The 142,186-nt window shown below is 30.7% G+C and overlaps 12 protein-coding genes and 2 pseudogenes across 16 annotated transcripts; 6 read left to right on the top strand and 8 right to left on the bottom strand.

Annotated features, from left to right (window-relative positions):
* Positions 1-2,080: 2,080 nt before the first annotated feature.
* On the bottom strand, positions 2,081-3,558 carry LOC137822621 (group 2 truncated hemoglobin 3-1-like). Its single transcript, XM_068627534.1, has 4 exons — positions 3,305-3,558; positions 3,095-3,225; positions 2,504-2,648; positions 2,081-2,431 (listed from the first exon to the last, which is right to left on the bottom strand). Exons 1-4 carry the CDS (start codon positions 3,439-3,441, stop codon positions 2,332-2,334), a joined length of 513 nt encoding a protein of 170 aa, XP_068483635.1. The 5' UTR covers positions 3,442-3,558; the 3' UTR covers positions 2,081-2,331.
* Positions 3,559-23,343: 19,785 nt separating this feature from the next.
* LOC137822649 (glycine-rich cell wall structural protein-like) lies at positions 23,344-25,001 on the bottom strand. Of its 2 annotated transcripts, XM_068627589.1 has the most exons (3): positions 24,535-25,001; positions 24,106-24,468; positions 23,344-24,033 (listed from the first exon to the last, which is right to left on the bottom strand). In XM_068627589.1, the coding sequence occupies exons 1-3, from the start codon at positions 24,950-24,952 to the stop codon at positions 23,570-23,572; spliced, it is 1,245 nt and encodes a 414-aa protein (XP_068483690.1). In that variant the 5' UTR covers positions 24,953-25,001; the 3' UTR covers positions 23,344-23,569. The 2 variants fall into 2 exon arrangements, with proteins under 2 accessions (XP_068483690.1, XP_068483689.1); XM_068627588.1 differs by having other exon boundaries at positions 23,344-24,468.
* A 10,544-nt stretch (positions 25,002-35,545) lies between these two features.
* On the top strand, positions 35,546-39,172 carry LOC137821176 (serine/threonine-protein kinase AFC3). Of its 2 annotated transcripts, XM_068625644.1 has the most exons (12): positions 35,546-35,783; positions 35,872-35,998; positions 36,174-36,200; positions 36,289-36,442; positions 36,533-36,581; positions 36,987-37,101; positions 37,274-37,365; positions 37,451-37,598; positions 38,223-38,287; positions 38,377-38,474; positions 38,660-38,765; positions 38,879-39,172. In XM_068625644.1, exons 1-12 carry the CDS (start codon positions 35,715-35,717, stop codon positions 39,014-39,016), a joined length of 1,188 nt encoding a protein of 395 aa, XP_068481745.1. In that variant the 5' UTR covers positions 35,546-35,714; the 3' UTR covers positions 39,017-39,172. The 2 variants fall into 2 exon arrangements, with proteins under 2 accessions (XP_068481745.1, XP_068481746.1); XM_068625645.1 differs by lacking the exon at positions 36,987-37,101.
* A 3,175-nt stretch (positions 39,173-42,347) lies between these two features.
* Positions 42,348-44,499, bottom strand: LOC137821533 (putative pentatricopeptide repeat-containing protein At3g15130). Its single transcript, XM_068626172.1, has one exon. It carries the CDS (start codon positions 44,497-44,499, stop codon positions 42,442-42,444), a length of 2,058 nt encoding a protein of 685 aa, XP_068482273.1. The 3' UTR covers positions 42,348-42,441.
* Positions 44,500-44,501: 2 nt separating this feature from the next.
* On the top strand, positions 44,502-46,166 carry LOC137821534 (pentatricopeptide repeat-containing protein At2g20540). Its single transcript, XM_068626173.1, has one exon. It carries the CDS (start codon positions 44,502-44,504, stop codon positions 46,083-46,085), a length of 1,584 nt encoding a protein of 527 aa, XP_068482274.1. The 3' UTR covers positions 46,086-46,166.
* A 191-nt stretch (positions 46,167-46,357) lies between these two features.
* On the bottom strand, positions 46,358-48,566 carry LOC137821535 (tRNA (guanine-N(7)-)-methyltransferase). Its single transcript, XM_068626174.1, has 2 exons — positions 48,422-48,566; positions 46,358-47,409 (listed from the first exon to the last, which is right to left on the bottom strand). Exon 2 carries the CDS (start codon positions 47,392-47,394, stop codon positions 46,627-46,629), a length of 768 nt encoding a protein of 255 aa, XP_068482275.1. The 5' UTR covers positions 47,395-47,409; positions 48,422-48,566; the 3' UTR covers positions 46,358-46,626.
* Positions 48,567-60,657: 12,091 nt separating this feature from the next.
* LOC137823005 (protein CUP-SHAPED COTYLEDON 1-like) lies at positions 60,658-63,137 on the top strand. Of its 2 annotated transcripts, none has more exons than XM_068628074.1 (4): positions 60,658-60,915; positions 61,144-61,357; positions 61,777-62,048; positions 62,278-63,137. In XM_068628074.1, the coding sequence occupies exons 1-4, from the start codon at positions 60,910-60,912 to the stop codon at positions 62,860-62,862; spliced, it is 1,077 nt and encodes a 358-aa protein (XP_068484175.1). In that variant the 5' UTR covers positions 60,658-60,909; the 3' UTR covers positions 62,863-63,137. The 2 variants fall into 2 exon arrangements, with proteins under 2 accessions (XP_068484175.1, XP_068484176.1); XM_068628075.1 differs by having other exon boundaries at positions 60,671-60,915; positions 62,281-63,137.
* A 4,479-nt stretch (positions 63,138-67,616) lies between these two features.
* On the bottom strand, positions 67,617-76,745 carry LOC137822682 (uncharacterized). The gene is made up of 15 exons (XM_068627629.1): positions 76,400-76,745; positions 75,819-75,946; positions 75,534-75,605; positions 75,342-75,455; positions 74,274-74,342; positions 74,127-74,183; positions 72,528-72,581; positions 72,389-72,451; positions 72,174-72,236; positions 71,722-71,886; positions 71,484-71,639; positions 69,906-69,986; positions 69,755-69,816; positions 69,508-69,639; positions 67,617-67,961 (listed from the first exon to the last, which is right to left on the bottom strand). Exons 1-14 carry the CDS (start codon positions 76,560-76,562, stop codon positions 69,549-69,551), a joined length of 1,338 nt encoding a protein of 445 aa, XP_068483730.1. The 5' UTR covers positions 76,563-76,745; the 3' UTR covers positions 67,617-67,961; positions 69,508-69,548.
* A 13,201-nt stretch (positions 76,746-89,946) lies between these two features.
* Positions 89,947-90,715, top strand: LOC137822863 (calmodulin-like protein 2). The gene has a single exon (XM_068627877.1). It carries the CDS (start codon positions 90,059-90,061, stop codon positions 90,608-90,610), a length of 552 nt encoding a protein of 183 aa, XP_068483978.1. The 5' UTR covers positions 89,947-90,058; the 3' UTR covers positions 90,611-90,715.
* A 3,630-nt stretch (positions 90,716-94,345) lies between these two features.
* LOC137822264 (uncharacterized) lies at positions 94,346-99,811 on the bottom strand (annotated as a pseudogene).
* An 8-nt stretch (positions 99,812-99,819) lies between these two features.
* On the top strand, positions 99,820-100,739 carry LOC137822263 (uncharacterized; annotated as a pseudogene).
* Positions 100,740-107,756: 7,017 nt separating this feature from the next.
* Positions 107,757-112,661, top strand: LOC137821175 (basic leucine zipper 9-like). Its single transcript, XM_068625643.1, has 6 exons — positions 107,757-108,057; positions 110,893-111,019; positions 111,301-111,442; positions 111,637-111,712; positions 111,887-112,012; positions 112,109-112,661. The coding sequence occupies exons 1-6, from the start codon at positions 107,947-107,949 to the stop codon at positions 112,406-112,408; spliced, it is 882 nt and encodes a 293-aa protein (XP_068481744.1). The 5' UTR covers positions 107,757-107,946; the 3' UTR covers positions 112,409-112,661.
* A 6,450-nt stretch (positions 112,662-119,111) lies between these two features.
* On the bottom strand, positions 119,112-122,004 carry LOC137821173 (26S proteasome non-ATPase regulatory subunit 11 homolog). Of its 2 annotated transcripts, none has more exons than XM_068625642.1 (2): positions 121,825-122,004; positions 119,112-120,604 (listed from the first exon to the last, which is right to left on the bottom strand). In XM_068625642.1, exon 2 carries the CDS (start codon positions 120,581-120,583, stop codon positions 119,315-119,317), a length of 1,269 nt encoding a protein of 422 aa, XP_068481743.1. In that variant the 5' UTR covers positions 120,584-120,604; positions 121,825-122,004; the 3' UTR covers positions 119,112-119,314. The 2 variants fall into 2 exon arrangements, with proteins under 2 accessions (XP_068481743.1, XP_068481742.1); XM_068625641.1 differs by having other exon boundaries at positions 119,112-120,588.
* Positions 122,005-125,065: 3,061 nt separating this feature from the next.
* Positions 125,066-127,051, bottom strand: LOC137822911 (uncharacterized). The gene is made up of 2 exons (XM_068627936.1): positions 126,800-127,051; positions 125,066-125,683 (listed from the first exon to the last, which is right to left on the bottom strand). The coding sequence occupies exons 1-2, from the start codon at positions 126,965-126,967 to the stop codon at positions 125,156-125,158; spliced, it is 696 nt and encodes a 231-aa protein (XP_068484037.1). The 5' UTR covers positions 126,968-127,051; the 3' UTR covers positions 125,066-125,155.
* Between the last annotated feature and the right edge of the window lie 15,135 nt (positions 127,052-142,186).

Here is a 142,186-nt window from a genome sequence, read left to right as displayed (position 1 = left end):
AAAGTTCTATCTATATTCACCAAACCTGCACTCAATTCTCTATTAATCAAAATGTTAATAATAAAGAACAGGTATTATATATGTTTTAAACTCGTTAAAATTTAAATTTAACTAAAAAATAAAATATTTTTATAGTATTATTTTTCTTTACCTAAAATTTCCCTTTTTATATATTTTTTAAACAAACAGTAAAGAAATATTAATTCCATTTTTTCTTCCCGTCTCTGATTTCACCAATCCTGTTAAGGTTACTTTTAACAAATGTAAGAATATAATAGAAAAATACACCGTATTAAAAGTATAAAAGTGATTAAATACATATTTTCTTTTCAATTAAAGCTTATCTTTTTGTAATGCCAGAAACTAATCCTGAAAGTTTATGATAACATTTTCCATTATTCTGTTATGATGATTTTGTATATAAATTTGTTTGTAAATTACAAATATTCTCTTAAAATTTTGTTTCATAAAGTGAATTATTTATGCTTACGTTTTCTTGATTTTCTTTCATTTATAGCAATTATTAATGGGGTTAATTTGTTAGCTTTTTTCTTACACATTTTTTTACCTTTTTTTATCATTTCTATTCTTATATTCGTTTACAGTTTTTTAAAGTACATTATTTTTATAACTATTAACTTTTATATATTTTATTTATAACATTTTTCATTGTGCTTCTTGCATTATCGTTTTTCTTTTTACTTGGTTTATAGGGAGTTATTACTTGTTCGTTTAGACATTAACCATGAGCAAAAATAATCATACAGGGCTGGCCCCCATTCTCTGGGTTTAGATATGGATAGACTAAGGTAAGGGCAAATTCTTTCTTCACTTTCATACATTTCTTTATCACCTTTATAAATATAAAAAAAAAAAACTATTTTGCTTTTGACCTATACAATTTAAAAACTATAAGTATCTTCTAAAATGGGTTATAATTTGAAAATATCTTAATCTGAAAGTATTTTTTACTTTTGAATTCTATAACTCAAAAGTTATTTTTTATTTTCAAATTATAAAATTCAAAAGTCATTTTAATTTATTGATTTTATAATTTAAAAAGATTTCCATCTCTTAGTTCTCCTTTTTAATAATACTCATCATAAAAAAATAATCCACCAACAACATTGAAATCCCATAAAAAAATATTTAACTCTTCATCAACCACGTCGTCATCTCCTTGCTCTCGCAACTTCCAAAGGACCACAAACACTACCTCAACTATTTTCGATTGCAGTTTTACTTGATGTGTTTGGTGTCTTTGTTATAAGTGCTTGAAGTGTCGTTTGTGTCTCACATTAATCCTAAGTCAAACTTTGCTCATTTCTGGATGAGTCAGTCTTTAGGCTCTATTAACATTGTGTGGAGTACAATTTGAGTGGGGTGGTGAGTGAAATCTGGAATCACAGGAACCTTATCATTTTGCAAGTAAAGGTTTGGTCTTGGATTTCCGCAAAATCTCGTTCTGCTTCGTTTTTCTATTCTAATTGGTATTTGGAACCATCGGCGTGAATGAAGATGGTTCCTTGAAGTTTTTACTTGTTAGTTTGGTTAGTGCTTTCATCAGTTATGTAGGAGGTAGACGGTTCTAGTTAGAAGTTGGTTATTGTAAGATATTGTGAAACTTTGTATAAGGATTGAACCACCCCTAAAATAGTTCTAATTTATTTATTGTTTATTGTGATAAAAAAAACATGATTTCTAAATGAAATTATTTTTTATTTTTAGATTGTATCAGTCAAAGACAAAAAAGTATTTTTAGATTATACATTCCAAAAAACACTTTTTAACTTCTGGATTATATAATTTTAAAAGAATAAAATGGAAATTTTACGTTTGTAGGAGTGAAGGAAGAATTTGCCCGAGGTAAGTTGTTGAAGAGGCCCATATCAACTCATCATTCCTCTTCTTGCATTCTTGAGCATTCCATTTTAAAATGTATTTTTTGGTTATAAATTTCCAATTCTGGAATTCCGTTTCCCATTCCAAAATATTAATTTCGAAACTCATCTCCAAAACCTAATTTCTGGAAACACTCTCCTCACTACTATGGAAGCTGCATTATCATTTTCCTAAAATATAAAGGACAATTTTGGGATTTTGGAATATAATGGGTCCAGGAAGAAACATCCAAAAGTTTTACATTGGTGTTGCTTTTGGGCACCATAATTATATGGCGTGTGATGGTTTTTTATCCTTTAGCTCAAGTCCATCCACAAGGAAATATGCAGTGTGCATATAAATACATATAATTCAACCCATAATATGATCTGAACAGTGAAATTGACATTTGAGATACCTTATTCTTCTCTAGATGGAAGGAAGAAAATTCTAAAAGTTTTTACATGGGTGTTGGGCAGCATCCTTGCATGGTGTGTGATGGTTTTGATCCTTAACCTCAACTCCAGCCACAAGGAAATATGCAGTGTGCCTGAGAAAACAATGTTGATATGGACATCAAATATTTTTATGTGAAAAGGTACTAGTGTGAAAGAAAATAAACCTGAAAAAGTTCGTGAGTTTGATCTTTGAATCATCATCTATAGCTGAGGTACTCTCCAATGCTTGTGCCATATGATGTAACCACCTCTCTGCAGCTTCATGCGTCAAAGGAAAAGGTCGATGTCTAGCAATTAGAGCAGGGTGCCCTACAATTTATAGACTAAGAGGTTTAAACTGCACCTGCTTGGGGTATTCTATAAAAATCCACTTCTCTTCTCATCAAACAAAATAGATAGTCCTGAATTTCATTATTTTTTTTGTCCAAGATGTTTTTATCTTTTACACAAACTATATCATAATCATATTAACATTTAATCACTACATCAGTTTTCAAGTCAAGTCGCTTCTAGTAGTTTCTTTCCTAATATATCAAGTCGCTTCTAGGAAGTTGTTTGGTTAACAATGTTTTTCAACAAGTAAAGTGGATTATATATGAATTTTCACTTTCAGTAGAAAAAAATGCTTACGATTTCTTTAATGTGAAAAAAAAAACACCAAAACTCTACGAAACTAGGTGAAGTAGAGAAATTATATACAGTCTGGAAATACATATCAATCATATTTGACGAAGAGACAGGGGAACAAAATTGACCTCTTCTTTGAGAATAGAGAGGAGGACCTCCCATCCTCTGGACGAGGAACTCGTACTGGTTCTGAATTGCCTTTTCCTTCTCTGAATTTCCAAATATTGAACGAAACCACTCTTCATCATCATCATATACCCTAAGCATCCAACACTTCCCAAATCAAAAACACTCAACTCAATCATCAACAATTTAAACAAAAACAAAAACAAAAGTACCTGTTGTAGAAATTGGTAGAGAGCGTAACGAAGGTTTGGAAGCCGAGAGTGTGAAACAAATCGGCGTCGTCAATAGCAAAAGCATCATCTATGGAAATTCCACTCCATTCAGAGGCCTTCTGTTGCAGACTCTGCATAGCAAAAACAGTTATCTCCTTTTCTCTTTCTCTCTTAACTAACTCTTCAGTCTCTGTTCCTCCCGCACACAGAATTAGAACCTGTGACCCTGTGGCTTCAGAGTGCGCGGTAAGTATATATATATATATATATATATATATATATATATATATATATATATATATATATATATATATATTTAGTTAGTTACAATAACAAAAACGGTGTGCGCAACAAAGATTAAAAATATAATTAATATATATACATAACACACAGATACCGACAGAGATACGTATAATCTCTAAAATGTAGGACACGAAAACAGAAATTTATATATTATATAATTTTAAATTATATAAATTGAAAATAAATATTTATGTGCACAAGTATGTTTTAGATTTTTTTGGGAGCATGAAGATATTTTTCATGACTAGTTCAAAAGAATTTGTTCTTTATTTTTATAATCATAATAAAAATTTATACAATAAATTTGAGTTTTTAAAAAATTATTGTATTTATACCTTTTAAAATTGTGTTATAGAATCGTGCTAGAATTTTAAAAAATTTAACAAATATTTTTTGAATTGAACACTTTCACCGATAAGTTGTGTCCATACATCATCTAAAAGAAGTGTTTGAGACTCATAGATCCTATGAGTATTTATTCTCAATATAATTTTTTTGACTGTTGATCAAATATTAATGTTAATGAAATATTTTAAAATAATTATTAACTAAGACAATAAACTTAATCATTTATAATTGGAAAGATTTTAGAAATATTCTTTTACCTGTTAAATGTTTAGTTCGAAAGCCAAATTACACAATCTTAAACTTGAGGGAATACATTGTAATTTACTGAGTAAATTTTAATAAACCTTAGATCAATTTTCTTATCATTGAGTAATCATCGTTGAAAATTAAACTATTACATATATTTTGTGATATGTAACTGTCAAGTTTAAATCAAGTTACATTTTTTATTTATTTGATTATATAATAAAAAATAATTTATTTTTTTCATTATTTTAATTTATTCAGAAACTTCTTTAGTCAGTGTTAAGTGTATGAATATACTAATAACTATTGCTGAAAAATATTTTGAAAAGTTTGAATCAATTTTAAAAATTATAATTATAATTTTATTTGTTATATTTAAATTTCTACTATTACTACAATTTTTGAAAATTACTTTTACATTTTCATATTTTTTATATTCATAAACTCGTGTAGATAAAAAGAGATCGCTGTTATCACCTCACTGTGTTGTAATTTATTTTTATTGAAGAATAAAGATTAGTCATGTGAAACTATAATTTTAATTAAAAGAGTAATATCAAAAGTATTTAATATATCCAATTTTATAAATAAAAGATCATTTTAAAATCATTCTATCAGATTCAATTCTCTAATTTATTTTATAATTAAATGTTTACTCTTTTTAAGCAATTATATCTCAGATGAAGGTATAATAAATTATAATACGCTATATTGGTTGAAAAATGAAATTGTGGGAGCATATAATATGTTAAAGCAGTTAGGTAAAGCACTAGGAATAATCTTTACGGAAGATGAAGAGACAATCTTTAGTAAATTTGAGGAGATGGAATAAACGAATTAATTATAAAAATAAGGTAATGACAGGAGAAGGGGATAAAAAAGTTAACCAATGAAAATAAATACTTATATAAATATAGGAGGGTTTAGTAAAAGGGAGAAATAAATGAAATCATAAAAAAAAAAATATATATTAACATGGTGTGTTTAAGAAACTACGCCAAAAACATAACCAAACATACCTCACATCTTATATCATCTTCCAATCGATAAGAAAGGCCTTAAATGTTTGTAAGTGGTACAAGTATGGGTTCCACCAAAAGCACAACCTGCACATATGAAGGCCCAGAAGCTTCTAAGATATTTCAGCAATATCATTCATTTTTCTCTCACCAACTTTCATTAAAAAAATAAAATAATAAAAGTAATTAATCATTATCTAAGGTTACTTGTTCCCGTTAGTCTATATTAGTATAAGTTAGACAAAGTAACTTAATTAATTTAATAATATTTATTAAATATAATTTTAATTATTAATTCATAAAAATGAATATTAAATAGAGGTATATGTGTCTGCTTAAAAACTGAAAAAATGAGTGTATATTAAAGGGCATGAAACAAAGAGCTCAAAATTCAGTAAAATATATAAGTTTGTCCCAGCAAACTTTGTAAGCAAAGTAATAAGACAAAGGATTTATAGTAAACATTATTGGAGCCCCTTGAAATAATAATCAATACATGATGATTGAGATAATGTTTGTCTTCCCGCCATTTCACACAAATTCATTTTATTCCTGTAAGGAAAACAGAGAAGAAGAAACAAAGTTTTAAGAAGCAAAAAACAGTAATTCTGTATTATTTGAAAATATACCACTAAGGGTATATTTATAGAATACAACAATACAGTATATTCAGAAAACTAACTATAGCTGATGAATACCCTAAATACCCCTGTATAAGGCTAACATTAGATGGGTTCACATACATACTTAACATCCCTCCTTAAACTTATGGTGGGATTAATGACTACCATAAGTTTATCTCTGAAATGAGTAAAAGCTGACTTAGAGAGGGGTTTGGTAAGCACATCAGCTACTTGATATCGTGCAGGAAGGTGAACCAAAGACACTTTCTTCTTTTGAACATAGTCTCGAACAAAATGCATATCTAGTTGAAAGTGTTTGGTCCTGGAGTGCATAATTGGGTTAGCACTTAAGAGAACAGCTCCCAAATTATCAAAAAAAATCTTAGGCAATGAAGGGGGAATGTGTAGCTCATTGAGTAAGGCCAAAAGCCATATAATATCTGCTAAGACTGCCGCAATGCTTCTATACTCAGCTTCTGTACTACTCCGTGACACAACTTTTTGTTTATGAGAACTCCATGAGATAATGTTTGAACCAAGGAAAACCGCATATCCTGTTGTTGATTTTCTATCATCCAGATCTGTGCCCCAATCTGCATCAGCAAAACCAAGGATGGAGAAATGAGAATTGCGTTTGATAAGGAGGCCGTGATTGGTGGTACCAGCAAGGTAGCGTAGAATTCTTTTGACTGCTTTCCAATGATGATCTTGTGGGTTATGCATGAACTGACATGCTTTGTTCACTGCATAAGATAAATCGGGTCGAGTGATGAGAATATATTGTAAAGCTCCTACCACAGATCGATATAGAGTAGCATCGGAAACAGCAGTGGAGCCATCCTGTTGAAGGCGAAGAGTAGACAACATAGGGGTTGGTTGAGCTTTTGCAGTGGTCATATCAATACGTCGCAAAAGATCATTAATATATTTAGTTTGAGAAAGGTGAAGACTTCCATCAGCAACCTTTGAAACTTCAATGCCAAGAAAATAATGCAGCGGACCGAGATCCTTAAGAGCAAATCTGGAACCTAAATGAGAAATAATAGATTTAATGGCATGCATAGATGATCCAGTGATGATTATATCATCCACATAAATGAGCACAAATATCGTAGAAGTATTAGTAAACTGAATAAACAGAGAAGTATCACTTTTTGTAGAATGGAAACCAAGATCTTCAAGAGTACAACTTAGCTTAGTAAACCAGGATCGTGGTGCCTGTTTTAAACCATATATAGCTTTATGTAACTTACAAACAAGAGTAGGATCAGAGGATTCAAAACCTGGTGGTTGATTCATGTAGACATCTTCTGTGAGATCTCCATTCAAAAAGGCATTATTTACATCAATTTGATGTACAGGCCAATTGTTCGAAACAGCATGAGATAACACAACTCTAATGGTAATAGGTTTGACAACAGGACTAAAAGTTTCATTATAGTCCAAACCTGGAGATTGAGTGAAGCCTTTTGCCACTAACCGTGCTTTATGTCGTTGAAAAATGCCATCCGCATTGAACTTGTTTTTGAAAATCCATTTGCAACCCACAACTTTAGCACCAGAGGGAAGAGAAGTGAGACTCCATGTTCTATTTTGAAGAAGAGCTCGATATTCATCTTGCATAGCTGGTAACCAAGATGAGGATGATAAGGCAGCTTTAAGAGAGACTGGTTCATGAGCATAAGAGACAGTAGTTGTATAAGTCTTAGGTTTAAACACTCCAGCTTTGGACCGAGTTATCATAGGATGAGCATTTTCCATTATAGGAGAATTAGGGGAAACCTCATTAATAATAGAAGAAGGAAAAACAGGTTCTGGAGATATAGGTGGTGTAGTGTGTGAAACTGGTGCTGGAACAGGTAAAGTGTTATGAGAAGGAGCAGGTAAAAGCATAAGCATAGAAGGAGTATGAGAAGAAAAATCCACAGAATCATAAGAGATGTTAAAATTGTACTCAGGGAGAGAGTAAGGAAATAATATTTCATTAAAAACAACATGGCGAGATACATATAATTTTCCAGTATTAGATAAACACATATAGCCTTTGTTTTGTAAACTATACCCAAGAAAAACACAACATGTAGAGCGAAAATTGAATTTATTCTTATGATATGGACGTAGAAGAGGATAACATGCACAACCAAAAGGTTTTAAGTGAGCATAATCAGGTTTAATACCAAATAAAGTTTCATATGGATTTTTATTGTTAAGCACAGAGGTAGGTAAAATATTAATAATATGAACAGCAGCATGAAACGCTTCAGCCCAGAATTTTAAAGGTAAAACAGCAGCAACAAGAATGGTTAAATCAGTATCAACCACATGCCTATGTTTACGTTCTATGGCACCATTTTGTTCATGAGTGTAAGCACATGTTAATCTATGGTGAATACCATGCTCATGCAGGAAAGATTTAAAACATAAAAATTCTTTAGCATTATCAGTTTGTATAGCCTGAAGACGCTTACCAGTTTGATTTTCAACTAAAGACTTAAACTGTTTAAAAATAGAGAAAGCCTGAGATTTACTATGTAAGACATACAACCATGTATACTTAGAAAAAACATCAAGAAAAGAGATATAATAGCATGCTCCAGTGGAAGAAAGAATGGGTGCAGGACCCCAAATATCAATATAGATCAATTGCAAAGGAGAATTATAAACAGTGGTTGAGGCTTTAAAAGGCATTTGAGTAGCTTTGCCAAATACACATGCATCACAAAACTGTTTGCAACCATCAAATTGAATATTACAGTTTTGTAAAACTGTTTTAACAGTATTGTAGTTACAATGGCCTAGTCTAGCATGCCAAAGCTGTATATCAGAATTTACAGATTTAAGAACAGTGTTGTTTGCATTAGCAGAAACAGAAAGAAGAGGCTCAGGAAACACATAGATGCCATCTTTAACAGTTTCGTGAAGCAAAGTCTGTTTGGTTACCTGATGTTTCACATAACAATCGTTAGGAAAAAATTCAAAGTAGACATTATTATCTTTGGCAAACTGAGAAACACTAAGTAAGTTCTTTGTGATGTGAGGAACATGAAGAAGATTTCGTAAGATAAAAGTCGTATTAGTGTGTGATGAAGTATATTTCGCAGTACCAATATGTGCAATACGCATACCTGTACCATTACCAATTCGAACTTGATCAGCACCTTGATAAGAGGATTTATTTAGAAAGACTTCTGAATCATTTGTGATATGATGAGATGCCCCACCATCAGGGTACCATAGAGGATCAGATACAGTGGATGGTGCTCCAAGAATGGAGGATTGTTCATCTGGGTGAGAAGGAAATTGAGACATGTTAGCAGTGAAGGAATGTTGTTCAGACGGATCATACCTGTGCCAACAACGAAGCGCTGTATGACCAATTTTGCCACAAATCTGGCACGGATGTTTAACGGTGTGCCAAGACATATTGAAATTTGAAGCATTGTTGTTGGGAATACGAGTATTGGTAAAGCGATTGGAGCGAGAAGAACCATGGTTTCTTGAAGGCATACGGCCACCACGAGAAGAATTAGGGTTAAACCGAGAACGAGAATTTGTAGGGTTTGTAACATTGATATTTCCCGAAACAGTATTGGCCTGGAGAAGAGACGATTGCGTTTTGTGCTTTTCAAAACGCTCTTCTTGAGCAAGTAGCAAGGCTTCAAGATCATCAACACTATATGGATCTGTGCGTGATAAAATTGATGTAATGAAACCATCATACTCATCGGAGAGCCCATCAAGAATCGCTTCGATGTGTTCCTCAGTGGAGATATCAGCACCCACCGCTGCCAAATTATCTACCGTTTTCTTTATATCCAGAAGATAAGTGGATACAGACTTATCATTTTTGGGGGTTTTGAGAAGAAGCTTCAGTTTCTTGATTGTGGCCCTGGTACGAGATGCGTATGAAGTGCAGAGGCGTTTCCAAATGTCAGTGGATTTCTCGAGACCAACCATCTTCGTAAGAACAGTGGACGTCATCGACGCAAGGAGCCAGGCAACAATCAAGTGATCTTGTTGGGTATAATGAAGATAGGCATCGTTAGGTTTGTGAGGTTGACCAGCGGTGGACGGTAGGTACCGATCAGGGACACCACTACCGTCAAGAAAATGTTCAAGATTAAGACCCCTAATTGTAGCCAGAACTTACTGCTTCCAAAGAAGAAAATTGTCATTATCCAGTTTTAGGGTGATGGGAATAGTGAACTGATGTGGTAGAAGAGACCCCATGGGAAAAGAGGAAGATGAAGAATTGATGGTGGAAGATGTAGAAGAAGAAGACGTAGTAGCGGAAGACATGGCTGAAGGAAAAAAAATCAGCTCTGGATACTGATGAGCATATATTTATTCACACTCACTAGCCTTATTCATAGATTATTGGACTATAATAATAAATAAATCCATTGTTTTAATTAATATTCTTATAATTGGGTTTATTTGGGCCTTAACTATTATTATTGTTAATTTTGTCTTTTTAGAGTAAATTATCCAGAGGAAGCATCTACCTTTGTGAATGGGCCAAATATGCAAAAGTCCAAGTGCTTCTTGAACCAAAACAGAAAAAATATTCTGAGGAGAAGAAAGAGAAAATAAAAGCTACAAGATTCCAGAAACAGAATTGGAAGCAAATCTTCTGCAAAATAAAAAGAATTATGGAAAGTAAAATTGTTTACAAAATCTAAACTGCAATATTTTCCCAAGATCCTTGGAGCAGAAAAGCCTATAAAAGGACACAAGCATCAAGGATAAAAGGGGGAGAGCTTCATAGGATTTTCTTAGTTTATTTTCTTCTTAGTAATTCTTTTGTTTTGCCTCCGCATGGAAGGCTAAACCTTTTTGGTTGATTCTTTTGTAATTCCCCATTGAGTTCTGAGGTTTTGTTCAATAAAAGTTTCGATTTTTAATTCTCTATAGCAGTTGTTTTTATTGTCTAATCTCTTGGAAAACTGGTTTTTGTGAGAGGTTGTACTTGAACGCATGATTGAGAGTCTTCCTTATCTTAAACTTTGGTTTCTTAGTTAGTTCGCATTGTTCTAATTAATTTCTTGGGCGCATGATTCAAGGGAGAGGAGGTAAGCATTCCCATGGAGTATACACATGGAACAAAGTGGGTATTGATTAAACTAGTAGACGCATGCTTTACTGGTGAGTTTCAGTTGAATCAGATCGGCGCATGTTCAATCTGGTTTAGCTCTGTTGGAGGATTGAGAAAAGATTAATCTTTAGAGAACCTGTGAAGAATTCAATGGTGGAAGAACTTGGGGATCAACCGCTTTTTATTTTCTATTTTAATCTCTTTTATATTTTATGCACAACTATCTCAAACCCCCTTTTTCTCTTTATTGTTATTGCTAACTTTTTATTGCTTGCAGATAGATTTTAAACCCTGGTCAATTGATTTTACTATTGGATTCGTTGGGAGACGACTTGGGGACATTTGTCCACAATTATACTATCATCTCTCTAGTGTTAGACAAGTCTACGCTAGAATCATATTAATTTGACAGCAAAACGACAGCTATCAAATTTGGCGCCGTTGCCGGGGAATTCAATTTGATTTTGGTTATCAGGTTTTTCTTTCTTATTTGCATAATTTTTTTTTCCCAATTTTTTTTTTCCTGCATATTTAACCTTTATTTTCTTCCTTTTAGTTTTTATTTATTTATTATAGCAATAAAAAACGAAAAATAAAATAAAAAAATAAAAAATCTAATATTTAGGATATCTGTTATTTTATTTTATTTTGATTTGTTTTTATTTTCTTTATTTATATTTTTATCTTTATTTTGTTTTGATTTGTTTTATTTTCTTTCTTTATATCTTTTATCTTTATTTTGTTTTGATTTTATTTTATGTCATATATCTTTTATCTTTATTTTATTTTTTTTGTTTTTATTTTATTCCTTTATATCTTTTATCTTTATCTTATTTTGCCTTTATTTTATATATTTTCTTTTTTTAGTTATTTCTTTTGTTTTGTTTTGTCATCTTTATTTATTTCTGTTTTTGTTTTTGTTTACTGTTTTTATTTTCTATATTTTATTTATTTTTACATAATATTTCTTTTTTCTTTTTTCTTTTTTTTCTCTCTAACTATTTTTTTTAAAGCATTCAGTGTAGCATTTGCATTAGTTTTTATTTTTATAGGATTTTGCATTTAGGGTAGACACTTCAGTTGCTACTCTTTAAGTTTTTAAATTGAAAGCTATTCAGGGAAGACTCTGGCTAGGAAAGACTTGGTTTTTAAGTTTGTCCGCTTGTGACTCACCTCTCTTTCCTGGGAGTTTACTTGGTTTGCTTTTCAATTAAAAAAAAAAGGTTTGCTCTGAGGCGTCTAATAGGTGTTGGTGTCCATTACATATCTCCCCTGTTTTCAATTCTAAAATGGAACGGAAATTAGCTGAACAAATTTACAATTATGATAATCATTGTGAGCCATATTTGCAGCAATCTTCACAGTTTTATAAGCAGCTTTTACAACAATGTGAACCCTACTTTCAACAACCTCAAAATTATAATTCATATTATCAACAATGTGAGCAGCCTTTGCAGCAATGTGAACCCTACTTTCAACCGCCTCAACATTATAATTCATATTATCAGCAATATGAACAACCTCTGCAGCAATGTGAACCTCACTTTCAGCAGCCTCAACCTTATAATCCATATTGTCAACAGTCTTATGAGCAACCTCAACAAAAACCATATTATCAGCAAAACTATTTTGATGAAAGGCAACGATCTTTTCAACCATTTGTGCAAACTGATAATACTCCTCGTAATCTTGAAGAACCAACTTTAGAGGAGTTGATGAGGAAAATGACGGACATTAACACAAAATTTCAAGAATGGGCGGCTGACAAATACCCAATTCAAAAGGAAGAACCAAGGCAAATGAAGGAGATCAGCATGAAATATGATCAAGAATGGGCAGCTAACAAGATTGCAATTCAAAAGGAAGAACCAACTTTAGAGGAGTTGGTGAGGCGGATGGAGGAGATGAACATGAAATATGATCAAGAATGGGAGGCTAAAAAAATTCTAATGCAAAAGGAGGCTGATGTTATAGCAAGAAGAGAGAAAACTGATCAAATGATTGGAGAGATTGCAGATTATGTTCAAGAGATGAAATCACCTCATGATCCAGATATAACTCTTGATCCAGACACTGATGGAATGTCTAACCTTGAAGCACCTACCTCTGCCATAGACACTCTCGAAAAGAAGTGGGGCATATCAACTGTCTTCAAAGTTAATCCGAATGATTTGCATGAAGTTGAGCTAGCTGAACCTAAGATTGCTACACCATTGAATGCTACTGTCCAACCTCTACTGATGGAGGAGAAATCATTGCTAAATCATGAGGAATTAAAAGTTGTGACATGTGGAGATCATTTAGTGCATCACATAAACACTGAGGATGAAAATGTGTTTGAGTTTCTAGGAGATTTTAACTTCTCCAATCCAATTAAATGTACAGATGTTGAGATAGAATGCATTAACACTTGTGATGCAAGTCTTGATAGAGAAGTTGTTGATGCTGCTATACTTGTCGAATCTATTGAAAAAGATTGCGCACTAGCAGATGGCTCTGACATAATTTTGGAGGTAATACAAGAAGAGGAAGAGCAAATGTTACCCATCCTTCAAGTAGACACTGCTACTGGAGAAGATGATATTATTCTTCCATCCTTAAAGCTTCAAAGAGTACAACCTCCACTATTTAAGGTGAAGCCCATATCACTCATTCCATCATCTCCACTGGCTACACCTTCTATCATAATTGGAACGTTTGAAAGCAGCCTTTACCAGCCACCACCACCTCCTAACTTACATTTCATTCCATCTCCCACCCCAACTAGACCGTCTACCCTAGCTAGACTGTCTAGCCTTAGACCACCACCCTTAGACGATCCTCAAACAGCTAACCATATCAGATCGTCTATGATGAATAAATTTTTCTCTTCCATCTATACTCTAGAAAGTACCATCATCCATTCATGGAAGAAACTGTACCATTTCACACGCCCTCCAGACCTACCCCAGTTCCATCCACTATTTCAAGGCTTCTTCATCATAATATTTTTGTTACATAGTTTACCAAGGTACTGCATGCTTTGGTTAGATGCTCCAGCTAATAGTGTTTCTACACCACTGTGGATGAAGAGTCTTGGCTTATACTGTAGAGGGGATGGTTGAAACAGCTGCGACTGCCACTTCCCTCAAGCTGAATGAGGGAGTACTTCTTCTCTCACTTTTATTATACACATTTATTTGTTGATTTTACATTGAGGACAATGTATGATTTAAGTGTGGGGGAGGAGAATCATAGTTTAGGATTTATCTTTTGTTGTTTTATTATTATTTTTTTTTTGCTTCTGTTAAAATAAATAAGCTTTTTAGGATTGTCTAATGGCTGACATGTTTTATAATTCTTGAAAATCTTGGTTTCTTGATATTTTTTGGATTTTCTTAAAAATTGATAAATGAGTTGGTTATGAGAAATTTTGGGTTGAATCTTTTGATAGAATGTCCCTAGTGAGTTTTGAGCCTTAATTGATATATCATTTAATACTCTTTTTAGTGTGTTTTCACTCATGATTGCTTATACTCTAGAACTTAGCTTGATTCTTTGTTTTACAATTGTGATTTACGTGCATGAATTGATATGATTGAGGCATTCTTTGTTTAAATTAACCCACTAGCCATATTAGCCTACCTTTATGATAATCCATTTGTTAGCCCCTTGAGCCTATGGCCTTTTTCTTATTTTTAACCCTCATTACAAGCCTCAAAACAGAAAAACCATGTTTGTCCCTACCTTAGAAGATAAAGGAGCTTTGAAATCATTTGGGAATAGATTTTTGAATAAGTGTGGGGGTGTATCTCATTTTCATAATTTACCTCTTCAGTTTTAAAGGAAAAAAAAAGAAAGGGGTAGAAAAAAAAGGAATACAACAAGAAAAAGAAAAGTAAAGCAAAATAAAGAAAATAAGACTGGATCCTCTAATACATTGGATTGACTGTCTACTATATGAAAAAAAAATGATATCTTGAAATAAAAAGAGGAGTTGAATTGTCATAATACTTACACTTGTTTTTTAGACCTATGCTCTATTGCTCCTTTGTTTTTCTATGGTTTTTAAGCCTATTTTCCCACTTTTTACCTACCTTTACCTTAGCCTCATTACATCCCTTATGAAGACCTCTTGATCTTTGATTGCATGTTTTTTTTTCGATTGTTATGAATATTAGAGTCTTGTTAAGCATATGGTAGTGTTTGTCTACATGGGTGCTGAGTGTAAATACAAACCCTAAACACTTGAGAGTAGGAGAGTGTCCAGTAAAGTTCTGTCAATTTTGATTCAACCTTCGATTTTAATTACCTGCTTGTATATTAAAATATAGGAATTTTCATTCACATTTTTCTTGATTCCTTGATTTCTTGAAATTATATCATGTCTTTCATTATGAATTCTTAGAATTTTCTATTTGTTATTTGCATTTTTTTTTCTTTTCTTTTTAAACCTTAGAATGTTTTGCCCGGGAGTGCAAAAGGATAAGTGTGGGGGTATTTGATGAGCATATATTTATTCACACTCACTAGCCTTATTCATAGATTATTGGACTATAATAATAAATAAATCCATTGTTTTAATTAATATTCTTATAATTGGGTTTATTTGGGCCTTAACTATTATTATTGTTAATTTTGTCTTTTTAGAGTAAATTATCCAGAGGAAGCATCTACCTTTGTGAATGGGCCAAATATGCAAAAGTCCAAGTGCTTCTTGAACCAAAACAGAAAAAATATTCTGAGGAGAAGAAAGAGAAAATAAAAGCTACAAGATTCCAGAAACAGAATTGGAAGCAAATCTTCTGCAAAATAAAAAGAATTATGGAAAGTAAAATTGTTTACAAAATCTAAACTGCAATATTTTCCCAAGATCCTTGGAGCAGAAAAGCCTATAAAAGGACACAAGCATCAAGGATAAAAGGGGGAGAGCTTCATAGGATTTTCTTAGTTTATTTTCTTCTTAGTAATTCTTTTGTTTTGCCTCCGCATGGAAGGCTAAACCTTTTTGGTTGATTCTTTTGTAATTCCCCATTGAGTTCTGAGGTTTTGTTCAATAAAAGTTTCGATTTTTAATTCTCTATAGCAGTTGTTTTTATTGTCTAATCTCCTGGAAAACTGGTTTTTGTGAGAGGTTGTACTTGAACGCATGATTGATAGAGTCTTCCTTATCTTAAACTTTGGTTTCTTAGTTAGTTCGCATTGTTCTAATTAATTTCTTGGGCGCATGATTCAAGGGAGAGGAGGTAAGCATTCCCATGGAGTATACACATGGAACAAAGTGGGTATTGATTAAACTAGTAGACGCATGCTTTACTGGTGAGTTTCAGTTGAATCAGATCGGCGCATGTTCAATCTGGTTTAGCTCTGTTGGAGGATTGAGAAAAGATTAATCTTTAGAGAACCTGTGAAGAATTCAATGGTGGAAGAACTTGGGGATCAACCGCTTTTTATTTTCTATTTTAATCTCTTTTATATTTTATGCACAACTATCTCAAACCCCCTTTTTCTCTTTATTGTTATTGCTAACTTTTTATTGCTTGCAGATAGATTTTAAACCCTGGTCAATTGATTTTACTATTGGATTCGTTGGGAGACGACTTGGGGACATTTGTCCACAATTATACTATCATCTCTCTAGTGTTAGACAAGTCTACGCTAGAATCATATTAATTTGACAGCAAAACGACAGCTATCAGATACCATGTAAGGAAAACAGAGAAGAAGAAACAGAGTTTTAAGAAGCAAAAAACAGTAATTCTGTATTATTTGAAAATATACCACTAAGGGTATATTTATAGAATACAACAATACAGTATATTCAGAAAACTAACTATAGCTGATGAATACCCTAAATACCCCTGTATAAGGCTAACATTAGATGGGTTCACATACATACTTAACAATTCCTTAAAATCTCATATATATTAAACAGAAAGACAAGCACAGAAATAATAAAATTGAAGAAAAAAAAAAGGAACAATACTAACCACATGTTAAAATGAATGTCATTCCTAAGGGGTTAATTGCATCATTAATCTGGTATAAAACATTGTGGTATTCCAGTTGAGCATGTGTTTGTAGCTCAGAGTAACTTCCAATAAAAGTACAATGTTCCTCATCACAATTACGTTTTTTCTCGTTGACTCTCTATTTATGGAATTTGCATTCGACGTTTTTGTTCATTTAAAACGTTCAAAGCAATTTGAATGTAACTCACTTGTGTTACATAGAAAAGGATGACATTCATCCGATGAACATCGAAAAAGTACACAATTATGTGAAACTTCCATGCAAATAGGGTAGATTATATCTTTCCAATTATTTTCATATCTCCATGCTGATCAAATTAGACATTCCTATATTAATTAGTTCAGGAGCATAAATTTGTATTCAAAATGCATTATAGGTTGCATAAATTTGTATTCAAAATGCATTATAGGTTATTGAAAAATTTAGAACTTAGATACAAAATTATGAATATTGGTTCTTTGTATTTATTTTAAGTAATTAAATTAAGGTATTATCGAGTAATACATAATTAAACAAAATTAGTAGGAAAAACTCCAAGTTACAAGCTAATTAGGTATAATCCGCTAATTAGGTATAATCCGCTAATCATGAATTCTATCATTATTAAATTAATTGCATATAATTGCGTACAATATTGCATACAATAATTATGTATAATTTGATAATTATTATTTCCTTAATACTCCCCTCAAGTTTAAAGTTGGTAGGTGAAGATCATGAACCCAACTTGTGTCGTAGCGTCAAAATTGTTCATTGCCTAATGACTTCGTAAAAATATCTGTGAGCTGATACTGTGTCAGTACATATGAATGATTGATTATCCCGGCTTGTAATTTTTCTCGCACAATGTGGCAGTCTATTTCAATGTGTTTTGTGCGTTCATGAAATATTGGGTTTGCTGCTATATGTAATGTCGCTTGATTGTCACAGAAAAGTTGAGCTGACAAGTTATATGACACATTTAAATCCTGTAACAGATATCGCAACCAAACTATCTCCAAACAAGTATTGGTCATCGCGCGGTATTCTGCTTTCGGTTTTTTTTTTTTTACTTTCATGAGATGATAGAAGAACCAAGAAAAATGCAATACCCAGATACTGATCTCCGAGTTGTCTGACAACCTCCCAGTATGAGTCGCAATAAGCTATCATTGTCAGATTGTTCTCGGATGGCAATAGCAATCCTTGTCCCGATGATCCTTTGATGTACTTTAGGACTAGAATTGCGGCATCCCAATGAGGTTTCCGTGGAACCTGTATATATTGACTTAGGGTCCAAATCGAAAATGCTATGTCAGGCCGAGTAACCGTGAGGTATATCAGTCGTCCCACAAGTTGCATGTATTTGACTGGATCCTTTAATAACTCTCCATCGTCTGGTGTGAGTTTTAGGTATTGCTCCATTGAAAATTTGTCTGGACGAGCACCTGTGAGTCTTGTATTCTGCAAAATATCAAGTGCATATTTTCTTTGTGACATGTAAATACCAGCTTTGGAACGGGAAAATTCAATCACTAGAAAATATTTTAAGTCTCCAAGATCTTTAATGAGAAATTGTTGTAATAGACAGTCTTTAACACACTGGATTTATGTCAAATCATTTCCTGTCAAAAGAATATCGTCCACATAAATCAAAATGGCAGTAAATGATGAGTTATTTTGTCTCGTGAATACAGAGTAGTTTGTCTTAATCACATGAGAAGATGTTGAAAACCATGTTCAGGATGCTTGTTTGAGACCATAAAGGGATTTGTTGAGTCGACATACAATGTTCTCCCTGTCGATGATGCCCGGGTGGCAAATCCATGTAAATAATTTCATGCAATGTGCCATGTTAAAAGACATTTTGCACATCTAGCTGGTGAGTAAACCAAATACTGGTTGCTGCAATGGTGAGGAGACACCTCAAAGTTGTTTAATTTTGTTGTTGGTGAAAAAGTTTCAGAATAGTCGACACCTTCAATTTGAGTGTACTTCTTTGCGACAAAGAGCGTCTTATATCTGTCGGCGCTGATATTTGAGTTGTACTTTATTTTATAGACCCATTTGCATCTGATGGGTTTCTGCCCACCGGGTAACGGTGTCAAGGTCCACGTTTGATTTAGCAATAAGGCAGAAAACTCTTCGTCCATTGCTTTTTGCCAATTTGGATAAAGGATAGCTTGAGCATAGTGTGAGGTTCTTTGGTGGTTGTGATGTTAGCAAGATATGCACTATGTGTAGAAGAAAATCGTGAATTAGAAAGAAAATTATGCATATGATGTCTGGTTCCATTCGGCCGGTCTTGGGCAGTGGTTAAATGATTGGCTTGGGATCCCGTTACGTAGTCTTGAAGCTAGGAAGGTGGGGTTGATGGGCGACTGGATCGTCAAACAGAAATGTCGATTGGAGAAGTTTCGGTAATGGGTGCTAGACTTCTTGGCATGGGAGAATAAGGTAGGTCTGCTGGAGGTTCAGGTGCATTATGACGAGTAGGAGAAGAATGTTGGTTTGATGGAGGTTCAGGTGCATTGTGACGAGTAGGAGAAGAAGGTTGATTGAGTGAATGTTGGACATGAGTGGGTAAGTCAATGTCAATAGTGGGCAAAATACCTTGTAATGGAGGTAAGGATTGCGTCTAAGACTGTTGGCAGAATGGGAAAACACTTTCATGGAAGATGACATCCTTACTTGTAAAAAAGTGCATGCATCTATATCAAATAATTTGTTTGTTTTTTTATTGAGAGTATAACCAATGAAGATGCACTGTGGAACGCGTGGATCAAATTTTTTTGCTTAGGTGAAACAACAATGTCTATGTTTGCGTTCTACTACTCAGTGTAGACACAAGTGTGTTAACATTCAATACCCTTTTGAGAAAAAAGTTACACATAGAAAAAAATTTCAATCCGTTGTCAACGCGGATGGTTTTAATAGATGCCTGAAATTGATTTTGTGCAAAAGTAATGAATGATTCTAAGAGATGTTGGGTTTCAGACTTGTTATTCATAAGAAATAACCAAGTACATCTAGTATAGTCATCGACTATAGTGAGAAAAAAACTTTTTCCAAAATGAGTTGGGGTTTTATGAGGACCCCAAATGTCATGGAGAATGAGATTTTATTGTGCTTAAAGGAAAGGGTAGCCTTGTTTGTTTAGCTTTGGGAAAAATACTACGCCGAAGAAGGATGTCCGAGGCGCTTGTGCCATAAATTAGGGTCATTCGAAATTTGAGATGCGTGGGCTTGGTTTGTAAGAGGGGACATGTAGTATAAGCCTCCGTGTTGTTTACCCGGGCCAATCATCCTTCCCGTAGCCAAGTCTTGCAAAACACAACCATGTGGAGTAAAAACGACATAACAATTTAGTGATCTGGTTATCTTACTAACGAACATGAGATTTAAATTAAAAAATGAACGCAAAGAACATTTTTTAGAGTGATATTGTCATTGAATTTAATTGTGCCCGTAGATGAGATGGGTGCAGTTGAGTTTGTGAGCAGATTAACATTTGGAATAAATGATGATGAAGTGTGTGTGAAAAATTGTGAATCAGATGCAATATGATTGTTTGCTCCGCTATCCAAAATCCATGGTTTTGTAAAAGCATAATTAATAGACGAGTTATGGGCAAGCAAACCTGCAGCGCTACATGACACTTTTACCGTTATTATTGAGCGAGTAAATAGCCTTTGCCAATTGCTGAATTTGCTCGGTAGTGAAGCCTTGTACGAGATTTCTATCGGACTCGTTACTGGTGTCTTCTTTGCCAGACATGATGTCTTATTTAGCGGATAAAAATGGAGAGGCTGTCACACCAAGATCGATGCTCTGATACCATATTAAGAAGTGGACTTTAAGCCTAACTCAACCTCATAAAACAAACTTATAAGGTGAAGTTTGCACCCACTTATATACAATGAAATGTCCTCATCTCTAGTCGATGTACCATCTTCTTATATGGTATCAGAGTCATTTTCGAGCCCATCTTAGCGAGAATTTGTTGGGTTCATCAGGTCACCCGCTATCTCGGACCACCCATAACATATATCTCCACGCACGAGTTGGTAGCCTCGGTGTGAGGGGGGTGTGTTGAAGATCCCACATCGACTAGAGATGAGGACATTTCATTGTATATAAGTGGGTGCAAACCTCACCTTATAAGCTGATTTTATGAGGTTGAGTTAGGTTTAAAGTTCACTTCTTAACACGATCTTCTAACATTTTTAATTTGATAAACCTTATGTCTTGTATCTTATAGGTTGTATTGTTTCCAAGAAGAACCATCCTAAATTTTTTCAGTTCTAAGATCTCAAAGAACTCATTCGTATGATACTTGTGATAAGTACATCTTGAGTCTGTCCTCTGTGTATCAGAATTAGATGCCACCAACATTCCTGCAGACTCATAACTATCAAACGCTATAACAACATCAACATACTCTTTCTTGAACTGAGATTTATTGCCTTTCTCATTCCTCTTATATGGATAACTCGACTTGAAGTGACATTTCTTGTGGTAGCTTGTGTTAGATCATCTAATGAATATTGATTTAACTTCTTTCACTTAAACTCAATTTTTTTGTTTTCCTTTGACTTCAACATATTTAGACTCAACCAATTATTCTCTTTAGATTCTTGAAACTTCTGAGGCTCCTTATAAAGTCCCTATTGAAGTTTGCATTTCCTAAAAAATAATGGTATTCCTTCGCAAACTACAACATGTCTTTAAAATGTATCCATATATAATAATACAACTTCTCAATATCAAACTTGATAGTCATATCTTCAACTTCTTGACTTTCTTTTTCTAATTTCCACCGATAGAGTCAATTGTTGGATTCACAACAATAATGAAATAAGAAAATATAAAAATAATATTGAAAGAAAACATTTTTATTAATATTGAAAGATTTTATAGACAAACAACAATATATAAAATATCATTTACATTAACTATCTCTATATACATAAAATCTAAGGATTGGAATAACAAAATCATTTAAGTAAAATTGTTAAGACTGTTAGAACAAATATACATTATAGATTATCATTTTAATATTACTAAACGATTTCTAATAAACAATATTATACTCAATTCCATTATACAGTGAAATTGTCTAATGGAACTCTCCAGTAAATCAAACATAACTTAGAACTAATCATCACAATTAAAATAAAAAAAAGTTATTGTATATTATCATATCAATGATTATAGAATTTTTCATTTAGAAAATGATTGCCTGTCTGTTGGACATTATAGTCTGCATCACCAACTGCCTGTCCTTAATATATCCCATGGTTGAACTCACATAAGCATTGAAATTATGGAAGAAACTATGAATGAAATCAAAGCTTCAAAGAGTAGTTTCTTTTGTGTCTACACATTAACTAGTTTTGATTGACTTATGAATATTATAATTAAATTTTATGTGTATGACTCTTTTATATGTCTTTTTTTTTTAAAATTATGGCTTAAGTACCCTATTCATTTTTTAAAACATTATTCTCATATGAATATATTTATTTTAAAAATATAATATTTATATACATCAGAGTACTTACAAACATTAAATTTATCTCAACAAACATATTGCATGTAGTTCATTCTCGTAATTAGCTTGCATTTTGAATATATGTAGTCTGCTTAGAAAAAATAATATATAAAATAATGAATCGATTGATTGACATACTTTTGTTTATTTATTTTTTAAATGGTTTTTTTTAGTATATTGGACGTAAAAATAATTCACAAATATTAAAATAAATTATAATATTTTTAGCTAAAAAATCTAGTAATAAAAAAAATTAAAATGCCATTAAGGACGAATGGGTAAAACATTGTTCCAATCAAAATTGCGATTTATCGCATTGGATGATCATTTTTTTTTTAAAATTAATTCAAACTAAATTGAACCACGTTGTATTTAATTTTTGAATAGAAAATAACTTTTTTTTTCTTGAGACTTATCTAAACTATTTAGCAAACACCCCCCACTGACAGTGACATTATTATCTTAGGTGCTTCTTATCAAGCTTGATGTGGGATCCTCAAGCAAATTTAGTTCAACTTTTTGTCTCTATATAGGTTCGAGGGATTTATTCATCATGGTATTTTGCCTGAATTGGTGATTAGTTTTAGGATATGATTATTGAATCAAACTCTTCTGCTTTTTTCTCTCCCATAGTCTGAGATTTTTCTCTTTTTCTCTCCCCTCATCATCATCTCAACATCTATCCTCAGATAGTGTTGTCACGAGCCATGTTGAATGCTTCAAATGGATCACATACCCAACAGGGTCATCATAAATTATGTTATTATGATTCAACAGATGTGTGATCACATCTCAAATTTCGAAATCTAAACTATGAAAAAGAAGAAAAAACAGAAGAGCATGATAAACACTTGTTGAACTTACACCGCACTAAAAATAATATATTATTGGCAAAAATTAATAGTGAGACTGGTTACAAGCTTTGCTTCCATGCAGAGCATTTGAGATATAGAAGAGAAGAAACAACTGCATGTAATATAACTTAATTCAAATGTTATAAGCATCAACTGTTTTCTTTAACACAAAACATAAACAATTTCAGTCACTCTTGCATGTCAAACTTTTATCAACATTCTTACGTTCTACTTAGTGCCCACCGCCAAATCCAGCACCACCGCCACCACCAAAACCACCACTAACTCCAAAGCCACCGCCGCCACCAAATCCTCCACCTCCACCTCCTCCAACTCCACCTCCACCTCCACCTCCAAACCCTCCTCCTCCACCTACACCACCTCCAATTCCACCTCCAATCCCACCTCCAATCCCACCTCCAGCCCCACCACCACCGCCAAACCCACCTCCTCCGCCAGCACCACCGCCTCCTCCTACACCACCACCTGCTCCTCCTCCAATGCCTCCACCAACACCATGACCAAGTCCACCACCACTACCCGCTCCTCCCCCAATGCCACCACCACCTCCTAAACCACCACCGCCACCTGCTCCTCCTCCAATGCCGCCACCAACACCATGACCAAGTCCACCACCACCACCCGCTCCCCCTCCAATGCCACCACCAACACCATGACCAAGTCCACCACCACCACCTGCTCCTCCTCCAATGCCGCCACCAACACCATGACCTATGCCACCACCACCTCCTAAACCACCACCACCACCTGCTCCTCCTCCAATTCCGCCACCAACACCATGACCAAGCCCACCTCCACCTCCTAAACCACCACCGCCACCTGCTCCTCCTCCAATTCCGCCACCAACGCCGTGACCAAGCCCACCTCCACCTCCTAAACCACCACCACCACCTGCTCCTCCTCCAATGCCGCCACCGACACCATGACCAAGTCCGCCACCTCCACCAAGCCCACCTCCACCTCCTAAACCACCACCACCACCTGCTCCTCCTCCAATGCCGCCACCAACACCATGACCAAGTCCACCACCGGCTCCGCCACCGACACCGTGACCAAGCCCACCTCCACCTCCTAGACCACCACCACCACCAATACCGTGTCCTAACCCACCTCCGCCTCCTACACCACCGCCAATGCCGCCACCGGCACCACCACCAATACCGTGTCCTAACCCACCTCCGCCTCCTACACCACCGCCAATGCCGCCACCGGCACCACCACCAAGCCCTCCTCCACCTCCAACGCCTCCACCCGCACCTCCACCAAACCCACCACCACCGCCAAGTCCGCCACCTGCACCTCCTCCAAGACCTCCACCACCACCAAGGCCACCTCCTCCCCCTATCCCTCCCCCCGCACCACCTCCAAAGCCACCACCCACGCCACCCCCTCCTCCTAAACCACCACCACCACCAAAACCAATTCCACCACGCTTAAACCCTCTCTTGATAATCCCAGGCCCCAACAAATGTGGGGGATGAATCAAATGCTTGTCATCCTTAATTTTCTCCACCTTCCCCACTACCAACGAACCACTAGCAAGTACAATGCAGAAGGCAAGCACAAGAACAACGCCATCTGAAACAGCTCTCATTGTAAGATATAGAGGAAGAAGAGAATGTGCATTGGTGCAACGAAGAAGTGAGGTTATATATAGTGAAAGAGTGTGCATAGGAAGAAGGTTCATTCCACTCAAATTACTCCACTGCCACTGGTGAAGAAGTAAATGAGGCTTACCTGTCTTCAACTCAGATATTTAATTCCTCAACTGTCCTCCTCTCCAACGCGCTCTCAAATGAACTCACTCCTTCAATATTACATAGCATATCAGGGTTTTGACCACTTGCCTTAATTCTGCTTTTTATTTTCCCCATTATTCCATTATCACTGTTGTCTCTCTGTCCCCATGCTAATGCTTCTGACCATGTCTTTCTTTTTCTTTTTCTTTTTCTTTTACACTCTTACTCTTAAACTTGTTCTGCATTATTGGGGTTTATCATATTCATTCAACTCTCTGTGGCTTCTATTAATGTTTCCATCTGATCCAATTAATGCAGCAACCAAACAGTGTCCTCTCTACAGTACACTCTTCTTCACTTAACTCTCTCTCTCTCTCTATTTGCATGCATTATGATAATTAACAATCCAAGTTTCACTCATCATATTGGTACATGGACCCGGCGTTTGTTGGGAAGTCATTTTACTAAAAGGGTAGAATATCTGAAGTTAATTTCACAGTCCAGGTACCTACATTTACTACAATATTGCTTATTACTCTATATAATTCTGTATCATTTTATTTTTTTACCAGAAACTAAAAAAAAATTACGATCTTCTCTTTCTCTTTTTATTGCATAAACACAGTTTTCGTATTTGATTATGCAGAGTTTTTCTTGTTCCTGGCTTGGTTATACAATATCAATAGTTAGCAATTAATGCTTCTGTTTGCAATGAGATGGTGACAAATGAGAACGAAATGGGGGAGAGCTCATTGGTTAGCCTATTAGGAACTTGAGAAACCGAATGGGAGAAAGATAGTAAAATCATCAACTTTCCTTTCTTGCATGCTTGGTAAATGATGAGAAAGGATCAAAAGGTCAGCGTGATTCAAAGCTTTAATGCATGTGGCCCTTCCAAAATGGGAAGACAAGAATAGTCACCACTGAACAAAATTTCTCACTACAATTTAATATATTATTATTTTAATCATATTTTTATATATTTTATTATTATATGGATATAAAGTAGGAATATTTTGTCTTATGCGTGCGTGTCAAACTATCATTCAAAATTTATGTTTTAGAATAGGTGTCCTTTTAAAGTATGAATTTCATTTTCTTATTTTACCAGTGAAGTCCAATGTAGTTATAAATAGTTAAGTTTCTAAAACATCTCAAAAAACTTAGTTCTTCCATATTGTATATGAAGAAGATTTTGTTTGCGAGAATCAGCATATTTTATTTTCATTTTTTCTTTAAATCTATATATTTTGTTATGTGAGTACTCTCTACTAACTATCATTTAGCAATCATATTTACTTATATTTTAAAAATAGTTTTTGGAAATTGAAATAAAACACATTGTAATGATCAAAATATTCTTATTTTTATATATTTCCTTTTTATTTAAGATAATTATGTTATGCACATACTTGACTTTTATATATATATATAGTCTTTGAGTTGGTCATATAGGCATTGCTACTAAAAAATCCAATTATAAACTACCATAATAATTTTATTGAATTTTACAATAATTACTTTACACTTTGGATAAACTTTTTTTTTCATTCTATTCCTTATTAATTAACTTATAATATCATTTCACTCTTTAATTTTAGTCCTATTAAACCACTTATAATATCAACTTATAAGTCTATTAAGTGATCAAAGAAACTTTAATCACTACACCAGACAAGTTCTTATGTCATATTATGATTTTTATTATATTTATTATTATTAATATAATTTATATTATAAATATTATTAATATCAATTATATTATAAATATTATTAATATCACTTATATTATAAATATTATTAATATCACTTATATTATTATTATTATAATTATTAAAAATATTTTGTATATAATACTTTATATACGAATACAATTCGTATGTAATTATTCCCGCTTCATGGCGCCAAAATTATATACTGATTAAATTTTAATTACTTTTGGCTTACATACGAAACAAAATTGTATGTAACGTCTATTTACATACTGAATTAAAAACGTATGTAAATATTCGTATGTAATCACTTTTATTCTTATATACAGAAAAATTCGTATGTAATCACTTTTATTCTTATATACGGAAAAATTTGTATGTAATCACTTTTATTCTTACATATGGAAAAATCTATATGTAATGTCTATTTACATACTAAATTAAATTCATATGTAAATATTTGTATGTAATGTTCACTTTACATACAGATTTTGATTCGTATGTAATAATTGGTATGTAAATGGACAATTTCTTGTAGTGCTCACTCTCTCTCAAACTTAATGACACTAATTTTTTGGTATGACAACATCAAGTTTTTGCCCAAGTTGAAGGACTCAATCATCTTCATTTCTTGGAATCTTCTTCCTTTCCTCCCTAGTTTCTTTCCTCTGATCTGTCCACACCCAATCCAGCGTTTCTGCAGCATAAACAACAAGACAACCTTCTTGTTGTCTGGCTTCTTGCATCAATGACTTCCTCCATGCTTACTGGAGTGCATATCAAATTTGGGAAAAACTCATTGTTTACTAAGCTTCTCATACCTAAGCCAAGCTTCGTAAACTCAAACTTCAACTAAAAACCCCTAAACACGATTGCACCATCTCTGCTTATCTTTTTTATATCAATAAGATCACTGACTCTCTTGCTGCTACTGGAGCCACAATCTCGTCGAATGATCACATTGATGCTATCTTTGATGGTTTACCGGAGGAGTATGACGCCTTCATTACTTCCATCACTTCCAGACTAGATTCGTACACTGTTGAAGATGTTGAAGCGCTTATCTTGGCACAAGAGGAACGTTTTGAGAAGCACAAATCTGTTGAGTGCTCCTTTATTCAACCCAATGCTAACTACACTTAGTGGATTCCTTCATCTTCATCGCGATTTTCTTCTCACACAAACCATTCTCACGGTGGTCGTGGTTCTTCAAGATTTCATCAAAACAATAACCGACAATCCTCCTTCAAGAATAACAACACTAGTTCTTGGACCTCTGCTCCCTCATCTTCATCTACGCAACAACGTATTTAGTGTCAACTCTGTTTCAAATTTGATCACTCTGCTTTACATTGCTGGACAAGGTCAGACATGAATTTACCTTCTAGTGTTTCTGCTAATGCCTCTCTTTATCATTCTTCCTCTATCGATGACGATGTGTTTTCCATCATGGGTACTCCTTCCACTATCATTGATCCTCTATGGTATCATGATACGGGAGCAACTCACCACATCACCCCTGATTCCTCGATTTTCTCCAAGAAAAACACGTATAATGGTAATGATAGCCTTCAACTCGGAAATGGTCCAGGTATGAAAATCTCTGATGTTAGTTCTGCTTTGCTTTCTTCTCCTAATTCCAGTAAAACTTTTTCTTTGCATAACTTTTACATGTTCCTTCCATAAACAAAAATCTCATAAGCGTTTCTCAGTTTGCTTGGGATAATGGTATTTTGTTTAAATTTTATCCTAACCACTGTTTTGTAAAACATCAGGTTACAAAGGAAATAATTCTCCAAGGAAAAATATGTGATGGCCTATATATATGTTTTTCCAAACTTGTAGTGTGTTGTTTCTTGTGCTACAAATACATGTTCTTGGAATAATACTATAAATCATTATGACCTATGGCATAAACGCCTTGCATATGCTTCTTCTAGAGTTGTTCAACATGTTATGCATACAAACAATGTTCCTTTTAATAAAAATGTTTTTTTTTCTGTGACTCATGTGTTTAAGAAAAATCTCACCAACTTCCTTTCTTCTCCTCACTCACCACTTACACCACTCTGTTGCAACTTTTTTTTTTTTGACATTTGGGGGCCTTCACACACTACTTCCACCATTGGTTCTCTTTATTATATTGCTTTTCTTGACGCTTTTTCCAAGTACACATGGATATATTTCTTAACATCCAAATCTCAAGTCACTGATATTTTTGTACGTTTTAAAGTTCTTGTGGAAAAACAAACTGGTTAATGTATAAAGAGTGTCCAAAGCGATAATGCAAAGGAATTCTTATCCCTCACTTGTGTTCTACACAACTTTGGCATTGTTCACATAATCACTTGCCCACACACTCACGAGCAAAACGATTCCATTGAACGTAAGCATCATCATATTGTGGATACTGGGTTGGCTCTTCTTTCTTCTTCATCTCTTCCTCTCAAGTACTGGAGTGAAGCCTTTAATTTAGCAGTTCATATAATAAATCCTTTACCCACTCCAACATTAAACAACATCAGTCCTTATGAAAAATAACTTCTTGTTAAACCTGACTATAATTTTATAAAGGTTTTTGGTTGTGCTTGTTATCCTTTATTACGTCCTTATAATCAACAAAAGTTTGATTTTCGTTCATCCTTATTTTTGTTTCTTGGCTATGATGATCAACACAAAAGTTATGTTTGTTTAGCTCCTTTTGATAAAGAATTATCTCTCATCATGTTATCTTTAATGAATATAATTTTCCTTTTTCTATGCCACATAATCCTTTTCTTATCAATACTGACACTACTTTTATTTTCTCTTCACCTTTAACTGTTGTTTTCTTATCTCATGATACGTCTTCTACTTCTATACCTTCTTTGTCGCCGAGCCACTCACCACCATCTTCTCTACCTGTCGTGTCTGATATCAACACTCATCCCATGATCACTCGTGCTAAAGCTGGTATTCATAAACCTAAACTTTTTCAAACTTCTATCTCTAACGAATCTTTTTAACCAGCGTCTTACAAACAAGCTTTGTAAGATCTAAACTGGTTTCAAGCCATGCATGCTGAATATGCGACTTTTCTGCAAAATAATACTTGGACTCAGACCACCTGACCTATTGGTGCTAATCTTGTTGGATGCAAGTGGGTGTTCAAAATAAAATACAATGCAAATGACTCTCTTCAACGCTACAAGGCACGTTTAGTTGCAAAAGGATTTCATCAACGTGAGGGAGAAAATTTTTCTGACACGTTTAGTCCTGTGGTTAAACATACTATCATTTGTATTGTCTTAACAATTGCCTTATCCTTAAAATGGCCTATCCATCAAATCAACATCAACAACGCTTTTTTTCATGGGGAATTTGATTCATCAGTTTACATGCAACAACCACTAGGACTCTCTTCCACAGATCCTTTTAGTTTGTCATTTAAATAAAGCGATTTATGGGCTCAAGCAAGCTTCTCGTTCATGGTTTTAGAAACTTACAAACACTCTTTTTTTTATGGGTTTTGTTCCTTCCAAAAGTGATACGTCTCTTTTTACTCGTTTTTTCTAACAATGACACTGTAAATTTTAATTTATGTTAATGATATTCTGGTTACTGGCAGCTCACAATGTTTATTGCAAGACTTTATCAACAACCTTCGCTCTCACTTTGCATTAAAAGACCTCGGTTCCTTGCATTACTTTCTAAGAGTATAAGTAACTTGGCTCGACAATACTTCCCTTCACCTCTCTCAGTCCAAATATATTCATGATTTGCTACGACACACCAACATGCTTCACTTCAAGCTGCAAGCTACTCCCATGGTTTCCTCTTTACGCCTCACAGCAGATCAGTCTGTCTTTGTTGACGATCCTTCCATGTATTTCTCAATTGTAGGAGCTCTTCAATATGTCACCATTACTCGTCTTGAGCTTTCCCTTTCTGTGAACAAAGTATGTCAAATTTGCACAAACCTCAACTGAGTCATTGGCAGGCTGTCAAACAGATTCTTCGTTATCTCGTTGGCACTTCCACCGATGGGCTTCACTTCTCTTCATCTTCTACTTATTCCATGACCGGATTCAGTGATTCAAACCGAGCTACTGACTTGGATGATCGCAAGTCTACAACTGGATATTGCATTTTTATTGGTAATAACTTGGTTTCATGGTCTTCCAAGAAACAAAAGATTGTTTCTCGGAGCAACACTGAGACTGAGTATAAAAGTGTTGTTGCTGCACTTGTTGACATTATTTGGATACAATCTCTGATGCATGAACTTTGTATAACATCTCCCACACCACAACTTTACTTATACAACCTAGGAGTTGTTAAGCTTGTAGCAAATCCAATCATGCACTCTCGTTCTAAGAATTTTAAGCTTGATTTGCAATTTGTACGTGACCGTGCTCAAGATCGACGTCTTACTCTGGTTCACCTCCCATTCCAGTTTCAAATAGTTGATATTCTCACGAACAAACTTGAATAAGTGCTAATGTTAAATTATATAATATAATTTAAGAGAGAGACATCCAAACTCAATGCATTCAACATATTGCAAAGATAAATACACAAAATTTACAAAAATGTAAAATCAATAATAGCATATACAAATTTATAATTCTTTTTAATTAAAGAATACTAAATTTCTAAAATAAATAAATATAACCAAATAACAAAGCTAAACTATTATTCTAATTAAAAAATCTAATTAAAGATTTGAAAAATGGCATAACTAAATTGTTATTCTAATTAATAAAATTTAACTAAAAATAATATATAGTTAAACATAAATTTAATCTCTAAATTAATTAAAATTAATCTACAACTAAACTAAACTAAATTCAATCTATAATTAAATTAAATTAAATATATCTCATAACTAAATTTAATATAATTTCATATATTACTAAACTTAGACTAAATTATAAATAAAAATTTATTAACATTCATCTAACTTATAATTTTATAAAAGAAGGTATATTAAAATAATAGAACTTAACTATTAACTTTGAGGTAGAACACCACTAGAAAATCATTAAATAGGTGATAGTTGTCGTTTTGCTGTCAAATTAATATGATTCTAGCATAGACTTGTTTAACACTAGAGAGATGATAGTATAATTGTGGACAAATGTCCCTAAGTCGTCTCTCAACGAATCCAATAGTAAAATCAGTTTATTAGGGTTTAAAATCTATCTGCAAACAATAAAAGTTGAATAACAATAAAGATAAAAAGGGGGTTTGAGATAGTTGTGCAGAAAATATAAAAGAGGTTAAAATAGCAAATAAAAAGAAGTTGATCCCAAGTTCTTCCATCATTGAATTCTTCACAGGTTCTCTAAAGATTAATCTTTTCTCAATCCTCCAACAGAGCTAAACCAGATTGAACATGCGCCGATCTGATTCAACTGAAACTCACTAGTAAAGCATGCGTCTACTGGTTTAATCAATACCCACTTTGTTCCATGCGTATACTCCATGGGAATGCTTACCTCCTCTCCCTTGAATCATGCGCCCAAGAAATTAATTAGAACAATGCGAACTAACTAAGAAACCAAAGTTTAAGATAAGGAAGACTCTCAATCATGTGTTCAAGTACAACCTCTCACAAAAACCAGTTTTCCAGGAGATTAGACAATAAAAACAACTGTTATAGAGAATTAAAAATCGAAACTTTTATTGAACAAAACCTCAAAACTCAATGGGAAATTACAAAAGAATCAACCAAAAAGGTTTAGCCTTCCATGCGGAGGCAAAACAAAAGAATTACTAAGAAGAAAATAAACTAAGAAAACCCTATGAAGCTCTCTCTTTTCTCCTTGTTGCTTGTGTCCTTTTATAGACTTTTCTGCTCCAAGGATCTTGGGAAAATATTGCAGTTTAGATTTTGTAAACAGTTTCCACTTTCCATAATTCTTTTTATTTTGCAGGAGATTTGCTTCCAATTCTGTTTCTGGAATCTTGTAGCCTTTATTTTCTCTTTCTTCTCTTCAAAATATTTTTTCTATTTTGGTTCAAGAAACAACTTGAACTTTTACATATTTGGCCCATTCACAAAGGTAGATGCTTCCTCTGGATAATTTACTCCAAAAATACAAAATTAACAATAATAATAGTTAAGGCCCAAATAAACCCAATTATAAGAATATTAATTAAAACAATGGATTTATTTATTATTATAGTCCAATAATCAATGATTAAAGCTATTAAGTGTGAATAAATATATGCCCATCAATAGGAATCAATTTTAGAGACAAAAAATTATTAGTTTCTATAGTGACTAAATTAGATATTATTTTAGAGACTAAAAAAATTATTGGTATAAAAAAATTATTAGTTTGACTAAATTAGATACTATTTTATAGACTAAAACAATTATTGGTATCTAAATTAATTTTTGTTATTATAAATAGTTTTTAAATTGGTATCTAATTAACTATTTAAATTTTAATGACTAATTATTTAAATTTTAAAATTAGTATCTAAAAATATAGTATCTAATTATATACTAATTTAAAAAATATTTATTAATAATAGAAATTAATTTAAATATTAATATTTTTTTTAATCTTTAACCTTATATCTAATTTTGTTAATATAGTAACTAATTATTTTTTTTTAAAATTTAATTTTTATATAATGATTTTTTTTGAAGTGGAATTTATGCATACCTTAGATGCATGGGTGGCGCGAGGTGATGGCACCATTGGAGCAAAGGTGGTGAAACAAGCTGGACAAGTGACGGTAGGAGGTGGCGTGGGAGGAGGAGTCTTTATAGTAACAAGTGGTGGTGCATAAAGTTCGAAGAAAAAAATGTAGCTTGAAGAAGAAAACACAACGCTTGAGAGGGAAGAAAAAAAAGTGTCAACCCTAATATTTAATTATATATTATTTTATATTGACTTTTCAAGTATGTTGAAATTGAGTTTTCACGTTATTTTGTTTTTATAAAATGTTTAAAAAAATTAAAGAGAAAATATATATTTAAAGTCTTATTAATTTTAACTCCTAAATGATACAAGATTATTGAACCTATTGAAACATTTACCTGATGTTAAACTTAAAAATAATAAAAAAAATAATTTAGAATTTTGATGTTAAGTAATTAATCAATATTAGTGGTTACCAACAAAATTAAAAAAAAATCTATACAACCTTGATTTATAGAGGTAAGAAAACCAAATGAGCTATAACCTTTCAACATTCTAGTAGTTTTTTTATACTAAAAAAATATTTTAATATATGAACTTTCCTAAAATAAATTATGAATTTTTTTCTTACAAAAACAGCACAAGTTGAATGAAAGGATATTTGAACTAATGAATTCAAGTCATTACTTTAAATCATAATACTTTTCAATAGGTTAATACACGTGAAATATATAAATGATAATGGAATTTTAATAAATTGCTCCATTAAATTAAACTATACTATTTGATATATATTATCCATCACATATTGCTATTACACATATATTTAAATCAATGATTTAATTGTAAATAATGTTGAAGTTTTAGATTATTAAGTATTTTTCATTCATTTTGTCTTATTAAATCGAAATTCAAACAAATAATCTTTGTTTGCACATTCATTCAAATTAACATTTAAAAGTGAATAAATTTATACATTCGGATTGAAAAGCGAATAAAATGTTCGTTTGTTTGTGTTCATTTAATTGTGAAGAGGAAGGAAAATGAGTTGTGAAAGAGGAGTAAAGACAATTATTGGTATGCAACCAAGAAAAACAAAGAAACTATTTTTTTATATATAATATTACTAAAAATTTAAAATTATCCTTTGATTTTTTATACATATAAAATAACACTTTATATATATTTATATATATATATATTACAATAATAATAATAAATTATAAACAATAATAATAAATATAAATATAAATTATATATTTAATAATAATTAAAATAAATTTATTAAATAATAGTATTAATAAAAAAAATTGATTTTATAAAATATTTTATTATATGTATATATAATAAAAATAAAATTATTCAATAAAAAAAATATTTTTTACATCAAATATTTTAATTAACTTCAATCTATACAAAAATATCTCATATTTTATTATTCAAATATTTTTAAAGATTAGGATAAATTTGTAAACTTATATTTTACATATTTTAAAAAAAATTAAAAATCTTCTTACAATATCACTCACAAACTTTTCTTACAAATCCATTCTAATATACCCTAATCCAAACAACTTTACTTTCTTTACACCTTTCTCTCAAATAACTTCAAATCTATTTCTTCAAATTTTCTATTCAATCAAAACACAATCTTATAGAATATTACATGTTTTAAGATCAATTATCTCTTATAAAATAACTTATTCTCAAAATATTAAAATTATAAGTAATTGTTTTACAAAGTAATATTTTGGACTGGATTACTTCATATTCCACACATAAATTATTCACAATGTGATTTTTTATTTTGTTTACAAAACAACTATTTTTGAAGTTTTTGTCATGAATATGTTAATAACTTTACATTTAATACTATTTTTGACGTAATAACAACCTAAATTTTATTTTTTTTAAAAGTATATAAATTATTATTATAATATGATATTATTTTAAAACTTATCCGCTTTAAAGTTTTAATTATTATAAAATATTATTGTCATAATTATATTATTAATTTAAGCACGTCAGTAAACGCTGTCGTTTAACTGCGGCAGTCACAAGCAACTTTTTTTATAAAGACAAAAGGAAAAAAAAAACTGAACCCTAAGGTCTATTAGTTTTGCCATCGTAGCTCAACGGAAATTTTCTCTGTGCAACTGCATTTTCTTCCCCTTTCCACCGCAGCGATTTCAGAGTTTAAATCATAGAGATTTAGTCTTTTTTGTTCGCAGATATGTTCGATTATTAATTAGTTCTGTAATAATCACATGGAAAGGGAACGTACGCGGAAACGCCCTCGTCTCGCATGGGACGTAGCCCCTCCCACCGTGCACGAGGTAGGGTTCTTTCCATTTTCCAATTCGGATTGGATTAGGGTTTCGTATTCAAGTGTTTATGCTCAGCTTTTTACATTGTTCATTGTAGTCTCAACTGGCTCTGCCGGTACCTGGTGACGAAGGAATTGAAAGAAAACACGCTTCACCTCCGAAAAGGGACGACGATCGCGAAGGACATTATGTCTTCAATCTTGGCGAAAATCTCACTCCTAGATGTAATTTTTTTAGTGTTAGGGATTTCTTGTTTAATTGTCTTATTTAGATGAATTTGAAAATTTAGGTTAATTTTCTTTTATCGCAAATATTAATCTGTTGGATTCTGTTATCACCATGCAAGAGTGGTGTTTTTTTTTTTTTTTGTGCTAATTTTTTTTTATCATTTTTAAACAGATAAAATCCTCGGCAAGATGGGTGAAGGTTAGCGGTCAAGTGTCCTCTCAATACAAAAGATTTTAATTTTTTTGTCACTGTGCTTGTGTCATTCAGCATGTTGCTAGTGCTGTAGGCACATTTGGTCGGGTATTGGAATGTTGGGACCGCCAAACTAGAGAATATGTGGCTGTCAAGGTAGTTAGAAGCATACGGAAATATCGGGATGCAGCAATGCTCGAGGTTGATGTGCTTCAACATCTAGCGAAGAATGATAAAGGAAATTCACGGTAGAATCTTATGGAGGAAACTGGATACTGGATTTTTTTTTATTTGCTCATTGTTTATAGTATTTATTTCATTCTGTATACTATTTGCAGGTGTGTGCAGATCCGAAACTGGTTTGATTACCGAAATCACATATGCATTGTAAGTATGCTTATTATATTTCATTAAAGAATACATTTCCTTGATTTACTATATTCAAAAAGTTTATTTTGAGAAAATTGGTGTGGGAGATGATTTATTACGTTCTAGAGGTGGGGATGAGGAGGGGTTAATTTTGGGTTGTTTTGAGAATGGATGAAATGCTTGAAATTTTGAATAAATCTGAATTTAGTTTTTATTCCTCCAGTGCTATGTGCATGCCTCTTTGTTCTCTGTTCTGCTTCTTGTTCTTTGGGAAGGATAGTGATTAATCCTCATTCATCTTGCAAATGAATGATTTGTTAAGTTCAGCTATAGTGTTTTCATTTATGTCCGTGTGGGCTTTATTCGTGGATTTGATAACTAAGCAGAAACATTCCTTTCAATGCATTTTAATGGTGTTATCAGGTCTTTGAGAAGCTTGGACCAAGCTTATTTGATTTTCTAAAGAGAAATAAATACTGCCCATTCCCTGTGGATCTTGTTCGGGAATTTGGACGACAGCTTTTGGAATCTGTAGCATGTCTGTGGATTATTCTTGGCCTTCAGTTTATTTCTCTTGTTTCATTCCTAAGTCTCTTGCTTACTGATCAAACCATGGATTTTCCCTTGGCCCACTTTCTTTTTCCAGGGATAGAGTGTATCTTAGCTGTGTCTGCGTATTTTAACTTTTTCTTATTCTTTATCATATTCAGATATGCATGAACTACGCCTAATCCACACTGATCTGAAGCCAGAAAATATTCTTCTAGTTTCTTCTGAATATGTAAAGCTCCCTAGCTATAAGGTATTTAACATTTTTGGGTGGAAACATAATAATGTTTGTAGACTCAGTTATAATATACTTAAGGAAAATAATTGGATTGGTACAGAGAGTTTCCTCAGATGAAACGCAGTTCAGGTGCTTGCCCAAGTCTAGTGCTATTAAGCTGATTGATTTTGGTAGTACTGCACATGATAATCAGAATCATAGCTCCATTGTTTCTACAAGGCATTACAGAGCCCCTGAGATTATTCTAGGTAACTAAGTATGTTTTTGGCTGCTGAGAATGTTTCCTTGTTTTTCTATTGCCCTATAAAAGTGTGTAACATAGAAAATATGTGGTGTCCGTGAACGAAAATTATGGATGATGACTAAAGCATTTTAACATGTTGAAATGTTGTCAATTTGTACAGCACTTCTGTTCTCAAACTTTCAGGGACTACATGCTTGTTTGTAACTTTTTATTATCCTGGACTTCTTGTTGTTTACTGTAATCTTCTGGCGAGTCCCCTGCACTGCAGTAAAAGACATTTTTTTTACAGTATTTTTCTCATTATTTTGCATGTTTTATATCTATTTTCTTGCACTACTTTTTGGTGCCCCCCTTGTTTCACTTGTACATTTGATAATTTTCTACCTTGTCTTTAAGTGGACTGCTCATTATGGATATTTTCTAACGTTGATATTGTGAGGAGGTATGATAAAAAATCATAAGAGCCAAATCTAGTCATGATCTGATGCAATGAGGCCATTAGAGACTGTTATATGGCTATTTACTTGATCGAGCATTGTCTGACCAAATAAAATTAGACCACTGGAATCTGTAGCATATTGTGTTCTTGATAATGGATTCTCACCTGCATCTTTAATTATAATTGCAGGTCTAGGGTGGTCATATCCATGTGATCTGTGGAGTGTTGGATGTATTCTTATCGAACTATGCTCGGTTTGTTTCCCATCTATCAATATATATTAGGTGTGACCTGAATCTGGAACAACTAGTCTCAGGGTCTAAATGTGTGGAACTTTTGTCAGGGTGAAGCGTTGTTTCAGACACATGAAAACTTGGAGCACCTGGCAATGATGGAGAGAGTTTTGGGACCTATTCCGGAGAACATGATTCGAAGGTCCAAGTAAGTGGTGAATTTATAGATTTTTCCTTTAATTCCCCTTCCAATTTGGTTTTAGATACATCCAGGGTGAGTCTTCCATATTACGAATCAATGACTGAATGGGAAAACAAAATGCTGAATAATTATTGAGTTTAATAAATTTACACAATAACATCTCTTTTGTTTATGTGCTCTTGAATGCGTAGTAAGGGTGCAGAAAAGTATTTCAAGCGTGGATCAAGACTAAGATGGCCTGAAGGAGCTATTTCAAGGGAGAGCATCAATGCAGTAAAGAAACTTGGTCATCTGAAGGTTTGTTATGTTTCCTAATTCCTGCCTTATCAGTAATCCCTGGGCTTGAATCTTCAATTAATTAGTGCAGTTATATGAAGGTTTGTAATGACCTATAATTATTCTTAATGTAGGATATTGTATCTCGAAGTGTGGACTCTTCAAGGTCCTCCTTAACTGACTTGTTGCATGGCTTATTATCATATGACCCAACCAAACGGCTAACAGCTCTTCAAGCCCTCGATCATCCCTTCTTTAGGAATCCAACCTGAGAAGCATATTAGGAATCCAACTTCCATGTTTTGGAATGACTTCCATGGTAGAGATTGTCAGTTGCACAGGCTATAAATTTGAATGTATTTATTTCTTTATTTCTTTTATTTATAGCAATGGTTCAATCGGGGTTAAAATATATTTTAATTTTATCATTCTTTGTTTTCATTGTCATTTTTTAAAACTAGGATTAAAGCTCTCGTTTTTTTTTTAATTCTTAAACCCACTTTTCTTCAGTTGGATGTGCAATACGAAAACTCTACTAGCACAACAAGGCTTAGGGGAACATACTTAAGTTCAGGGATGGATAACACAAACTTGGTCTGTGCTGAAGTAGGCAAAGACGAAAGGGAAGGGAAGGGAATGAATTCAGTATCGAATTAATGAATAGAGTATTTCTTAATTGGAGAGAGTATTTTATATTTTTTTAAATCGATGACAAATCAAGTGATAATTTGTTTTTAAGGATTTTAAATTTGAATTTCGTGGATTGTATTGTTTTTCTGAATGAAGATAAATTTTTATTCTATCAATAAAAGAGTTACAAAAAGCAAACTTATTTTGTTATTATTTCCTATTAAAAGATGTGCTTGTAGTATGCTTCGTATCAGTTTTCATCTATCCTTCCTACTAGCTAAAATATATTTAAATAAAATTGCATGACGAATAAAATAATATATATTAAAAGAAGATTGCATGAGGGATACAATAAAATTGTAGAGAACAGGTTGATAGTAGTAATGTTTTGGTGGCATGGAGGACTGGAATGTTTTCTTGAACCTCAGAATTCTCAACTTTAGCAATTCATCCAATGGGGTTGTTCCTGCAGAGAGTGGCAGCACCGCCTTCTTGTAAGTCAAACAATTGTAAGATGAAATTTATGGTAAATCTGACCATATTTTAGGAATAAAATTACATAAAAAGGGCAAGAATTCATATTCTTGATTGTAAAAGAACATGAAAATAAGAGAGATAACTCCCTTCCGAAATTTCTTCATAATCTCCCCTTTTCACAGATTTCATGTGGAATTAACAAATGGCACAAAAGTTAATGGGTCAATCGTTTGTACTTATTTGATGCTTAAAAGGTACTTACAGCAGGATTTAATATTTCGAACAATATTTTATTTAATTTTGATGGTGAGCATTATAAAAAAATTACATTATCGACTACTTAGATAAACTCATCAGATACAATTTTTAAATAACTATCTATAATCAAAGTCAATATTTTCGTAACAAATCCAAATTAGTTCGGTGTAAATTATAAGACCATTTCAACTAAATTCCCAATAGGTGTACGAGTAGGTTGAGCAGTCCAGACAGTATTTATAATTTTTTAGGATCGTTGAGGTATTGGTGGTCTCCAGATTCCTTTAATTATCATTTTTTCAATGTTGATGCTCGGTCGGTCGGGGGTTACCTGTGAATGACACTCTGACGCTCAAGTAAGTATTTTATTATAGGTGTGTTTTGGTAGAATATGAAAAACGTACCTTACTTCTCCACAAAGGGCTCTATTTATAGTATTGGTTGATGGACCTTGACCCTGATGGGTTGTTGACACCATTGTTGCTGGTTGACTTATTGTTGAATATTGAATACTACCTTAGCCTCACAGTGGATGTCCATTATACCAGTATAAGTTGAGGAGCCTAGATAGTACCTATGACTGGATGTACAATTGCTAATGTGTTGGTGATCTCCAAATTCTTTTAAGTCTCCTTCCTTCAATGCTGATACTCGGTCGGTCGGGGGGTTTCCTGTGAATGACACTCCGATGCTCAAGTAAGTATAATATTTTAGGTGTGTTATGGTAGAATATGAAAAACATACCTTACTTAGGCCCGCCCCGCATAACCTGCAGCCCGCGTGGGCCAATAGCGGGGCGAGTTAAGCCCACTGACCCGCATAAAAAAAAATATTTTTTGTAAAAAAAAATCGTACCACATTCATCCATTATTGCAGTGTGGCATTATTTTATTTAAAAAAATTGAATTTAATGTACTAAAAAAATAATGTTTTATTTTAATCATTTAAGGAGTTTGTTTTTTTTATCACCAATAAAAAATATATAAGAACCACTTTAAGGGTGATCCAACCCATGTACAAAATCTTACAGAATCGAACAACCCTTTCTCCCAGAAGTTTGTCACTAACTTCCTACTAGAACAAATGCAATATGACCAATCTAAATAAATCACTTATGCTTAACCGAATACATACAAACCAGGAGACTCAAACACCAGTCAGAAAAGGAAAAACAAGTAGAAGGAACTTTAGAGGTTACCCAGAACCAGACCTTTAGTTGAGTCATGGAGTTAGTATGAAGAGTGATAATGAATTTAGTTTTAAATAAAGTCTTATATTTAAAAATTATTAATAAAAAAATAATATAAAGAAGAGATTTCAATAGCATAGTTAAAAAATTAGTCATATTCATTAAAATATTTTGTAGCAAAACTTTGATAAGATATTTTTATACATTGACATACATATATAGAAAAAATATATGCAAAGCAAAACTTAATTATGTTTATCTTAATCGAATGAATTGAGAGATAAAATTTTATTTTTTAAGTAGTAGGAATAATTTGTTTCGTAATTAATGAAATTTTAATTTTTTGAAAAAAAAAATATTTCTTATGCAGGTTGGTCCGCAAGCTCGCAGGTTACTTCTTATGTGAGGTGGGTCAGTGAAATGAGCCCACACTCCTTGCGCGGGGAGGGCCTATACGAGGCGGGGCAGCCAGCATTGCCACCCCTAGCTGAACATTAGTTATTAATGCATAGTGATCCCTTGAAACCAAGGACGTGCATCTTTCTGTTAACCAATTTTATTTGTTATGTTGGAGATATTTTCCGTGTATTTCAGGATACGCATTAACTCATTCAACGTTGTCATAACTGTTTCAAGATGTGCATTGATTTATTTAACATTGTCATAACTATTATTGTTTATTTATTATATATTTTTATGTGCTATTTGACTCGGACGGTCGATCACCGAAATCGAAATTGACTCGTCCAGTACTGAACTATTAAGTAGATTTTGCCTGTAAATTCAGTTCAATTTGTTAACGAAATGGGACGCTAAACCAATTTGACTGGTAAAATAATATTTAAAGACTAAGATAGAAAAGTTAAGCTTTATTTATTTCCCTAATTTTCGTCCCTACTTATTTCGTCGACACATTTTCGATCTGTCAAAAGGACCGTAGTTTTTTTCTGTCCGTTGGTTTTATTATTTTTGAAAGATCAAGAGGTCATTTAATTGTATTTTTATTCTGTTTATTGTCCATTTTACCTATATAAATGGTCGTTAGGGAATATAAGTGCTAGAACTTCAGTTTTTTTTTAAAATATATGCCAATAGGGTGAGTGGTAGGAGTTAATTCAATTTGGTTATAACTTTTCTATCAGTTCACCAGTAATCTCCACATGAACACAAGCCGTTCTCAAATCTGTGAAACCTATTTGCATCTCTCACGACAAAAACAATCTTCAAAACCTTTGACAAACCCTTGATGAATGCATGACAATCCCCACAAACCCTCAAGTTCTTGAAAATTCTAATCACACTTTCTCCTTTTAGTCCACGTCTAACCAAAACCAACCCAATAGCCAATTTCTCGCTATGAACCCTCAAACTTTCCACCTTTGACTCCTCTTCAACATCATGCAAGGCAAAATTTACACCATGAGCATACCCCATTTCATCCTTCACCCTCTTCTCCACTTCTTTCAACACTTCATGAATTTCCCCTATGAGAGGATGCATGCAATCTCCATTGTAAAAAATGTGAATTTCTCTGTCTATCTCTACCCAACTACGTCCTGCTTCTTTCTTCAATCCCTTTCTCTTCGCGGTTTCTCTTAGTTTCTCACTCTCTTTCCAATACCCTCCATCAGCATACATGTTTGACATAATGACATAGTTGGCTGGATTATTACCATCCAATCTCAAAAGTATTTCTCCCACTTGTTTCCCCATTTCCACATCTGCATGCATTCTACAAACACTAAGTAATGTTTGCCATATGCCCACATTTGGCTTTAGGGGCATTTTCTCAATGAGATCCTTTGCATCCTTCAAGAGTCCACGTCGTCCAAGGAGATCAACCATGCAAGCATAATGCTCTACTTGCGGTTGGATTTGCTGATTGTTACATAAACTAGAGAAGTATTTTTTACCTTCTTTGATGAGTCCAGAATGGCTGCAAGCTGAGAGCACAGCCAAATAAGTTACACCATCAGGTTCGATTCCGTTCAATTGCATTTGGTTAAACAGTTCAACTGCCTTATTCCCAATACCGTGTTTCCCATAACCCGTGATCATAACGGTCCATGAAACCACATTTCTTGCTAGCATCTCTCTGAAAAGTGCATCTGCCTCATCTATTAGTCCACATTTCATGTACATATCCAGAACTGAATTAGCCACAGACATTTCCAATAAACCATACGGCACCTTTATTGCATAAGCATGCATTTGCTTCCCTTGCTCTGCAAGAGCAAAATCAGCAAATACCCCTATGAGACTCGAGAGTACAAACCCATCCATTCTAAGTCTGCTCTCTCTCAACTCCCTAAACAAGTCCATGGCTTCTGTCAAACTATCTTCATGTGCATAACCAAGAATTAGTGTGCTCCAAGACCTCACACTCTTCTCTTCAATTCGATCGAACACCCTCCTAGCTTCAGCCATGCGCCTGCATTTGACATACAGATCAACCAAAGCACCTGCAACAGCTGATTCAGCCAAGTAAGGATATCCATGTCTGATTAACGCAGCATGGATTTGCATTCCTTCTCTCACTGCACCAGCACAATTACACGCCTTCAACGAGCTTGAATATGTATATCCATCTGGAACTTCCCCCGTCGCTTGCATTTCCCTAAATAAATTCAAAGCCTCTCCACCATTTCCATTGTTGCAGTACCCAGCAATCATTACATTCCAACTTATAACATTTCTCTCTGGCAAAGTGTTGAACACTTGCGCTGCCTCCCTAACCATACCACACTTGCAGTACATGTCCATCGTAGAATTGCCCACAACAGGTACCCAATCAAAATTAGATTTTGCACAAAAGCCATGTATCTGCATTCCAATCTGAGCGATTCCCAAATTCCCAGATGCTTTTAGACTCGTGGATAGTGTGAACTCATTTGGTCTAATATCTGAACGACCCATTTTAGAAAACAAAACCAAAGAGGCTTTGGCATCACCATTTTGCAGATATCCACATATTAGAGACGTCCAAGACACTACATTTCTCTGAGGCATCCGAACAAACACCAAACAAGCCAAATCCACTGTACCACATTTTGAGTACATATGTATAAGATCATTGTTCAAAACCAAATCACGCCTAAACCCTAGCTTCTCCACAACCCCATGTGCTTGCTTTCCCTGATCAATCAAACGACGCTTCGAACACTTGTTCAGAATCGTACTCAATAGTCGACCCTCGTTCATCGATGGGAGTAAGAGAATTAGAAAACCGTTTCGTCACAACCCTGAGAACCTGCTCGAAAATCTCGGAACTGAAGAAGCTTCACGCTCACATCGTGAAGTTGTCACTTTCACAGAGCAACTTTCTGGCCACCAAAATGTTGGATCTGTGCGACAACTTGGGTCACGTGGATTACGCGACCTTGATATTCCAAAATCTAGAGGACCCAAACGTGTTCTCTTACAACGCAATAATCAGAACCTGCACTCATAATCACAAACATTCTCTAGCAATTACTGTATTCAACGAAATGCTGAGACATGCAATGAAATCAGCACTGCCAGACAAATTCACGTTCCCTTCGGTGATAAAGTCGTGTGCCGGCATTCTGTGTCATCGTCTCGGGCAGCAAGTTCACGCGCAAGTGTGCAAGTTTGGACCCAAGTCGCACGCAATAACGGATAACGCACTGATTGACATGTACACGAAGTGTGGCGATTTGAGTGGTGCATACCAAGTGTTTGAGGAAATGGCTGATCGAGACTCGGTTTCGTGGAATAGTTTAATCTCGGGGCATGCGAGGTTGGGGCAGATGAAGAGTGCGAGGGAAGCGTTTGATGAAATGCCTTGTAGGACAATCGTGTCTTGGACGACTATGATTAATGGGTATGCTAGAGCAGGGTGTTCCGTCGAAGCGTTAGAGATTTTTCGCGAGATGCAAGTTGTGGGTATTGAACCTGATGAGATAAGTGTTATATCTGTTCTGCCGGCGTGTGCACAGCTTGGCGCTCTTGAAGTTGGAAAGTGGATTCACAAGTACTCGGAGAAAAGTGGGTTTTTGAAGAAGACTGCTGTGTGTAATGCACTGATTGAAATGTATTCTAAGTGTGGCTGCATTGATGAATCTTTGGGGTTGTTTGATCAGATGGTTGAGAAGGATGTGATTTGTTGGAGTACCATGATTGGGGGACTGGCTAATCATGGAAAAGGGTATGCTGCAATACGAGTTTTTGAAGATATGCAGAATGCAGGAGTGGCGCCTAATGGGGTAACATTTGTTGGTGTTTTGTCAGCTTGTGTTCATGCAGGGTTGTGGAAAGAGGGGTTGAGATATTTTGATGTTATGAGGGTGGATCATCATTTAGAGCCAGAGATTGAGCACTATGGTTGCCTAGTTGATCTTCTAGGACGCTGCGGACGGCTTCATCAGGCACTTGACACAATAATGACTATGCCAATGCAACCAGATTCCAGGATATGGAACACTTTGTTGAGCTCTTGCAGGATTCATCGTAATCTTGAGATTGCTGCTGTTGCCATGGAACAACTTTTGGAGCTTGAGCCTGAAGAGTCTGGAAACTATGTGTTGCTTGCTAACATATATGCAGAACTTGGGAAGTGGGAAGGTGTTTCAAATGTTAGGAAACTCATTAGAAGCAATAGGATAAAGAAAACACCCGGGAGTAGTTTGATTGAAGTGAACAATATGGTTCAGGAATTTGTATCAGGTGACCATTCAAAGCCCTTTTCACAAGATGTTTTCTTGATCCTAGAAGGGCTGACTTTACACCAAACTACAACCAGTGACTTCATGGAGTTTGGGGAATAAGATATAGGGCAAGGCCAAATATTTTATGATAATTACCTCTTTTTAATTCCTATAAAACTAAATAATTTTAATTTTAGTTTCTATATTTTTTTCATTGTAAAATTTGAAGAAGAAAAATTATAGGACTCAAATTAAAATTTCCCCATTTTACAATAACTAAACATACTTAATCTTATAATTATTTAATTTAAGACTTGTATTTTTGTTCCAATTTAGTGAGTTAGCATAACTTAATCGAATTTAAATAACCCAAGACCCTAATTGCTGGCAAATTTGAACGAACCAAAACTGTCACCAGTGACAAAATAAAAAGGTTCAGTCGAGAACTACAACACTCCATGATAGTTTTGGTATTAATATCGCATAAGTTGGAGTTAAATAAAAATGAAAATACGCACACACATTGTATATAAAAAGATGGTAAAGGCCATGTGATCCCTGTGAAGCCAACTTTATAGCAATAAAGTAGCCTTTTTCAATCATGTAGCAAGCATTTTTTTTCACTTTCAATCGCAGCACAACTGGGTTAGGCAGCAGAAGTCTAGGATGTTTGATTTGATGGCACGATACGTCTGAATACAGCCTGGAAAGTTTGTCCTCCATTCCTAGCAACTTTTTGGCCTTCTTCAGTTGCAGAGCATAAGAGCTTAACAACTGGATCTGCCTCAAGTTCTTTCTCAGTCAGAGCTTCGAACATAGGATGATTCTCCAGACAAGACTTCATCCAGTCTCCAAGCTCTTCTACATCCGTTATTGTATATATAATTCCACCAACCTCAAGAACATAAGCATACTCATCTAGCAAGAATGGACTGATAACCCTGCGACGATGATTCTTCTCTTTAAAATGAGGATCAGGAAACAAGAAAAACATCTTTGAGAGCTGCCCTTTCCCAAAGTAATTGGGTATGTACTTCATGGAGTTAGTTCGCACCACAGAAACGTTTTGATATTGACCTGGATTTGCTACCCTTAAAGATGAAATTCGTTCCTTGACATACTCAGTAACTTTATCCCTAAGTTCCATTCCAATCATCAGTGTTTCAGGGAATAGAGTGGAAAGGCTTATGAGCAGCCCTCCAAAACCACAACCAACATCAGCAAACTGAATCCTTTTGGAACTATCAGCTTGACCAGACGAGAGAAAGAGCTGAGGGTAATGGAGGGAATAGTCAACATGGCTGGGTGATATTGACACAGGGAAGTGAGAGTCACTCAGTGGATTGCTGTGTGCTCGTGCTCGATAGAAGCGCTTTCGAGGCAATCCAGTCGACTTGCTAATAGTTGGATTTACTTCAGTCTCAGACATGTCTATTTATTCAAACTGCAGTATGGTAAAAGTCAGAATCTTCAGAATAAAAAAGATATGCTGATGATTGTATTGTAATCCAATTGTGAAGCTCTTAATATCAAGATTGAAGAGTAAAATTAATAAACCAATTTCATTGTCTTCATATTCAATTTGTCCTTTTAAATATTATCAGATTCAGAGCAAGGTTTGTTGTATAATTTCAATCGCATGAACGAAACTTCATAACACGTTGCCAACTAAACTTGTTATCTCATTAGCAATCAAGAAGGTAACAACAGAAAAAAAAAACATGGATCCCCTCTTGGTGCAACTTCTGAAGTACCCAGATTTCATTAGCAAATATCATATTGGCCAGGGAAGGAATATCCCCATTATAGCAAGTTGAACGGCCATGACCATATATACATATCTAAAATCGTACATCCGTCACAAATTTGTTAATTTCCAATTGAAGTGTGGACTGAATAACATATGTCAGAGTTCCCGCCAATACATGAACACAATATTGTCTTCCAGAAAGAATATAGTAACATGTAAACTTACTTTAAGGAAGCTTGAACAGAATTAAGACAAAAAATTTACTACAGATAGATAGATGTAGATGGTCAAATCCCATGCTGTTATTATTATTTAATTATTACATTAACAAACTTTGAATAATCGAAATGTATTTTGATATTTCCCACCCACAGGGTAGCACAGAGAATCACTCAAACAACATGATTAAAATATTGTTGATTTTTGAAATAATTAAAAACTAGATGACAGTGTTTGGGGAAACCACGGAAGTTTGTGGTTTAGGAATTATGGCGAGCACCTAGCGTGCATACCAATTTGACTGACATTCCAGATAAAATAATGCATACAAGATTCGCAACACAAACACCAACTTCAACCTATGTTAAACTTGAAAGACGAAGAAAAAAAACCCGTAAGTGATTGGCTACAGAGAACAATTCATAATCACATGAACATAAAAATCATGAAAAGAAACAAAAAAGAAGTTCGGGATTAATTAGGTTACCTAATAGAGAGATTTCGGGCGAAAACTTTCAAATTCTTCGAAACTAAATCTGAATGCAGTGATTTTGCTGAGCCTCTCTCTGCAAGTAGCGGTTTTAGCAGCAACGAAACGAAAAATGAAACTGAAACGTAATAGGAATTGAAGCACCTAAAGGAGGGAACTATTTTTAGGCTCGTTACACACTGGACCTGCATTCTCATTGGGCCCAAGCTTGCTAAAAATAAACCCAAAAAAGAAAAAAAAACTAACCAAAAATATGAAACATTTTTATTCTAAGCTAATTACGGCAAATTCTTCCTACACCCAACATTTTTGAACCTGCACCCAATACAATTTTAAAATTTCGAAAATACCCTTTATTCCAGAAATCAAATTCCAGAATAGATAATAATACATTCTGCAAAAATAAATACTAAAGAGTTGTGGCAATTTCTCCCTCCACCATATGAATTTCAGCATGCATCTAATCAGTTCTAGAAGATGACAAAAATACCCCTCCTAAATGATGAAAATAACCTTACACAAAAATGGGAAAAATTATTTTTGAAATTTTTATCTAAAATATTTTGGATTTCAATTTTCAAAACATATTTTTGAATTCTGAATTTTTTTATCCAGTTTAGTTGTGTTCAGAATTTTTTTTCCAGCATGTATTTTTTTATTTCTCAATTATAATTATTATTTTGGATTTTTTAATTTGGAATAAGGGTAGTTTTGGAAATTTAAAAAATTGATTTGGTGGAGGAGGGTAGTTTTGAAAATTTATAAAATTGATATGAAACTGATATGGTGCAGGAAGAATTTGCCAACTTTTTTTAATTGATTAGATATATTTTGTCAGTACACTTATTAATTTATATGCAATTTCTTTCCTGTTTCTTCCTGCATCCGTATATTCTTTTCTCACTTCCATAAATTTTTGTATTTCCAAAAATACCCCTTTGTAATATTCTGGATTACGTAATCTAGAAGTCTTTTTTTCAAATTAGTAATTAGCTTTCGGATTACATAATCTGGAAGCGTTTTTTTAGATGCATGATTAGTTTACAAAAAAAAGGCTTCCAGATTACATATTTTGGAAGTCTTTTTTCAAATGCGTATCTGGATTACATAATTCGGGAGCTACTCTATACGGGTGGCACAAAAAAGATAATAAGTATTTTCAATTTTGTATGGGGGTGGCAAAATAATCTATGGAGGTGCAGGAAGAAAATAATCCGGAAACTACTCTATGGGGATGACACAAGAAAGATAAAAAAAGTATTTTCACATTTTGTATGGGGTGACAGAAGAACCTATGGAGATGCAGGAAGATAATAATCCGAAAGCTACTCTATGGGATGTCACAAGAAAGATAAAAAAGGTATTTTCACATTTTGTTTGGGGTGGCAGAAAAATCTATGGAGGTGCAGGAAGAAACAATCTTTCTTCCTCCATGTTTTCTTTTTCTTCATGCACCTCCACGTGAATGATAATTTTTCATTTTTTTTCATTTTTTTTATTGATACCCTCTTTTCTTTTTCTTTTATTCATACATTCCAAACTCTAAAATTCATAATACAATATTATATTCTGAATTTTAGAATTTAGAAGATATTTTTTGAATTAAAATGTGAAATAGAACTTTCTATTATGAATTATATAATTTGAAAAGTATTTTTTTTATTTCGAATTTTAAAGTTTGAAAGTTCTACAAAGTGTATAATTCGAAAATGAAAAAAAAGAAACACATCTTACATATATAATTTTGGAGTTGAAAAATGTATAGAGGTGTAGGAAGAAACTATAGAGGTGGAGAAAAAAAATGGCTATTTATACTGTAGATAGAGCCTCTTAATTTGACCACTTTCGTCAACGGTAGGTCAGTTATGATGTATGTAAACTCAGAAAACTTACGAGGTTAGCATTGAATTATTAAGAACTAACAAAAAATGTAAACCATACGAACATCTTTTTATTTGCCAAACGCATTATAGTTTTGCATTATAAATTCATTTTCTGCTGTAGTATTTAAAGGTTTAAGACCTTGAATTAAAACAAAAAAACTATTTCTTGGAAAACAAAAACTGAAATGGCTTAATGTCCTGCTTCAAATCATTATGTGTTGTTGCTTTCTTCAACATTAATTGATTTAATAATTTCCTTGAAAAAATTACTTAATCATGATAGAAGCAGATGTCACACTTATGTCACTACTCATTGAAGATTCTAGAATATAGATAAACAAGAAGGAGATAACTGATAGAAAGGGTAGTCTTCTTGTGCTTCACTTCAGCTAACATAGATACATATGGCTATTTTGAAAACTATAGAATATGAATAATGCATGTGCTTTACCTAAATAACACACAACCATGTCTTTAAGCTTCAAATATACTCTATTCTAATAAAAAAAAACAGGCTATTATATGGTTTTATACTTTTTGTTCATTTTATTTACTTATATTTTGAGTTTTAAACATCAAAGACAAATGAAATTTATTATGTATGTTGAAAAATAGAGCATCAACTAAAAATAAAAATATTTCTAATATATAACTAATTATAAACTTTATATAAATCAATTTTATAAAATTCAATTACATTTAAAAATTTATTTTTTAATAATAGATAATGCAAACTAGACTTGCACATAGGAATCCACCGTACTGTTCATCAACTCTTTGAATATTGTTCATTGTCCAACGCTGATATGAACTAAATTTCCCAAAAATGAGTAGTGTTTGGAGTTAAAACTTCGATTTTTATTTTGAATATTTTATTTATTTTACATTTTTTTTATCAACAAATAATAAATAAAATAAAATGAGATATTTTAGAGGTGTTACAACTCTTATAAAAAAACTCAATCCAAACTTCTTAATAACCAACTAAATGGAAAATCCAACATACTCTACAAAACATCAATTAGAGTGATATAGACAAATAAGACGATATAAGCATGATCACATCATAATACAATTACATCATCACAAAATAAGACAAAATAAATATCAGCTTACACCCTTGTTCAACAATTGAATAAGATATTTGTCAGCAAACATAAGTAAACCAAACACCCAAAAGCCATAAATATCAAACTAAACCTGGAAGAAAAATACGAAACCCAAACCTATTTGTTTTATGTAAATTAAAGTATTTGAATTCATCACTAGTTGGGGCTTTTTCATAACGGAGAGCTTAATTAATCTAAATCTTGCAATTGTTAGTCTATCACTGGACTTGTTCAGTAATTGTTCTTGAATCATAATAAAACCCATCTGTTTATTTTTATTGTACTCAATCAAATACCAATTATACCATATTTACTAGGCGTTGGATATATACACTAATAAGTACAATTCCATACCATTTTCCACTCAAAATCATGATAATTTAATGAGCTTATGTATCTTGCAACGACTTTGTCAATGCTAATGGTTAAGTGTGGTTGACGTGCATTTGTCACGAAAGAGGAAGAAGTGAAGAATAACCCTAACTCTAAATGTGTGACAGGTTATGCTAGTTACTTGTCAAGCACTTCAAAATAAACATTAATCAGCAAATGTAAAAACTATGACCATTAAGTTGTTTCATACTTAAAATAATAGTAGTCAAGCTATCTTAAGTTTAATACATCAATCAGATACCTAATTGATGTGGTAGAAATAGTTATAGGATGCAGGAAAAGTAAAATAAGGATAATGACATCCCATATGATTTTGTTTCCAAAGAGGATACAATATATATATATATATATATATATATATATATATATTTCTTTAAAAAAAACTGTATTGTCGGGTATCGGGTATCGAAAATACATCAATATGTGATCCAACAACATCTTCTTTAGTACTTTTCGAATATCCAATCTAAATGGAATACTATTCGATTTCTCGAGAAGATGGATAGATCCGTTGATCGAGGATCAGAATGTTATAATCAATTGACCTCTCGACATAGCAAGTTAATCTCGAGAAGATTAAATATAGATAAAACATGATTAAGGACTAATAGCACAATTAGACACATAATGGGCATAAATGGGCTTGATGTAATCTCTATTAGGAAAAGAGTCATGACAAAGCTATAAGTAGGAGAAACACATAAGGATAAAGATAATTAAAGTTTTAATCCTTAAATGATAACCTGAATATAATCGTGTTTACCTCCACCTCTGTCTATAAGTTATAGAGAGACCTCTGTCTATAAGATATAGAGAGGAACGAGAGACCAAGTAACAAGATGAATTTAATGGTAAGGTTTTGAGAAAGTTATATGATATTTTGAATTTCCATCATGCTGTAAAAAAATTAAACTATGCAGCTATGTGTATCAGCAGCAAGCCTTATCATGTTTTGTGACTAAATATTTTGTCCACATAAAATTGAAATAGTTTCTTTCAAATATTAAACTGTAAAATCCTCAATTTCTCAACTAAATTATTGTGATCTAGTCATCTCTAACTACAACAATATGCAATAAATTTCACAATATTATATTGGTAACTGAAAAGAGGTGCGTTTTTTTTTTTAAAACAAATAGCAATGAAATTAAATAATATCATTTCAGGGGTGGTCCAACCCTTATACAGCAGAATGATTTTCACAAATAACCTTTTCATCTACATATCAACCAAAAGACCCCCTATTATCTATCTCATATCTACCAATAATAAAAGAATCCAAGAATCAACCTTTTATATAAAACTAAACTGAATGCATACATACATACCAAGGGTTCAAGACACCAATCAGAGAATGAGAAATTAGCTAACGGTATCTTTGATGAGATCCAGGACCAAACATTAATATGTGTCAAAGAGAAAACTTCAATATGATCAACCACTCCACCTTTAAATAAACAGTTATTCTTATCTCTCCATATCTCGCTAATCCACGTAAAAGAGGTGCGTCTTCATTATTATCCTCATGTCAATTCCATGCCTTTCAACTTTCCTTTTTATGAATTTCAGTTACCTTCTGATCGTCACACATCATAATTATATCGAATCACACCCATTGATATCCAAGTAAAATTTGTTCCATTTTATACTAATGCCACTCACAAGATAAATATAGGTGGCATTGTGAATTTAAGTATAAGTCATTAGTTAAAACCCACATCAGTCTTCGCACATAGAAACCAACTAATGCCACCCACGAATTCCAATTATTTTCTGAATTTGAAGCTTCAATGAAAAGATTAGTGTTGATCTTTTCAGAACAGGTAAACAAGACGGAGACAGTAAAATTAAATTATTTGAAGTGAATGATAAGTAATCAACTGGCTGGAACATTGTATTGTATGAACTCTGAAACACAGTTATTGATTGATAATTCAATGCTAAAACCGTGAATCTTTCCAATATCATAACTACCTACCTTTGAAAAAACATCAACAATTAAAAGACAACAACAAATAATTCACAACCCTTCCGACAACTCAAACTACGTATGAAACAAGCAAGACAACTTTCTCGTTTGAGACAAGATTAGTTATAATTAGCCTACTGTTTAATGAAAGCTATACGTATAATTAAGTACAAATTAAACCCTAAACTGGGTGTCTGTTTCACATTCCTTATAGTTTTAGGTCTAGCCTTTAACACTACAAGAAAATTATGAAATAAAAATCATTTTTTTAGAGACAAAAAATAATTAGTTATTATAGTGATTAAATTAGAAACTATTTTAGAGACTAAAAATATTTTGGTTTCTAAATTAGTTTCTATTATGGTTAAATGGTTTCTAAATTGATATCTAATAAGCAAGTAAGATTTATGCTACCAAATTTAAAAACTAAATAATTGGTAGTTAAAACATTGGTAGTTGATTAGATACTAATTTAGAAACCATTTAACAATAATAGAAACTAATTTAGAAATCAATTTTTTTTAATTTTTAAAATATCTCTAATTTAATTATTATAGCAAATAATTATTTTTTTATTTTTAAAATTAATTTCTATTTGATGTTTTTATTATGTAAGGATATAATTTATATATCTGCCCAACATGTATGTATATTTGTGCTACACAATGACAAAAATAGTTTCCCCCGATAATCAATACGAAATTATAATTTGGCAATAGGCTTTCCTTGTTTCTAAGAATGGTCATGATTGCAAATAAATATATAGGTCACTTTATACATATAACACATTTTTAATTCAACTTCTGCGTGTAAAACTTATTATATCAGTGTTTATATAGGTGTAAAACATTATTAATTAGATCTTTGTTGTCATACCTCATTATGTAGTCTTAATTTAATTTTTATATTTGAAACACATTCTTCATTTTATCTTTATATAATTCATGTGAAAAAAAAAACAAATTAAGAATATATTATGTATATAAACAAATTAAGATTGCACAATATGGTACTAACAAAGATTAAATCAATAAAGTTTTACATGCATGAGAACTGATTTGATACAATTTTACATATAAAAATAAAATTAAGAACTTTTTTTTTTATCAAGAAACAATAAAATTAAATAGTTTAACCTTTGTACAGAGTAAAAGAGATCAAAGAGTACCTTTTCACATACACATCAAAAACCAAAATGAAACCTTCTACTGCCTACCCCAACACTACCAACTAAAGAAAAAATAAAGATATACCAACTCCGCCACCCTTATAGTGACTTTAAATCGAATGCATAAATACTAAGGGTTCTAGGCACCAGTCAGAGAATGAGAAACTCACTGACGGTACCTTTGAAGAGATCCAAGACCCAACATTAACCTGTGCCAGGGGAAAAACTTTAGTATGATCAACCACTCTACCTTTAAATAAACAATTATTCCCATGTCTCCAAATCTCGATAACCAACGTGATCCAAACATTACCCATAATAAGATTAACTAAAGTAGACGCATCCAGAATTTTGAAATGTGACCCAGGGACAATAAGATCAATTGAACTCATTCCTAACCAGTCGTAACAAAGATTCCAAATTAGCCAAGCAACTTTGCATCCAAAGAACAAATGATTTGTTGATTCCTTGATTCCTCTGACACCCTGCACTGGACAAGCAACAAAGATTGTTCTCGACCTCTATCTCTCGTCTCTCCAGATTTACCTTAGAAGCAACCTTGTTTTCAATCACCCTCCAAGCTGTGATTTGAGCTGAATGAAGCGCCTTAATCCTCCAAAAAAATTGTACATTTTCGAATCTTCCTTGCCTCCTTCTCCCCTTAATAAACCATAAGCAGACTTAAATAAAAACGTTGCTGACTCACTATCCTTCCAAACCCATTTGTCCGTTGTGTCCAACTCAAGCCTCTTATTGGAAATCATCTCTAAGAGTTGGCTTATTTGATACTCCTCCCAAGCAAAAAGACCTCTTCTCCAACATAAGTTCCACTCCTAGACCTCATTAACTCATATTCCACAATTACATAGATTTGCCTCCTTAAGAATAGACAAAGAGAATAATCCCGAAAATCTACTTTTCAAGACTCCTGAGACTACCCAATTGTCTGTCCAAAACAAAATATTTCTCCAATTTCCAACCTCCCAATTGAAACGATCTCCAAACTTCCCTCCCCACTCCTTGGACCTTCAGACCTTAATCAAATCTCTCCACCACAATGAGACTTTGCTATTATTAGTTCGTTGTTCCTTCACACCTCTTCATCTTCCATACTTAGATTCAATGACCTCCCTCCACAACCCCCCCCCCCCCCCGTTCGAATTCAGACGCCAAATCCATTTTCCCAACAAGGTCAGATTAAACCGCCTAACATTAATAGTATCGAGCCCACCCGCTTCCCTGGATTTACAAACCTTATCCCAAGCAACCCATGCAATCTTCCTCCCTTTTGACCTCCAACCCGTCAAGAAATTCCTCTGCAGGCACACTATCTTCTTCAACATAGTAGATGGTAACTTGAATAGAGAAAGATAAACAGAGGTATTAAAGATAAAACGGACTTAATCAAGCATATCCTCCCAACCATTGAGATGTATCTACCATTCCACCTACCTAGCCTGCTCTTTATTCTGTTGACCACTTCGTCCCAAAAATCACCCCTCTTATGACACCCCCTACAGGCATCCCCAAGTACTTAAAAGGAGTCCGCATCACTTTGCAATTTAAAATTGTCGCAAAACGGAGAATCTCCGTCTGATCCACCCCAACCCCACCAAGTCTACTCTTGAGGAAATTCACCTTAAGATCATATGCTAACTCAAAAGAGTTCAAAATAACCTTTATGTTAAACACACTTTTGATATTTGTCTTAAAAAAAACAAAGTGTCATCAGTATACTAGAGCATATTTACCTTAACCAAATTTTTCCCAATCTCCAAACTCTCAATCAAGTCTTTCTCAACCGTAGTCCTAGATGGGCCTCAGATTCTTCTTCCGAAGTCGCACCCCACTTGTGGAACGAATTCCCAAACGTAGGAGCAGGGGGTATCTCTTCCTCAAAAGACATCTGACAGAACCTATCATTTATTCTCACTGATTTCGTCGGCCTTGCCTCCTCGCCCAAAGGGATTCTGATAGGCAACCTTGCATACTCTAATACCTCTTTTGAAACAGTTCCCTCGTCAACCTTTACAAGTGTACCTACAAGAGCTCCTATATGTTTGAAACATTCATTGCTCCAGAGAGTTAGCGCGATACCCCTACACTGAAACCAAACGATCTTCTCATATACCACAAAAGAATCATCCGATGAGACGATAGAACAAAAATATCTTAGTGTATTTTGCCAATTGATAAAGACAGATAAATGAACTTAATATGAAATTTACGGAGTATTCCAATTTGTATAAAGAGATTGCGGCTAATCAGAAAAGAAATTTACACAAAGACTACAGTGCATAATTATATATATTATATATATAACACAAATGGTTTTTAATCAAAGATAATTTCTTGATCGTTTACGAGATGCTTAATGATTTATTTATTTTTAAAAATTCAGAAAGTCATTGGCCATACCAAGCAGTTGAAGGTGAGGGTGGAATATATATATATATATATATATCCTTTAATAATATCACTTTTAAAAACAACATGGAGAATTTTACTTTGATCTCCCCTCAGTATTCCACTGTAAATAACCTACCAAGACCCAGGTGATGATTGACTCATTGTGTGGAACATGTATTTTACGTTCAAGTCTGTCCCAGATATACACTTCCATTTCCAATTGGTTGTAACTTCCTCAAATTTGTCAAACAAATTAATGAAATCTACCTCAAGGAGAGAAACTAGGAAAATAAAATCATTAAGAAACGGTCAAGCCACGGATCTTTATAGCATCTACCACTTTCATTCAAGCTTGGCCTTAATCATAATTAAGAGTCACGGTTGGTGAATAATTTTCTGATAATATATTTGTTCTTCTTCTGAATTTTCTTCCTAAATAAAATTATAGAATTTTATTTTTTTTGGAAGTCCATCTGCCAGACTGCCACTCTTCTTGGTTTTGTCTCAAGTTTCTATAGTGCTTGTGGGCAGGGTTTTTGTTTTTTTTTTCTTAAAACCTGAATCTAATAGGTCTCTCTTTTAGAAAATTCACTCACTCAGAGTAAGTAAACTTTACCTGTATTATTATGCTGGTGTTTTTTTTTTTAAATATTAGATTTATTTATTTTATATATATGTTGTAACATCTATTAAATATCTCTTTTTATTTTTATTTTTATTTTCGATAAAGAAAATGTGAAAAAAATTTAAATTAAATAAAAATACATATGGATAGTTATAGAAACTAAATTTGAATAGTCTTTGGTTGAAATTTCAACGCATAATATTAATTTTAATATATATATATATATATATATATATATATATATATATTGTTTTTATTTTGAACTATGCTGCATTTTGATTATGGGAGGTCTTGTTTTTCTTGCTTTTGCTAGCCCAGCTTCCTTAAATTCTGTTAAAGACAAGTAGCTTTAAGTTCGATCATTACATAGTTTTAAATACGTAAATAGTTCTTCTTTGTTCAATCAAGAAAAGTTCACCTAGGAGATAATTATAATTTTGTTTTAAAAATAAAAAATTGCCCTTTTTGTTTCAGCATTATGCAGGAGGGGAAGACCTTAGTCAACTGCTACATATATGCACCAGAACAAGTTATGATATATGAGAAAAGATCATATCTTGCTTTATGTTGTAGCCTAGTGTTTGCTAATAATAAATACCTAAAAGATAATAAAAAAATTGATATTATTATATAATATAGCAGGAGTGTTTTACAATTTGAGGAGAGTCAGGGAACTACAATATATAAAGCCAAAAGTTTTCCCAGGATCCTAGCGATTATGTAGCCTTCCATGCTTTTAGCACAAGCAAATTTAACACCAATTCATTAATTGAAATTAGAATAATAACTATGATAATAATATCATGTTATTTAATAGTTATACTGTCTAGTAAAATCTATGAAGCTCGGATACGGTAAAAAGGGTACCGTCAGTGTTTTTGCGGATACGGACACGTGACGGAAGTATGCACGACGCGGTGTCAAACGTTTTTTATTGAGTCGGAAACAATCCTCTTTCTGGACATGCCAGAGGAGACACGTACCCTTCCTTGCACATGCCGGAAAAGCCAGAAAAAAAGATGCGGTCCAGTGTTTTAAAGACATCTCCTCTCTCACACTAAATTTCAAACAAAATCTCAGACAAAATATTAAAATCTCCTAAGTAAAAGTTAAACATTATATTTTTCTTTATTTTTTTCATATAAAAATATATATTACTACATTTTAATTTATATATAGCCGTGTTCCGTGTCCTATAATTTTCAATTTAACCGTATTTTCGTGTTCGTGTCCGTGTCGCATCTGTGATCGTATTCGTGTATGGGCTTCTTAAAATTGAGTAGTTATTAAATGTTTAAATCTGTTAAACTTAAATGTGGTGTGTTAATTCATGTTCACAGATACATTGTTTTCTTCATTAGCTGGGTGATCACCTTAATTAAGCTTTATGAAAAGGTAGTTAATGGAAGGAGGAAGGACAGGGAGTTCTGGAAAAATGATGAAGGAGAAAAGAAACGGTGTTCCATGAAATACGTAATACGTAATTAATTTATAATATGCAGAGGTTGGAGACCTAGGAAACCCTTTCATGTTGGTTCATGTTGTCTTTGTCTTCGGTATTCCTCGTGCATTTTGACTTTTTCATTGTCCTCATTTGTATACAACGTGCGATCTTATACAAGGTGGCTCAACGCTGTTGGCTGCTGCAAATCATTCTTAGAAAGCAGGGGCCACTACGTCACGTGTGCATGATTGACTCCATGCACTCCCTTGCCTCTCAAATCAATATGCCTTATCAAAATCTCTACCCAATTCAAAATTCCTTTTTCATTATAGCTATTACTTTTCAAAAATTTCATTTATGATAAGTATGTCAAGTAAATAATTACATAATTGAAAATATATTAATCAACACTACTATTTTAAATTTATAATTAAGTACAAGCATCTTTGCTCTAAAATACATTAATTTTTTTGTCTTTTTTTTCTTCTAAAACCATTCAATTCTTTCAAATTTCAAGTCTCTTCAATTATTATTTTCCTTCCATGTCCCTTATTTTTCAATTGCCAATATTTTAAAGCAACAACTTTAATAGATATTATGATATTTTAAACTAATATAACAAGTAATAGATAATACTAATTATTTCTTAACTTTACACATTATCAAAGATCATTAAATAAAAATTAATTTCAAAGACAAAAAGTAATTTAAATGTTAATTACCAACTACTTTAAAAAAAATTAAATTTAACAACTAAAACTTTGGTAAGTAATTCAATAATAATTTAAATTTATTTATTAATAATAAAAACTATTTTAGATGTTTGTTTATAAATAATATTTAATTTTAAAAAAAAGTTATTTTTTATTTAACGATTTTATTATAGTGTTAGATCAAAGTAATACTAAAGAAATTAATTATTGTGAAGGGTAGAATAAAGTGTGATTATATATAAAAAGAAAACCTTCGTTACTATTTATTTATTTTCATCATATATCTTTTATTTTTACCACATTATATACTATTTTTTTCCAAGAGTACTAAATTATCACCATTCAGTAACTTCACATTTTTTATTTATCTCCATTAGGTTTAGGTATTGCTCCTTATAAAATTATCTTTGTAAATCAGCGAGCAAGAAAGTATTGGTTATAGTGGGAGGTCAAGATTGTCATATTCTAATTCAAGTCGAAATAGGTATCCTTCTTGGTATTTACAGCTACTGGACTATCTGCAACTTGAAGGTGAAGACCCACATTTGGTGAAAGCTTCAGAAACACACTCTCCACGTTTTTCTCCCTTACCTTTCTACTTAAATTCCCTACTCTTCATGCATGGTGATTAGTACTAATTGCAAAGCTCTCTCCCCTTATTCTTCTCCTTTATCCTATTTTGCAGTATCCCTTAAGTCATTGTTTCGTTTCCAACTGAACGATATAACTTGTATAAAGCATCAAAACCTGATTGAAGAAGTTTCTCTGATCCATGCAAGTAAGTAACTGCTTAACTTATTGATCTAACAGTTCCTAATTTTCAATGATTTTTCTTCCTCCACTTGAAGAAGAAAGTCTTTGTGATTTATTCTTCTCCAAAGGGTATACTAACTCTTCTTTGGTATTGGATTCATATAACGGAGAGCTTTTAATTGAACTTTCTTCAACGTTCTTCTGCAAAGCTTTTTCCTGACATGTGTATTATGTCACTCTCTGTGTGGTGCAGAAGGAAAAGGAAGCCATTATCAAGGAGGGAACGGATACAGAAATGGAAGGAAGTCTTCCAAAAGAAGAAACCCTACCACCGGGATTTCGATTTCATCCTACCGATGAAGAACTTGTCACTTGCTATCTCCTAAATAAGATATCGGATTCTAATTTTACAGGCAGAGCAATAACTGATGTAGATCTCAACAAAAGTGAGCCATGGGAGCTTCCAGGTACATATATATATATTTGTTATCTGATTAATTATCTTTTGTTTATATGAGATTAGTTTTTATGCTCATGTACCAAGATATAGATGCATGAAACTACATCTTTTTCTTTTCTTTTTTCATACTGTTTTCAATTTATCTTCAGCCTTTTCATCCATAATTTTCAAAAATAGTCAGCACAATATTAAATCTAGGGTTTCTTTTCAATACACGCATCCGACTGGTGCATCCATTATTAATCAAAATATTCCATATATTAAGGTAGACGTTTGTGTTTCTTGTGATATGGATAAGATTTATGCGCTATATATTTAATGTGTATGTAAATAATTCTCCATTTTGGAAGAAAACACAGCAAAGCAAGTTATTCTCTTGTGCAATATATTATTTCTGATTATTCATGATATCTTTTGATGAAATAGGGAAAGCTAAGATGGGTGAAAAAGAATGGTACTTCTTCAGTCTGAGAGACCGTAAATACCCAACTGGTGTGAGAACCAATCGAGCAACGAACACGGGGTATTGGAAGACAACAGGGAAAGACAAGGAGATCCTCAACAGTGCAACCTCTGAATTGATTGGCATGAAGAAGACTTTGGTTTTCTACAAAGGAAGAGCACCCAGAGGAGAGAAAAGCAACTGGGTCATGCATGAATACCGTATGCACTCAAAACCCACCTTCAGAACTACCAGGGTACACATATCATATATTCAACATACTTTACTTTTTCCACTAATCTTAGTGTACAATAGATTAAAATCAATAAACAACATCAGAATTGGGTACCCTTTTTAAGATGAGAGATTATTATTATATGCTCATAAACAATAACAATGTGGAAAACACTTATATTGATCTGTACAAATAAGGGAGAAAAAGAAGATGAACTAATGTAATGTAACATCCACTTCCATACATGCAGCAGGATGAATGGGTGGTTTGCAGGGTGTTCAAGAAGAGTGGCGGGGCAAAAAAGTTCCCTTCTTCCAACCATGCAAGAGCAGTGAATCCGTACAGCTTGGAAATAGGGCCAAATATTATGCCACCACCATTGATGCAATTGGGAGATCCTTCTGCTCATTTCCTTTATGGACGGAACTACATGAGCAGTGTTGAGTTAGGTGAACTTGCAAGGGTTTTAAGAGGAGGTGGATCAACAAGTAGTGTCAATCAACCAATGCAATCCCAATTGGGCTACCCTACATCAGCAGCAGCAGCAGGAGGAGGAGGAGGATTCACCATTTCAGGACTCAATTTGAATCTGGGAGGAGGAGGAGGAGCAACAAGCACAACACAACCCATTTTTCGACCAATGCAACCTTCTTCTGCTGCTCCTGTTCATACAATGGCTCAAGTAGTTGATGTGAATTCCAGCATGATGACAAGTGGTTCTCTTGGTGCAGATGTAGGTTATGGATCAGAATTGAGTAACATGAATTCTCATGGGAATAGGTTTATGGGAATGGAGCATTGCATGGATCTAGACAACTATTGGCCTTCCTACTAAATTGTGATGATGAGACCTTCTTTTAGTTTATTAGGCACATTCTAATACTATATATGACTTTAGTTGCATCAGCTTCCATAAAATTGAAGTTCTTCTTTTTCTCCTTTTTCTAAGTTTCCTGCGGTTAAAGGACAACCGCTATCATAGTGATCGTGTATCATTTCAATCAAGTAACTTTTTGAATGTTTGTTTATCGATTACTTGTATTTTCTCTAATATCCAAAAACACTATATGCTGTTACGTTGTTGCATAACTTGTCCCTGATTATTTCTTTCATTTCATTGTTTTTTTTTTCTTTATGTTAATTGGAACCTGCTAATAAACATTGACAGAATGTAAAAGGGTTTAATAAAAAAAAATTAACAAATAATTTATGAATTAAAAAAGATATTTCAGGTGTTTCAATCTTTATACCAATACAAAATTCTACCTAACTATCTATTTCATAATACCATATATATCAAAAAAAAAAGTCTAGGCTACACAATCTCACCCACCAATATTTTTTAAATTAAAGACAGGAACTATCACAAACAACTCTTCCTAATTAATAATCTGATCAACCTTAACAAATGATTCTTGTTAAGGTACCATTAATACATATGCGAGAGTTTCTACATCCATTAAATATGATTTATTCTGTAAGTTCTATAATTCATTCAGATCCAAATATGAGTAAGATTTTTTTATGTTGATAGTTAAATACCCAACATAATAGATTTTTTGACAATAAAAAAAGGAACCGTCACAAAAAGTAATTTAGGTGGCAAAAGCAATTTTGTTTTTTTTTTATTCGTCAAAAATAATTTTGTGTTGGAATAAAAGATTCAATTAATTTTTGATAAAAAAAACTCAAATCCAGAAACAAAAATCATTGCACGAATAATTAATAGAATATGAACTCCAAGTCAAACATAAAATGGCAATCCAATTTATGTGTTTAGAGGGAGTTTTATTTTACATCTATAAATATATATATATATATATAATTGAATATTTTATGTATAATCTAAATCCAAATATTTAATTTATATTTTTATTTATATTTTTATAAAAATAATTTGAATTTTTTATGAATTTAAATATAAATTTAAATCCAAATCTATATTTTTATAAAAAAAATTATAGATCTACATAATATTAAAAAATTATTAGTATAATGTAATTAAAATTTATCCTTTTTTTTATAAAATTTCATTATTAACTTTTGAATGTTAAGTATACATTAATTTTAACATTTTATTGTACATGAACATTTTTATGTTTGTACATTATATTTATTTAATATATATCTAAATAAGTTACATTTTATAAGATATTTTTTATCCTAATTTCACTTTCTTTTACATAACATAGTCCTCTAATCTTTTTATTCAAATTTTTTTTTTAAAAAAAATTGTCTATTTTAAAATAAATATTATATTAAAAATATATACACAGACTAAAATTAAAATCCACTCATTTTATAAAATAAAATAAAAACTTCATTTTGAATATATATATAAAAATTAAAAATAATTTTTTTATACACTAATATAAGGTTATTAGTAAAAGATACTTTTTAACCTAAACATAAGGGTGCGTGTTAGTGCAAGTAGTGATTAAGTCACATAAATATATTTTAACGTGTGTGTTTTAGTGCATGTAGTGGTTAAGTTGCATGCATCGTGGCATGAGTAAGGGTGTCCACGTAAACAGAGAATTTTACTATTGTTAGCTTAAGATAGTTTTCCTACCCATGTTGGGTTATGGATCCTTTGGCATGTATACGGCTGATTCGGTAAAACTAGTTAGCGTTTGGTTTGGTTGGTCCTTTGTCCGACGATTTTAGGTGTCAAGTTAGGAGTTAGATTCTATGTGTTCTTGTAAAAGGGTTGGACCACCCCTGAAGTGGTCCCCATTTATTTATTTTTTATTGCTGATAAAAAAAAACGCTTAAAATAGTGTCCTGTTGGCAGGTGGTTTTCTTGTTGTTATTTTATGCTTTCAATTGAGATTAGATTCTCATGAGAGAAAGTTGTTACAAGAGATAAGTTATAAAAGAGACTTGAAACCCCAGGTAAAGGTACGTTGTTTCTTAAACTGAATACTTCTTTAATTTTAGTAAGCTCTTACTGACTTAACGTCGAAGTGTGATCAACAAGTAAATTTCTTCTATTTCAATGAAGTCACGTTCTAGTGCAATAAGAGGTATAACGGATTTCAGAAAAGACAACCGAAGCTAAAGTTTATCACCAGAGAACCGACGAAAACAATAATACTTAATACCTCAAATCAATTTTAATTATTTACATTAAATAAGTTATCTGAATTGCCCTGGAAAAAAATAAAGTTAACAAAATCAACAGTTAAGCCCAAATTTATGCAAACCAGCCTACATTTTTAATAGCCCAAACTTCTTTTCACTCCCAAAACTTGCCCAAATTTCAGCAAACCAGCCTACATTTTTAATGGCCCAAACTTTTTTTTCACACCCATAACTTTCTTCCGCACTCCCAGAAATATGAAAATTTTCAGTTTGTCATTTCAGATTATTCAATTTCAAAGTAATTTTTTTAACAAAAATAATCCAAACACTATTTTAACTTTCAAACTGTGAAAATTATAAATTATCTTTTTACATAAAAAAAAAAACTCTAAATTGTGTAACATAAAAAAATTCTAGATTGTAGAGTCTAAAAGTATTTTTCTTTTACTTCACGATTGGATACTATAATCTGACTATATCTTCTAAATTCCACTGTTCAAAATATATTTTATGTAAAAAAAATATTTTTAAAGTGTATAATCAAATCTTTATATTTACACAGTCCAAAATACTTTCTTTTTTAATCCATTTATAATAATATACATAAATTAGAGTAACCTGACAACAAGGATGCGGTAGCTATGGTGCAGCAAGGGAACTGTTTAGTCTCTTCCCACCTCCATATCTTCTTCTGCCACCTCCATACACAACATGAAAATACATTTTTATCCTTCTTGTGTCACTCCCATAGAATAGTTCCCATAGAATAGTTTCTGGATTATGTAATCCGAAAAGTAATCATGCATCTGAAAAAAGGCTTCCAGATTATGTAATCTGGAAGCCAATTACAAATTTGAAAAATAACTTTTGGATTGTGTAATCCGGAATATTATAAAGGGGCATTTTTCGAAATTCGAAAATTTATGGAGGTGAGAGAAGAAGGTATGGAGGTGCAGGAAGAAACAGTCACCGAAAACTATAGAAGTGCAGAGAGAAAAAAAAAGCCCACATTACTAGTTTTACAAGCCAACCTACTAACTAAAACCTGTTTACCAAAGCTAATGGGCTTTTGCATCCCACACTTCCTTTATTTCTTCCTACACCCTCAATTATTTTTAAAATGATCAATTTATTTTTTTATAACAACCATAGTCATAGACATACCCGCATTAATTTTCGAAATTTTTTCATTAAAAAATTCAAAATAACAATTTAAGTTTTATATGTACGCTTGGAAAGACCAAAAATAACTATGAATAGTTGGATGAAGGAAGCATTTGTTTAGCTAATGATAGAAGGACGGTGTCTTCCTGCACCTCTATAGATTCTTGTTACACCTCATACTTTCTAAAATACCAAAAATATTTTTTACTCTATTAATGTTTTTTAATTTGAAATGGTTAATCTGAAAAAAAGTTCCAAATTACAGAATTAGAAGATTGAAAATAATTCCATCCAGAATGGTTTTTAATTATATTTCTGAATTTCCAGATCCGTAATAGTTTTCAGATTATAATATCTTTTAGATTTTATAATCCAAAATGTATATTTTTTAAAATAAAAATACATTTCTGGATTGTAAAATCAAGAAAGTATTTTTTAAAAACAAAATGATCTTTTCATAAATATAATTTATGCGATGCCAGGAGAAGCTATGGAAATGTCAGGAAAAACCATGGAGAAGATAACGCCTACAAGATATAAAAGCTTACAGATTTTGACCTTTTCCATCTAAACAAATAGAAAGACTTTCACTGCAAGAATGAAAATAAGACTAACGCTAACAAATGTAACAGCGACATACGATCTTCCGAAGCTGATAAAACCAAAGCAGCTCTCTTCAATTTACTTACAGTTTAGTTCATTTGTTTTCCCAGTTCCACCTGCGTCCCTCACGTTGGTTATAGAATTGTGTTTGATGAGATTCATGCACGGCATCATCTGTTACGTGCATGTTGGTGAGTTGTATTTTATTTTTCCGATTTTTTCTTTGGAACGTAACATTTATGTACATGTTTTAACTAGTGATCTGATATCACTCATGTCATCTCCTAGTTCCCTTAATAAAATTTAACTACAAAATAAACTTTGTAATGCAAGAGATTTGAACTAGGGAAATGATCCCGTAGCTACTGAAATAACTATGTAAAAAAGGAAATTCAGGTATATATTACCTGTGTCCATTCGATCCATAATTCGTGAACTGAACCATAATTCATGAATTCAACCATATTGATATTTTTCTCCTAAACCAAATCAAATTAAATCACACGCTTTCAAGAGCACTAGAGAGATTCTCCACAAGAATAAACATTAAAGTTTCAATAGAGAAACTCTCTAAAGCACTTCTAACTTAAACAGAAAATTCCTCACTTAACAAGTCAATTAGTTTTCGATATGGGAGTAAATAATATGATATTACCACAATTGTTTAATAATTTCCAAGATAATTCAAGAAACTTAAACAGAAAAAAATGGGGGGAGTCAGTAAGTTCCAATGAAGAATAGCTCATGAATTAGTTTCTTTTAGAAATAAATTTAAAGTTCCGCAGAAAACCGCGACAGAAAGAAATTTTCTGATTCTAATAAACATACATCAAGTGGAAACACTTTTGACTGTCAAGAATTTTAGAAAATAAAACCGACAGGACATGGGAGTGCCAAGTCTAATAACAAATATAACACAGTGACAGAAAATACATAAACACCTAAACATAGTGTGTGTGCCCAACTCTACAGTGAAACATCCTAAAGTTACCTCACCCAGAAAAAGAGAAGCAAAATATTCAAAACCCCACATGACATGAAAGATATAGCCCTCCATAAACCCATGCGAACAGGAAAAATTATCTGCAATAAACAGAAACAGTATTTTTCAGCATCGTATTTCAATATGAATAATGAAAAACAAAATTATGTAAAAACTCGATTGCACAATAAAAGTAAGAGCATTTTAGGAAAATATAAATTTTTAAAGTTTCAACAGTTGAGCTGAAAAAAAGAAGTTTTAATTTCAGTGTATAAGTAACAACTAAAATTTGCAAAAGGCTTTTTTTTCTGAAAATATTTAACTTCTCATAAATACTATTTTTCATATATAAAATGTTATTTGTTGTCTCATCCAAGAAATTATTTTAAATTCACTTTTCAACAGCTTTACTGAACAAAAACTCATCATATAAACCTATTATTCGAAATAAGAAACGCTGAAATGTATCATAGTTTCATGCTTCCATTTATGAAGCTCAACGTGATAAATATATACTTATCAACGCCACCACCATCCAGATGTCAAATCATCTAACTACTACAGAACCAATTTCTACCAATACGATGCTCACACAATGTCATAAAGTGAATTCCACTTTTCTATCTGTTTTTGTTGGCCTCATTAGCTTTTGATATCAATTGTCAAATTCAAATAGCTTTGAGCTCACAATGAATCTTCTAAGACTCTTGATGCTCATTACTGCTTTACTTAAATTAAGAAGATATTAAAAAAGTAGGTTACTAAAAGAGCCTTAACTCAAGTGGCACCAATTAACTTCAGAGATTTATTTGATCCTCAGATGAAATCCCTACTTTTCCCCCATTTTAACCTACCCTCTACCACGTTGACTAGGTCACAGATCTCCTTTATAACACTCCCTCCAAAGGAGTTTTTTTTCTTTAAGATACTAATTCAAAAATTAGGAACTCATTCTACAGTGATGTATCTCCAAATGAGAAGCAAACTTATGGTGGCCATACAGATAGGTTTGACCCTTCCAAATGAAATCAAATAAATTAACATGACCTAGGCACGTTAACTAAATTACTACACTGAATTACACATTCTATGAAACTAATGTTTTACCCTCATCAACAAAAATATTTTATTATAACCAAGTGAATTGTTGAATACCAGAGCAGAAACTGAGGAGGAAAATAGGACACTCGTTTTTCTAATGTTAAAACCATTTGATAAGGAAGGAATGATAACCTTTCCAATCAATAAGGTTTCATTATCAAATACAATTAAGATAGCAGGGGCATCAGGTTTTCAATTTAGAGAAGCTTCTTTCTAATCTCATAATTTAGTGAATGAGACAATGTTTGTTTTCCTCTGAGAAAAATATCAATTCACAACAAGGTGGTTTTATTTAAAAGACCAAACCAAGCTTTTCATGTATGACTAGCTCAACACCCAAAATTATTTCCCCTTTAGCTCTCAAATCTTTCAAGTAAATAAAAATAGGCAGTCAATTGAAAATAAAATCACAAAAGCAAATTCACACAAGCATGATATGTAACAGTTTATGGTAAAGATACCAAAGCACACTTTTCATCATGCTGCATAAAATAAAGTTAATGAAAATATCCTGAATCAAATCAATAATAGAATAGAATGGCATACCTAAATTCCTTTTCAGGAAAAAAATAAGGCACGATCTAACTTCATGATGTGTGCTTGTCTGGATGGCCTCGCTTAGCTTTGCGTCGTGCATGGTTATTTCCACTTCGAGAAGGTTTATTCACTTTCTTATTGCTGCAGACAACAAAAGGTGTTACTATTAAGTTCCAAATATATGTGTAAAGAGAACATACAGATCAATAAAAAGTAAATCAGTGCACAAATTTTGAAAAAGACATTGAAGACTGACCAGAACACAGCTGAAAACACTCTAGCCACAAAAATAATGGGTAGAGCCAAAAGAGCAGAGGCCTGCAAAATTGACAAAATACTAGTAAATTCACCTAATCACTGTCAATTTCAGTAATTCTTATCAGGACAGAAAATCTTTAATTGCATACCGCAAACCATTCCAACTCTTTGGTAGCAAGAGGTCTAGTGAGCTCATGCTTCTTCAGTGTCTCTTGGACAGTGGCTTGGACCTTCATTGGGAAAAAAAATCAATACCAAAAGAAAAATACAATTAATCATATAATAATACCGGCATAGTTTTCAGCATTTATTGATTAAACAATAATTACAAAAAGTTAACAGAACTCTTTACTAATGTAGTAGAATCAAAGGAAATGTTATTTGAACCAGATCAACCCAATACAAACCAGACAGTTTTCCATGGATGACTTGGTGCGATTAAATGACTTGAACTAATCATGTTGAATTTAAAAAAAAAAACACAAAACACTCTCCATTTTGAATAACTTTTTATTAAAAAATATGAAGCTTCTTTTGCACGCAAAGTGACTTCTCTTGACAACAGTTCACCCTTTGACATTGTACAAACTCCCAAATCTGAAATTTTGAATTTTCACGTTGTGTCTAGCACTTTTCACACAGTTACTAACTCAATCTAAATGTTTACTTGATTGGAAGTGTATTATCCTGCTAAGTGAGGGAATTTTGACAGAAGTTTATACCAAAGTTTCAGTAATAGGACTTCAATCCAAGACAAGAAGCATTTAAAAATAAATATTATTAGTAGAGTAGGATTTTTACTTAAACGCATGAAAAATATTAAAACATATACAAATTTGATATGCACCACTTCATGTGGTTCAACTAGTGATTCACTGGTTTGACACAATGACTCATTAACCTAAAATATTGACCGAGTCAATGATCAGTTTGGTTGATAACATTCGAGCATACCACCATACTGCCCTCTAACATGTATATTTACATAATGTAAAAGAATAATTTCTCCTTTATTTTTCTTTAGTTCTATCATACTGAGTCCTGATAGTATGTATAGAGCTGTAACTCTGACTCAAACACCTTTAGTAAATTTCATCAAGACCAATACAAATTCTTTCTTTTATTTCTCCTCAATTCTGATATACAAGTATATCAATTTGGCTTTCACCATATTTCCTCCTTTAAAAAAATAAAATTAAGACTGATTACTGATTGCAGGAATGGCCGATTATAAATTTCAAAAGACAGACTGCCAACCAAAGTTTATATCGACAATTTTCTCATTAGTAGATAGAGTGTGCAACAGGAATACTGTAAAAAACAATAAGTGTCGATATCAGAAATAAATAATGACAAGCAATGAGTGATTGCATATACTTCCTCTTTTTTAACAACTAAAATTGATTAAAGGAAAGAACAACTATATATATCAAAAGACAAAGATTGCCAACCAAAGTTCACATTTTCAAAAAAAAAATATATAAATGCAGTGCAAAAGAAAACATGTAACAACTAAAATTGATTAAAGGAAGGAACAACTACATATTCCAAAAGACAAAGATTGCCAACCAAAGTTCACATTTTCAAAAAAAATTATAAATACAGTGCAAAAGGAAAACATGTAAAAAAAATAATAAAGGTGTTTATATCAGGCAATAAATTAATGACAAATACAATAAGGATTGCATAAGTTTTTCAATATTCTAAAAAAAGATGAAGGCTGACACCTGGCGATGATATGTAGTAGCTGATTCCAAAAACTTCCCATAAACATGAACAACATTATTCGTGTAGGGCTTCAAAACCACTTGTACTTTATCAACATGAGGTTTAGCTGCAACAGCAATCTGATCAATGTATGGCTTGCTGAACTTTCTAGCTTCCTGTCAACCAATAGTATACCTTAAGAAACAGATCTGCAAGCAAAACAAACAAACCACAAGGATGAATTGAAGAGACTTGCACCTGATAATAAGGATAAACAAATTCTTTTGCGTTGCTTAAATGGGGAGAAATTGTCTTCTTGGTAGCCTCATAACCTTCAACAGTTTTTGTGGTCAATAATTGCACATGCGGTTCAGCACTTGTTTTCACTACAGACCACTGTTCTTTTACAGCAGGGACCCATTTCTTCAATTGAAAGGAGGAAATGAAAAAGAAAACAATTCAATTTGGCTGGGTATTTAAGAAAATCAAAATATATTTACAATCAAGGAAGCTCACAAATGGATACCAATTACCAAAATATTAGGATGAGGGTTAAAAAAGACAATTCTGAAACAATTCCATATGGACCATAATTGCAGTATAGTACTGACAAGAAGTGCATGCTTTTTGGCCATAATTGTAGTTACACTACCACATAGAAACATGCCCAGCAAAGCATAGCAAAAAACTGAAATAAATGGAGGCCTTACAGTTTTAATGGTTTCCACATGAGGTTCAGCCCACTTTCCAGCTTGTGCCTTCTTCTCTAGGGCCTAGAGTAAATACGAAATCATTACAATAAAGAAGCCTATATGCTCGCTTGTAAATAAAGAAATAACATAAATAGTGTATCTGTAATTGATTAACATGTCAAAAGAAATATCAGAAACAACAGATTAATAGCCAAAATAAAAACCAACATTACCTTTAATGTAAGTGTTTCCCAAACAGGTTTCCCATGTTTGTTCCATTGAGTTTCAGCACAAGACTGGCAGAAAAAAAATATCTCAGAACTGGTGATGAAGGCTGTTCTAATAAACATTAGAGATACAACATAGACTCACCTTACTATGAATATAGTGTACAGCAAGCCAAGGTGGAAGCCAAGCACCATGTGTCTGATTATAACACCAGTATGAGATAATTCAATGTACATAATTATAATTGTTAATATAATAAAAAGTTGAAGAGAATGAAATGGTTTTCCAATATAGCATTAATTGTAGCAATAGGCAGCTGCTGCTTACAAAACAAAAATGGAAAAAGCTAAAATCCTACAATTTAACAATTAAATAGAAAATATTATATATGACCCAAAAAAATGGAAAAATCATTACGCAATTCATTTCAAAATATTAAGATTATGGAAATTCAGTTTAGAACTTTAGATTTTAAATTTCTCATATTTGAAGGAATGTGGTGAAATCATTACACAAAGCATTTCAAAATAATAAGATTATAGAAATTCGTTCTGACCTAAAGATTTTATATTTTTCATATTTTGAAGGGTATTTGGACTAGGTGTTCTAGGCTATGCATATTAAACTGGATCTAAGGAAGGCATTAATAGTAGTTTGGCATCTGCTTGGAGCTACATCAAAATTCACAACACAAGTTCAGTCTCACCCTGGTTGTCCATGTGTCCGACTCAAACATAATGAGGCTGAGATTTCTATGATTGAGTCACATGCTAGTTTGAGTTACAGGATTCGACAATGATTAGAGCTTTCTATGGTCCCTTGCTGGTGTATGGCAAGTTTCTAAAAAAATTAGGAATGTCCAGTGTTTCTGGTAAATGTAGCTGTTCATGCTAGCCACACTCAAAGGATTAAATCAAGGATGAATTATGAGATTTTACCTTTTCTAGTTTATGAAAATTAAGTTATCATGAGTTTATGGATTCTGTTCATTAAGCACTGAATTTAATTTGGAAACTATACATCAGAAACCAGCATTTATATGTATAAGTGTAATTTTCAAATAATATTTTATTTAGTATGTAACATATACTTTTACTTCACTTTTATTTGACCTCCAGTATTTTTTTGGTCAAATATTATTTTTGAGAACCCTGGTCCAAGGCCAAGAGCCACCATGTTTATCACAAAGCATCGCACTTAAATAGCTGTTATGGCAGCACAAAAGCACCATTGCAAAGTGGAATTTATAGGATCTACATTTGCAACTCATTCTGCCATTGCCATGGTTGCATCATGCAGTCTGCATCGTCCTGTCATCTCCAACAAGCCTCCACTCAATTGAACTTTAAGTTAATTTTTATTTTTTATGCATATTATTTTTATTAGCATACAGCTTAATTTTTTTTATACATATACAATTGATCTTTTCAACTGATATGCGACATCTGCTATTTTCTCACGATTTTATCCAATATATGATATCCAATCAATAAGCAATGGAATGAGTGGAGGCTTAGTATTAATATGTTGACATTTTCAATAACAACCCTAAAACCTTAGCCATCAAAATCAACTATTCACTATTGTGCAAGGCTATAAAATAAAATGACCCATAATTGAAAGAAACTCCTCAGTTTCAGATAGAAGGCACAACATTGACAATTAAAATGGCTATAAAAATGTACAGCCATGTAAGAATGATATAAAGGTGTAGGGTAGTCAACTGAATTGGTGAATTATTACCTCCCTCAACTCTGTTTTTATGATAGCTGTCTCAAACTTAGCCTTCACCATCTCTTCCTAAACAAGAATATTATGTGAAAAACAAGAGACTTCAGATCATCAAGCATCCTGCACAATGTAGACAAGAAAATATATGCACTAACATACCTCGGCAACTTTAAGAGCACGTTCAGTTTTCTGAATTTGTGTCCTCTGCTCCTCGTTTATCTTTTGAAGCTGTGAAAAATATACTTACTCAGGTAACCGCATCATCCTTAGAGAGAATATGTTTCAATAACTTGAAAATTGATTACAGTACTGCAGGTAACTAGTGAAAAATAATGACATAGTGGTTTTTAATTTATTTTTTGCAAGTAATAGAGTTCACTAGTAATTCTCTTAGATCTACAATCAGAGTAGGATCAACCTAAAGCCAACAGCAATAGATATTATTATTATACCAACTAACAAAAAACTAGCAGCTAACGATAATGTTGTCAGAAGAGGGATGCACGTCAACCCATGCATAATCCAAAAGCATGCACCAATAAAAAATGAATAGTAAATTCAACACATAAATAAACAAACAGCAAGGTGGTGCTGCCTGCTGAGCTCTGACAACTTCAGTTTCTAAGACCTACAGAAGGCTCCAACCATGGGAATATCCTAATTCACACTTGCTTGTCAATAGTAGCATAAAAACTTCTACACCATTAACAGCTCAAAGCAAACTCTCCGAAAATTTCCAAATTTTCGGGAATCAGAACATACAGCACCTATTAAGTCATAGTGGAAAGGGGAAAGTAGAGATAGGCGGGACTATACATGCAAAAAAATAGCAGAGAAGTATCTTTTGAGCCTGTTGTTCACAACTAGAAGAATAAAGTCATAATTACAACACAAATGAAGGAGAAAAAAGGAGAATAACATGTGAAAAGCAAAAGGTATATATGCAGAAAATTGAGATTAACATGCCCTTCCCATTGTGAGAATTGAACATGACAAGGTGCACAAGGTACTCCTAGAACAGATCAATTTTATTACAAGACTCGTTGATAAGAAGAAGGGAGATGAAAAGGGAATATAACTCCAAGTAAGTGTAATTAAAATACTAAAGCATTTACACAAAAATCAACAGTAAATAGAGATTAAGAACTAGTTTCAAGGACAAAAAAAATGAGATGTACTTAAAAGAAGATTTGTAAAAACAGAAATGTAGGTAAACTTAAAACTTACAGCTTCTAATTTTGAGTTCAAGTCATGAACTTTTTTCTCTAACCCAAGTACTCGAGTTTCCCAGTTCCCTTTCTCCTTGTTTTGTGTTTCTAGTTCCCTTTTGAGCTTGTCCACCTGCATAAAGAATTTCAGAGTCTGCACTATAGAATAGTGATCATACGTGATACTTCTACTAGCTGATTTATACGTAACCTGCTTCTGTAGTTCACCAGCACGGGCATGAGCCTTTCCAACTTGCTCTTCAGCATCCAATGACCCTTTTTTCTAAGAGGAAAAATTACTTTTGAAAGTTTTCTAATATACAATTTATTATCAAAATAAATAAATAAATGCTACCAACAATAAAGTATGAGAATGGATGTTTACATTTACCATCGATACTCAAATTATCATAATCACATGGAGAAATACAACAGTCAATATATAAAAAAACACACACTAAAGAATAAAAATTGCAATTCAGGCCTTGTCCCACACCTGGAGAGAAGCAACATCATTCTGCAGGGACTGTATGGTAACCGATTTATCTTCAATGATTTTTTCTTTTCTGGCCACAATTTCGTCCTTCTTCTTCACTTCTTCCGACTTTTCTCTGATTTCAGATTCTTCAAAAAAAAAAAACACGACATGCATTAGCCATAAAAAGATCCCGTCAGAAATAAGTATACATCTAAATGGAAAAGGCGAGGGATTATAACTCCTTGGAATTCAAATGATATGAAACGAAACCATAAAAGAAGTGATTCCAACCATAAATCATTAGCGACGCAAAAAAGTTATTTGTATAAAGATCAATCAATAATACTCTTTCGCGAAGACAAATAAAGACCAGAAATTGCCTTTTAAACACATCGACTGCAACTAATTGAAAATCGTGAGCGCGACAACAGCACGATTCGCAATCATAGCACAGTCCTGATTTCAAACTAAAAATTGCACAGAAACAAAAATCGTAGACGCGGACATTTTGGTAACGAAGAGTGCAACTACTAAAATTGAAATCTAGAAAATGAAAAGTCGAGATAGGTTTTCATTTTGCATAGAAGACGAAAACAGACCGAGAATTCGGATCTTAGAATTGAGTTGATCTAATTGGATCTTGAAGGCGGAGGCATCAGGCTCTGCTGCGGTTCCATCGATGGAAACATCAGCCTCGGCCCCGACGACGGCGAAAATTAGGGTTACTGAAAACGCAAAGAAGAAGAGCTTCGTAGGCGCCATCGCAATACAGATTTGCTTTGCCGCCAACAAAGCTTCGAAGAAAAACACACCCTCGTCGGTGTTCTGATATTTATAACACCCTCGTCGTTTCCAAAGAAGCTTTTCTATTTTGATTTTCTTTTTCTCTTAAAATAAACAATAATTGAATATTCATGTTTTTCTTTATTATAGTATATACTGAACACTGATACATTCACTCTTTAAGCTATTATTGAATCGGCCAATAATAGAAATTTTATTTAATTTTATAATAATATCCTAAAATTAAACGTTTTTCTTTTTTTACTTAGTGGTTTAAAAAGTTTTAGTGTAAATAAAAAAAAAAAGGAAACACGAGGTGGGCGTGGCGGAATCTGATCTGATCTTTATTTTAAAGACTATACTATGTGAACAAGTGGCAACTAATGACCCACCAAAATCTAATGATCCATTCATAATAATGTTGACGTAAGACAGTTTTGTTCACAATCAAATAACTTTTTCTATTTTTCCAAAAACATAATTAACTTTTTCTGTGTTGAATAAATCTTCTAGGAGAATGAACTATGCCTCTATTAGTGATTTTCAAAAAAAAAATTATCTGATTAAATAGTTCAATGTCTCTTTCAAAGTCTTATGTTGTGATTAAAATAAATTATTATCTTAATTACGCTTTTAATTCTCATTGTGTTGTCCGTTAATGATTTTATTCTCTTTAGTGGTGAATTACACTTTACTCACTCATGGTTTGACACTTTCTCAAAGAACCCCTTTTTTACAGTAATGTTTTTATTCATATCCCCTTATCACTTGGAAGATAACAACAAAAATATTGGCATATACTTTAAAAAATGTGGAAAGGATGAAATTTCTTACATAATTTTTTATGTTGTTTTTCAATTAAAATTAAAATTCATGTTTATAATTTTCACAATAAATACTTATATTAAAACTCCAACACAAGTTAATTATATAATTCTCAATACTATTTAAGAAAAGATTAAATATTTTTTTTATCTCTATATTATAACATGGAATTGATTTTCGTTCTTACTCCAAACTATAGATCATCTAGGAACTTGTAATCTGAAAATAATTGTAATAAGTTTTTGTGTATGTGAAATGTTTGTTAATTTTTTTCAAATATGGTTAGTTTTTTTAAAAAAAATCATTGTGATGTCCATTATAACTACTTTCAATGGATTGATGAGGTGAAACCTCAAATTGAACTAGTTTTATATACATAACGAGTCATTTCAAACATTTACATACTATAAACACCTTAATGGTTTAAAATTTGGAACATTAAAAAAAAAAATTGACCCTTAAGAAAAATGTAGACAAAAATATTTAATAATCACATTTTACAAACTCTAAAGCAAAAAAAACATATTTCAATTTCATAGCGTCACAATGTGAAAATCTTGTGATAAAAAATCAAAATAAAAACTTTTGACATTATAGGCTTGGACACCATTCTCACATAATTTTACATTACATAAATGATATTGTTCCTGCTAGGGAGATGGGACCTAAAGAACTATTAAAGTCTTCGTCTCCTTCCTTCGGTCGAGCAGGTTGTTGGATGATGAACTGGGGTCCTTCTCGTCTTCGTGCTTCTTCTTCGGCACTCGGTCTCGGGCGAACACCAAATGGAGGGTACCTGTGGAAGACACTTCGACGCTCAAGTCAGTAAAGCGGGTGATCAGTATTCGGGTAGGTGCACAGTAACAAATGGCATACCTTTCTCCTTGGGATGTGTGTTATTTATATTATTTTAATGGGCTTACCTTATTGGGCCTAATTAGTGGAGTGGATCTCACTAAGGGTTGCATTACCTAATCCTTAATGACGAATTAGCTTCACTGACATTGGTTTGAGCGTTAATGGTTGTACGTGTCGGCCGGCCAGGCCGACTGTGGCGATTTCCCTCGTCTCGGCCAAGTCTCTTAGGTCTCGACCAGGCTTCCCCGGTCCCGGTCATCTCGGCCAAGTTTTCATGGTCTCGACCAAGTCTCTTAAGTCTCGGTCAGGTTTCCCTGATCTCGGGCAGCTAGGTGGGTCTCGGTCTCACCCATACCAGTACAAATATATTTTTTTATCTTCATTTTATAAAGAATATTGTTTATGGTGGGTGTTTGTCATATATTTCTTTGCTTAGGTTGCCACACAAAATTAACACTTGCGCTAGCTAGATGTAAACAATGCATTTCTTCAAAGTGACTTAAATGAGGATGTGTAAATGATTCCTCGTCTATGTATGAATACTCCTAAAGCAGATTATGTGTGTAAAATAACAAAGTGATTATATGGTTTAAAGTAAGTAAGTAGACAATGTTCTGTCAAGTTATCATATTCTCTTTAAAATATAGGTTTTCTGTGATCAAGTTTTGATCATTTTTAGTTTATAAAAAAAACCGATAATGTTTTCACTACCTTGCTTATATACATGGATGATATAACTCTTAAAGGAAGCTCAATATTTGATATTCAACATGTAACACGTGATTTAGATAAAGTCTTCAAAGTGAAAGACTTTGAAAAACTCAAAATACTTTATTGGTTATAAAATTGCCCATTGCAACAAAGGAAATCATGTTTTTCAGGAAAATATGTCCTCGATGTTCTTGTTGATGTTGACAAAAAAAAACCTTGTTCTACTCACATGATTAAAGACATAAAACAATGTTTGAACGAGAAATACCTCTACAAGACATCATTTCATATCAACGTCTTATCGATACACTTTTATAGTTCACCAATACAAGTCCTGATATAAGTTATTCTTCAGTTCTTAAGTCAATTCTTTTATGTTCCTACTTTGATCATTTCCATGCACTTATCGGATTGTACAATATATTAAAACTGCTCCCGAACAAGATTTATTCTTTCTTGATAATTTTGATTTACAATTTAAGGATTTTAAAAATTCAAATTGGGTCTGTTTCTAAAAACTATATGCTTTACAATTATCTTGATATTAAAACTCAATTATCAATTATTATATATTGTGACAATGAATCAACAAAATAGATTACTCAAAATTATTTGAAGTCAAACTTATTTTTGTTGCTACTTATATCTAAACATCAGCAATATATGTAGATATTTTTACCAAACTTCTCCTCGAACCTAGAAGCTTTAATACCATTGTCTCAAAACTAGGAATGCTGAATATTTATGGTACAACGGTTATTAAGTTTTCACTAATTTCTATTTTATTGTTCTCGCCTTTTTTTCTGCTAATTGAATGCCTAATTAATAGACTTCATTTTTCATTTTACCTATTCTTCGCACGAGTTTATCTCTCCCTCTTTCCTGTCATATCCTTATTGGATTTTACAATTTATTTCATTTTACGTCATTCTCATTCTATTTGCTTATATTGCAAAAATTGTCTATACACAACAACCATCCAATAAGATTATCTTTAAACTATTTTTCAATATGAGATGAAGTTTACCTAACCTCCTTTATTGGAGTTATGATAGGTGAACCTAATTTTGTAATCCCTCACTTACATCATTATATTAATATTTAGAGAATTTTAATTACAGTATTGAAAAATTAAAGTTAGGATGATATCTAATCAAAAGTAGGCATAAATAAAAGAATGACACAAGAAATATAATTAAGCCCATGTTATTTTCACTATTAAAAAATTTAAATAATATATATATCAAAATAATTTTCTGCTGCATCATAAAAGTTGAGTAGTTGTGTGTTTCAGGGGTAGGTGAAGACATCGTGGGAGGTTTGAAATGGATCACATCACATGACCAGCAAAAGTAGTTGACTCTTAAGAGATTTTGAAAACATGGGAAAAAGTGGTGGGGGATATCTATGAAGAAAAAAGAAAGTTACATTATCTATAACTATGGGATTCATTATTATAATAGTTTTTTTTATGTAATTTTTCTCTTATTTTACCTCTATTTAATATATTTAATATATTTTACCTTTATTTTTAATATATTTTATTTTATTAGTATAATGAAATATTTTGTCTAATTCATATGAATTATTTAAAAATAAAATAAATTTATTTTTTCTTTTTTTAAATTAATATTAATATACCATTTTTATACACAAATTAATTTCTTCACTTTTTCTTTAATTTTTTTTATTTTAAAGAAAAAATAAATAATTGGTAGTTAAAACTTTGGTAGCTAATTAGATATCAATTTAGAAACTATTTAACCATAATAAAAACTAATTTATAAACTAAAATTTATTTTAGTCTCTAAAATGGTCTTTAATTTAGTTACTATAGCAACTAATTATTTTGGTCTCTAAAATTGGTTTTTATTTCATGATTTTCTTGTAGTGTATTATTTGATAAAGTCATTATTCTTTTGTATCTACCTACCATCAAGTCAATCATAATTTTAACGTTAACATCACTGAGAACAAAATTTTCAATGGAATAAAAGGAAAAAACTTGAAGAAGAGAAACTTAAACTATTGATTAATTAATTCATCATTTTTTTTTTACATATTAATTTTTATTTTTCAGTTTCAACGAATCCAAAATTAGTTGAGTAAAAGATAAAAATGTAAATATACAATATACCTGTATTTCTTTTAGTTTAAATAATAATTTTTACAATTTTACTTTTAACTATCTCCATTACATTATTTATATACTTTATCTTTCTTTTTTCCGTCTTCATGATTTATTTAATAAATTTATTTTACCAAAATATTATTTTCTCAAGAAAAAATAGCAAGTTTGTTGCCAAGATGTTCTTACGGATTATTTTATTTTATTGTAGAACTCAATAATAGTTATTGATGGCTATTATTTATTAAACCGGTGATATTGATATTTTACGTGAGACCTCGTGAGCGTGACCACATTCAATTTCCATGGATGGAAACTTGTTCTTGTTTATTCCATAAATAAATAATGAATCACAGGTTAACGTAACAAAGACGATGACGACTCAACCAACAATATCCAACAGCAAAAAATATAAAATTGATTGATAATGTCCGTCAATTGAAAATATAATAAAATAAGTGAAACATGAAAACATTGCATAAACAAATGTTTGGAGAAAAATATGCTGTGAACATGCTGAATTTTTTTATTGTTGGTACGTGAGACGTGTTAAATTTAAAATTGAAGATTAATTAAAATAAGAATATTTAAATATAAAGAATGTGTATGATTAATTGCAAAATCACTAAAATTTAACGTCAGATGCAAAATGTCCGAGTTTATATAAGGATTCGCATGATTCATTTTAAAAACAAATTAAATAAATAAATAAAATATAGTATATCAAGCATATTGTGTTATAATATAGATGATAGTTCATTGAGAAATTAAGTCATATTTAAAATTTACTTTTAAGAGTAAACAATAATTTTAAGTAAACAATAGTTTGTACATACACTAGCTACATAGGACCGATAATCACACTGTCACTGACATAGACATTGATACGACATTGATACGACATGGACGTAGAAATACATATAATCTTTAAAATGTAAGATACGAAGACATAAATGTATATATTATATAATTATGAATTATATAAATTGACAATAAATATTTATGTGTACAAATATGTTTTCAGATTATTTTTTGGAATAGAAACATGTCTTTCATGACTAGTTCACAAAGATTTGTTTCTTATTTTTATAATAATAATAATAAATTATACAATAAATTTAAATTTTTAGAAAATTAATGAATTTTAAAAAAAAAATTGTGTTAAAACTGTACTATAATTATCACAAATCTAACTAATATTTTTTGAATTTCACAATTCACGGATACTTGTCATACGAGATACATTATTTAAGAGGAATGTCAAAGCTTCATAGCTGATTAGTCTCACTCGTAAATAAAGGAAGCGTATAAGTACAATAATTTATGTTTATTTTAAATTTTGATAAAATGAATTTTGAATAATAAATATTATATTGGAGAACTGTATTTTAAAATAGTAGTTGAATTTTATTTTATCTCAGAAAATCATTTATGTACAAAGAAAAAACTACGGCAAACATTATGTTTTGCGTTTAGATTCTAGATCTAATTAGAACTAATGTCAAAATATACATGTCCCTTTTTGTAATTAACTGAAAAAAAATCCTATTATTGATGTTAAGAATAATAAATATAAAAATTATTTTTTTCACAAATTAAAATTTCAATTAATACCACCGTGTAAGATATTTTAAATATGAATTTTTTAAATGTTTATATCCTTCTTGATTTTTTATTTTTTTTCTTTCTTGCAATTCTTGTAGATGCTCAATCTTGAACATTTTCAAAGGTTTAAAGGAAGTTTTTTTAAAAATTTACCATTTTCGTCTGTGAAAAAAATACAAAAGTGTGATGAAATGAGTTTCTACTAAAAATCTCGAACTTTATGAACTAAAAGTTAAAAACACTAATCCACCATTGTAGTAAAGACGTATTCATTGATATTGTTACATGTATATGTGGTTATATAAAAAATTTATTTATTATAAAAAAATCACTATATAGAAATCAATTTTAGAAATAAAAATAATTAGTTGTTACAATGACTAAATTCAAATATATTTTAGAGACTAAAAAATTTATTAATTTCTATTATAGATAAATAGTTTCGAAATTGGTATCTAATTAGCTACCAAATTTGGTAGTTAATTAAATACCAAATTTGGTAGAAAAAACTTGGTACATAATTAGATACCAAATTATAAACTAATTTAGAAACCAAAATTTTTGTTAATTTCTAAAATGGTCTCTAATTTAGTCAATATAACAATTAATTATTTTTTGTTTCTAGCTGATAAAAAAAATATATTTTTTTCTTTCTAAAATTAGTTTCTATTCAATAATTTGTTTTAGTGATTCATAACAAGTTTTTAAATATAAAGGTGTTAGGTTAGTTTTTCTTCTATTTTAATTATTTGCTAATTGTTAAATATAAATATTTAGGTTTGAGAATTTAAATCTTAGAATAAACTTCCATAATATTGGGACAAGAAGTTTAAGTTTCAAAAGAAACATGAAGATCTATTATGATATTAGATGTCAAGTTTTACATTACTAATGATGGAAATGGTTCAGAACTACGAAATAGTGGTTTTAGAGGCTTTGACTTTTGCAGCTAACGAAGTTTTAGGTTCACAACTTAATGTTCAAAGTCTATGTTAATGTTTTCATGAGGTCTTCTCTTTTTACACTAATTATCTATTAATCAATATAAACAAATTTAACATTCTACATCGAATCAACATTATTTCTAAAATAATTGTAAAGTCTTGCATTTGTCGAAAATTATAAGTTGTATGTAACATTAATTTTGTGGAGGGTTAATTTGGTTTTTCTTCTGTTGACTTAATTATAGTATAAAACCATATATAGGAGTGTATAGTCTATGAGGGTTTAAGTTTTTTTTTTAAAAAAAATAAAATAATTATGTGAATTTAAGTTTGTGTGTAAGAATGAGATTTGTTCTCACTTCTAACTTAAAAAAAATCAATTGTTTGTAATTTTATATATATATATATATTGTTTATCTTACTCATCTTCATAAAAAAAATTGCTTGATTTTGTATTCAATATGAGACTCTCAACTCTACATTTAAATTTCTCACACTAATTCATACAGTTGTTTTTTTCTTCTTTCATTCTCAATTTTTCTCATCCCTTCAAGTTTTAAAAAATAGTTTCCTCTTTCTCCTTCAATCATCTCTTTCCAAAAAATTTAAGTTAGTTAAGGGATAATTGAATGTTGTTTGAATAAGTTCTTTTCCTTCATATTTATTTCATAGTTTCATTTACCTTTTCATTGAGAAAGATTGTATTCGAAGTGTGAAAAAAGGGTTTTAGTGGAAAAAAAAATGTACCTGTAGTTAGATGCTTTGTTGGATAGGATTTTGAGTTCTTAAGATGATTTATAGAGTTTTGTTGTTTTCTCTTCATCCATCTCTTCAACCTCATTGTATACAAAAATTCAAAGTAAGGGAAATTAATTTTTCCTAAATTTCATACTAATTTATAAATAAATTAATTATTTAAGTTATATAAAACGAGTTTTATTGTTCGTGATAAGTGAAATTAAAGATTTTTATTGTTGTTAGCTACACCATGAGTTGAATTTTAGAAAATAATCAATGAGTTTGATATTGGTAATGTTCTTAAAATTTTAGTAATTGTATTTTTTTTTTATTGATTTGTTGTTATATGTTAGTAATTTATGAGGGAAATTGTTTTGGTCTAAAATTAAATTTTCAATGGAGAATTGAATTTTTGAGTTATAAGTACAAATTTACCCATATTTTAGTTTAATTGGTGTATGTGAATTATGATGCTATCAGGTATAACTTTTACCTGTGATAAGTGAAAAATGATTTTGGGATTGATTTAGATACTCTAAGTTTGATTTTGTGTGATTTAGACAAAGTTTTATAATCCATTTTTTTTTTTTAACTTGTCATATTGAATTGTATTTGGTTTGAAAACAAAAGTGAACTTATTGGAATCCGCTGAATGGAATTTCTAAATACAAGTTGATTATTATCAAGTCTTATGATTTAAAGTGTTGTTTTTGTATAATGTTTGAATTTTTATTCAGTGTGTTTATAAATTTTATATTTTATGGCTAAAGTTGTCTTGTTTAGTGAAAATAAACTATTGAATGAAATGAGTTAAAATTTAATGGATTCATAACTAACTATTGAATGAAATGAGTTAAAATTTATTGGATTCATAACAACCTATTGAATGAAACGAGTTAAAATTTAATGGACTGATGATTATTAAATGATGTTTGTTAGAGAGATAAGACATTTGTATACATGTATGGTGTAAGAATTAAAAAATTAAATAAATGAATGGAATATTCAAGTTTTTTTTCTGATGACTTGAATTATGTAAATAAAAATACCAAGCAGTAAAATTTCAATAAATGATTATTATATAATAAAAATTCACCAAAAAAAGTATGCAAAAGTTATTTAGCATGTATGAAATTATATATTAGTTATATATTGGTAATACGATTTGTTTAAATTCAATGTAATCTTTTGGGAATTTGTATAATCACTACAAGAAAATCATCAACTAAATTAGAGATAATTTCAGAAACTAAAAAATAATTGATTTCTAAATTAGTTTTTATTATTGTAAAATAGTTTCTAAATTGGTATCTAATTAGCTACCAAAATTTTAACTACCAAATTATTTGGTAGCAAAAACCTTGGTAGCTAATTAGATACTAATTTAGAAACCATTTAACAATAATATAAATTAATTTAGAAATCAAAAATTTATTTAGTCCCTAAAATGGTTTCTAATTTAGTCACAATAATAACTAAATATTTTTTGTCTCTAAAATTAGTTTCTATTTCATGATTTTCTTGTAGTGAATCTTTCGATATTATTATTATAAATAATTTGAATAATTTATATAAATTATGTTATTATTTTTAGCTTTGTTTGTGATTATTCGTAAAAGCAACACTCGAAGTTCACGAGCAATAAGAGTACTAGTATCCTATTCTAGTTTTGGAATATTCAAATTCCAACTTTTGAAAACCATGTATTGTAGGTGTATATTTTATATAGAATGATTAAGATTTTTTGTGTCCCTCTTTTATTTATCCCTATCAGTGTCTTTTTGAAAAAATAAAAATAGTTGTTTTGTGAAGAGATTTTGACCTATTTGGTGTAAGTTAAACCTGAAGAATAGTAGTTTTTGTGTTGAATGGGTGGTTTTAACCTAAAAAAAGTGTGTAGTCAAAGGAGAACTATAGCTTCTGACTGCGAACTCTTGGAAGTAGCTGAGTTACTTAAATGCCAACGCTAACTTCAATTGTTTGTTTGTTATTGGTTGGTTCGCAAATTCATTTTGGAGAGTTCAATACATTTATAAAAATAAATTCGTTATTCAATATCAAATTTATATAGGCAAATATATTATTAAAATGTATATTTATTGCTGTTTTAATGGAGTAAAATCTGATTAAATAATTTGTGCAATTAAAAAAGTTATTGGTATTTTTTTTCATATAGCGTTCTTCTTTCAAGGAATTCATATAACTTATTAAATACACTATTTTACAAAATTTGTACCCGTAACAATCGATCTATATGCATGACATCCGTATTTGAAAAAAATAATTAGAGAGGTGGAAATAAAAGTAATAGATAGGAAAATAAACGAATTTAAAACAATTGATGGAGATCCACATCGATTAGAGGTTATAGTCTTTCATTGTATATAAGTGGGTGCAATTCTCAGCCTCATGAACCAGTTTTATGAGATTGAGTTAGACTTAAAGTCGACTTTGTAATATGTTATCACAAATTATCATTTTAAGATACGAAAGGAGTTAGGCACGAGTGCATATATATAAAAAGAAATAATATTTTTTGTTAAATAAAATTGTCAGAAAAGATTGCAGATTTTTTCATATTTATTTTCTTTTTGTGTTTTTACTTTCTTATTTCTTTTTTGTTTTTATTCATTATCTTGTTGTATTTGTTCCATGTGCTTTCAGCCTTTATAGCACGCGGGCCCGTAGTTTAGTAATTTAAGAAAGATTACGGAAACTTTAATTTTACCAAACTTAGCTGGTAAAAGCATTGACTTATTGGTTGAATAAGTCTTTAATTGAATTATGCGAAAATAATAGACACATAATTAAATATTTTAAGTTTCATCAAACAAATGTTATTAATTTATATATATTTTTTCTTTAAATATTATGTTTTTTTTATAAAAACTTTTAGGATTAATTTTTTTTTCATACAAACATATAAGTTGTTTTTTATGTATAGATTTTGTATAAATGGTTTGCTTATGTTAGACTCAAATTTTCACCATTTTCATAATGACTTATTCACTTATAAATACAAAAAAAATACTTTCAGTTTTTTGGAAGTCAAAACAGCTTACATCTAAAAAATACCTACAGATTTGTATAGTTGAAAAGTTTTTTTTATGTAAAAAAAATACTCAATCCTTATATAATTTTTTAAAAAATAACTTTCAAATTGTATAATTTGAAAGTAAAGAAAAATTTTAGATTACACAATTTAAAAGTTAAAATTTTTTTAGATTGGATAAGTCATTTTTTACTTTCATATTCTGCAATATAGATATTTTTTTCATGAAAAAATATATATAATCTGAAAATTATTTTTAAAAAAAGAATAAAATAGATTTCTTTTATATTTATGAAAGTGCAGAAGGAGATTATGGGGATGAAAAAGAAATTTCCCTTATCTTTTTTTAGAATATAGTATTTGCCCGGCCCATTCCAGTTTGGATATACTGTCAAAAAGTACTATATACACCTATAATTTTAAGTTTCGAACCTATGATTTATTTTTTAAAACTGTTTTGCAAAAATTACATTGAAAGAAACCTGGTAACGTGAATGGTTTTTAAACATTAGGAAGACATCATAAGAAACATGCAAAGCCAATTAAAAAAGTATCAAAATGACTTGAGATGATTTAAGATTATATTTGGCAATATATTTTGATTTTTTTATTAGTTAAAAACCTTCTTCTAACTTATGAATAATATCTAAATAAGTTATAACATTTTCTGAGACGTTATTTTAATTCATATTTTAAAGTGTTGTTTTGTAATTTTCTTTTTTCTTCATTTATTTTTGGTTTTTGTAATACTAATTAAATTATAATTTTACCACCTAAAAAAAGTTAAATTTAATTACAATTTATGATTGGCAGAACAGTTGTTATACCTAATGCATTTGGAAAATGAACACACGTTTTTAAAGTAATATCTCTCATCTTTACAAAAACTGATAAGACAAGTTGAAAATGATAATTATATATTGTAAATTGTTTTAATTTTATTTGATATGAAATTTCCAATAAAATTTTATTGTCACACTAAGACATACTTCTAAGATTAAATTTTTGTAAATAATTTAAAATTGTTGAATAAAGTAATACGATAAACTCAATAAATGTTATTTTAATAAGTTTAATATTATATTATAAGTAATTTTAAATTTAATTTATCTTTATAGAATCGGTTAAAGAAAATCTATTTACTTATGAAAGTGGATCTGATATATGAACAAAATAAAAATAGTACACGTAATGTGGGTTAGAGAAATCATGCAGGAAGAAGGGCAACGAATATTTAAAAATTAAATTTAAAATTAATTGGTACAGCAACAAAACGCGGTTTCTGCACATAATTAAACTACATTAAAAATTGTTGTACCAAAGTATCTTTTTCAAAAGTTTGATTCGATCTAGGCCTAATATTATAAATTATATTACGGAGAATTGCAAAACATTAATTAATTTGAGTGTCTTCAAGGAAGCTGCTAACCCAACAAGTGGATTTTGTTGTATAATAAGAATATTTTTCCACATGAAAAGAACTACTCATTATGTGAAAAAAATTTAATTAGCTATTATAAAAAATAATTAATTTCATTGATAGTAATAAATGTTTTAAATTTATATTTTTTTTAATTATCACTGTCCTTAAAATTTTTCTACCTCTTTTAATTGTTTATCATTACACTCTCTCTTTTTAATCATGCATATACATTTTAGTCTAAAACTAGTTAGTTATATACATAAAAATGTAGGTATATTAATTAAAAAACCACAAGTGAAAGTGAAGCAAATGGTATTTAAAGGAAAGTGCGTGACCTTTTTCAATTAGGTAGAAGAAAGTAACACCAATTAAGTTATAGCTTTGTGGGAAGTGTGGCTCCAAGAAACTTACCTATATAAAACATATGGAAAATAAAGTAAAATTAGGATGTATACAAATATATTGTAGGGTTTCTAGGAAAACAAGAACCTCAATTATATAGCTTAATTAGTGTTGGTTTATTTATTTAAATAGGAAAATAAAAACAAGGGCAATGTTAAACTACTTGTTGTAATAAGGTCTTTATTAAAATTTAAGATTTTATTAAAAAATTAACATTAAATTTAATTCAACTTTATAAAAACTTTATAAAATTAGAAAAATTTGCATATATTTATATATTATAAAATATTTTTATTTCTAATCATTATAAGATATCTAAAAACACCTTTATATACTATAAAATATTTTTATTTATAAGCAACATAAAATATTCAACTACACTTTATATATTATCAATTATTTTTATCTTTATTCCATCTGAAATATTTATCTATCTTAATGAAAGATATATGTAATTGCTCAATAAACTTGACATGCCTTTAGTACAGTGAACCAAAATTTAGAATACATAACTAAAAATATATATATTATCTTGAGTGCAATCAATTTGCATGCCAGCTGCATCGAACTGTATATTGTATTGAATGATTATTGTTATATAATATGATTGATGATTTGCACCATAGAATGGCACATGAGTGATTTGGTATTGAAAGAAGGGTGTAATGTGATGGATCTCACTATAAAAGAGATGTGATAACAAGGTTAAGCTATGTACCAAAACTTGAGTGATCATAAATCATAACACAGTAAAATACTTGTGCTGTTGTTGGTAGTGTATTGACTCAAATGGGGATAGCAGAAGTGTGCTCCAGGTTCCTGGGGGACTTTTTCCAAGCATTCAAATGCTCCCCACAGAGCTCAGTGTCTTATCACCAAGATCACAATCATCATGCATGCAAATCTGAGAGGATGGTGAAACTTGATGAGAAGATGATTGGTGCCCTTGTTACTGTTTTTGGGATGGAAAGCAATGGAAGAATAAAGAAGGAAAGTGCAAGGGAGGTGGTGGAGAAGCTTGGTTTAATGTGTGATAGGGGTTCAACAGGGTTTGAGCTAGGTGAGGGTGGGTTAATGGATGATGATGAAGTGCCTGTGGAAGAGGTGCTTGGTGAGTTGGAGGACATTTCAAAGCGCAGTGAGGTGTTGCATGAAGCCTTCAAAATCTTTGATGAGGATGGAGATGGATACATAGATGCAATGGAGTTGAAGAGGGTGCTTGATTGCTTGGGTTTGGACCAGGGTTGGGATATGAATGCCATTGAGAAGATGGTGAAGGTGGCAGATTTGAACTTTGATGGCAAGGTTGATTTTGATGAGTTTGAATTGATGATGGGGTAGCAGTTAAGAAAATAATAAATTTTTATATTTAGAATGATTATTCAGCACCCAATTGTATATTAATTAACTCATTCATTCCAATCCATTTTGCAATTCTTGAGTTCACTCATTTCTCTGTTTCTTCTGTATAACCATATAAATGTGCATAAACTCTATGGGTAATGATAGTTTTACATCATCATTTATTTCCACAATTTGAAGTTTTGATTCCTTACAAAGTGATCGAGAGACTATTTAAGTTAACCTAAGAAAATAATCCATCGAGATAATATTGCTAGGTCAAATAATTGTTCATTTTGGAATTTAAAATTTTAATCTTAAAAATATTTTATTAGATTGTGAAAATATATATACAAATTATCATTAATTTTAATTTTTAAATAATATAAGACTATTAGATGTGTCAAAACAAAAATTTTACAAAAATCAAATTTCCCATTTAAAATGAGTGAATTTCTTAACAGATTTAAAATAATTTATATCAATATACAATTTATTCATAAAGAACATATCCCCATACACAATTTTAATTTGCTTAAGCGACTTACTCGCCACTGAATCTCATGATTCCTGCCAGGTGTTTAGCACATGAACTGGTATTTTGGATCTAACACAATAATAAGAATGAAGAAAAATAATAGTATACCAATTTTATTCATTTCATCGTGTATTGTTTTATATTCCATTTTATTTTCTATTATTAATAATTATGTAAATATTATAATCTTTGGTCGATTCATACATGTCAAAAGAAAAAAAAAATCTTTAGATACTATATATCTTATTAATGCTTTTTTAGCTATTTTATAGAATTCATTTTTTTCCCATGCTACGAAGTTGAAACTCTAATTAAGAGTAGTATAAAAATACTTAAGAAACTGTATTAGGTTCTATTCAAAATATTATTACATCAAGTATGGTAATTTTGTATGGGACAATTATTTGGCTTGCTATCATCAATGGCCAACTCATCACTAATACTCATCACTAATACTAGGTTGATAACAACATTGTAATTTACATGCTTTTATAGTTGTACTGGCATGGCTGACTAACATGCTGACGTATCTCGGGACACCCTGACTGAAACGACCGAGACACCATGCACGGCCAGATCGACCGACAGGTATTACCATTAATGCTCAAACTAAGGTCAGTGAAGCTAAACTATCATTATGAATTAGGTAATGCAACCATAAGTGTGATATATTACACTAATCAGACCCAATGAGGTAAGCCCATTAAAATAATATAAATAGCACACATTCCAAGGAGTAAGGTACGTCATTATTGCTGTACACCTATCCGAGTACCGAACACCCTTTACTTACTTAAGTGTCGGAGTGCCTTCTGCAGGTACCTCCCCCATCTAGCATTCACTCAAGACTGAGAGTCAAAGGAGTAACACGAAGACGAGAATGATCCCAATGAAGCCCTAACAACCTTCCCGAAGGAAGGAGGAAGACGAAGACTTCAATAGTTCTCTAGCTCCCATCTCCCTAACAGGAACAATAGTTATCAATAATTATTAGATGATAAATATGAGCTTATATAATATTTTAGATTTGGAATTGTAACTACTTTTTCCTTATCAGTTATAACTAATAATTGTTCTATCCGTTTCTATGTTATTTTTTAGCTTTTTATGTGTTATATAAATATAGTAACTAACAATTCTTGATTAATAAAATATATCATTTTCTTTTTTTCTTTTATCTTTTTTCTCTATCCCCTGTTTGCTTCAGTGAATGTATTCTTCACAAGCAAAGAAGTGAGGAGATGTAACTATTTGGATCTAGGGTTTTGTGGGGGAAGAGAAGAAGAGAATATACCTTTAAACAATAAATATCTTCTTCCCTCAAAATGAAGAAATATAGAGGGAAAACCATGTCAGCATCCCTTATTTTCAAGTTTACCCTCATGTATTCTAATTTTTCACATGATCACAACGCTTCATTTTAATGTATTAGTATTTAAATTTTTTTATTGTACAATGTTTAATATATATATATATATATATATATATTATTTAAATTGAAGAAAATAATCATCTTAAATTTTAAGGAAGTTTAAGTTTGTTTATTATTTTTATAAAATACAAATTATGTAAATAATGATAAATCAGTGTAAAAAAATATGGTTAAATAAAATCTTCCATTTAAAGAAATTATTTGATGTTATGTTTTTATTTAATTTTTTCTTGTGTTTATATTAATATATTTCTATGTATAGCTATTATGTTTATGACTTATAATTTATTTGATTATAATTTTTTATAATTTTTTTTTCTATTGTTAATTACGTTATATTTTTGTTGTTGTAGTATTTTTTTATTTTTGATTACTATAGGATTTTTAATATTAAAAAATAATATATTTTTTATTGATATAAGATTTGATTTATTTTTCAATTTTATAGCACGTGTTTAATATTTTAAATAAATTACTTGAAGTTCTTTTTTATTTAATTTGTTGAATATATATTTTTTTTTCTAATTATAATTTTTAAATTATACATAATTATATTTAACATATATTTTTTTTCTGATTATAAGTTTTAAATCTACGAAATATGTAAAAGTTGTTCATTTATTTTTAAAGAAAACAAGTCATTTTATTATTAATTTTTTTAATAGGCAAGGGTAAATTTGTAAAGTAACATTTTACACCTTAAAAAAAAATTAAAATTCCCTCACAACCATTACATCACTCACAAATTCTCATAAACTTTCTTCACACATCCGCTCTAACATACCCTAATCCAAACACCCTCACTTTCTTCACACTTTCATCTAACATCCTCACATATCCACTCCCTCAAATCCCCAAACATTTATCATCTCTCTCAACTTCAAAAATTAAGTGTGAGTCCTTTTTCAGTCATTCAACCAAGCATTTTCTTTCAAATCCCATTTTTCTCCATTTCTTCTTCAATGGTTCAGAAAAACCACTTATGCCATCCAAGAACCTCTCTCCGCAACGTCATTAAACATGTAACTTTCTCAATTCACTTTGGATCTAAGAAGTCAACCATTTCCCCCAAAAGTGTAAGTGTGTGTAATGATGCAAGAAAGAAGAAGAAGAAAGTTTCATGTTTTCAACAAAAAGAACTCTTTAATTCTTCTTAGGTATGCACATTCTCTTCTTCACTTTACCTAACTTCTTTTTGAAACATGTCAATGTTGTGTGAGATGTCACAGAAGTGCCAAAAAGAAGTGACAAAAAGAAGCGGTAGTTGAATCTATATAAAGGATTGGAAAGAGAAAGAAGAAGAAAACAAAAGATTGAAAATATAGGGAGCGAAGAAAGTTGTGGAAACCCGTGAAGGAAATTGAAACAAGCATTGGTTCGTTCATTTGTCTGGGTTGGAGAAGACCAAAGCCACCCTCAATGAGAAGTTTTAGTCTCTTACCCGATGTACCCGGTGAATATAACCAAACAATAATAATAACTGTGCCGACATGTTCATTTATCATGGGTCTTGGACATGGGGAACTTCCAAGGATGGAAACAAACTATGAATGTTGTGGATATAACTACCCAAACTAGCATTGTGAGAGAAAGTGCTCTACGAGTGTTGTACTATTTGTCTATTAGAGTAATTTATTAATCTTACATTGTATACTTCATCTACAATTTCTTTTTTCATGTCTATAATATATTTTTCCCACTTTTTGTTTTCTACTAACACGTTGAAGTCCAAATCAATGGCATACCATCTTAACAACCTACTTTTTTAAAGATCATTTCGTTGTCCCATTTTTGTTTTTCTTCTTCTCTGCAACAAATCTAATACATATATCTCAATTATAGCATTAAACTTAAATACATATTAATTACTGCTTTTATGATCATTTGATATTTATTATTTGTTTTGATTTTCTTCTGCATATCATCATTCTTTAGTTTTTTTTTTAGTCTTCTCAATGGATATTCTCCCCTCTCATTGAATTTTCTCTCTCTTAGTAGAGTTGTTTTGTAATTTGATAACATAAAATCTATATCTTCTCAATATTGCACTACATTATAATTCAAACCTTTTTAATTTTTTTGCTTTGCTTTATACTAAATTATAAAAAGTTATGGAAAGTGATAATTTCTCATACTCTAATTCATCTTTGCAACCACCACATACTAATGTTTTTTAATCATACTCTAATTCAAATTTGAACAGTAAAATTAGTATGTAAAATGTTTAATTTTTTATTTATTTTTTGTACTATCTTATTTTTTGTTTATAATTTTCTTTATAAAAATCTGATTTTTTTTACGTTGTGGAACATAATTTAATGGGAAGTCTTTTAAAATTATTGTGTAAACCAGAATAAACATCTATACCTATATATAAAGGGGATTCCTCTTCTAACTGCCATATAATATTATTTCAATTTTATTCTTAGATTTATATTTTATTTCATTATTTTAAAAATTTAAAAATATATTATTTCATTTTTTTAACAGTTTTAAATGTATAACAGAAATATATAACAGAAGAGATAACATTATTTTTAAAAATCAAAATTAAATATATCTTTTTTCTCCCATTATTTTCTCTCATCAAATGATCTTTTCGTTTTCATATTCAAATTCATATTCAAAATATGAGAAGTCATTCTTACATTCCACGACCACGAACCCAGGAACCCAACCAGTAAGTGTTGTCTTTCAATTATAAAATAGAAGATGAAATTGCAAATAGAAGATGAAATTGCAATGTATGAATTTACTTTTATTTTTTATTTATTGATAATAATATTATTCTTATTGTGCTAATACATAAAACATTGAAAGGGAAAGAACGTACCGCTGCAATTGTCAGGTTGAGTGCCATGGCGGTAATGGATTCCGCCTCAACGTCGAGTGTGGAACGGATGACCGTAGTAACGAAGTCGGCGATTTTGATTGACTCACCGCAGACATAGGCAAGGAGAGAGTTGTTCGATGGGCCACCGGTGTAGAATTGTGGGAGAGTGGATTCATAATGGTAGTTGATTTTCAATTACAAGGATTCCATTTAGAAACTGTTGCCACTGTAAAATCCTTCAGGTTTCAAATTTTTTCAAACTTTTTAAATTTGAAACTTTTCAAAATTTTAAATTTTAAATTTTCAAAATTTTTAAATTTTAAATTTGCGAAATTTTTAAATTTCAAAAAATTTCAATTTTTCAAAATTTCAAACCCTAAAGTAAAACACTTCAAAAAATTTAAAATTTAAATTTTAAAAATTCTTAAATTTTCAAAAATTTAAATTTTTTAAACCCAAAAAATCTTTAAATTTTAAAATTTCGAAATTTTCATATTTCAGAATTTTCAAATTTCGAAATTTTGAATTTTAAATTTTTTTAAATTTGCAAATTTTAAAATTTAAATATAAACTGAAGGCTTTATAAACCCATCAAATATCTTTTTCGTTTTCTATTTTCTTATTCAAAATATTAGTCGTAATTTTGTTTCAAGAACCACGAAATCAAATCAACCAGTAAGTAGTGTTTTTCAATGGCTTATACACAGTTTACTCTTGCAAATTTGTAAGTATCTATACCTATATATCTATATCTATACCTATATATAAAGGGGATTCCTCTTCTAACTGCCATATAATATTATTTCAATTTTATTCTTAGATTTATATTTTATTTCATTATTTTAAAAATTTAAAAATATATTATTTCATTTTTTTAACAGTTTTAAATGTATAACAGAAATATATAAAAGAAGAGATAACATTATTTTTAAAAATCAAAATTAAATATATCTTTTTCTCCCATTATTTTCTCTCATCAAACTATCTTTTCGTTTTCATATTCAAATTCATATTCAAAATATGAGAAGTCATTCTTACATTCCACGACCACGAACCCAGGAACCCAACCAGTAAGTGTTGTCTTTCAATTATAAAATAGAAGATGAAATTGCAAAAAGAAGATGAAATTGCAATGTATGAATTTACTTTTATTTTTTATTTATTGATAATAATATTATTCTTATTGTGCTAATACATAAAACATTGAAAGGGAAAGAATGTACCGCTGCAATTGTCAGGTTGAGTGCCATGGCGGTAATGGATTCCGACTCAACGTCGAGTGTGGAACGGATGACCGTAGTAACGAAGTCGGCGATTTTGATTAACTCACTGCAGACATAGGCAAGGAGAGAGTTGTTCGATGGGCCACCGGTGTAGGATTGTGGGAGAGTGGATTCATAATGGTAGTTGATTTTCAATTACAAGGATTCCATTTAGAAACTGTTGCCACTGTAAAATCCTTCAGGTTTCAATTTTTTTCAAACCTTTTAAATTTGAAACTTTTCAAAATTTTAAATTTTAAATTTTAAATTTTCAAAATTTTTAAATTTTAAATTTTCAAAATTTTAAATTTTAAATTTGCGAAATTTTTAAATTTCAAAAAATTTCAACTTTTCAAAATTTCAAACCCTAAAGTAAAACACTTCAAAAAATTTAAAATTTAAAATTTAAAAATTCTTAAATTTTCAAAAATTTTAAATTTTTTAAACCCAAAAAATCTTTAAATTTTAAAATTTCGAAATTTTCATATTTCAGAATTTTCAAATTTCGAAATTTTTGAATTTTAAATTTTTTTAAATTTTCAAATTTTCAAATTTAAATATAAACGGAAGGCTTTATAAACCCATCAAATATCTTTTTCGTTTTCTATTTTCTTATTCAAAATATTAGTCGTAATTTTGTTTCAAGAACCACGAAATCAAATCAACTAGTAAGTAGTGTTTTTCAATGGCTTCTACACAGTTGACTCTTGCAAATTCGTAAGTATGTATATAATTATTGTTTTGTGTTTCTTATAATAATTACCAAAACCATTCCATTAACAAGATTCTCCATTTTTTGTTTCGTGAACATTTATAACTCTCTCAAATTAATCTTTTGGTCTCATTACCTTTTCTCTCTCTTATTTTCTCTCTATTCTTTGTATCTCTTTTCTTCCTAAATCTCTTTTAATTTTATTATATGCGATTTGCAGTTTGAAGAACTTTCACGCGTTATGGTCTGGGATTTGCAAGCTATTGTGGGATGCACCATTGCCCTAGCCACCACTATGGACAACCCGAATCTCATTCTTTCTCAAGGTTTTTGTGCTGAACAAGATGACCTACTTTGTGATTTTCGGAAATTCTTATAAACCAAAACGGTGCTTAATGAATTGGAAGAGATTTACAAACCTTTCTACCCTCATGTTCATAACAACCCTCATCCCATCATTTCATGTTTCCAACCTATCCCTCATAAAAATGTCAAAGAACTCAAACTATCAAATTGCACGACACGGAAGCATCTAAATGCAGAAGAAGGTAAGTCATTCATCCAACTGAAATTGAAAATTGATGGTACATGTATAATTTTGTTTTGTTACATTAAAAGTCAACCTGTTATGTAATATCATCAAGAATGAGGGTGGTGAAGCATATGACCGCGGCAGACACAAATAGGGTAGTTTTGAATTTAAATTTTGGGCGATTTTGGTATTCACTCTCTTATCTCCCCAGAGTCAACTTTTCCTATCCATGTTACAAAGACTCATGGGAATGTGGAAAAATCATAAACCAATGAATGGTGACACTTTACTCCAGATGATGACGTTTGTGTTTTGGGATTATTATTTTACAATCACATGGTGATGAGTGTGCATTTGTCCATTGGAAATAATGAAGAAGATGAGAAGACCAAACTTTTGGTTAAATGGAACAGTAATGTTGAAAGAGAGGGTGAAAAAGGTGAATGATGTTTGCTCTGAATTGTTTTGTATTTTATTTTCACTTTTACTAATAATGTGTAAATAATAATATTATTTATTCAATTTTACTATTAAACATAATTCTATAAAAATAAAAAATGCGGATACACAAGCACTCACGTGCCTGTGTTCCCGCTAGTTATAGATAAAAAAAATTCATTAGTAAAATTATTATATATTGTTAATTTATATAATAATTTTACATAAATTAGTAAAATTTCTGTCGTGTTATGTTTAATTCTTGAATATGTTTCATATATTATATTTTATTATGTCATAAATATTAAACATGTAACTTTCTTAATTCATGTTAGATTTAAAAACTGCACCCTTTTTCCCAAAAGTGTAACTGTGTAATGATGCAGGAAAGAAGAAGAAGAATAAAAAGAAAGTTTCATGCTTTCAACAAAAAGAACTCTTTCATTCTTCTTAGGCATGCACATTTCTTCTTCACTTTACTGAAATTCTTTGTTACACTTTTTATGATTATATGTTATTTATAATTATATTTATTCGTCTCTCATTTCTCCTCTATGTTATCTGCAAATTTGTTCTTTTCTTTACAAAAATTTTCTTCCGTATCTTCGTGCATTTTTTTTCATCTCTTACTCATTATCCCTAGGTGTGTTTTCGTGTCAATATTATGTGAGTACACACTTTTTTTCACTTTTTAAAATTTACAATTATTAATTATTATTTTTAAATGGGTGATTTTTTTAGTCTTTGTATTTTCTTTTAAATCTTTGTTTGTTCAAAATCTATAAACATTGATTAATTGTTGATAAAATAAAAGAAATGTGTAAAAAAAAAGAAGTCCACCAGTTACCTTCATCTCCAGTGAAGTCCACAAACTCATCTGCACTATCATCAATCACATAATCTCCCATAAACCACTCCACACAAAATTTCTGAATGTATAGTGCTCAAAACATCTATGATCTCATATGACTGCTAAATTTTTTCCCAATCAAGCTTCCTGACAGGATCAATTTTTGATGGCAAGCATGAGGGTGCTCCAGTTGAGCATGTATTTGTAGCTCGGAATAACTTCCAATAAATGCACATTGCTGCTCCTCACAACTACGTTTATTCTCATCAAGATGCATTCGAGCTTTATCAACTATAATCCACCCATAAACATCACCTATGCACAAGGGACAACTCAACTTGTATAGACGATCAGATACCACTAACTCACTATTTGCCATGGAATTTGCATCGGACATTTTTGTTCTTTTAAAATGATCTAAACAATTTGAGTGCAATTGACTTGTGTCACATAAAAAAGACGACACCCTTATCATAAGATGAACACTGAAGGAGCACTCTGTTATGAGAACTTCCATGCATATGGGACAAATTACATCTTCCCAACTGGTTTCCATATCCTCCATGCGGATCAAACTAGACATTTCTATATCAACCCCAACTGGTATCGGATATGGATACCAGTTGCAAACATGTAATCTGTCCCATATGCATGGTAGTTCCTCATAACAGTGTGCTTTTTCATCTTATGATAAGGGGTGTCGTCCTTTTGTATGTGACACAAGTCAATTGCATCAATTGCACTCAAATTGTTTAGATCGTTTTAAAAGAACAAAAATGTCCAATGCAAATTCCATGGTAAATAGTGAGTCAATGGTATCTGATTTTCAATACAAGTTAAGTTGTCCCTTGTGCAAAGGTGATGTTTATGGATGGATTATAGTTGATAAAGCTCGGGTGCATCTTGATGAGAAGAATCGTAGTTGTGAGGAGCAACAATGTACATTTATTGGAAGTTATTTCGAGCTACAAAAACATGCTCAATTGGAGCACCCCCATGCTTGCCATCGAAAATTGATCCTGCCAGGCAGCTTGATTGGGAAAATTTTCAGTAGTCATCTGAGATCGTAGATGTTTTGAGCACTATACATTCAGAAATTCCGCGTGGAGTGGTTTTGGAAGATTATGTGATTGATGATAGTGCAGATGAGTTTGAGAACTTCACTGGAGATGAAGGTAACTGGTGGACCTCCTGTATTTTGTGTCATGCCTTCAATAACTTTAGAAGTTCTAGAAATCGAAAAAGGGCAAGAGCTGGTGATCCTAGTAGGAGTAATCGCCCTTTAAGTTCTGATACTTCAATTGTTGATGAAAGTTCTATAGAGTATGGCGAGTTTAGGCTAGACGAGATTGATGATGACTTTAGTACAATTGACCCCTTGAGGGGTGGCATTCGTTTTCGCAGGTGGGTACGTAGTATTGTTCCATCTTATTTGATCAAATGTTGACTCCCTATTCAATATATTTTGTTATTGAAAATGAATTGATTTATGATGATAGATGGAGCAAATAGTATTTGGAAAGAAGGATTGAGCTGATTTCATGGTGATACTAAATTCGTATAAGCATGTTTAAGTATTTGCTCTCTATTATAATTTATGTTGTTAATGGTATATATATTTACATTTAATTTTTCATTCAAGATATGGTAGGTAGAAACATGTGAATGGATCACAATGAAGACACCACAGATGGTGTATCATATAGTGATCATCTTACTCCAGCTGAAAGGCGATTTCTACATCAGACACAGAGAGTTGAGCTTCAAAGATGGCGAGCAAGTCTCATCGAGATAGAATTCATGAGTTCAATCAATATCTGGCTAACCTCAATCAGCATTATGATATTCCCAAAATAGGGTCTGGTTAAGGAAACTCTGTCGTTTTAATCTTCATTCTACTAAATGTTTTGTACTGTTAAATTTGATTAACCTTTTCCAATTTAAGAAATTAAGAATGACTGTGTATATTAGTTTGAACCAACGTATATTATTTGTAGTTAAAGTTGAAAATATAATTTGTTTTCTATTTTGTGATAGTATTTTTCATGGTATGCTATCTAAATAGAAATTAACATAAAATATTAAATATTATGACGGCTATAACAGTAGTTATCGTGTAAACGCTGAGCATCAAGATCCTAAACCTTCCTAAAAAATGAATCAATTTTTTTTATATAAGGATTTTTTTTAACTACCATATTATTTTATCCTAATGTTTATGTTTTATATATGAGAGAAGATATTTGTTATTTTATAACTTCTTTAGTTTTAAAATTTAAAATTTAAATTTTGAATCTTAATTTTTGAATTTTAAATTTTAAATTATGAATTATGAATTATGGAGTAATTATAAACATAATTCAAAATTACAGTCGTCTTAAATTTGATTCTTAATTCACGGAGTAGTTTTGAAATAGTCATCTTTTTATCATCTCTCTCAACTTCAAAAATTAAGTGAGAGTCCTTTTTGAGTTATTCAACCAAACATTTTCTTTCAAATCTTATTTTTCTCCATTTCTTATTCAACTAAACACTTACGTCATCCAAAAACTTCTCTCCGCAACGTCATTAAACATGTAACTTTCTCAATTCACTTTGGATCTAAGAAATCAACCATTTCCCCAAAAGTGTAAGTGTGTGTAATGATGCAGTAAAGAAGAAGAAGAAAGTTTCATGTTTTCAACAAAAGAAACTCTTTAATTCTTCTTAGGTATGCATATTCTCTTCTTCACTTCACCTAACTTCTTTTTGAAACATGTCAATGTTGTGTGAGATGTCACAGAAGTGCCAAAAAGAAGTGACAAAAAGAAGCGGTAGTTGAATCTATATAAATGATTGGAAAGAGAAAGAAGAAGAAAACAAAAGATTGAACATATATGAAACGAAGAAAGTCGTGGAGACTCGTGAAGGAAACCGAAACAAGCATTGATTCATTCATCTGTCTAGGTTGGAGAAGACCAAAGTCACTCTCAATAAGAAGTTTAGTCTCTTACACTCCATGTACTCGGTGAATATAACCAAACAATAATAATGACTGTGCCGACATGTTCATTTATCATGGGTTGGAATGGGGAACTTCCACGAATGGAAACAAACTATGAATGTCGTGGATATAACTTCTCAAACTAGCATTGTGGGAGGAAGTGCTCTACGAGGTATTTGTCTATTAGAGTAGTTTATTAATCTTACATTGTATACTTTTTTTTTGTGTCTCTTAATTCATAACATTTTAGTTATGAGACTAGTTTTTTCAACACATGAAAGTGTAGTCATCAAGTGCTGCTTCTTCCTTTTTTTTTTTTTAATTTCTTGAAAAGATATTAGTAAATTATCTAATTCTATTTTATAACATCTAATAACATTTAATTTATTATTGAGTTATTCCATCATTATAAATTAATAATTAATTTAAAATTTAAAATACTTAGTAGTTAAAATCTTATAGTTAATATTATATATTAATTTAAAAATTATTTTATAAATATTTATTGATAATATAAATTATTTTAAATAGTATTAATTTTTTAATTTATAAAATAATATCTAACTTAATTAATATAATATTTAATTATTTTTATCTTTAAATTAATTATTATTTAACTTTTTTTATGAAAAAATTGTTGACAAAAATTAAATAGTAAATCAACAATGGTAAAACCGAGAAGCTTGTCATCCTCATAAAGAGGAGTTTATGTGACCAGTGGTACAAATACTTCACCAGATCTCTTCTTCAAATGAAACGGGCTGAGATCATGTTCTTCAAATTTCTCCATCAAACAAAAATAACTCTATCGTTTCAATCCCAACTTAATTTTTCTCAGTTGAAAGTAATTTAATTTATAAACTAATTATTCTAATTTCCTTGAAACCAAAGTTAACTACATCAAGTTGATGATTTGGATAATCACTAATATAAAAATGTCTTTACACAATAGTTTTTAAAGGATGATTTTATAATCATAATCTATGTATATATAGTTTATAATTTTTAATTATAGATTATGGTTACACAATTATATTTTCTATTAATTATTATAGGCAATATTTATGTAAATAATTGTTGTTTATAATTTAGGTGATCCTAAAATATTTTTTTCAATTTTTTTTTCTTTGTTATTGTTGATAATCCAATAATTGGTATTGTCTATGAGACAAGAAAAGAAATTCAAAAAGATAAAGAAATGAATACTAAGTTTGATGTTGAGAAATTTTTTAGAGCGAATGACTTAGGGTTGTGGAAATTCAAGATGGTGGATAGAGGTCTAATAAAGGAACAAAGGTTGTAGAAGAGTTCAAAATCTTCAATAGTGACGCACAACAGTGGCGACGAGTAGAACATGAACAACAATTTTGAAGTTAGGAACCCACTCATTCAAAATTGAAAATGGAGAAAAACCCATCAAGAAACACACAAAAATATGAAAAATAACATAAAAAATAATAAGGAAGACACATTACAAGGAATGAGAGTAGTGAGAGTAAAGAGAGGTCGGAAAGAAGACATTAATGAGAATCGCGAAGAAAAAAGCCTAAAAGACAAAATGACTTAGTGAAAAATAAAAAAATCATATAGATGATAATTATAACCTAATAATTGTATTTTTATGGTAGACACATGTATAGACAACGATTGTCTAAAAAATCATAATTTATAATAGTCATTATGGACAACAATTGTTTTTTCAAACCGTAATTTATATGTTATATTTTAAAATAGACAACTATTATAATTAGAATTATAATTAGGACTGGACAAAAAATCAACTTTTGTAATTTGCTTTATTTCTGAACTGCTCTAATCCATTAAAAATCTATTTATTTAAATCCAGTTTTTAGTTTGATCCTCATTTTATTATATTTTTTAGAGAAGATATCCATTTTGTTTATAAGGATCTTAAAAATTAAAAAAATTCAGATTTTCAATCCAAATATTTAAAATTAATCTCTCTCTATTACCGGTACCCAAATCATCTTTCTATACTTTCTCTCATTTGTGGTTTTCTCTCTCTCCTCCACCTCTTATTCACTTTCTTTTTAAAGTTTTAGTTGTTCTCTCTCTCTTGGTTCCACCTCTCTCTCAATCTCCTGCACCTCTTATTCACTTTTTCTAATTTTAGTTAGTGTAACTCACACACATTATTATGCAATCAAGTTTTATACATTTGTTTTATAATTTTATTTATCCAATATTTTGTACATAATAAATTAATATAATATTTTCAAAGTTTAATTAAAGTATTATAGGTAGGTATATTTTAATGTTAAGAATTTATATATTATGTTATCTTTAATTTTTTTAGTTTTATTAAATTATAACTTTATTATATTTTCTTAATAGTTATATAATATTCTAATTTTTTTACATATTATTATATTAATATTATGTTAATTTTTTTTAAGAAAACATAAATTTTGATTTAAAATACAATTTATTTATTTTTTTATAAAAATATGGATTTTTATTTAAAATCCAATCCAAATATATGAATTTGGATATCCAAATTTTTTTTATTAAAAATATGAATCCAAAATCCAATCCATTAGTATAGATAATCTATACGTTGATTTATTTTCAAATTGTCATATGGTGTTTTTGTAACAAAACTCTCACTACCGGTGTCTGTACATGTGTAGAAACTTTTTTTTTCACTAGTGAACATTGAATTCAGTTTTTAAGCTGTGATCAAATTTGTAAAAAAAATATGATTAAAATAGAATATTTGGTTGGCAATAGTCAGTCAATTTTTTGAACAAATAAGAGTATAAATATTTTGTGGCAATTGTTAGAACAAAAAAATTAACTAATATGAACAAAAGTATCCATGATTCTGCTACCAAAAATAAATAAAAAATGATGCAATGGTGCCGTGATTAAAGTTGGGCCAATGAAATACACAGCACAGGTTGTGAGGTGGCTTATATCCGAATAGGTGTATGAATATGAATATGAGAAGTAAAAAGGAAGAAGTGCAAAATGCAATGTTATTAGTCTCTGATTTGTCCCCATCAGATACAACAAGACAAAGAAACACACACTTGCATTGCACAAACAAACTATTCAGAGATAGTTTGGTTAGAACATGTGAACAAGGTAACTGGGTCATCAACTTTTTGAGATAATTATTAAGTAATGCATGTTGATAAGAAGAAAAAGTTAAGTTGCAAATAAACAAATAGGTAGCAGTAACCTTTCCTTTGAACTGAGAGAAAGTGAGGGTTAACCTGCTTTTCTAACACCACCCATAAAGCATCTATGTTACTATGTTCCTAACTTTTTCCTTTGGGTCGGTGCTTGTCCCATTCAAACTCCATTACTTTAACAACACCTTCCTCCTTAAGAAACCCACTTTTTTAAATTGCTTAACACACCCCCCTTCCTCACTTTTTTTACTTTCTATTTCCCAATGCTCATTTCCTTACTACTTCTTGCAAAAGTCACCTCAACCCACACACAACACAACTGCCTTTAATGCTTTTCCAAAAGTAAAGTCGCACTTCCTTTTCTTCGTTTTGGACCGCAATTTTATTGGCTCATTACACTATTATACTGCCATTAACACTTTTACCACATTTTCATCTTTCTCTTTTCCTTACACACATTTTTATATTGCAACACAAACCATTCTTAACAATCAATTTATCTTTTAACACTTTCATTTTTCAATAAACAAATATTCATATTCTTAGAGATCATATGCACGTATATATTTAATAGTATATAAATGAGTGTAAACTTTATTTTATAAGTCGATTTTATAATATTGAATAATAATAAAAAATTCACTTCTTAATATTATATTAAAACCATTTAGAGTCTATCTTAACGAGAATTTATTCTATGTACATTTCATAGTATACAAATTAGTATAAATTTTATAAGCTGGTTTTATAAGATTTAATTAGACTTATTTATTTCTTAATATGATATTATAATTATTTAAAATTTGTTTTCGTCGTAGTAAAAACTTGTTTAACTTATCAAGTTACTTGTTATCGAACCATATATATATATAGTTAAACTTACACACCAGTTGACATGAAACAAGTGTGCTGGAGATTCTACATTGATTAGAATTGTAAATATTTTATAACATGTAAGGAAGTACAACCTCACATTATAAATTAATTTTATGAAATTGAAGTAGAGTTAAAATTCTTTATTATTAATAATATTATTTTAACTTTGGTATGATTAAGATTATGACTTACAACTGTGGTAAATATTGTTTAAATGTTTACATTCCGTAATAGGTCACACCAACTACTTCATTATTAAGTGCTTCCTGAATAGACATGCTTTATAAATTATATTCAGTTCATGAAACACAAAGAACAAAAGCTATGATGCGCGTGCTTTTGCAGATTGCGATTTCATCCATATTATATAAAATATATCAAAGTTTTGGTATTGACTTTATTATTTCATCATAATGTATGCAAAATTATTATTTGATAATAATTTAAAATATTGCAAAAGTTGGTTTACAACATATTTTAATTTCTATATTATATGTATAGAGAGAAAGAATATTGGGTGTGTGTGCATTTCTCTTTCTACTCCCTGTTTTAGACAAGAGTAGTAGGTGCAAGTTGTGCATAACATAACATTTCTCCTTTGCCATTTTCACACAATGAAATTCCATGGCCACTTGTTGCTCATCAAAGTCAAACCGCCCTCAACAAGCCATCAATAAATTTACAAGTACAAATTTCTCATTATTACTCCATTAGCCACCCAAAATTAATTTTTTTTATTTTTTATTTGTTTCTGGACGTCAATATACTCTCATTTCGTTCAAGAGTTGAGGTCAATGGCAGTTTATATACTCTTTTCTTCCTCAACTTACGAAAACATTTTTTTAAATAAAATAAAACAGAATACCAATATTCAAAACGGATAATACCTCAAATGCAGTGTTAACTCTATCATAATTCACATAAATATTATTAAAAAACAATCTATTTATATAAATGTGAAAGACAACAACATAAAAAGCGTCCCATTATTATTCTTTACAAAAGTCATCATAGTTCATTTCGAATTTTCAAGTTTGGACTGGTGAATCCTATTCCTACCCTACACCCTTTATTCCCTCTCTATTAAAAAACGAAATAAAAAATTTAATGTAGTATAGTTTTATAAATACCACAATTTGTTTAAACAGTTCAAAATAATCCTATATTAATAATATTGTTAGAGAAAAGTATACAACAACAAGATTGATGAATTTATCACGCATATATTAATTTTTTTATAATATAATGTTATAATCCTATAGGGACCCAAATCTAAAGGCTGTACACAAGAAATAAAGTAGAAATATAATTTAGCCCCACCTGTAATTTTCACCATGCCACGTGTCAGTATAGAACTCTTCCTGATTCTGGATAGACGGTCCAGATTCGATTCTAGAAAAATCCCTAGTCACCGTTGAAACACGTAATTACACGTGACTGATTAGGTCACTTTCGTGATTTCATCACCAAAAAAAACTTTCTGGTACGTTTCAATGTCAAGTGCCGCCCAATCTTTTTTTTTTTCCTTTCTTTTTTTTAATGAAAATTTGTGTATTGATATTGGGTTTCTATTTATACCCCTGAAGCTGCTACTCTCATTCCCTTTTCCCTCCCAATTCTCTCTCCTACTGTTAACGCTTTCTCTCCGGCCACGTTCTGGCTGCGTCTCAACAATCTCTCTCGCCGTCGTCGGTTTTCTCCGGCCACGGCTGCTTCCGACGGATGACGACGACGGAGTCCGATCTCGATAATGACTTTCCTAATCTCGATGAGCTCCGGTATCTGAACCTCGCCGGAACCGATGTCTTCGCCGCGTTCCAAAACCTATTACCGGTCAGTCTTCTCTCTCTCTCTCTCTCTCTCACACACACACACACACACACACACAACGAAAAACACCGTCGCGCCATCTTTTGCCGTGGAAAACTCAAAACCTCTTACCGTTCTCCCTATCAAGTAGTCTGCGTGCGCCTAACGCCTCCTTAACCGTAATAACAGAAAGACTGAACGTATCGATAAACAGAAACTAATAATAATTATGTGTTTCTTTTTCACACAAGAATTGAATTGAAATCGAGATATGTTTAATTAAATTTATCTTGTAGTTGAATTCATTATAGTTTGTTAGTCTACAAATCCTTAGGAGAAGTGAAAGATGTTTAAAGATGTTTAGAGAAATAGTGTTGTGGCTGGCACTGATTATTGTGAAGTGATTTGTGAAGTGATTTGTGAAGGTGAAAGGAAAGTTACTTTCTCCAAAAAAGGAAAAGAAAAAAAAAACAGTGGGAGGTATGAGTGGGTGAGTGAAGGTGGAGGCAGTGAAGTTGTTCGTGAAGAAGACATAGTGATGTGGACTGCATCATTCTTGGGTTGTGTTTAGAACTTGTGTGAACGCAGGACTTTGATATTGCGCTTTCTTTTTTAATTTTGTTTCTTGTCTTTCTTCCTTCGGAGTGGGTCCCATCCCATGCTGTTCTTTCTATTTGCAACTGCCCTGTGTGCACCCACAGTATCACAAGCCAATCGTGTCACTGCTCATTATAAATTTATTTTGTAAATAATTTTACCTGTCTAATCGTGTATGTATCTTCTTTTGCTTGTCAATTAGTTTTTCATCAACATTTTAAAAAATTTCAAAAAGAAAAGTAACGATTGAATAACCTATTTCGCAGATAGAGTTCTAGCTCAGTTCAATGATTAGTATTACAATAGCGGCCACGACTTTCCTTAATGCATCAATCCAAAAAATCTATTATTATTATTATTGGGTAATATTGTTTCGTGCATAATTGTATAATAGTTCATGCTTAAGGGAGTGTATAAAACAAGTGATATAACGAACATGAATAAAGAATAACTGTAAGAAAATTATTGAAACATTTTATAACTAGATTTAGTTCTGTTGTTTTATAGAACTAGTTTTACCTCCGCCCGCAGATTAAAAAGAAAACAACACTGTGGAAAAGCTTTCTATAAAGTGACGAGGCAATTACCAAAAACAAATGTACCATAAAAAGTGACGAATCAAACAACAATAACACGAAACTATTTTTAATCCAAATGCGGTAGGTGGTTTTCATGGTTTTAAATTAATATTCCAAGTTTGTTAATATTTGTTGTCTATTCAAGTGGACTGTCATGAAAATTGTTCGGTTCATAAATAATATTTTACAAATACATAAAGAAAAACCCTTGTTTTTTTTTTTTTTAACTTTTTGTCTACATTAAAATTATATGCTAAACCTTTTACATATTTGTAATCGCTTCTCAACTTTTTTCTTGGAACTCTTTTTGCCTAATTTAATATTATATGATACTATCAAATTATTCTGTGATTAAAAGCTTGTACCATTGGCCTAAATTTGCGCCTGGCGCCATGAAATATTTCATAATCAATAAATTAAAAAGAATTGAAATCCATGGGTTACAAGTCTCTGGCAAATAGCAATAACGTATATTCTAGTTTTGGTCAAGTGGCAAATAGGAATAACACGATCTACCACTCTATGTTTGGTTGGTGCAGAAGCCTTCATATGTTTCTATTTTGACGGATACTTGTAAAAAATAATACTGCATTTTCTAAAGAAATATGTTTCAAGTAAAAATGTTTAACCCTTTATATCAATATATGTACTGGTATGGCCGATCCACAGGCTGACGCTGACGTGGTTCGGTCTTCCTGACCGAGATGATCGGACTTGATCGATCGACACATATAATCATTAACACTCAAACCAAAGTCAGTGAAACTAAATTATCATTAAGAAGAAGTAGGTAATACATTAGTGTGATCTATTAGAGTCATTAAACAAGTAATTAATACAAAGATATTTTATACATAAAAACACTAGACTTATTAAACAAGTAATTAATACAAAGATATTTTATACATAAAAACACTTAAGTAACCGTGCATCAATTTAAATATTTTAAGTTTTAACAAAATTTTCAGATTTGTTTTAGTAAAATCCAATCAAGTCTAATGATCATTGGTTCATGTACTAAGTTGGAGGAGTTAGTGAAGTTTCGTACGTGTGAAACTCAACTAAGTTGAGAAGCAAGTTAGAAAAGTTAACCCCTTGTCTCGACTTCATTTTGAAAAATTAACCTTTATATCATAATTTGTTTAGACTTTAGATTAGCTTTGAAAACATCTTTAATTACTGCTTTCAAATAGTGGAAATTGTAAAAAAAATAAAAAAAAAATTAATGCATGATGGATCGTATTAGTAAAAAACATATATGTAGTTCAATTACTCGACCACAATCAACTTAATGTATATCTGGTTGACAAGTTCCTAAATATTAAACTAAAAAATCACAAATAATTAAATGAAATACTTTCTTCATTTTTTTAATATAATGGCGTCATATTTTTCTTCAAAAACACAAGTACAAAGATAGATTTCTTTATAAATCTTTGATATTATTGCCTCTATCTCAGTGGACCCCGTTTGAACCTGTGAGTTATTGGAATACTGCTTTTTTAGTTCCCTGTGGCATATTTTTGGTGCATGTGCTCCATTGCTGTTTTGCATGTAAAGAAGAAAAAGAATAAAAAAAAGTCTGCCAGGACAAAGTGATAAAAAAAAGGAAAAAGATAGTTTTAGTGTCTAAAATGATGTACAAAAATCCAGCTAGCTTAACCATATCCTTTTGTAATTGCAGGATGCTATCACTTCATTTTCAACTTGTGGACTAACAGACCCTTTTTCTTCACAAAACCTAACTCCCAAGCATTCTACCATCACTGCTACAATTGATTCCCGGTCTTCCATTTGTGGGACTGCTACTGGTATGAGCACTACATAGCCATTATTTCTTGCATGTCAGGAGCCATTCATCTTACCCATTTATTATTAATCCTTAACTCATAATATTTAGAGTAATATTATGTTTACAACATTTTCTCGTTTATCTCTCTTGTATATTATTCCTTAAATATCATAATTATAGAGAGAAATACAAACAAAAAATATTTATAAATTATTGCATTAATTATATGTCTATTATGTCTCGTTAAATTATAGTTTAATTATGGAATTTAACATTTTGGATTGAATTGAAACTGGGCAGTTGGTAGTCCAGTGTCAGCTAATAAACCAGAGGGCTGGAAGAATGATATGAAAGGAGCCACAAGTGGCTCTTCTGAGCCATCTGATGAAGATGGTCCTTGTGAACAGAGCACAAATGCAGTTGAATTGAAACGTCTTAGAAGGTAAGTCAAATTATAAAACCTACTTATTTAGATAAGTCCTCACTAGAGAAGGAAATAAATAAGTTGAATTAAAAAAGATAAACTGATTATATACTCTTTTTCCCTCCTAAGTGTCAATGAAAGAGTTTATCTTAAATACAATCTTGGATGATTTTAAACGTCACTGAGATTCTAAATTTAATTATGATTTTTAGGAAGGTTTCTAATCGCAATTCTGCCAGAAGGTCAAGAAGAAGAAAACAAGCGCAGTTGGCTGACTTAGAGTCGCAGGTATTTGATAAGTCTTCAACTAGGGAAATAAATTAGTAATGATATTAAAACAATGGAACGTTACAAGCTTTAACATCAATCTCTTTCGTTTTTTTAAGAAGTTAAGAATCAATATTTGATATAAGATGCACGAGAAATACTGATTTTGTTTTCCTTTGAATTTTGGTTTCTTAGGTTGAAAAACTGAAAGTGGAAAACGCAACCCTATACAAGCAGTTCAATGATGCTAGTCAACATTTTCGTGAGGCTGACACGAACAACCGGGTGCTGAAATCAGACGTAGAAGCTTTGAGAGCTAAGGTATTAGGTTGATGGAAGCTTATTAATATAGTTTTTTCAGTGTGGGTTGAGGGAAAACATGTTAATAGAATTTGAAATCTGTGTATACTCTTATAGGTGAAGTTAGCAGAGGACATGGTGACTAGAGGCTCTTTCACTACGTTAAACAATCAGCTTCTTCCTACACAGTGTCAAATGAGCACACCCCCGCCACTGAACACTACTAATCTGCGCCGCATGGCGCATGTTTCGCCAACCATCACTGTGCATGGAAATGACGGCGCATACAATGGCGCCACAGTTTGTGGACAGAATTCAGACCTTGGAAACTTGGACATGAGTTTCAACGACATGAACAATGTGAACGGAGTTATGAGCGATGGCATGAGTTGTGGGAGTATTTGGCCACCTTATTAGACTCTCTAGTACACTCCAAGTAGATTCAACTTTATGTTTTACGTCTTGTCTTGTTAGATTAGCAGGGTATGTTATTGTGTCTTTGCTTTATTTCTCTTTAATGATGCCTGTTTAAAATGGTGTCTTTCTTTCTTTTGTTGTATCTAGTTTTGTATAAAAGGATTTGGTTGCTTTATCCATTTTCTCTTGTTGTAATTGTATAAAAACAAATATCTCACTTGGCTATCGTCCAATATACCACATATTAATCCCATCTGATAAGGTACCATGTCACTCACAAGCTGCCCACTTGTGGGAAAGGATCCTCTCCATTTCACATTTCTTTCATTCCATAAGTCACTTAAAAAAATAATACATAAATGATTGTTAATTTAAATCTTAAATAAATAAAATTTGATATAATTAAGTTTGCTTCTAAGTTTAATGGATTCTTATGAAGAAGTAGTGTAAACTCAAGAAAACTCGTTCATTATAGCCACCGATCATAGAATCAATGAAGCTAGAATTGCTAGCTTGGAAAGAAAAGAACTTGTTCCTAGGCAATGCAACAGCTCATGATGGAATATTCCTTTCTATCTAGCCTATGCTTCATGTATGTCCTTTTTTAAAATGTGAAAAGACAAACCCCAATGTTCTTTTCAATGAACTTGGTCATTCTATTAAAATGGTTTCGGCTAGTTAGGATCTAGAACTCTTCTTGGATTAGAGGGTGTGAGGAATAGAAAAGTTGAGGGTGTGGAGAGTGGAAGTGTGAAGATTTGAGAAGAAAGTGTGAACAAAATTTGAGAATGGCTTCATCCTGGGTGTTGAACTCTACCACAAATGCTCCAAACCGGTTCAGAAAATCCTTTAAGGATTCTCTCTGCCTTTGCTTTATCTCAAATAGGTCGAAAGGGAGAAGGGGTGGAGTCTGATTGGCAATAAATTGTTCCCTGAACAAAGTAGAGAACAAATGAAGTTATGTTTCCATCTGAAAGGCCAATGAACTAGCGCAGTTCCCGTAAATGTACCCATGAGTAACTTACAGTGCATGGCGTTCGTGCCCCCCGAGATCAACATCTGGGCATGGAAGGCCCTTTGGGTCTTTTGTACCTGTAAATGTAATTTTGGGAGTCACGAAGTTTGTTGGGACAACAACTTCTATGATTGCTTGTGAGAAGGGTGATAGCTGTCGTTCTAGCGTAGACTTGTCTAACACTAGAGAGATGATAGTATAATTGTGGACAAATGTCCCCAAGTCGTCTCCCAACGAATCCAATAGTAAAATCAGTTGATCAGGGTTTAAAATCTATCTGCAGGCAATAAAAGTTAGCAATAACAATAAAGATAAAAAGGGGGTTTGAGATAGTTGTGCAAAAAATATAAAAGAGATTAAAATAGCAAATAAAAAGCAGTTGATCCCTAGTTCTTCCACCATTGAATTCTTCACAGGTTCTCTAAAGATTAATCTTTTCTCAATCCTTCAACAGAGCTAAACCAGATTGAACATGCGCCGATCTGATTCAACTGAAACTCACCAGTAAAGCATGCGTCTACTAGTTTAATCAATACCCACTTTGTTCCATGCGTATACTCCATGGGAGTGCTTACCTCCTCTCCCTTGAATCATGCGCCCAAGAAATTAATTAGAACAATGCGAACTAACTAAGAAACCAAAGTTTAAGATAAGGAAGACTCTCAATCATGCGTTCAAGTACAACCTCTCACAAAAACCAGTTTTCCAGGAGATTAAACAATAAAAACAACTGCTATAGAGAATTAAAAATCGAAACTTTTATTGAACAAAACCTCAGAACTCAATGGGAAATTACAAAAGAATCAACCAAAAAGGTTTAGCCTTCCATGTGGAGGCAAAACAAAAGAATTACTAAGAAGAAAATAAACTAAGAAAACCCTATGAAGCTCTCCCTTTTCTCCTTGATGCTTGTGTCATTTTATAGGCTTTTCTGTTCCAAGGATCTTAGGAAAATATTGCAGTATAGATTTTGTAAACAGTTTCCACTTTCCATAATTCTTTTTATTTTGCAGAAGATTTGCTTCCAATTCTGTTTCTGGAATCTTGTAGCTTTTATTTTCTCTTTCTTCTCCTCAGAATATTTTTTCTGTTTTGGTTCAAGAAGCAACTTGGACTTTTGCATATTTGGCCCATTCGCAAAGGTAGATGCTTCCTCCGGATAATTTACTCTAAAAACACAAAATTAACAATAATAATAGTTAAGGCCCAAATAAACCTAATTATAAAAATATTAATTAAAACAATGGATTTATTTATTATTATAGTCCAATAGTCTATGATTAAGGCTATTGTGTGTGAATAAATATATGCTCATCAAATACCCCCACACTTATCCTTTTGCACTCCCGGGCAAAACATTCTAAGGTTTAAAAAGAAAAGAAAAACAGTGCAAATAACAAATAGCAAATTCTAAGAATGCATAATGACAAACATGATATAATTTCAAGAAATCAAGAAATCAAGAAAAATGTGAATGGAAATTCCTATATTTTAATATACAAGCAGTTAATTGAATCAAAATTGACAAAACTTCACTGGACACTCTCCTACTCTCAAGTTTAGGGTTTGTATTTACAGTCAGCACCCATGCAGACAAACACTACCATATGCTTAGCAAGACTCTAATATTCATAACAATCGAAAAAACATGCAATCAAAGATCAAGAGGTCTTCATAAGGGATGTAATTAGGCTAAGGTAAAGGTAGGTAAAAGGGGGAAAATAGGCTTAAAACCATAGAAAAACAAAGGAGCAATGGAGGATAGGTCTAAAAACAAGTGTAAGTATTTATGACAATTCAACTCCTCTTTTTATTTCAAGATTTAATTCAATGTATTAGAGGATCCACTCTTATTTTCTTTATTTTGCTTTGCATTTCTTTCTCTTGTTGTATTCCTTTTTTTCTACCTTTTTTTTCTTTAAAACTGAAGAGGTAAATTATGAAAATGAGATACACCCCACACTTATTCAAAAACCTATTCCCAAATAATTTCAAAGCTCCTTTATCTAGGGACAATTTGGAATAATTTCAAATAATTTGGAAGATATAATTTGCCCTATTTGCATGGAAGTTCCACATAATTGTGTACTTCTACGGTGTTCATCGGATGTATCTCATCCTTTTTTATGTAACACAAGTGAGTTACATTTAAATTGCTTTGAACGTTTTAAACGAAAAAAACGTCGGATGCAAATTCCATGAATAGTGAATCAGTGGACGAGAAGAAACATAGTTGTGATGAGGAGCATTGTACTCTTATAGGAAGCTACTCTTAGCTACAAACACATGTTCAACTGGAGCACCGCAATGCTTTAGACCAGATTGATGATGTAAGGAACAGTTTTTTACGCTACGACATAAGTTGGGGATTCATCATCTTCACCTACCAACTTGAAACTTGAGAGGTGGGTGCAAATGAAATAATAATTATCAAATTATACGTAATTATTGTACGCAATTTTATACAATTAATTTAATAACAATAGAATCTCATTATTAGTGGATTCCTATCTAATTAGCTTGTAATTTGGATGGATGTCGTCCTTTTCTATGTAATACAAGTGAGTTACATTCAAATTGCTTTGAACGTTCTAAACGAACAAAGACGTCGGATGTAAATTACATGAATAGTAAGTCAGCAGATGAGAAGAAACGTAATTGTAGTTGTGATGAGGAGCATTGTACTTTTATTGGAAGCTACTATGAACTACAAACACATGCTCAATTGGACCACCACAATGTTTTAGACCAGATTGATGACGTAAGAAACAATTTTTGACGCTACAACACAAATTGGAGGTTCATGATCTTCACCTACCAATTTGAAGTATGTATTAAGAAAATAATAATTATCAAATTAGAATCTACTAGTGAGTTCCTAACACATTATTTTTAAGAATTAATAATTAAAGTTATATTTAATAAATATTATTAAATTAATTAAGTTACTTTGAGTGTAACTTAATACTAATATAAACTAACGGGAACACGTAAGCTTAGAAAATGATTAGTAACTTTTATTATTATTATTATTTTATGAAAGTTTGGTGGAACACATACTGCTTCCATCCTATTATCTTAGTCTTTTTTTCATAAAAATTTGCCTTTAATAAAATTATTTTTAAACTTTCTGGTATTTTTCAAGTTTTAAGAAAATATCAATATCTCATAAATTTATTTTAAATTTTCTTTAAAATAAAATTTTAAAGGTACTAGTAAAATAAATTATATGTATCTTTCTAAATGCAATCTATATTTTTATAATTATAATAATTGTCCTTTCCTAAGGGTTGAGCTAACTACTTGCTTATTAATGTTCCTGGTTCAATGTGTTAATTCATTAAATGAATGATTAAAGTCTATTCAGTTTTAGTTTTTAAATCAATTTCTTTTACTACTATAATTAATGAAATTTATTATAACGCTTAATTTATATTAAATTTTTAACAGTTTTAAGTAACATGAATTTTATTTATGTATCACTTCCAAATTATGTAATAATAACACACTGACCTCATTCTTAAATATTAGTTGAAAATTAAAAAAAAAGTTCAATGCCAAAACATAATTTTAATATTTTTATTTAAGATGAATTATAAATTATAATAAGTTAAATAGTATTAAAGAGTAACAATTATTATTTATTACTTTTATAATGTTGTTTTTCATTTACTAATAGGTTCAAATCTCAACAAAAAATTTGGTCTATAAAATTCGTCAGGTAAAAACCATTAGAGATTTAACAATAATTAAATATTAGGCTAAATTTAATTAATTTTCTAAAAATGAGAATTTGATTGACCATTGACGTGAAAAAGACTAAGATGACTTATTCCACAAACTATGAAAACAAAAATCACAAGACACAATTAATCCTAGATTGAATAACATGTTCAAATCTCGCGTAAGAGATATTAGACAATTAAAAAAAATTAAATCAATTTATACATAAATTAATTTTGTAAAACTTATGTATTATCTTCTTTAAAAACTTATTTATTACCCTGTTAAACTAATTTAATTTTTTAATATACATATATATATATATATATATATAACTTTTTATTCTATGAAATTAATAATAAATGAAAATTCATTTGATCATAATAATTCTTAAAGCTTTTGCTAGGTAAACTTTCTTACATGTTTTTAAGTGTATAGCAATATGTCACATCAACCTCAAAAACTATAAAAAAAAATTAATCTAAAATGGTGAACTCTTAAAATTTAAACTGAATCTTATATATTGTTTCAGATATTTATTATTTTAAATTCATATATTTTGAATTAAAAAAAAATTGAGGTCATAATAAATTTTAAAAACAAATTTATTGTACTAATTTTTTGTTAACATTAAAATAAATACAACAATAAATATTGAAAACAAAGAATAATACATAACATAAAATAACAAATTAATTTTGATTACAACTTTTTAAAGCAATACTAGCTCATCTTTTAAAGTTCATATGATATAGTTAATTATTTAATCATAACAATGTTTATAATTATAAATCATTCATCTTGAATAATTATGTTATACAACATGGTCCACAAATACAATAGTTATTAATTAAAATTGAGTATATTCCACACTTTCAGGAAAGTAGGCAATGCACAATTTGTTCATGAATTTCTTCACAACATTATTTCATCACCATTCTTCCTTGCCTTCATTTACTAGACTTGGTAGCTTCTTATGTTTTCGTCTATTATTAAGTCTTCTACTACATATCTTATTATTATTATTATTATCTATCAATTATCTTCTAAACTTGGTTGTTCTATATCTTCATATTACTTTGAATTGTTTGGATCCAAAAAGCTTAAAAAAAATCAACAAATAAATTGAATAAATAACAACTAGTATCCGAATTTAAGTATATTCCACATTTTCAATAAATTAATTAATACACAATTTATTTATGACCTTCTTCACCACCTTGTTTCATCACTATTCTTCCATGTCTTGATTTACTAGACTTGGTAGCTTCTTATTGTGTTTGACAGTTAATAAATCTTCTACAGTATTTCTTTTTATTATTATCTATTTTCTTCTAAAATTGGTCATTATATCTCTTCATATTATATTCACATTATTTTGAATTGTTTGGATCCAGAAAGATTAAAAAGAACTCAATAAATAAATTGAATAGGTAAAACTCGGGTTGAAATATAATATTTTTTAAATTTAACAATTGTTACACCATTTTGAGAAACACAACATTTATAAATTCTAAAATTTACTACCACATTTCAAACTTGTAACTCAAGCATACTTTTGTCTGAACATTCTTCATAATATATTATGATTTGTTTAGTTGTCTAGTCGTTTCATTTATGTGTGTATCACATAAAATTTCACTTCCCTCATTTTAGTTATAGCATGGCATTGTTGGCTTATACCTTTTTATTTTGGCTGATCTTTCAAAGTGAGATCTTGAAATTATATAATTTAATGTCTAATAATTTTACCTTAAGAATTAATAATTTTACACGAAAAGAATAAAAAAAACTCAAGAACTGTGACGGTGACCCACAAAAAAGGTGGTTTCATCTGCTGTCAAACCCGCCATGAAAAATGCTCTTATTGTAGTTGTACGAAACTAACACAAGTCACATAAGCATCGCATACCAAAAGATTCTAACAATCATCCCACAGTTCAAGCCGGTAAAAAAGCGATAATCTAGCAGCACACATGTATTTTTATGATAATAAGGTTAGGCAACTGGCAATGCCACCAAACCCATTTAAACGTTCAAAGCAACCGGGAGAGGTTTCCCAGAATTTAGTTTAACAAAATAAAACGAAACATATGATAAGTTAGTCACCACTAAGAAGAAAACACAGCAACAATGAATGTGACAAAGGAGTAAAATAACAAGAGAGCTCATGACATTATCTTGGCAGACCTAACATAAAGACTGTCGACAACTTTCCCAATATTGGAAATGGTCTCTAAAGTTGCAGGGTATATAGCATCAGTCTTGGGATCGTCAAATATGACAAGGCATCCAGCACCTTGATCCAATGTTCCAGCAAACTTCTTGTCCAAAATCATCTGAGACAACTTCCGCTCCACATGATCAACGGGAAGTTCAATAAGTTCAGCAATATGTGCAATCTCAACCCTTGAGAAAGGCTCAATCAATCTGCAGAGATTCTGCTCCAGTAAGGTATCGTACAAGGATGAAAGGTGCCTGTGGACAATTGGGTCTTCCTCCAACTGTGCCTTGTAGTCCCTCAAAGCAGTTTCAAACAACCTAAGGGAGCGCTTAGAATGTGCATCAGCAACAGCTTTCATAGCATCCAAGTCAGGCCCAAGATATTGCAGTCCTGCTTTAGAGGAAATAATTCCCCCTACGTCATCAGCTTGATTCACCATGATCTTACACAACAACATATATTTCAGGCTAAAGACAGCCTTGGGGTCATCAAGAGCATTGAATGATTCAAAAGCTTCAAAGAAATAGCTATAAGCAGTTTTATAATCCTTCTCCTCCGCATGAAGTATTCCACTCTGCAGATCTATGGCACCTTGTTGAGCTGGAGGCACATAAATAGCATTTGCAGCTGTTCTTGCAGCGGTGAGAGCAGCTTTTGCCTTAGGAAGGTTTCTTAAGGAGAAATGCAGCTTGCTCTCCAGCAAATCTATGTCTACAAGAAGAAGTTTATCATCTAGTCTCCTAACCTCTTTGACCAAGCTAGAAAGAAGAGTCAAAGCTTCAGAATACTCCTTATTTTCCATCAAAAGTGCCGCAAGTCTTGCCTCCACTCGTTGCCTCAGAAAAGTACGCTTTTCAGCACGAGTCCATTGCACCATTTCCTTACAGAGTGCAATCTGTAGATCAGACGTTCCTGGTATTTTAGCAACTGAGTCAATTATTCCTCTAACAATCTTTGCAGTTTTTGCCTTGGGTATCAATGAGAAAAATGGCCTCAACTGAGTGAGAAGGCTGCGCAGATCCTCTCCCCTATTCTCTTCCGCGAGATGCTTAGTGAGGAGTGTGATTGCTTGCTCTTTCATTCGCAGAGCATCTGGTGAAGAAGAAGGATCATCAAGTACCCGATAAAGAATGGAGATGGCCTCAGTTGGCTTTGCGGCCTCATTTGCCAGAGCAATTGACTCGGTAGTGGCAGGAAGATGAGAGGAAGACATTGCTCCTGCTTTGAGAAACCTCTACAAGAAAACATTAGTAAATGCAGAGGACAATTCAAAACTAGGAACTTCACATTACTATCAATTAATTGGTGAGTGGAAATCATTAATTCATTCTGTCGAATTAGCATTGAAAAAAATAGGAAGATACAATAATAGTATGTAATAAAATAGCAACAGTTGCTCCTAGTAAAAACAGTTTTGAGCAAATAAGTTAGAAGCAAACACGTAGACCTCTTCAATTCCAATGTTTAACAATTGGTTGGTCAATGGCAGTTTTAAAGATAATGAAGTTTAGGCTCAATTATGTCTGTAAAATGAATAAGTTATGATTTTCATCCCCATAAGATAACACCTACTATGGTGTCGAGATTGGTACCTCCAAATAATATTCTAAATCCCATTCATTTACTTTAAACTGAATATTAGGGACAAACAGTACTGATTTCTTTAAGCCTAAACTTTATTAGGGTATAAATGCACTAATGAAGGGATATTCGTGAAAAATCATCACAGAAGATCATCCCAGATTTAACAACCCAAAAAAAATAATGAAAAGCTTGATGCTGGATGAAAACAACCTTGGATAACTAGTATTATCTTAGAATGAAATATTCTATCTTGATTTTAAGAAAAATTTGTCTTCCCCAATATTGTACTGTAGTGGCCCCAGTCCTCTTATGCCACTTTCAGATTGAAGCTCTAACTCATAGTTTCATGGAGAACATAATCACTAAAAGCTGAGACTCAAAATAACACTCCCTATGAAATCACAACCTCACTTTAACATTGCTAATTCTCATAACCCACTGAGTTCTCCAACCAACTCTCACTTCAACACTGCTAACATTGATTCTCATATCCCAAGTAAGTCTCCGGACTCCCAAAAAGACTATGCAATAACTGATGCACAGAGTTCATAGCTACAACGAACCTTCGTAGTCTGCATGCAACTCATCCTCTATAAAAAAAAATTGCGGCTATCTCTCTCCTCACGAGTCATAATCCAAAACCTATCTATTGGAACATACACTATTTTAATCAAAGATGAATGAAAATATAATTTTGACGCAACCATAAATAATCGTACATAGAGAAAGCAGAAAATAAAAATTTTCAACTTACATAAAAATCGTGTTCATAAATCGGCATACATAAGAGCAATAATTGAAAGCAAATAAGATTTGGAAATCAAATCTGAAAAAGAAAAAAAGAGGGATCAAGGAACGAAACACCGTTACCTTATCGGGCGCACCGTAGAATTCCTTTGTTGCAGAGGCTATGAGAGAATTAAGATTGCGCAGATTGGTTTGGGAAAAAATAGAAGGGTGCCAACCCTAAGAGAGAGTAGAAGAGGAAAAAACGACGACCCAGGGAGAAAGCAATGTCGGTCACTGTACACAATTCAAAACTTTAAATGCACCGAGTGAGATGGGCTACCAAAGTTAAAAATTGGGCTTAAGCCCAGAATATTAAAAATAAAAAATAAAGGAGTCAAGTTATCATCTTTTGCTGTTTGGATTTATTTAAAGTTTCGATTTGATTTTTGTTTTTAAAATTTAAATTTATTTAGTACTGAATTATTATCTATACCTATATAAAGAAGATTTTTCACAATTGTTTTCCTATTTTATGATTACTTAATATTTTATTTTATTAATTTATTTTGATTATTTAAATATTTTATAATTTTAGAAGTTAATAAAACAGTTTTTTAATTTTAAAATTTTATTTTATTTGTTCTCACTTAATTTACAGTGAAGAAATTGTTACGTTAATTCTAATTTGTTTTCAATACCAAAAGAGTAAAAAGATTGGTTAATTTTCTGTTTTAAATTGATATTCTTATTTATTAAATAAGTAGTTTTTTAATTTTAAAATTTTATTTTATTTGTTTTCTCTAAACTGGCAGGAAAGTCTCCTATTTAAAACCAGAAGCAGTTTTGAATGTAGAGAAGTTTTTTAATTTTTTTTCTCTTATTTTATCTCTCCTTCCTCAACTCTTTTGAAACCATATCTCTCATACATATAAATACACATGAATTTATATTTAAATAAATATATTTATACCTTTATACCTATATATAAAGGGATTCCCCACTTTAATTGCTCTAAATTGTTTTTCTATTTTATTCTTGTTTAATATTTTGTTTTATTAATTTATTTTGGTTATTTGGACATTTTATAATTTTAGAAGTTAATAAAACAATTTTTTAATTTTATTTTATTTGTTCTCACTTAACTGATAGAATAGTGGAGAGTGGAGAGATGGGTGCAAGAGGGTGGAGAGATGGGTGCAAGAAGGTGGAAAGATTCGTTACTTTTCTATTTTAAACTGATATTCTTCTTTATTAAATAAGCAGATTTTTAATTTTAAAATTTTATTTTATTTTTTCTCACTTAATTGATAGGAAAGTTGAAAGATTGATAAGTTTTATTAAAAAAGAGTGGAGAGGGGTGAAATGTGAGTTTATGAATGATTACTTTTTTTAGGCAAAGAGTGATATATAAGAATACTGTGAGAGATAAAGAATATAAAAACATCTTAAAAACTGTTGTCTGGTGCTATTTGATATTCTTTCTGGTGCAAATTCAACAAATTCAATTCTAGTGCGTTTTCTTTCACATTTCTCAAGCACAAGAGGAACAACAGAAACTCTAACAATGAGTCAAAAAGCAAAGTGAGTGAATACGGAGAGGAAGAAATCGAGAAGTACCAAGCTGTGATGCACCAATGCGTGAGCAAACGCCTTCACTGTTGACCCTTCCAACATATGCAAGCGCACACAAGCTTCCTTGGCTGCTACTACCGTCGTGTCTTACGCCTCCTCAATGCCTCCAAAATCCTAATTTAAAATTCTGAAACTGTGTATTGTTCTTCCTCTTCACATTTCATCACCGTCACTTCACCATGTATTTCGTCTCTTCAATGCTTCAAAAACCCTTATTTTGAGATTGTGAAACTGTATTGCTAATTTTCTTCATATTTAAATAATGGTTAGATACTAATTTAAAAACTATTTTATATATTTTTATTAATAATAGAAATTACTTTAAATACTAATATATTTTTTTTTATAAATTGATCTCTAATTTAATTAAATAATAATTCGTTATTTTAATCTCTAAAATTAATTTATATTTAATTTTTTTTAGTGACAACATATAAAAATTATATACCCGTATCATAATTATAACTCGATTATTCTTATTTTGATCTTAATTGTATTTACAATCATCATTAAGAGTCTCATACAATAATGATTATAAGTCTTTATTGAAAAAATATCTTATTTTTATAGATGAACCCAATATAATGATTAAAGGAGGTTTTTAGTTGTCCATTAAAACTCCCTTTTGCATAAAATTAAATATGGTAATTCACAACCATTTATCAAGAAAGTAGAACATAAATAAAGAGTACAACAAGTAGCACAAAATAGAATTTGCCACTTGCCTCTAGTTGAACGGCTAATTAACATAATATAATAAATTATATAATAAATTCAATAAACCTAAGATAAATTATAAAATATCTTAAAATGATATTTCACAACAAAAAAATCATGAAATAAAAACAAAAAATAATTAGTTGCTATAGTGATTAAAATAGAGACCACTTTTGAGACTATTTTTTTTTTGTTTCTAAATTAATTTTATTATTGTTAAATGGTTTCTAAATTGTTATCTAATTAACAACAAAGTTTTTGCTACCAAATTTAGAATCTAAATAACTGGTACTTAAAACCTTAGTAGATAATTAAATATCAATTTAGAAATTATTTAACAATAATATAAACTAATTTAAAAACCAACAATTTTGTTAGTTTATAAAATGATATTTAATTTAACTAATTATTTTTTTTCTAAAATTAGTTTCTATTTCTTGATTTTCTTGTAGTGTTTAAATATAAAAATTAATATAAATTAGTTTTTATTTCATTTTCTTCTAGTGTTTAAAAATTTGACTTATAATATAAAATTAATATTTATTTATATACTATAATTTTGATTATATTTTTAGTTAATATAAAATCTTAATATAGTCTCTCACATTGTAAATTCAAGACTCAGTAATTATCAAAAAGATATATAATAAATTCAATAAACGTAAGATAAATTCTAATAATATCTTAAAATGATATTTAAACATAATACAATGCAATCTACAATGAGTTTTTTTGTTTTGTTTTTCTATTTCTCTAAATAGATACAAATAAATATGAAAAACATTATATTAACACTCTTATACCCTTCTCATACTGATTAGTGTTAGTTGGAGTGATAGAATAATGAATTAAAGAATAAGGAAGTATACTTGAACCATTATAGGAGAAAATAATGCAATACTATATGGTTTTGCAAAAGCACAAAGTAAATCGAAATCCGACATAGTAGTTAAACTACATATGATTTGCATTATCCCAAACCCACATTATTGAACACAGTCAAAATCCCTTGGAATACCATCTTAGAAGGGTAGAAGCAGAAGATGCAACATGTTTTTAATCATTTTATTACAAAGAGTAACTTCAATTTACTTAACTCAGTTAACTTCTACATTTGATCAGTTCATACAAAATGTCTATTTTCATTTACGTCCATTTTTCCCTTGGAACTAACCACAAAGTCAAGATTGTAAAGCACTGGAACCATGGTGAGAGAGCACAAGAAGACCAAGACAGGGCCAAATATCCAAAGCAGAAGAGGAAGTGCAGCGTAGAAGAGTCTGTTTCCAACAGTGTTTAGAAGGAAGCCTTTCTCCAATATCTCATTCACATATTCAGGAGTCACTAAGGACATGGGGTCCTGTGGGGTGTTGATGAGGATGTTCACTTGGTTTATGAACCTTATGGACAAGGAGTGGCAGAAGAATGAGAAGAGGAAAATGGAGAGCAAAGTCACATATTTTAGTGATATCATGAACTCTCCATGCCCCCCATAAACTGTGTCCTCAAGTGGCTTTTTCACACTGTAGGTGCTGCTTATGATTGCTGCTAAGCCTGAGCATAGGAGAATAGAGGTTGTGGCCATTAGGGTTGCACCCATGATTGTGTTCCTAAGTGATTGAACAGCTAGGATGTTTTTTTTGTCGTTGTCCTGCCACAAGTTAATCATTCTTGAATTATTGTCATGCGTGTGTGCTCATTCTATGAATTGGGTCACAATTCAGTGTACCATAAAACTAGTGGAAGAAAATAATGACCATGACCCTTAGTTTTTAAGTGAAACTGTACTTGGTAATGAAAAGTGCAAAGCTAGACATGCACTTTGTTCATGCACTAAAATGAGTTTTCTACATGTGTAGCCATTTGCAAATGCGATTAATCATAGATACTTGGCAAAACTTTGATGGGGATATAAGACACGCCAATTTTGGAAAAAAGTCAAAAAGTATCACAAAATATATTTCATTATTATCTTTGCAGGATGAAGACTCACACCTTGTTACTGATTTATTTATTTGGTGCACTTATTAAGGACATAACCTATTGGTAATAACCATTAAAGTCTGAAGAAACACGAGTGGAGATTGAAGAATATACCCATAACATTCATGAACCATTTTTAAAAAGATGCCTCTGAAATCTTTTGGGTAGATTGATAGAAATAGTCTATGATTAAAACAAACAAGAAAAAGATGAAAATACGTGGTAAAAATATTTATTTACTAATTGAGAATAGATAATAAAATAGTTTATGAAATTCTAAATAAGGGTAAAAATTTGAATATAAAAGCTAAAATTAAAAAGTGTGATCGACAGATTTGAAATGTCACAAGTCTTGCTTTCTTTTTTAATATACTTAACATGTAGATTTGCATGCACATTATCTACGTCTCGTTCCAAAGCATTTTGCATTGCATGAATATAAGAACAATCTTGCTTTGTTTATCTAGTAAGAACATCAGTAAGTTAAGAAAAAAATCTTAGTGGGAAAGGAAAACAAAATACTTTCACTTTTAATCACTTCATTATTCTCTTCTTATTCGAAGTGAAAATCCTAATACTAGTTTGCTAATAACCTACTAAAAGAACGTTCATCAAGTGCTAAGAAAAAGACAAGTACACACAATTTTAGATATTTAGTTTTACATTGAACAAAACATGAATTTTGATCCATATTGGTTCTGTGATCAATTTAACACAATTTTAGATCATTTTTGTTTTACATAAGTTATGAACTTCCAAAGTTGGAAGAGGTAAATTAAGATACCTTCATTATGGCAGCAACCCAATTGCGTCTTCCACTAGCATTGATGCCAATGATAGTTGTGTGTGGATGAGTTCGAACAGTGTGCCAGAGCCAGAAATGGTAGCCAAAGCTCATAAGAAATCCTAAGGGCACCAATATCACATCCAAATAACACTTCTTCCATTCCATACCTAGCTATCGTCTTCTTCAAATCCCTTGTGCTTGAAAACAAATCACTCTCTATTGAACTTTGGCAAGCATGGTTTATATACAGATGAAGAAAGGATGAATGTGGACTTATTTGAGAACTCAATTCAATCTGTACCTGAGTTAAAAAAGAATAAACCTACTTTTCTCATTAATTTACAAACATTAGCCTAATATATATTACATGTGGGGTTCTTTTGCACAGCTTTTAGCACCCATTACATGTGTTTTTCTTTTCTTTTTTCTATCTTCCAATTAGCTACACCCATTTTCTACTTCCCTACTTCCTATATACATATAGTTTGATTTAAAGTAAGTGACGTATGAATAATTGGATATTATCTGGTGGAGAAAATTACGTAAACCACATCTATTTGAGAACCTATTATAATAATATTTTAAATTTAAAAATAAAATAAATATAATTAAAATATTAATTTCTTAGATTATTAATGATTTTTTTTTATTATTTACAGTCTATCTCGAAAATTTTCTCAAAACTTCTTTTAATGCTGTTTGATTTTGATGTATTAATGAACTTTCAAATTGCACATACAATTATAGTTTGAAGGATTAGTGATATAAATTTGACTGATAAAATAATTTTAAATGGATTTAAAAGATTGTAAACAGTCAAAAGTATATTGTTTTAAAAAAAAAATTAGATTTTTTTTTTCAATCAAGTGATTTTTGGTAATTTTAATAAGTTTTTTATGATTTAATAATATTACATTTATAATATATTTATATTTATAATGATAAAAAATTTATAATACAGTTTTTAGGTATGTGATTATGTAATTTATTTATTGATAAAAGAAAAAAATAATTAATATAACAATAATTATATAAAAAATTATAATAAATATTTTTAAACAAAATTTCGTTATAAATATTTAATAACTTCTTAATCATTGCTATAAAAACTAAGTTTAAATTTAAAAAATTAAAATAATCAATTAAAAAACTGTTAAACGTTAATTTTGTTTTATTTGAATTTATATTAAATAAAAAAATTGAACAAATCAAAATTGTGTTTGATTTTATATTAGCTTTAAGACATTTTTTTAATAAAATATTTAACTAAATTGAGATACAAATACCTGTGAAAAAAATTAAAAATACAATAACAAAATACACCATAAAATATTAAATAATGATAGAATATTAAATCTAAATTTAAATGTGCATCCTGAAAAAAAAAGTAACATTTTCTCAATTAGTTACACAATATTTTCTCACTGAAACCTGTAAATTGACACGTAATTCTAGAGATATTTTCAAGCTAAAGCTTGCAAATAATAGCAAGGTATTTTGAAGATAATGCATGGATTAACAATAGACGCACTACTTGATATAAAGTAGGGTATACTTGTACATATATTTAAAAATATAATAATTGGATGTATATTTGTGTGAATAGTAATTTTAATATGTTAGTTGTATTCATTATTCCATTTAAATAAAAAAATAATGAAAAATATTTATTATAATATAACTGTAAAATTAATTAAAATGTTTAACTATCAAACTTTTACAACCTTGTGTCTTGTTGCGTATCATATAATATTCTACTGCTTATGATAAATCATACAATTTGGAAAGTATATCAAGCTTTCACAACTTTATATCTTGCTTCATATATTATATATGATAATCATACCTTTGCAAAAGTAACAAACTTTCACAACCTTATGATAATCATACATTTTGATAAGTATGAAACTTTCACAACCTTATACTTTGATTGCGTATCAAATAATATTTTATTACAAACACACATTTTGAAAAGTGGCAAACACTCAACCTTATAATTGTTTGAACAAATAATAATTTATTATCACACAGTTTTTAAAAGTATGAAATTTTACAACATTGTATATATATCCTGCATATCAAATCATAATGATAATCATATATTACCTATCAATTTTCACCACTAAGAAAAAATGAAATTTAAAATCGATTTTATGATTTTATGATAAATAATCTATTTTAAAGAAGAAGAACTTGTATTTTAAATATTAGGTTAGAGATTCCTTTGTAACTTCGTTAATGTGTTTTATAGTATTTTGTACATGCTACATTCATATATAAATGTTATGTTGATTTATGTAAAATGTTTATTGAAGTTAATGATGCAACATCCTTCTTTTCTTTCCTTGTTTCTTTTCTGTGGTGATGGACATTATTGTGACCTAATGTTGATATGTAATTGTGATGTATGTGTCACAATTTCATAGTAATTTTTTTGTGTTGTTATTTTTTACTAATCAGGTCGGACAATCTCAAAATTGTGTATCAGATGTTGATCGATTGATATGTACGAAATACATTAAGATAGAAAAGATAATTAACACATGTTAAACTATATATATAAGAATTAGGTAATACGTTTTAATCGTGTTATGCATGTTAATCACGATCCAACAATAATAGAGTTCATCACAACCATATAAACATGCAAAACAGACAAAAACAAATGTACGTTATTATTATAGCATTAATTGTAGTTGAATACCAAACATTCACTTGAGCGTCAAAGAACTTTTTGTTGATACACTCTAGATTGAGAGCTGATGCCCGAATGTTACAAGAGAAAGAAAAAGAAAAACATGACCAAAAAAATAAATCAATTGTTCATCCGTCAATAACAGTTATTGTCTGAAGCTCCCTTATAAAAAATACTTTCTTAAAGTTATTGTCCAAACCTCTCTTACAATAATATATTTTTTGTTATATTCACTTATTGTTTGACATATTTATCCTTCACCATTTGTAAGGGAATTTATATACATCCATATCCACTGTAAAAGAAATTTATACCTAATATTATTTTCTACCATTTATAAGGAAATTTATATATGTCCCTTGTGAAAAAAATGTATACTTAATACGTGCATTGTACATTGCAATGTAAAAGTATGTTATTGCTACTTCTGAATATAAATGTTTGTGACTTTTTTTTTAACTAATTTTATGATAGATTTGTTACTTCAGTAGTTTTTTTAATAATGTTTATTATGTCATTATTGTAATGTGCATTTGAGTAAACTTAAAAAAATATAGTATGGAATTTTTTTTAAACTTTATAAAACCATTAAAATATATTTTAAGGCTTGTCTTTTTCCAAACACATAATTATCTAATTAAAGTAAAATATTTTAAAGAAAAAATATCTTTATGTACAATTTTGTATATATGTATTTATCACAAGAAAATCATGAAATAGAAACCAATTTTATAAAAAAAAATATTTAGTTGTTATAGTGACTAAATTAGAGACCATCTTAAAAACTAAAAAAAATAGTTTATATTATTGTTAAATATTTTCTAAATTGGTATCTAATTAGCTACCAAAGTTTTTGCAACCAAATATAGAATATAAATAATTAGTAGTTAAAACTTTGGTAGCAAATTAGATACCAATTTAAAAATTATTTAACAATAATATAAAATAATCTAGAAACCAATTTTTTTTAGTCTCTAAATTGATCTCTAATTTAATCACTATAACAACTAATTATTTGTTGTTTCTAAAATTGATTTCTATGTCATGATTTTCTTGTAGTGATTACAATAAATTGTGAGTTTAAGAGAAATTTAATATCCGATGAATTTTTATAAATAAATAAAATATATATATATATATATATATGGAAAATAATATTCTATTAAAGATAGTCAAATAGATTTTTTTTGAACGAATACTAATTATCAACAAACATGATTTAAAGTGATTATATAATATTAACCAATCTAAATTAGTGATAAAATCAATGCTATGACTTATAAAATAATTATTATAAATGTGAACCTAGTAAGGTACACACTATAGTTTGTTAGTGAATAAAGAATAGAGTGTTTTGAAATTTTTATTATCAAATTTGATATTAAGCAATATGAAGGATAAGGTTGTATTGGAAGAAGGGAAGTGAAATTGTGACAAAGCGCATTTGATGATTGAGAGAGATGAGATAAGGGAAGGGCCACTGTGAAGGGAAGTGGGCCTACTGTGACGTGAAGTGGGCCTACTGTGAAGTGAAGTGGGCCCATTGTCCAACGCCATTCTTCACTCATCTCATGCGAGAGTGGCTAACCGTAAGTGCGTTTCTCTATGATCTTCACCCACCAACTGCTTTTTTACTCACAAACGGAAGCGCTTTGCGGTTTTCACAGGAAGCGTTTTTCCTTCGCTATTTGTAATTTAAAAACGAGCAACCTCAGAGATCCAAACGTGATTTTCTATTTAGAAGGAACATTTGTACCCACTAACGTTTTCTTGTTGATGTTACTTTAGAAGATAAAAAATGCTTATTTGTTATTTTTAAATTTTGAGATAATATTATTATTATCTTTCAGTCATACTCGTGTTGGTAAAAAATAACATTAACTACTATGGTTAAGTAGTATAAGTGAATGGTTATCTAAAGAATAATTTAAACAAATTACGCATACTATTGAAATATATCCTACTATTAATACCATGTATTAAAATATATCAGAAATTGTTTTTGGGATTGTATTACTTTTATTTTGTATTGCCAACTTGATAATTCAATTTCTAGAAAATCCGATAATATTCCACGTCAACTATATTTGTGAACTATATTTCTAGAATAATAACCCACTAGTTAAGCGATTTTAATAAAAATTAAAAATTCGCAACTAACTCTCAAATTATAATCAATCTGTATTAAAAATAAAAAGAGATTCAAGATTGAAATTTACTTTTTTTAGAATCAACAACTCAATCAATTTTTGGGAAACCGACACTTGGGTCACTGAAATATTTCACTCAATCACAATTATATTTGTGGATAACAACTTACTAGTTAAGAGATTCTAATAAGAATTCGCAACTAACCTCTAAATTATAATCAATTTATTCTATTGTTATGTGAATTTTTCAGATTTCATTTCTAACCCAAATTATATATAAAAACAGCATCGATCAATTGGATATAATAATCTAGATCGTAATTAACTTAATAAGTTTAATAAACTTTCACTAAACAGATTCTAAATGGCTTTGATTTAAAGGTTGACTAGCAATTCAATTTTACAAAATCTTGCCTTCACTTATATATTAAAAAAATATTATTATCAATATTCTTACGATATGAGATTTTCATCATATATATATTCAATAAATTTAATAAATAATACGTGATATACTTATAAAAATTAATTTAATTTTAATTTTTCTTTTTGAAAGTTTGTGGAAAAAATTGTTGAAATATAATATTGACTATAATTACGACATGGATGAAATGAAATGGTATTGTATGATACATGCCATCTTCAATAATTTATAGGTTTCCTTAGCTATAAATCATTTCAGACTTTGAAAAAGGTAGTCAAACAGAAAGAAAAGCAAGTTAAAGAGCAAAGACATAAAAAAAAGGGAGTACGGATATAATACATGATAAACTTGCTGCTTGTTGAATCCATTTCCATGAAGGTCCAGTTTCCAAAACATTCAATGACTAAATCAAATTTAGTTTTTGCTGGTATTCATAATTCAAACTGATTAATCATTTTCAACATTTTTTTAACTTATATTATATTTTCATTTGTCACATTCAATAATGTGATTTGAGTTTAGTTTGACAAGGTTTTTTTATTCTTAAATGAAGTTTTGAGTTAAAATGTTATGAACAGAGAGAAAGTATATTTGAACAGAGTTTTACCATTTTTAAATTAGTCTATATAGAGAATCCTTCTTTTTCCCTTTTGATAAGCAAAAAATGAAAGTTTGTATGGAGAATCTAGACAGAAAAAAAAAGCAAAATTTGACAAGGGGACAGTGGGATGTGCATGATTTTTAAGGACATTGTTGCATATGGTGTTGTCAAAGTTTCCTATGGGAAGCTATATGAGTTAGGGGAAAATGAAACCCTTATAAGAAAACAAAGTTTTCTTATTTGGATAAAATATATTCATAAAAAAAGTGAGGGATAAAAAGAAGAAAATAATAATAAAAAATTAAAAAGGAAATCAACTTCTTCATAATTTAAAATTGTAATTTTATATAAATTAAAAATAAAAATCAATTTTAATTTTTTTAAATAAAAACTTTCATCTTAGACATCACTATGCAACTTAAGATCCCAACTAGTAAGAACAATCATTTGTCATCACATGAAAAAGAAAGTATTATTAAAAAAGAAAAATACACAAAAATACGAAAGAACTATATGTTAAAAAAACAATACATAGTTAACAAAAACGATCATAGACTATACCTATTTTAATTTATTTTATATATTATTCATTAATTTGGAAAAAAATGGAAAAATTGTCAAATCATTCAAACAGTAGATACCTAATGGATGTCATGGATGCCATGGTTATTGGAAGTGGGTGGACAACAAACCTTTGCAATTAGTGGAGACTTGATGTCCACTTTTGGCAACCTGTGTCCAGTGCTCCAACCAAGAGACAAAACAAAGCCACCCAAAATCCTCCTTTTACTTATTCTAACTTCAATCACAAATTCTAGTATGCAACAATTAACAATCAACTCAATTTAATTTATTTAATAATAATAAATATCAAGTTTTTCTAGTACTAAAATATTTTTTATTTAATAATTATAAATTATTAAAATATATTATACTCTTTTAAAACAATATGTGTTCTGTTTTCTTTGTATGGGTCATCATTTCGTTAAGTCTATCTGCATCTTCTGGTTTGATCTGGTTTCGGTAGTTAGATATTTGTAAAAGGTAGTTTGATATTTAAATTAGTGTTCTATATTTGATTGTTAAAACAATAAATTTTATTAAAATATATATTTTAATTTGAAGTATTTAATAATTAAAATATGCATCTTGATTTATATGTGCACAATTTATTTATAAAATTAAATTGAACTAATATCATTCTCAAATATTTATATTAACAGTTGGAGCCAATAGAATAATCCCATTAATAAGAATATGCCTTGGAAGATGCTTGCCCACAAATAGTTTGAGTAGACTGAGCAATTAACAAGGGTGACGTAAGGATTCAATAAGAACGTGTTCATTAATGATCCAATGTTTTAGAAATTCATTGTTAATGTCAAGGAACAGTGGCTAAAGTTTCAGGACAAACGGTTACCAAAATCATCACACACTTATAGTTATTTGGAAAATTATCCATAGTTTTAAATATGAAAGTATGTTGCCAAATTTTTATATTTTACTATGTCAACGAATTTGCTCATCAAGGCAAAACCTATTATTCTCGTGAATTAATAATGAAATTTGTCTTATTTTGTTCTATATTGAAATTCTGATCAATTGCACCTTAAATTTTGCTTATGATTATATGAAAGTAGAAAAGATGAATACTGCTACCAAAATAACCCATATTACCATGTAAACTTAAAAGAAAGGATAACATGGACATTTTTATGTTTTATTAGAATATTTATAGTTTATTTTTTATCATCAAAATAAATAAATAAACATAAATTTTTTTAGGATAATCCAACTCTTATACAAAACTGTGAAAAGCTTACCATAAATATCCTATTTGAGCAACTAAAAAACAAGTCAACAAATCAAAATAAAGACACATCAGAAACAACTTAATACCTCATCCCAATCTTCTAAAAAACAAAAGGTCTAGAGTTTCAAAGTCTTTTGATGAAATACATACGAAAGAGATGATCAAGACACCAATCAGAATAAAAAAAAAGTATACATAAGCAAAATTATAAGTAACCCAAGACCATACATTTAATTGAACCAAGGATGATCAAACACACCACATTTTAAAAAGTGATTATTTCTATGTCTTCAAATCTCACCAACAACTGCAATCCAGATACTTCTTCAAACAACATTGACAGGTACATTAACAAGTTTGAAATGCTAGAAGTGTGAAAAAGGATAATGATAATCTACCAATGTCTACTCTAACCAAACATAACAATGATTCCAAACGAGTCAGACAATTAAAAACAAGAAAAATCCATTTATAAATTAACTCTTTTCTCTTGTCCTCCGCCAACAAAAAAATTGTTACTCCTCCATGTGATGAGTGTGTTAATGAAACAAAAATAACAAAGAATATGTTATTACTTAAAAAAAAAGTTTATTAGTTTATTTATTTTTATATTTTTTTTGGACTTAGATTTATATTTTATTTATCTTTATGAAATGGATGTAAATAGTAATTTTAGTCTAGGTTATATTTATACCTATCAAGTCCAAAAAGAGCACAAGATGCAATCTAAGAATTTATATACAAATTCTTAGTGAACCATTTCAACTTCTACTCTATTATCTTTTAAATTTTTTAAAATTATATTTTATTCTGGATTTAAAAATCTAGAATGAATAAAATACAATTAAAAAATCAAATTTTATTTTGGAAAAAAGTAAATTTGAAATGTAAAAAATACATTCTAGAAAATAAAATTTGGAATACAAAATCTAGAAATATATTTCAGAAAAGAATTTTTAAAATTTAGAAATGTGTTTAAAAATCCAAATGCAAGTATTTTTTTTATTCACACTCTCTTTTTATTTAAGATAATTTTTATCATTTTACAAGAATGTTTTTATCATTTTAGTGACAAATCGAATGTATGTTGAAATTGATATGTGCAAAAAGAATTTGCCAAATTACAATGAAGTGAAGAGTATCAGCCAACTATTTAAGCCCAACAAAAGCCCATGTTAGTTCATTCATATGTAAAATAAGACAATATTAATATGAGTCAATAATGAATTTTAAATTTGAATTTCCTTTCTTCTATGTATTGCATTTTCTATGAACACTCATTTAGGTTAGAACGTTAATTACATTTGATTGGAATTAACATTTAAATTTATGACATATAATTACTCATGCCTAATATGTTGCACACCCTTTCGATATATTAATTTTAAAGAGCCTTTTTGGTAAGTTGTGCTTGTGAAGAAGCATGCTTAGAGTATTATCCTGCTTTTTCAAGAGTCAAGTGATGATTATTCGAATAGTTTAGAATTACGATTAAGGAGAGATTAATAATAGCTTAAGAATTTGCAACTTACTTATTGTCTCAATTATATTAAAAACTGACATAATAAATAAATTGTTTATTATATCAGTTACTTAATAACTGATATAAAAATTCATATTCTATATAGTCTAAATTTATGTTAATTGTTGAATCAACATAATAAATCTTATTTAACTAACTTTAGTACATGATAATGACAAGAAAATATGTTTATATAACCTAATTGATGTCAATAATAAAATAATATTAAAATTTTATTATATGACTTTAGAATAAAATTTAAATGTATTTTTTTTATATTTTAACATTCTTCTCTTTAGTGAAGTTCAGGATTCATGCAGGTATCTTTGTGTCCTCCTTTTTTCCTTTAATTAAACATGTTCACTCAGTGCTTAGGAACACCACTATAAAGAACATTATTTCTCTCTATATCAAAAGGTGTTATCGTCTAGCTATAGAAGAAGTTGTCTTTATTTTGTTAATAGTTAAATAGTTAAAAAAGAAAATATAAATAGTTCTAAATGTACAAGGTAAAACCTTCGGGTCGGAAAAAATGTGTTTCACAATTTTGGTGAGTTAGTTAAAGTTGAGATAAACGCATATTTTTAAATTTTAATATTCATTTTAATTAGCTACAATTACTAACTTTAAAATTTTTAAGTAACTAATTAGAAAAATTTATAAATTTTATTAATAATAAAAACTACCTTAAATACAATACTTTTTTTAGTCTCTAAAATAATATATTACGAAGTGGACTTTAAGCCTAACTCAACCCCATAAAACCGGCTCATAGGGTTGAGGTTTACACCCACTTATATACAATGAAAGGCTCTAATTTCTAGTCGATGTAGGATCTTCAACACACCCTCTCACGCCGAGACTGTCAACTCGTGCGTGGGACTATATATTATGGATGATCCGATAGCGATCCGATAGTGGGTGGCACGATAGGTCCAACAAATACTCGCTTGTCTAATCGAGTTTGGAAGATAAGTGTACATATAGATAGCAAAATACATCTCACACCAACTAAATCACCAAAACAAGATAATTTTTCTTTAAATCATTAACTAACCATCTGACTCTAAAAAACAAAAAAAAAAATCGAGTTTTGTGAGCTAGTGTACTATCATTGTCGAACACCTTATGGAATATATTAAAAAAGTCTAGTAAAATACACATCGAAAACTAATACATGTTCTCTCAAAAAAATATCATTAATGTAATTAAAGTGTATGGAATAATTGTCTAATATTATGATTAACTTGATAACTCTATTTCAAACCTATTTTCAAAGACTCATCTTTTAAAAATACACTTTCCAAAATCAAACAAAAGTATATATTTATAAATATTTATTATCCTCAATCACCCAATAATAACGAAAATTAACTTGAACGTATAATCTTTTATATATTCTCCTTCCTTGACTACCGTAAGAAATTGACACCCAACAAACTAAAAAATGAATACACCAACGAGGACGAGAACTTTCCAGCTCTACATGAACCTAACATTAAGCAGTACATTGAATTCATATAATGTGAAATGAAAATTCATCCACTTTGACACATTTAAATTTTAATGAATTCAACACGTTCTTAGTTTTTATAAGTTTTGGACAAAGTTACCTCAATAGTCACAGTTTACCATAATAATTGACTATTTTAACTTTATGGTAAATAAAACATTGCTACAGTATAATATACTTTAGAGAAAATAAAATAAAAAAGGTTAAAATCACTATAATAAAATCATTGAATAGAAACTACTTTTTGAAAAAAATAATAATTAGTTGATACATTAATTAAATTAGAAACCATTTTTAGAGTTTTTTTTTTAAATTAGTTTCTATTATTGATAAATAGTTTCTAAATTGATATCTAATTAGCTTTGCTACCAAATTTAGAATATAAATAATTGGTAGTTAAAACATTGGTAGCTAATTAGATATCAATTTAGAAACTATTTATCAATAATAGATACTAATTTAAAAATCAAAATATTTTTAGTCTCTAAAATAGTTTCTAATTTAATCACTATAGCAACTAATTATTCTGTGTCTCTAAGGGCCTATTTGTTTCCGGGCGCAGAATGACAAAGAAAGTTGAATAATAGAGAAAGTTGGAAAAAAAAAAAATAAAAGCATCAAAACACGAAAAACGAGGCAATTCTTTGGTTTAAAATTTTCTCTTCCTTCGTGAAGAGATTTGGGGGGAAAGGTGAATTAACATTATTTTTGTTTTAAAAAGTTAATAAATTACATCCATGTAAATTATATTTTAATATATATATTACATTTATAATTTTTTTTATTAATTATTAATATTAATTTGTATATTATAATAAAATAAATAATAAATAAAATATTAATTTTAATTATTAATACGTATTTTTATTAAATTTAATATTATTTTTTATTTTAATTTATTTTAATTCTAAAATATATTTCTAAATTCTTTTATATTAAATTATTTTATAATTTTTAAAAAATTTATTATTTATCGAATTTGTAAACCTGTATTTTACATATTTTAAAAAAATTAAAAATTTTCACACAACTATCATATCATTCACAAAATTCAATAAATTTTCGTCACAAATCTACTCTAATATACCCCAATCCAAACAACTTCACTTTCTTTTCAAATCACTTCAAATCCACTCCCTCAAATCTCTTCTCCAATCCAAACCCACCCTAAAATTGGTTTTTATTGATAGTAAATATTTATTTTTTTAATTCTTCTCAACAGTAAAAATAGTACACCCCTTATCAATATTGTTGTCACCCACCATTTAACACTTTGACTCTGTATCAGAACTTCCTCAATGAAGGATTTGTATATCCTCATGCACTAAGCTTGAAAATAAAAATAAAAATGGTGGAAAAAAGTTCGAACCTTTAAAATATATGCCAAACAAAAATTTATTTATTTGTTTGTTTTCTGATTAATTTTTGAAATCCCTAAAAATATATTGAATTTAGCTTAATTGGGTCTAACACTTGATGAGGTTTTTAGTCAACAAAATTGGCAAACTGTGATAAGTATTAGTCAAGAAAGCTGATAATCAATGAAGATGACAACTTTGAAACACTTTGTAGACTGATGAGCTTAATGATCCTCGAGGTCACAACATTGGATTCGATTGTTGTAGAGAAAAAATAAAGGGAAAAGTAAATACTTTTTCTAGAAGTAAAGGATGAAGAGTAATGAATGGTTAAAATGCGTAATAAAATTGTGATATTCTAAGAGAATTCAAAACTACATTAATGTCAAAAGAGTCTCTTTTACATTTATTCAGTCAAAATGATTTAAAAGATAACGTTTGTAATAGTTATTTTTGGTGGTTAACATGAATGCCAAAATGAGCTTTTTGTCTTAATGATCAACCACGTGCATGGAGTTCCTTCAAGTAAAACTTAATTGTCAAATAAACCCCTCACGTGATGCTACAGAGGTTAGTTAACTCGTTAATGATTTTGGTTGATGTATGGAATAATCTCGATATTCACATAATTTTCATGACTAATATGGAATAATTTGGGATTGACATAATTTTCATGACTACTATTTAATTAATTTTTTATCTACGAATGATATAAATAAATGGGAGATATTTTAGAGATGTTTGAACTCTATTATAATGAATCATGCATATGTTTAACTAAAAAAATTAGAATACTTTCAAAATTCGTATACATCAAAACTAGCAACCATAATACAACTAGAATAGCAACTTTGAGTTCCCAGAAAAACAGTAACTTCTGAGGATGTGTGTTGTTGCTGATAGAAACCAAAAGTGCTGATAGAAACCAAAAGTTACAAAATTATCCTATTCATTTTTTAGTCATCAACAAACCCTAAACCCTAAATCTATACAAGTCAAACGCATAATATAACGAATTCACAAATTTGTTCCAATAAACTTAGGTCAACAAAGCCAATCAAAATCACTTTAAGGTTGTTAAGCAAATGTAAAGATTCAACAACCAAAAGTAAGAATAATTAAAAGGGGTATTTTAGATGACAACAAGTCCAAGTCTTTAACTAGGTCAAACAAAAAAAATTTCTCTTCATCTACCTTTCCTTATTTAAAAATGACTTATAGCCAAAATTAATGCAACCCATAAACCCTTCCATACCCGATTATATTTGTGATTAACATAAAAAAAAATATGATTTCTCATGAATGTGACAAGATGATATATACGGTGATATTTAAGGTTATTTCTCTTGTCATCAAATTCATTATGATTGAAATTTTACCTAATAAAACTCTTCGCCTTGAGAACTTGAAGTATTTGATTGATGAATCAATAATTTTGATTATTCACTCATAATTGTATGAATATGTCTTACATAGGCATGTATTTTCCTAAACAATGTATAATATGTAAATTTGAATAAGATGGGTGTTAGATCTTGAATAGATGAATCTTTTCAAAACTGTTAAAGGTAGATAAAAGAAGTATTGTTCCGAGGCGATTCAGTGATACGTATTTGATCTTCTCTTCAACATCACCATGCAAATGCAACGTATTCTTAGGTTATCTCAAATGGCGCAACAGAATGCGGATCAAGGTCGGAGATAACTGTCCAATTACAATTAAAAGTCAAATGCCGTTTAGATTTTTCTAGCAACATCATAATATTTTATCAATTTTCTTCACAAATACAAATTGTTGACCTCCATTTATGTAACTGTTCAACTACGTCACGTAAGCAAGCTTGTTTTCTTTTACAAATGGTTTTCATTCCAAATATTAAAGCAGTTAAATTAAGTGCCTATTACAGGGCAAAGTTTTCCATGAGGGATAGTGATACAATTTTTGCTTATTTTTTATATAGGTAAAAGTATTTTTTTTTCTCCTAGGTTGATGGACCTAGAGAACTATTGAAGTCTTCGTTTTCCTCCTTCTTTCGGGAAGGTTGTTAGGGTTTCACTGTGATCCTTTCGATTTTCACGCTACTCCTTCGAATCTCAGTCTCGGGTGAATGCCAAATGGGGAAGGTACCTGCAGAAGGCACTCCGACGCTTAAGTCAGTAAAGAGGGTGTTCGACATTCGGTTATGTGTACAATGATAATGACGTACCTTGTTTCTTATAATATTTATATTATTTTAATGAAATTATCTTATTAGGTCTGATTAGTGGAATGAATCACACTTATGATTGTATTACCTAATTCTTAATTATAATTTGACTTCATTGACCTTAATTTGAGCGTTAATGGTTATATATATGTCGGTCGGGGATCTCGGTCAGCTCGGTCTCGTCCCATACAAGTACATTTTTCAAATTGAATTTAATTTAAAGTTATTAATTATAATTATACTTTTCTTATTATTTTAAATAAACTTGTTCCAAATTCTTTCACCCTGACTTTTTCTCCTTTGATGTTTATTGGCCATTATTAAGATATATACTTCTTGGAGTTGAACATAATTAAAGGGTAATTTCGTTGTTAGCCACGTACGAGGAAACAATAAAATCAGCAAGAAACCTAGCTATAATTTTCAGTCACTGTGGTTCTAGACAGAGATGGTTCCTTTTTTACTCTTTCTTCTAAAAAAACAAAGAAGAGTAGTTACCTTTCTTTTTCTTGTATTTCACCACCAGCTATTTCGCAGTGCATTGAACCTGTAATATGATGAAATTAACCCAAAGTTGAACATGGTCCTAGAATTATATTCTGAAAAACTGACTATGTCTTTTAATAATGCCGTATATCATGGGGACTTCGATTTTTTAAAACATTATAGTATCTTCTTATAATCTTCAATTAACAGAAAAAAAAACTGTAAGGAAATTATATGCGAAACTTCCTGTTGACTTTTAAAGATATATATTCAATATTTTCCTCTAAATTTAAATTTGTTAAAAATGTACTTAAAATATAAATTATCCAGAGACTTTTTATTCCGCCAATTAAAAAAATCCTATTATAAATAGATTTTCTAGAGACTTTTCCGTTAATTTTCTAGAGACTTTTCTGTGGAAAAAGTTGGGCGAAGTTTCTGCTGAAATAATCAACAAGAAAATCCCAATTTCTTGAAGTATACTATCCTATGTAGCACAGATACAGATACGGACACTGATATACGTATAATCTCTAAAATGTAGGACACGGAGACATGGATCTATATATTATATAATTTTGAATTATATAAATTGAAAATAAATATTTATGTGCA

Source organism: Phaseolus vulgaris, chromosome 9 (genome assembly GCF_000499845.2).
Source record: "Phaseolus vulgaris cultivar G19833 chromosome 9, P. vulgaris v2.0, whole genome shotgun sequence".
NCBI lineage: Eukaryota > Viridiplantae > Streptophyta > Magnoliopsida > Fabales > Fabaceae > Phaseolus > Phaseolus vulgaris.
The sequence above is the reverse complement of the archived record's forward strand: the minus strand, read 5'-3'. Positions and strand labels throughout refer to the sequence as shown.

Bases quoted from the DNA above. Each gene is read 5' to 3' on its own strand.
- LOC137822621 (XM_068627534.1), bottom strand. From the start codon at position 3,441: ATGCAGAGTCTGCAACAGAAGGCCTCTGAATGGAGTGGAATTTCCATA. The intron at 2,649-3,094 runs GTCAATTTTGTT...TATAAATTGTAG, and splicing joins TCTCTATTCTCAAAGAAGAG to GGCACCCTGCTCTAATTGCT. The intron at 2,432-2,503 runs GTTTATTTTCTT...TTGTTTTCTCAG, and splicing joins AAACTCACGAACTTTTTCAG to GCACACTGCATATTTCCTTG.
- LOC137822649 (XM_068627588.1), bottom strand. From the start codon at position 24,952: ATGAGAGCTGTTTCAGATGGCGTTGTTCTTGTGCTTGCCTTCTGCATT. The intron at 24,469-24,534 runs GTGGGTTAGGAC...TAGGAGGCGGAG, and splicing joins CGGTGGTGTAGGAGGCGGAG to GTGGGTTAGGACACGGTATT.
- LOC137821176 (XM_068625644.1), top strand. From the start codon at position 35,715: ATGGAAAGGGAACGTACGCGGAAACGCCCTCGTCTCGCATGGGACGTA. The intron at 35,784-35,871 runs GTAGGGTTCTTT...TGTTCATTGTAG, and splicing joins CCCCTCCCACCGTGCACGAG to TCTCAACTGGCTCTGCCGGT. The intron at 38,475-38,659 runs GTAAGTGGTGAA...TTGAATGCGTAG, and splicing joins AACATGATTCGAAGGTCCAA to TAAGGGTGCAGAAAAGTATT.
- LOC137821533 (XM_068626172.1), bottom strand. From the start codon at position 44,499: ATGAACGAGGGTCGACTATTGAGTACGATTCTGAACAAGTGTTCGAAG.
- LOC137821534 (XM_068626173.1), top strand. From the start codon at position 44,502: ATGGGAGTAAGAGAATTAGAAAACCGTTTCGTCACAACCCTGAGAACC.
- LOC137821535 (XM_068626174.1), bottom strand. From the start codon at position 47,394: ATGTCTGAGACTGAAGTAAATCCAACTATTAGCAAGTCGACTGGATTG.
- LOC137823005 (XM_068628074.1), top strand. The intron at 61,358-61,776 runs GTACATATATAT...TTGATGAAATAG, and splicing joins TGAGCCATGGGAGCTTCCAG to GGAAAGCTAAGATGGGTGAA. The intron at 62,049-62,277 runs GTACACATATCA...CCATACATGCAG, and splicing joins CCACCTTCAGAACTACCAGG to CAGGATGAATGGGTGGTTTG.
- LOC137822682 (XM_068627629.1), bottom strand. From the start codon at position 76,562: ATGGCGCCTACGAAGCTCTTCTTCTTTGCGTTTTCAGTAACCCTAATT. The intron at 75,947-76,399 runs GTCTGTTTTCGT...TTTTTTTTGAAG, and splicing joins TTCTAAGATCCGAATTCTCG to AATCTGAAATCAGAGAAAAG. The intron at 72,237-72,388 runs GTAATGTTGGTT...TATTTACTCTAG, and splicing joins GGGAAACACTTACATTAAAG to GCCCTAGAGAAGAAGGCACA.
- LOC137822863 (XM_068627877.1), top strand. From the start codon at position 90,059: ATGGGGATAGCAGAAGTGTGCTCCAGGTTCCTGGGGGACTTTTTCCAA.
- LOC137821175 (XM_068625643.1), top strand. From the start codon at position 107,947: ATGACGACGACGGAGTCCGATCTCGATAATGACTTTCCTAATCTCGAT. The intron at 111,020-111,300 runs GTATGAGCACTA...GAAACTGGGCAG, and splicing joins CATTTGTGGGACTGCTACTG to TTGGTAGTCCAGTGTCAGCT. The intron at 111,443-111,636 runs GTAAGTCAAATT...TATGATTTTTAG, and splicing joins GAATTGAAACGTCTTAGAAG to GAAGGTTTCTAATCGCAATT.
- LOC137821173 (XM_068625642.1), bottom strand. From the start codon at position 120,583: ATGTCTTCCTCTCATCTTCCTGCCACTACCGAGTCAATTGCTCTGGCA.
- LOC137822911 (XM_068627936.1), bottom strand. From the start codon at position 126,967: ATGGAATGGAAGAAGTGTTATTTGGATGTGATATTGGTGCCCTTAGGA. The intron at 125,684-126,799 runs GTATCTTAATTT...AACTTGTGGCAG, and splicing joins GGGTTGCTGCCATAATGAAG to GACAACGACAAAAAAAACAT.